Source organism: Nymphalis io, chromosome 25 (genome assembly GCF_905147045.1).
Source record: "Nymphalis io chromosome 25, ilAglIoxx1.1, whole genome shotgun sequence".
Taxonomy (NCBI): Eukaryota; Metazoa; Arthropoda; class Insecta; order Lepidoptera; family Nymphalidae; genus Nymphalis; species Nymphalis io.
In genome coordinates this window covers 3,384,541-3,528,719 of record NC_065912.1, presented here as the reverse complement: position 1 = coordinate 3,528,719, position 144,179 = coordinate 3,384,541, and the positions used below count along the sequence as shown (strand labels likewise).

Sequence of the window (144,179 nt, the reverse complement as noted above, 5' to 3'; positions counted from 1 at the left end):
AAGACATGCTCCGCTGCATTACGAATACCGAGAGCATCGTGATTGGTGGGGATTTGAACGGCCATGTTGGAGAGAAGTCACGTAAATATGGACGTGTACATGGCGGCTACGGCTATGGTCGTGAGAATGCAGAGGGGGATTCAATTCTCAGCACCTGCTCATTATCAGACCTTGCCATTGTTAACACTTTCTTCCAAAAGAAACCCGAGCACCTCATCACCTATAAAAGTGGGCCGCACTCCACCCAGATCGACTACTTGCTCATACGAAGAAGCCAAATTGGTAAAGTACCTCACAACACAACACCGCATCCTTGTCATGGACATGCTGGTAGTACCAAGTAAAAAAGTGCCTGAACGACGCAGACCTAAAACTAAATGGTGGCTGTTGAATGGACCGAAACAGCATGACTTCTGTAAAGTCGTAGCTAGCTCAAACTTAAGCACAGACACAGAGGAATCAGTCAATAGTCAATGGTCTAGGATCCAGTCAACAGTGAACACCATTGGAAAACAGGTGCTTGGCACTTCGAAGGAAGGCCGCGTCACCGACAAGGAGACGTGGTAGTGAAAAGGCTCAGTACAGGAGGCTGTTGGAGAGAAAAAGACACAGTTTAAAAAGTGGCAAGAGACCACATCTCCTGAAGACCGGGCCGCATATAAAGCAGTTAAATGTGCCACTAAACGAGCAGTTGCCAAAGCCCGCTACCAGACGTTGTCACCTCTTTATGACACGCTTGAGACAAACGAGGGCCAAAAGACTATCTTCCGTTTGGCAAAAGCTCGGGAGAAAGCGACACAAGACATTACAAAATGTCTTTGTGTCAAGGACTCAAATGGCACTTTGGTTTGCGACGCAGTTAAGGTGAAGGAGAGGTGGCGCGACTACTTTAACGTGTTGCTTAACACACAACACGGTAATGTCTCTCCTCCAGAACTGGCAATATGGGTTTCGCCCAGGCTGTGGAGCCATACACCCCATCTTCGCCCTAAGAATACTAGCCGAGGCCCACAGGGAAAAGAAGCAGCCGCTGTACATGGCATTTCTAGACCTGCAGAAAGCATTTGACTGCGTCCCACGCCAAATTATCTGGTGGGCTTTGAAGATAAAGAACGTGCCGCAAATCTATATTGAAATTATCCAAGACATGTATCATGATTCAGAATCTATAGTAAGGACCGCCGTTGGCGACACCCACCCTTTCCCGATCACGGTTGGTGTCCACCAAGGCTCTGCCCTGAGTCCTTTTCTGTTCAGTGTAGTGCTTGATATTGTCACAGAGAAAGCCCATGAGCCGTCTCCCTGGCTCATGATGTATGCTGATGATATTGCACTGGTAGATGAGGACAAGCAGGTATTGGAGCAAAAGGTGAACCAGTGGAAGAGTGTGGTAGAGAGGGGCGGTCTGATGCTAAATGTTGCGAAGACCGAGTATATGGCCTGTGGTAGTACGGACCCCGAACCCATAAAGATAGGCGGAGAATCCGTTATCAAGACGGAAAAGTTTAAATACCTCGGGTCCATACTGCACGAGTCTGGTACAATCGACCACGACGTCAGAGCTCGAATAAACGCAGCCTGGGCCAAATGGCGGGAAGTCACCGGGGTAATCTGTGATCGCAGGATACCGGTGAAATTAATTATCACAGTTGCAGACATTATAATTTTTTTTGTTTATATTAGTCTTTTCACTTATATTAATTTTTTTATTATTTTCTATGTAATTTTGTTTCCCTTTAAAACATAGGTTTTTTTTAATTACAATTTTATGCCTTCAATATTTTTAATTTATAAACTGTACATACATTTACAATGTTTACATTTAATTTAAATACATTATGATAATAAAAACACTTGTTTTTGATCATATGATATGGCAACATCGTGCAGTTTTGTTTCTCTCCAGGGCCCAGCTTATATCTAGATTTAAAAATAAGAGAATAACTAATGAGAAACTCGTCGAAGTGGGAAACGAATAGAATCGAAATCGTATTAAAACTGAACAGCGAACGTGAATTGACTTTTTGACCTCCGAGCGCAACCGACTAAACGTGAGTCCTAACGACATTCGGAACTCTCTTTTGCACATTAGTGGTAGGAATGAGATAAAAATTTACGTCAGAAATTTATCGCATGGCGACATGACGCACATATTAGTATTGTATATAGTCGCTGTGGGTATTTACGATTAGGATGTGGTACACCGAAATCTAGGCAATCATTTATTAATTTTAAAAATCACATGATTTAAATTAAAAAAAATATTTTATACAGTATCATTTTAAGTGATGAGGACGCAAAGGTCAAACTCAGTTTTAGGTCAAAGTATAATAAATCTTGTAATTAGTGGTTACTGTAGTAAAACCTATAAAGAGTAAAACCTCAGGAAATAGTTTTTTTTTTTTATAAAATAGAGAAAGAACAGAAAATTTACCCTACATTTTTACCCTATTGAATCACGAATCGTAATAAATAATGGTTGGAATTTCTTAAGGATTTTTTTTTTATAAAATATTTATTGTGCAAAACGCCTTACATGCTAATTTTAGCATAAGACGGCTTTACTTATGCTGAATGCTAACATTTATGTTGGCATTGAACCAACCAAGATACGTCTATACTTAAATTTAAAAACAAAGACATTCTCATATTATACTTATGTTTTAAAAATTACTCAATTTTATTAACACTTAAATTCTAATATGTTGCTTTACGAATATTAATTTTAAAAACATTGAAAGTCTCATACGTAGTCTTGATTTTCATATCAAGTGACATCGCAATAATAATAATTAAATATGATAACGCAGCACAAAAATTTACATACAAATCAAACATTTGCTTACGTTAATTCCTTGTAAATTTCCAAGCTTATCACTGTTGCATATTTTTAAATACACTTTACTGTTTTAATTTGTGTGTATTAATTTCACTTCCACTGATTATTAAAATTTGATGAAATATAAATCAACTCTTTTACTCATAACCGCTCAATGTGTTTAAAACGTGTTTCGCACACTGCGAAATACATTTTAAACTCGTCCAAGACCAAGACCGCTTTTATAATATTTTTTGCATACTATTTTGAGACACTGAAGTCAAACGACGGACGAGTGCACGCAATGTGTCTTAAATTTAGGTTTTATAAAAATAAATCTAATTTAAAAGTAAAATAAACTTACATCTTTACATAAATCACTTCTCTCGACAGTATGTCAAACAGTATAAAGTAATGAAGCTAACTAAATGCTAGTGCTATAGCAAACCGTATGTATTCAGTTCCGAGTTACGGGTGCGCCATCTAGTACCGAGCAACGAAACGTTACACACAAATTCATTTCATACTCGCATTTTTCGTAGTATGGGCATCTACACTATTTCAGTTTACGCAAGTACTGTTGATGTGTTTATAGAAACATTTGCTGATCGTATGTTTTACGCATGCGCGAGCGTATTCGGTGAATTTAGTACTCTAGGTTCAATTTCAAGCTAAAAAAAAAAAATTCTTTGTTTTTTTAGTTTTGTTTAAAATATGTTTTTATTTTATTATTATGTGTATGCCAGGAGACCCTTAGCACAGGACAACCTAGTTTGGGGTGCATGTCAGTCACCTCCACGTGGTGCACCCTTTTTTTTTTTTTTTTTTTTTTTCTCGCTGGAAAAACACATTTATGTGTTTCCCCCACATGAGGTGGGGGGGTATGTGGGACTCGCCGGCGCTGAAGGCGCCGGAATACCCACTAAAAACCAGCGGTACCCACTCCATCTTGTCGGGGGACGTCACGGGATCGCTTGCGCATACTACCGTGCCGTCCCGACGGTTGGCCCGCTTCTGCGGGCCTCCAAATACTAGGGGGTACTCGGGGTACAGAGACCCCCTGGCCCCGGCGACACTCACGGCGGGAGGAGAAGATGCGCATAGCGCCGGCGTCTTCTCCCCGGTCTTCTTCGACGAAGCGGGTCAGCGGAGGCACTCTCCTCGCGCTCCCGCTCTGCGGCCTCCTTCTGCGACATGACATTTTCGCAGAAGGAGACCATCTCCATCCAGCACCTTTCGCTACCAAGCATGGCATTTATCACGCTCGGCAGCGAAAGGTCTCCGCCGATTATAGTCGCCAGGGAAAGGCGCTGAGGCCCCACGTGGTGCACCCTGGGCAACGGGGTCGACCAGCAATCCGATGTTTTTTCCGGATTGCTTTTCTATCGCAGCTGAGACTGACGCGGCAGAAGTGGCGCGGGCCGCTCCTGGTACTTCTCTGTTGAGCAGAGTGGACCAGCGAGCGGGTTCATGGCAAGTAGGAGGACTCCGGTATCCTTTTGGGCCGCCGCAGAGAGAGAGGAGGAGTTGGTCTCCGGAGTCCTTTCGGGCTGCCGGAGACAGGAGGAGGAGTATAAGGAGGAGGGAGAGGCGGGTTCGCCCAGTTTCGGTGTTGATGCTGGGTGGACAGACTTCGGTCACCGCTTTCTCAAACTCGTTTCCCCATCCAGGCGCCAGCCTGTGGTGGGACCGAGGGCCTTGCCGTCACCGGCCGGGCCAAGAGGAGAAAACCTCAATAAAAAACAACCGGTGGGTCGCTCACCCAAAGCGACGGCCGCAGGCGGGGTCGCGGTGGTGAGCTAACGCGTTCCCGTAACCCCGCCACCATGCGGTGAGGCGGAAACTAGGAGGTTTTAGTGGGTAGGACGGTGGCTTTCTGCCCCGTGAGTGCCACTTACCCGTCCCGGTCGTGTCAAAAAAAAAAGAGCAACCTAGTTTGGGCTCCTGTCTCCCACATATAACTGTATTTTATAATATATAAAAAAAAATGTAAACATTATTGTCTGTGGGAGAGAATAAATAAATTTATTGTATATTTATTTATTATGTATAATTTTATTTTAAAAACAATTTTTGTTGTTGTTCTAATTTTGTTTGAAATATGTTTTGTTTCATTTTTGATGTTTACTTTCATTCGAAGCAAAACTATTTTTAAGTTGATTTATGGTGAGAATGTTATTTAAATATTATTATCAATAAATAATTTTCGACACCTATTTGTTGCTTTTTCATTATAATTGATGCATAATGGATTGCGATGTTACTGTGATATAACAAGCTCATAGGTAAATTTTTCAAAATAGTAAATCCAAATTTTTCATGAGAAGTAACGAGTAACGTAACGATACTATAGTAACGAGTACTAATTATTATAGTAACGAATACGTACGTATTCGTTACTATAATAATTAGTACTACTTTTTTTCGTTACTTTTACACCTCTACTAAATACGATTTTCGCATCGGTATTACCTTGTAGCTAATTAAACTTCTTCAGTAACTTCAGTAACAGCCTGTTAATGTCCCACTGCTGGGCTAAGGCCTCCTCTCCCTTTTTGAGGAGAAGGTTTTAGAGCTTATTCCACCACGCTGCTTCAATGCGGGTTGGTAGAATACACATGTGACATAATTTCAATGAAATTAGACACATGCAGGTTTCCTCACGATGTTTTCCTTCACCGTCAAGCACGAGATGAATTTTAATCACAAATTAAGCACATGAAAATTCAGTGGTGCTTACCCGGGTTTGAACCCACGATCATCGGTTAAGATTCACGCGTTCTAACCACTAGGCCATCTCGGCTAATTAAACTGCTTAGGTTGAAAGATATATGTAGGCGTCTCATTCTAACCTACTGAATTTGATTCCAGGAAAGGGAGAAGAGAATAACGGGTCTGACGCATGCACGGTTCAAACTCAAGCTTGCCATTACTAAAAAATGTTATAATTTTCCACACAACGAACTACGTCATCATTCTAATGTGTTAATATATTAAATATATTAAATTATGTCAATTCAATTGTAAGATTTAAAGTAATTTGCGTGCTCAACGATCACAAAACTAACAATTTTTAGATGATGACGCAACTCGTGAACAAAACGATCGCCTCCATATTAATCTTTGTCAAAGAAAATAAAAATTTTTTTAATTACGTAGGTAATGTTTGGATGTTATTATGTATTTAGCGGTGATATATTTATAATAATGTTATTTTTTTATTCACCCATATTGTAAGTCATTTTTATGTTTATTATAAAACATTTTATATTATTTTATATAATACTATCCTCAACTTCTTGCTAACCTTGACTTTACAACATATTTTATGTATTCAAATTTATTATTAGCACATTGATTGTTGGTAACGTCAAGTGTGATTATTTGCTGATTTAATAAAACTACAAATGTTTAACTAGCTTTATTTACATGAAATTCTATTACAAGTGCATAATTTTTATGTAACGTAATGAATATTTTATTAAGAGTTAATTATTACTTGCATCACAAAAGCTAATATTTGTCGTTTGAACAGTTTGTGAAACATCTGAGTCACGATTTAGACACATTTCCTTGAAGTTCATCTCAGCCCCTGAATCATCCGAGTTATTTAAAATATTCCGTGACAGGTCCAACTCGCTCCTTAGTTGCTGGATCGACTGTATCACCTCGTTCTGGAAATTCATATTCAGCTTGTATAACTGCTCTGAGTAATCCTTTTCTTTCCTAATTTCGTTCTTTAAATGGGTATCCTTAAACTTTTCGTATTCTGACATAATTCGTACTTTTGACTCGTAAACATGTTGCACCATAGACACTAAAGTGAATAGCTTCTCGATAACCTTCTCTTTGACTTCTTTGGTAATATTAGGATCTGATTCGAGGTCTGATTTCGCATCCAGTGCTAAATCATTAGCGGATGACGGAAAGCCTAGAAATGATTTGGAACTGTTTCCATTATTTGCTTTAGCAGATTGCGCGATTTCAGGTTTAGGTGACTTTTCTTTTTCAGTTTTCTTTGTCGTAAATGCTCCATGAGTTACCACTTCAGTAAACACCCCGGAACTTGGTTTATTTGATTGATACTCTGCTGTTTTTTTGTTAACTTTTTGCAATAATTCATTGTTCTTCTCCTTCTGTATATCATAATTTGTCTTCTGTAACACTTCCTCGTGCACTTTCCCATCTTGTTTGTCATTATTATCAGTTGTCTTAAACGGGCTTCCGGTTCTGTTGCTAAAATTTGTTACATTTAGCTTAGACATGTCTGTGCCTTTTAAGGTACGGCGTAAAAGGTTTCGAAAGTTTTAGGCCACTGAACTAATTTTTCTATCACATAACTCTGTCCGCCCTGTGTGGTGACGATCTAAGAACTAAACGGTTAGTTGGTATTGAATTATTACGTTCTCCATATGAGTGTAGGTTTCGCTCCATAGTTTTGGTTTGTCAGCGCTTCCTAAGTGTGGCAATGAATTTATGATTACGATTGAGACCGACGCCAACTCTGCGTAGGCTTTAATGCAGTTTGCATTGAATATTGTGTATGTTGTAAGGATTTTTTTCAAGTGTTTGAACAACAAATTGAACTGCGTATTTGTGTTGAATGATGTAATCGCAAAACTGGTTAAGGTGAACAAAATTTGAATTTAGGCTAATTATTTTCACAGATAATAAAATAAAAGAACGTGTTTTTTTTCAATTGATATCGACTTGAATAAACAACATTACCTTTAACTACACCATTTGGTGTAAGTAAGTAAGTATTCAGTTTATGCCATAAAAATAAGTATAAAAAGAGAAAAATTATAAAATTCTGCAATTTTCGATAAAAATAAAAATTCAATTTCAAACGGCACGGTAGCTGCTCGTAAGTAGGACACTTCTGGAGCGCAAAATTTCCCTTAGAAGTTTTCGAGCCTATTCAAGCATATAAACGAATAGGTATATCACCACTGTTTGGAAGATATACATAAGTGTATACTGCAAAATGAGTTATAAATACGAAATAAACCGATAAAGGGGTCTTACTAATATGCGTTGCTTATCCATTGTTTAATTAAACACTGATTTAAGACTTTTTAACATTATTAATTTGACGTTCGAATGATGAAAACACAGCGTTACTTAACTAATCACCCACTAAACAACGTTTATAGTAAGGCCGTTAGTGATCCTTGTCTGGAGACAATGAAATGCATTGTCTTTAAGTTTTATGAAATTGAGAAGAAAGTTAATATTTTTTTATCACAGAGAAATTGGCTCCATATGAAAGACTAGGATAATTTATTCTGGTGTAATATTATATACAAAAATATTTAATTGCCAAGCATATGTATCTAACCTCATTACAACATAACGCTTGATTATTTGGCTGTATTATATATTAGCGACGCGGAGTTTGGGTGCTGTCAGCATATTAATCGGAGTCGATAGTGATCGAAAAGTTCCGCTATTGGGGAAAGTGATTACTTGTCTTCAATTACTTGATGAAAGAGATTTATATTACATGTTCGAAAGTAACAAAAACACTGTTTATATCTGTCCTGGATACAATTTCTCTGACATCTGATTTCATTTCTGGAGACAAATTCCTAATTTGTCAAAGGTTACCAAAGCCACGAACACTTGTTACTATGTCCTTGGGTCTGTAATATGGACCTTAGTTCACAAAATGGTATGTTTCTCTACAAAATTTTAGTTAGTACAACTTTGTACTCAGTACTTTGCTTATCTAAAAGTACGTATAAATTAACTGCTTCGTTGGCTGAATATAAGGCTGGGTTCAAATCCCAGGGCGGACCAATAAAATGTTATTGAATTTTTCTGTAGAAATTTTTAGTTGAAGGTCTGGAGTTTGGAAAGTGTGCGTACTCTCCCGTGCCTCGAAAAGAACGTAAAGCACGTTGGTCATGCGCCTGAATGGCCTCCAGTTATGTTGTATTATGAGACTAACGAAATGGAGACTGCAACTGTGTTTGCTAATCTAATTAGTATCAAACTCCTCCCAAAACAAATTAATAAATACTATAACGTGTATTGTTTTTACAAATACCTACTTATAACTTTATAACAATAAATTATAGAGCAAAAGTATCAAACTTCTTCTATCCATATACTAATATTTTATTTAAATACATTCTAGCGAGTACTTTGGAACCGTCGTTTTAAAGAAATATAAATATCATCACTTACCAATATACATACATATTGGAAACCCCAAATATGTACAACTTTTTGCTTGTATTAGGGGAATAGATGATTCTTTCAAAAATAAAGTCCGAAATGGAACCGATAAGAAACTAAGTAGTTAATCCTTTCTAACAATTAAATTATTGAATTTTATTACATATCCTGGAACAAAGAAATGCCAAATCCACGCTTAACACATCCATTTAAATTAAACGCTTAAAGAATTGGACGTGCTTCACCCAAGGAATTAGATTCGCGACTCAAAAGGAAAACGCTGCCAGTGTTCTTGCCAATATTCCACGCGCTCGTGATTTGTACACTTTTTTTATGAAAAACTTATGTATTTTAAACAATTGTTTTTATAAAGAGAATATCGATACAAAAAACAATATACAAAATAATAGTTTTTATAAAGAGAGTATCATCCAAGTTCGCTAATTAAAAATCACCGTCTATCTTCCGGCCGCCAGTTGTCTGTCTATGTACACCTTATGGAGCTGAGCTATTGTTTTTATGAAAAAATCAAAATATGCGTAACATTGAACTTCACATTCATCGACGATATTATCTCCGGAGTGACAAGTTCAATGATAGCAATTTAATCACTATTATGTATGCAAACGGCGCGTGTGCTGCGTCTGCACATCCATATCAAGCAGCTTACCGCTATATACATTTGACATCACTTTCCAACGTCAAAAGTTTTCCTTTGGATAGAAAAGGACAGAACATCTGGATCACTTATTCGCCGAATCAGGGTATGGTGTCACAAACAACAGAAAAGGCGCCTTAAACTCACGTTTCTAAAACGTCTGTATATCAAACGGCGTCGTTAAAACTTAGGCCTTTTTGAACTCAGGACCGATAGGAGGATACGTATCAAATAGCTTTCCCTTACACTTCCACCTCCCACTATTAAAAGATCGTAAGTACGCGATTGAGTGGTACATACCAAGACAATCCGTACCGGAACTGCGAACTACGTGCTGAATTTGAAATAGCTGTATAAAAGCCATTGGGTCCTTGTCGAAACTATCACAATCTCACCAAACGTTCTCCAGTGAACACCAGGAGTAAAAAAAACAAACAAAATGGCATCGATGAAAGTGGTGTGTTTGTTTATTGCATTATTCGGGGCAGCCATGGCTCAGCCATCCAAACAAGGATTTTGGAAAGGAACACCGATGGACGGCATGGTCGAGGAGATGAGATCTGGCTGCGCTGAAGGATCCGACCCAACTGCATGCATCAAATACAAAGTTATGTCCTTATTAGACAGTATCTTCAAGAAGGACACTTTCCAGGTAATTAATATAATTTACACTTTTAATTTTCTTAAAATATAACAAACACTTTATAACTAGAAACCGTTACAGATCTCGGATGCCGTTGAAGTAACGAAGAACGGTGCAGGTAACGAAGCCACCGGTCGTTCTACAGGCGACTTCATGGACTCCATCGAAAACTACATCCAATCGCACGATGTTACCTTCCAATTGCCTATCGCTGACACTAAGGTCACGGTAAGCCCCAGAAACCTTGACAATGATGAATTGAGCCTCAACATCAAGTTCAACAAGGATGGCGCTCGTTCAGTCGGCGAGGCTCGCAAGGCTAAGCTTAAGAAGATCATTGTCCCCATCCTGGTGTTCGTTCTCCTCAAGGCCATGACTCTCATTCCTCTAGCTATCGGAGTCCTCGGTCTGAAGGCTTGGAACGCCCTGCAGCTGTCGTTCTTCTCTTTTGTCGTATCCGTCGCTCTGGCTATCTTCCAGCTCTGCAAGAAGGTGAGTTTGAAAGTAGATGATATTTATGTCAAAAATAAAAAAATATTTGTCTCGTATATGTACTACTGATATGGCACAATTAGCTGCTTATATAGTTATAAAAGCACAAATACTTCAAGCACATAAATGTAAACTCAATCACATCACATATTATTAAGTCAAATTTTCGCATTCTTTGCCTTTACACCGGCTGCAAAATTAACTTTATTACTCTATGGATCACACAGTTGATTCTGCACTAACTAACCTTCAAATTTTACCCTTGAGTAACGTTGTAGTTTACCCAGATTGCTGCGGACAACTCGCACCCGCAGATCGCGGCTCACGGACCCTGGGATGCAGCCTACGCTGCCACTCGTCACAGGAGAGAGGCTGAGCCCCAAGAGTTGGCTCAAGAACTCGCTTACAACGCATATCACTAAACAGTCCTTTTAAGACGATATGGGGGAATACCAAACCATGAAGACCTCTTTTAGCATATTTAAGCCTTTAAAAATATACGGAAATGGCCCTCGTGTCTTCGAAATTGGATAACGATAACCGACCGATGATAACCCGACAGCCGTCTGTTTGTCTCCTCGATCAAGCAAACGGGTACAAACCAAAAAGGTTTTTCGAAACCATGTATGTAAATAGTGTGGAAATATTATTTATTTAATTGTGTGCGTGAATGTGAGTGTGGTTGTTATTTATTGTTTAAATAAATCATTTTTTAAAAACATCTTCATTTTATTCCGTCTGTTTTATGTTTTCAATAAAATTTGCATAATTTTTATTTTTTCTTAACTAAAATAAAAAACAAAATGTCTTTTTCTATTAAAAAAAAAGTAATATAATAGCTTAAAAAAGAATATTTAAAAAAAATAATAGACAAGAGAATTTCATACAAAAAATTTAGTATTAAAAGCCGTCTGAACAAATTTTACCACGGATAGTTAGAGCCATAGAAATAATATAAAAGCACATCATTAGAGATTTATGTATCATACATATATGACTAAGGTATTGAACTGGTCAAATAAATTACATATGAATATAACAATAAAAAATAAATAAAAGAAAGGTAATTAAAAGTCCTTACACATATTTTTGCTCGCTTTCACTGGTAGAAAGTCCTGCTTAATTCACCTCTCACACACGCAAATCTACAACACCTAGGGTGGTCTATATATTGTTCCTAGTAACCAACTGCGTTACTATAAAGATTGTTTAGCTGGTAAATAGTTAAACAATTCGGTGTCTTCTTCTTTCGATTGGTAAATCAATAATGTCAGAAAGAGCTAAGTAACGTTTATAAGAAAGACGATTAAACAAAAGTTACAAAATTGTGTAAAAAAAAAAATCAACGGTTAAATGAAATTTATTTAAAATACAATATTATGTTGGAACCACACATACTAAAAGTTACCAAAGTTTCTTGAATGACAAGAAACTTACCAAAGTTTCTTGAAATTCGGATGAATAATTCATTTGCTTATAATTAACAATTAACCTAAAGCAAAACAAACATCAAATACGTAACAAGAAAAAAAAATACAAAAAAATTATATACTGATAAAAAACCTATAAAAATAAAAAAAACAAATATTATGTTTGTTGATCTTACTTATATATAAGTACCTAGTAATATTTTTAAACAAGCGTCGTTGCGTCGATGTAATTTTAAATCAATCAAATATGTGAATCTTCGTAAGACCCTTTTCTCAAGTAGGAAATGAGCCGATCATCTTTAAACAGATCATCGTTTAAATCACATGCCACGCCACAGACAAAATACACAGGTACACACGTTAAACTTATAGCACACCTCTTTTTCAAATTAATAAATAAAATAATGAAAATACTACTATTGATTTTATTTCTGAGAATATCAGGCTTACTTCATCGCTTATTTATAACAACAAAACATTTTCATATCAACCAGATAACTATGTTAAGTATCTAATAATTAATTACTAGATAACTGTAGCATAATTATACTTTGCCCGGGAAATATGGTTGTTAGCTTTTGCTTGATATCTTGCGCGTGATCCTCGATAGATCGAGGAGCAACTGATTAACGAAATATTCTTTGTTTATTTAGTTGCAATCGCTCTTTATACACACACATATGTAACAACAGACATATACATATACTATACCTTTTGTTTATTGAATAATGGAATATGTAATAAGTTTATGGAGAAGCGACTACACGATATTACACATTTAAATCCTTCACCAAATCTTCTATAGTTGTTATTTGTATATAAATAGCCATAGTGTTCTTGCTATAAAACAGTAATGCTACTTTTGGCATTCGACCAAATGCATCTTATAAAAGAACATGATCAATGTATATACTTCGATTACTATTACATATTCACGTTAAAAGATTCAAAATTTTTATCATAAATTTGTAGAGTAAAAGAAAGAAAAATAAACACGTTGCTCTACGTAGCGCTACGCCGGTAATCTTTGAAACTTTTTTGAAAGCTCAAGAATAACTCATAAATAGTAATTAATACGATCGAAAAAAAGTGCTTCTATGATTTCACACAAATCTACATACTATTTTATATCTTATATCTCAATAATCATGCATAATTAATAATCTAATAAATAAACATATAATAATAATATCCTTTTAATAATTAATGTTATATTTTAAGTTTAAATGTTGCAAAAAATATAGATTATTTTGTATTAATAGGTTGCGTGTCTATTGAAAATAAAAAAGCTTACTTCAACGACTTTTAAATATCTGTTCTTTTATCACTTTATGTTTAATGAAACGAAATTATGTTTTATAACAAGATATTGTATGCTTTTTTGCACATAGTGTATTTCAATTTATATTTAATGTAAAAAATTATGATATATTTAATGTCTCCCCTCTTTAGGATAAGCTCACCAACCCAAAGAGGAATAGCCTCTATGGGTTAATGATTGTTACCGCTGGGCACAAGATATTTATAAGGCGTTATGTGAAAAGTCAGTGGTGCTTGCATAGTTCGAAACGAGATATTTGGTTAAGAGCCTCGCATTGTGCAATAAAACAAACAATTTTCATTATTAAACATTATATTAGAAGATTTTTCGCTTACTTAGTTAATCTATTCCATTAAATCCGTTATGACCCAAATAGAATTCATGTTATTTCATATTAATGACCTTTAATATGATAATCGCGGCCAGACCAATAAAGGGACTCATTGTAATTCTAAAGGATATGTCAGGATACGTCGCCATAGTCTGTACCCTCGTGACCCACTGGCTACGCGTTAGCGAGGATTGACAACTACAACAATCGATAAATTAAAAGGCCGGCCACAAACATTACGACTTTTATTCGAAATTTGCTCAAGCAAAATTGTCGAAAAGCTATCCTAGTTATTATTTGTCGATATTTAGTGATTTCCAGGAGTAATATTTTAAATCTATATTAATATTATAAAGCTTGAATGTAGTAAATATAGGATCCACTGATCCGATTAAAAAAATGTGTTAGATAACTCAGAAAGGTTTAAAGACTGTATATAATAGGGAACATAACGTTACGACCGAAAAGGGCGGGGCGGGCAATGGTGTTTAACTCGGGTGAAACCGCACGAAGCAGCTCTCCGAAACAAACTTTTAATAATCGGAATCTCCAGACAGGTAAATTTTCTTTTGGGAGTTGGTATGGACACATTTTTCAATTTTTAACGTTGACGTGTTGGTCCAGAGAGGGGCGCATCTATTAAAAAATAACTAATAAACATTTTGAAACTTGCATATGTATATGATCACTACAGTAAACAAATAAAGAAAAGGAACATTACTTCAAAGAAACTTTATAAAACGCACGCAGATATATAAAATAATATGATTCTAAATTTTAAGTGACTAAAAATTCGTTTAAATAGCTTAATTTTGTTACTTAGTTAATTTAATTTAAAAAAAACTTAAGTATTCCTCAATTCATAATGTTCAAAATTCAAACGTTTATTAATAGTAACAAAGGCGTCTCTAACCCATATAACGCTCGTGTGCAATCATTACCCTACAGCCCTCTAGTATGCGCGCGGTGAAAATGGAATACGTACAAATGTTAACATTTCTTTATAAATATAAAATGTTATGTAATATTAAAAAATTGAAATTATAAAAAAAATCAACTTTCATACTAACTCGGTCAGCTGATCGGTCATTTTGTATGGAGTCAAATTTTTTTTTTACAATTTCCATTTTTTATCATTGACATAACATTTATATAGACATGTTAACGTGGGAACATTTCGGCCTGATAGGGTGTTATCAAACACCTTATATTTACAACAGTGAACGGAGATCCGGGTGCAAATGGTGCAATTTTAAATGATTTTGGGTAACAATAAAGTTTCCCACATCTGTGAAATTTCTTCATTCTAATTTCGACCTCACATAAAACAGACAGAGTTCAATATCAATTGGGATACATTTGACAGATTCGGGAAGCTTGATGCTAGGCCATTGTACACGGGTAAAAACATAATTAAACATTTATGAGCTCTTTTTACGCGGGGTTGAGTTATAACGCCCAGCGTCATTCATTGAAAGTGCCGAGGCCGGCCGTCGGCGCCCCAAATATCGCTGCGCCCGTGTGCACCGCATACCCTGCACTATAGGTAAAAACGCCTCTAAATAGTAATACACGTCAGTCACCAAAAGATGCCGCTTTGTAACTAAAATAAAACAACGATAACAACTACACCACAACACTTGAACTCCCAATCCCTCCCCACCCGATCCCAGTATCGTCGTCAGTGTCTTACGTTCAACTTTTATTTTTATTATGATAAATGTGTAATTAAATCTGAAAACTTACTTTTAAAAATGTAATCATTAATTAAATTCGATAATATTATATAAATATTCGATAATATGATATAAATTAATAATCAAGAATATTTCATCATGTTCTTAATTACCTACTTCATAATTATCTTTTAAGTAAAAATTGCATTGTGAGAAGATAACCTTAGAAATTCCTTTCTTACTTTAACAAAATAAATTAAAAAATACACTTTATTACAACAGCATAAGGTCTATAAATTATAAACTTTTATCATGTAGTGAACACTGTCTTGTACACTAAACGAGAATTATCTAAGATTTGGTTTGCTTATTGGTATGTTTGTCACGGTGTCTGTAAGTAGAGTGGCATGTACAAGTGTTATCTAACATGAAAATATGCACATTAATTTTGCTGGCGACACCATTTTACGGTAACAATGTCTTTTTTATATAATTTTTTTAATATTTTTTATATCTTTTTCTGATATTTTGCTGTCATACAAGGAGTTTGAGTTTTTAGCTAAAGTTTTACGGCCGGTTGCCACCTGACGCCAAGGTCGTACTTCTCGTGGAGACATGAGACATTGTGTTCCGGTTTGAAGGGTGAGTGAGCCAGTGTAATTACAGGCACAAGGGACATAAAATCTTAGTTCCCAAGGTTGGTGGCGCATTGTAAGTAGACTGGCATGTACAAGTGTTATCTAACATGAAAATATGCACATTAATTTTGCTGGCGACACCATTTTACGGTAACAATGTCTTTTTTATATAATTTTTTTAATATTTTTTATATCTTTTTCTGATATTTTGCTGTCATACAAGGAGTTTGAGTTTTTAGCTAAAGTTTTACGGCCGGTTGCCACCTGACGCCAAGGTCGTACTTCTCGTGGAGCCATGAGACATTGTGTTCCGGTTTGAAGGGTGAGTGAGCTAGTGTAATTACAGGCACAAGGGACATAAAATCTTAGTTCCCAAGGTTGGTGGCGCATTGGATATGTAAGCGATGGTTGACATTTCTTACAATGCCAATGTCTAAGAGCGTTGGTGACCACTTACCATCAGGTGGCCCATATGCTCGTCCGCCTTCCTATTCTATAAAAAAAAAAAATGCGGGCGCCGCCGTTGGCCTTATGCAGGCTCTTCCGCCGCCATCCCTTTTGTGCGTCCCAACCTAGGCGCACAACACTAACTACAGCCTTTGCTCCAGATATTTGAGTAAGCCTGCAGCAGGGGTTTGGTAACGAAGTGTCCTTCTCCGGCCTGTTGGTCCACGGGAGGTATTTTATTTCCCTTCTACCCGTCATACCTGCCGAGTCCTCCCCTATCCGCCACCTGGGGACGCGTTCTCTAGGGGTGAGGCTCCCCCGAGAAAATGATGATCGTCCTATCAAGAAAGCCTTAAATATCCCGGACCGACCGCGGGGAAGAGGGCGACCGCCCGCAACCTGGTGGTCAAACATACAAAAAGAGGCCCAGAAAGAGAATCTGAGTACACAGACAACCCAGAACAGAGCTCTCTGGCGCAGATGTACAAGGAGACCCGACCCCAGCTGAACTGGGAAGAGGGTTTGAACAAAGAAGAAAGAAGAAGAAGATATCTTTTCTGATATTATTTAAACAAAATTTTATTATAACAGTTTTATTAACTAAAATTTTATGACTTGTTATTTTGTTGTTATAATTTGTAATCATATGGGTATTGTTGTATCCGATAATTCTACTAGAAAACAACAATTTATGGCTGTATTTCGGTTTGAAGTCAGTAGGCCAATGTAATTACAAACACAAGATATAATGGTTGGCGGTAAATGGACTGTGTATGTTACTTCAGTGCCAATACATATGTGTGGAGATGATCACTTACTTCCAAGCAGGTTTTACTCATGGTATATTCGTTCTATTAAATACAAAACAAAAAAATACTGCCGAGCTACATATTTAAATTAAAATCACAGACCCGCTATTGAACGATTACGATAAAGTTTCTGGTGTTTATATTTATTATTATTGCCTTAACTACACCATTACTTATATTTTATTTTGACTAACTCTATTTTGATTATGTATGTAGGTTTAATATGTATCTATCATAAATATTACTAATGTGGTGACAAAATGTGGTACTTAGATAAACATAAAATTAAAACTCAAAAATGAATTAACTGGAATTCATTTATTAAGAGTTAAAGAATAATTATTTTTGTCACCTTGTTAAAAAAATCTACACAAGATACGAAAAACATTATAGATACCGTTTAAATAAATTAATGTGTCTGTTAACGAATAAAACTTAGAATTTGTTCGACATAAATATATCAATTGTTCTAACGGAAGTGAAACAGTAATTTCACAATCCGGACATGGCGGCAAATGCAAATGGCGAACGCGGAACGCATACGAGATCGCTGTCAACCCTTATTGCATAATGAGGATTGGGCAAAGATCGCGAGCTTTATGCTTAGCGATTCGCTATAAGTTTCACTTTCCTTCGAAAATGCTTTAGTTTGTTATTTGTTTGTTTTTAAAATACTTATTAGATTGTTATAGACGCAGAAGTATTAGGACCTATGAAATTGCCGTAATACTTATATAGAAAAAATCAAAGATGTATTCGCCATTGTTTTCAATGCACTTTATGCCATTTAATAAAAGTTCCCTTATGCCTCTGCTATAGAAATCCTGGAGACAAAGAGACCTTAATCAATGTCGTTTTATCTTTTACGTTGGTCGCTTCCGAACTAGTCTGAGATGAATCTGCTATTGACTATGGCTTTAAAGTCATTGCTTTCACAATATCTACTGTCGTCTCCGTCTCACTGTTGAGATCAAGATTGCCTGATCGGAAGCGATCACACAAAAACGCCTCGTGCGTTCACTTGCGTTCCCTGGTCCATACACGTCGTTGATAAAGCGTGTTGTCTATGCTGCGTTGATCTCTTATTCAAAAATAACGCGCAATTGCGTTTTTAAAATGCTAACAGAATAATGTACTACCGAGATGATGGATTGATTAATTAAAAGAGTATTTCAAAATTGAACAATATCACTAACGCACCTTAATTTTGATTCAAGTCGTTATTGGTTGATTATACTTTGCATTGAGGATATTTGTAAAAGTTTTTGTTCCTAAAGAATATTCTATTTAAGCTATATTTCGCATGGAGGAGCCTCTTGTGTAAAACATAAGACAAACTAAAAACGATAAATTTAGCAGGTAAATTACAATACAGCTATGTAATCGTGGATTATCCCATTAAATTGAAATAAGAGGACACATCTCTAAATTTAAATCTCAGCCTCAATTCAAATAAAACCAAAAAAAAATATATTTTTTTTAATTTAAACGGGACGAAACACACATCGCGAAGATATTGTATAATACAGACAAGTAAAAAAAATAAATAATATATACATAAGTAATACAGCTTCATTCCATCCTATAGAGGTTTTTTTCTTAAAATGTAAATGGGATCAATTTAAAGTGGTAGAATTCAATAATTAATAAACTAATCATTCAAATCAGGAGTCGGTTTACATTTAACGAAGGCTTACGCAAACATGGAGATGAAAACCTCCGATTTTAAGTAAGTTATCCAAATTAATACATAACCTTATGTAATAAATACCGTTTTAACGACGTTCAATACTTTTTATCCTCCAATTTAATTATTTAATGTGTTTGTCTAAATTTAAAGCGTGTGAAACTGGGAAACGCATCTACTTACCTAATAATATTGTGTAAGTAGATGATGTTAGAGATTTAAAAGCTTCATCTGCATCTTTTTGTATAAGTTTTATATTGCTTTAATAGTTTTTTTTCAGTTAAGGAATACAAAAAACTCCTCATTTATTTTACTAGTATAGATGATAGTAGATGTAATAAAAATTTAGACAATTTTCACTCCATTTTCATTTTTAAAGATATTAAGATTTACAATCCTCATGCGATATTGTGATCACGACTTTCGGAAACATCAAAAACCGCCAATGCACGTAACATTTAACGTTAACAACGTAATTCCGAAATAATAGATTATATAAAACTTGGGTCGTGAATTTTAATGACCAAAGTGTTTTTTGTAACATCTACTGAAATGATTGATTGGTATGTACTGTCAGACGGTGAGAGCTCCACTCTTGCGCATACCAATGTTGTGATATATTGACTAACAAATATGTTGTGACTTCAGGTGTGACTTGGTAGTGACACAATTCTTTATTTTTAGCTGTTATTTAACCTATTACATGATATTTTCAAATAAATTAAAGTTTATGTTTTCAAAAATATCTATTTACTAAACACTTTTATCAAAAAATACTTCTCATGAATAGCAACGAGCAATTTTGATAAAAATGTTTGACTAAAATTTTAAAAGAATGATTTTCTTTTGTTTTTGCCTAATTAGAAGTAGATAATAAAAATATTATGGTATGATATTATCAATAAAACTGCACTCACTCTCACCACCAGGACTTTCTTAAATGAAATTAAATAGTTTGCCAAGTATGAAAGCTATTGGAATTCTGAGCACGTGTTCACGCCGCGTGCCTTGCCGCCCAAAGGATCACATATAAAAACCAAGCCCATTGAAAAATTAAATCATTGTTGTTCCATTAACTGGCTGGGCCGTACGTCTAATTACTAAAATCTAATGACAAAGTGAAAAAAAAGCAAAAATGAAGTGTCTTTACCTTTTGTTGGCTTCTGCAGCCTTAGTACACAGTTACGCTATTCAGGACAATGAAATTGAGACCTCTCGTTTGCAAACAAGTGATGATCTCTTAAGCAGTGTGATTAGTGATTGTTTTGATACTGAATCTCCGATGTCATGCCTTAAAGTGAAAGTCCTCTCATTCTTAGACACCAAACTTGGTGTAACCTCCGAGTCTACGAGAGCATTGGATGAGAAAAATATCGACAAAGTGATTTTCGACCGCGTTGGAAGGATCCTGAACAACAATGAAATCAGGTTCCAATTGCCTGAGTTCATCTTCCAAAACGCAGAGGTGTCGTACCGTGCAGACAGAGGATTCGATGTCGATTTTCCTGAAACAGACGCTGAAAACGGTGAAGGTAATATTTAGCCATAAAGCTTAAGCTAAGCCAAAAAAAAATAAGTATTTGAAAATTCTAATTAAAATATATTTTCTAGCTCGTGGCATCCTCAAGAAGAAACTTTTGCTGCCAGTTCTTCTTCTTCTGAAGCTGAAGATGAAAGCGCTGATGCCAATTCTGGTTTCCATCATTGGCATTAAAGCAATCAAAGCACTTATTCTCAGTAAACTGGCTATCACGCTTGTTGTTGGATTTTTAGTCTACAATCTGGTGATGAAGAAAGGAGGTAAAGAAACGTACATAACATTAAGTAGGCTTAACCAGGAATTAGTCCCAACTAAAAAAAGCATTTTTTTTCAGCAATGCCAATGATGATGACACCAACAGAAGCGCCAGCACCTCAATACGGCCCTCCCGCATCTCAGTATGGAACTCCATCAACTCCAGCCGCTCCTCAAGACTCCTACAGCCCGCAATGGGAGCCAGCTAGCTCAGGCCCCTACGCAAGAGTATGGGACCCCACCCAGCTTGCGTACAGTTCGTATTACCCTGGTGATTCGAGCGCTTCATCATCCTCAAACCAGTCACCTAGCTACTCTAGTGTAGCATCAATCTCATCATCTTCATCAGCGTCATCATCCACCTATTGAACCTAATTACCTCACATTGTAAATATGTTACGCCTTCACGAACGAAACTGATAGTTTAGATAGTTTATTTATTGACAATATTTATTACCTTATTTATAACACAATAAATGGACTGTTGTTTTTATATGCGTTTTTTGCCCTGCTTTGAAAAAACTAACCTCTTGTTGAGAAATATTTTTTCTGTAACTAAGCAATATGTATTTGCCAACATAAACCTTTCCTTCACCCACATATAACAAAATCAATAAAATAACAAACAAATAAAAGAATTAAATCATCGTTATATGAAATGTAGATACGAGTCAACAAAACAGAAATTCATATGGATTTTTCTAGTGCTTTTGACTCTGTGTATGTCCAGTTACTACTAAAAAGTTGGAGACCATTGTTCGTAAAATTCCAAAGTAATTATCTAACTACTAAACAGGTAACAAATTATATTACCATTAATGATTATCTGCGCCAATTCATAATACTTCATGGCGACCACGACCGCTCTGACAAGAGTGTCACGACGAAGAAGAAGAAGAACGGATAACTAATTTGAGTAAGGCAGAGAATATTTATTGAATTTGGTACACACCACAAAGCATTGAGGTGGAACCAATATTGTTCCTGATGTGCAATAAATAATTATTTAACATCAAATAATTCAGCGAACCCTTTCGTTGATAAATTTTATTTATGTATTGTCATAACTTTCGCAAATGACACCGTTCTACTTTTGGTAAGTCATGAATAGAAGTCAAAGCTAATGTCTTGTATTTATAACCACATAGTTAGAAAGTAATTTTCTCACCTTGAATCTGAATGAAACTCGTAGCTCATCTAACTTAGTGGTTGTTTGTTGTGCAGTGTGTGGTCTTGCGTTGTCGTGAAGCAGCAGTGGCGTAGAGCGATTGACCAATCTCGGTTGTTTAGCAGCTCTTCCTTCATGGTTTGCAGTTGCTGACAATAGATATCTGCCGAAATCGTTTGGCCAGATTTTAGAAAGCTGTAGTGAACGACACCGGTGCTAGTCCACCAAACACTCACAAGTAACTTTTTCTGAGTCAATTTTCATTTAGGGCAGGATTTGGCTGGGTCTCCAGGGTTCAGCCATTGCGACGAGCACCGATTATCTTACAGTATCCACTTTTCATCACAAGTAATGATTCGATTTAAAATCCCTTCATGTAAGTAACCCTGCTGTGTCGACGCATGTTTGCAAGTTCGATTCACTTAATTCATGAGGTACCCATCGTTCAAGATTTTTTACTTTCCCGATTTGCTTCCAGTGGATGAATACAGTTTTATCACTTACCCCGAAGCCTGCAGCTATCTCTGAAGTGCTTTGTGATGGGTCCGCTTCCACAATAATCTTTAATTCCCCATTTTCCACTATGGTCTCCGGCCGTCCAAGGGGTTGGTTCTGAAGATCGAAATTTCCAGAACGAAAACGTTTAAACCAAAAACGTACAGTGCTTTCTTTTGCGACACCAGCGCCGTACACATTATTAATCCTTCGAGCTGTTTCTGCAGCACTGGTGCCACCGTAGAACTCGTACTCGTAAATATACCGATATTTCATGTTTTCCATTGTGCGGTAATAAGCGACGCTAAAGAAAAAAATAATGAGGAAAAAACAAATAAATGACTGTTTTCAAAACTCAAATGTACCAGCTAAATGAATTTATAAATTTGAATTTGGAATTCTTAACCAAAGAGGAGATATTTCAGATCAAAGTGATCAGTACGACAAAACGCTAATTTCATATGTAAGGACCTAATATAATAAATCGATTCCTTTATGACCTTATTTTACACTCACTCATAACATTTATAAATCGTTTAGCAAAAACAAAAAATATTCTTCATTCAACTAATTGTCCGAACTCGTTTTGTAAATTTTTGTATGCTAATAATTAAGTATTGGTTCTTTTATCATTATACAGGCAACCTTAGTGCTCTTTAGCTGTTGAGTTATATGCGCAATTATTTTATTTTAAATATGGCCACTTCACCTTTTCCTTTTAAAAGTTTTATAATTTGTCGTGCAAGTGGTGTAAAAAAAAGTGTAACGTTCCAATTTTTAGTCTAGTTATTATTTTTATTTTATCCCCATAAAATGTACTATTTATGAAATAAAACGATAGATAAAATTTAATGCTCAGACACGAACTAATGTCGAACGCGCTTTTTAAAATAATTCTTTTTACCTAATGACCCCGCTACAAACACTGTAATCTAAGCTGTAACACTGTAATCTGTAATGTAAGCCGAGATGGCCTAGTGGTAAGAACGCGTGAATCTTAACATTTCATTGAAATTCTGCCACATGTGTATTCTACCAACCCGCATTGGAGCAGCGTGGTGGAATAAGCTCCAAACCCTCTCCTCAAAAGGGAGAGGAGGCCTTAGCCCAGCAGTGGGACATTAACAGGCTGTTACTAAACACTGTAATCCGTGAACTATTATATATTTTTAATCACTGTTCCACTGGAGTTCTGAACAAGGTGCGGCGTTTTTTCACGCCACAACAACTGTGCCTGTTATACAAAACACAGGTACGGTCTTGCGTTGAATATTGCTCGCACCTATGGGATGGCTCCGCTAAGTACCTACTGGAGGCCTTGGACCGGTTGCAGCGACGTGCAGTACGCATTATTGGCGACGTAAAGGTCACAAACACCCTTGAACCTTTACAATTGCGTCGCGAGATAGCAGCACTGAGCGCTTTCTATCGACTGTATCACGGCGAGTGCTCTGAGGAATTATTCTCTCTAATTCCTGCTTCCCCCTTCCTTCTTAAGTCCACGCGAGCTGGTTCTCGATGTCACCGCCTAACTGTGACATCAATTCCATCACGCACAAAGAAATTTGGCAACTCTTTTCTTTGTCGCACTACCAAAAAATGGAATTCCTTACCAGCTCACGTGCTCCCCTCCTCTTACAACCCGGGTTCCTTCAAACGAGGCTTGAAGAGGCATCTTGCGGGCCGGCAAGGCGGTGACGGCTAGTACAGAACATTCTTCCCGACTGTACTGGCCGTCGTCGCGTTTGGACTCTACTACCACTTACCATCAGGTGGAGTAGAGTCATTTGCCATCCTCCATCCAACTATATTTTCAAGATAAGCAAAATTAAGAGTAATACGCTATTACAATAGAAAATCACCGTTGCGGCTGCCTTTTCACGACGATATTTTCATAGGTTTTTGGCTACTAGCCTTTATCATTTCTTGAAATTCAAGTTTGCTTCATACCTAATTTCATCAAAATCAGGTTCAGTGATTAAGCCGTGAAAGCGTAAAAGAGTTACTTTCGCATTTATAATATTAGTATATATACTTGTGCTTATACTCACTACAGGCAAATATAATTTATATATTGAAACCGCAAGAACAAGAAGCGACTAAATAATAAATACACTTTTTTCAATAATCGTTTATTTAAATTTTGTATTTGAATAGTATGAATCAGAAGAACGGGAAAAGATTGATTTTACATAGTCGTGTTTCAAACCATTACAATGTGGAAAAGTGAAAAAATATTACAAATATTGGATATATGGTACGGTTCACTATTATTGTCACAACATTTCTTCTATTCATACGGATAGAGATATATCATAAGCATAAATGACTATATTAGTTTTAATAACAACTGAAACATTAATAATATATATCAACAACTAATATTATAATACACGGCATTTTATCTCAAACTAAAACATATTTAAAAATATATCGTTGTAGTTAAATAAATAGAAAAAGAATTGATATAAAACATTATATATTATGCAAATATCAAACCCGATACATTTTAATAATAATAATAATTTTAATTATAATAATATTTTACAAGTTTTCCTTACATTATTCTATAAGTTAATAAAGTGCATCTAAAAACAAGCGCACACGTTAGTCAATTACGAAATGTATGCAGCCTTATTTAAAGGCACGGTCCTTGCAACTTGGCTAACTTGAACAAATAATTTACAAAAACTATTAACATCAGAGGCGTTTAATAAATATAAAATATCTATAAATAAAAATTTATACAAAAAATAGTTATTTATTACAATTATACTATAAATCATTTTTAACACAACTTATCTATATTTTTAGACGAAAAATAGACCACCTTAGACGAATTTGAGGTGGCGTTATATTATGCCAAGTGCCGTGTAAGCATATTATTGAAAGGAAAATTATCTGATATAAGCTTCGTTCCGATCTTTAAACCCAAATATCACACTAAAAAAATAAAGCACAACAACTTACATTACTAAAAAAACAAATAAAATTTAGGAATCTCATATATGAGTCTTGAGAGTCATCCTATAAGAATAACTACACTTTAAATAATTCGACTAATGTATGCGCCTTACTTTGATATCATATAAATCCTACGAATAAATGATCTGTTTACATAGATCAATTTCTCTATAATTAATTTTATATTAGATTTATAAATACTATACTATATCTAAGGTAATAGAATCAAATCTACACTGGACCTCTTATAGAACACTATATTTTATCTGCAACATATTTTGTGCAATTCCTCAAGCTTAATTACATAAATATTTTTAAAGGTCCATAAATTATAACGTTTGTACTCGAAGGTGTGAAATGGAGGTTTTTTTTTTATCTCAAATGAAAAACACCATATACCCACACATGTCACAAGTATGATGGAAATTAATAATTTAGATTTATTTATTGTCTATAAAACTGTTGTATACATTGAGTTCCATCGGCATAGTCCTTCTCACTAACCTAGTCAGTACTCCCCGACTAACCAAAATAGACTCACTGTCAATATTATAATCGAATGAATAATATATTTATAACAAACGGTACCTTACTCGTGTGACCGTCTCACTTAATATAGATTTACCAAAGATTTTTTCGTATAGTCATATTTATTATGCTAAAGAATTTTAGGCTATGGTGTTTTTCAACTGGATAAATAGTTAATGGGCTTAAAGGGCGAAGGAGTTGTGGTATCTACAGTGGTAAGGTTAAAGCTATAAATTCACAGCCTTCGACTCTACGAGGAGTGCATATTGATATAATTCATAGATTAGCGAAAATCTCAAGTTATTCTAAAACGGGGGTTTTACATGGAAAAATAAAATGATTAATTATTTCAATTTCTATAAAAACTATCATCGTTAGGTAAAAAAAATACTGAAAATAAGATTGTAAATAGATTAAAAACAGATGTAATTCTATATTAACCTATGGTAACAAACTAAATATCAAATAACCCTGTATACAAGAAAGTGGATAATTATTTTATTTTAAACACACATAGTAAGATATTTCTAAAGTTTATATATGATAGAGCTCAAATATCTAATAGCATAAGTTTCCATATTGAAAACTGTGAAAGAAGATTAAGTATTTGTATATAATAATTTTAAGAATAGAAATGTAATAGTTTAACCAGAATTGATTATGAATTTAAATATTTATAATGGCTGATATAAGCCTACAAGTAGCTATTATATAACAAAGGGTTGTTTCTATTAAATGGCAACACTAAACTCTTTCTTAACAAATATTCCCGTTATTGTCATGGGCTTGTTTATAATTATTTCAAGTAAAAAGTACGTTATATATATATATATATATAACGTACTTTTATACATATATATACGTGTATGTTATAATTTATGATTAGCGTGCAATATATGTTACTACAATATATTAGGAGTTCATTATTCTTAAAACTCGTTTATACAAAAACGCATTAAAAAGTGCGTATTTTTTTATTTTTTTTATAGAATACCACAATATACTTGTATAAAATGGATTTTTTCTAATTCAGCTTTAAAAATAGTAACTTTTGTTTGAGTACATGTATACACATCGCAAGATTTCCAATTATGTCATTTGGAATATAAATCTATGCAGGTAACCCACCTAATTTACATTACCGATCATAAGCCGTTCGAAAGGGCCAAGCAGGTTTTGTATACTTTAGTAGTGTATATAGTATTACTTTCGAAAAAAAAATATTGCGTAAGATAAATTTTAATAAAAATGTTTCTTTAAAAAAAAAAACAACCTATATAAAAATGTTAAAGTGTTATTAAGCAATTAATCAATTTCTAAATATTGCCTAGACTTCTTAAAATACTTTAAAGTCTGAGCGCACACCTTGCAACTTCTCTGTTGTTCAAGTATGATGAATATGTCGGAAGTAACTAAGTCGAAATCCGACTTATCTCAAGTATATTGTTAAACTGCATGTCGTAATGACTATATAAGCTTGATTAATCATCGTTTCATTAACTTTGCCAAGGCCGCTTATAATTTTTCAACTGACGTGTCGCACGTGATATCACATGACGTAGATCAGTGTTCTGCTTAGACATTTCTCACACAACCCACCACACAAACACACGCAATCTCGAAAGAAACAAAACCACAAGCTTAGCTGTTAACTACAAGGAAAAAAACAACTAAAACCACAAATACTCAATAAACAAATATATATAGTGATATAATAGTGAACACAAGTCACCGATTGGCTTTTGATTGACGTATTCAGTGAGCCGCAATTGTTTGTTGTCTTAATGATGACTACAGCAATCGAAACTAAGCGGTAAAGTTACATGACACAGAGTGTATTTCTCATTCGTTCATGTATGTGTAATATGTACATACAAATGCTGACATGCAGAAAACCCTCTTTTTTTTTTAAAGTCTGTTGCGCGGTATCTTTAAAAACGATAAATTTACATCGTTTCCTTTATAACAAATACTTCGTATCGGTATTATATCATTTTAATTTCTATATATCTCATACTTGCTTGTGGCTGATTTTATTGAAATTCTGCCACATGTGCATTCCACCAACCCACATTGGAGTAGCGTGGTGGAATAAGCTCCACCTTCTCCTTAAAAAGGGAGAGGAGGCCTTAGCCCAGCAGTGGGACATTCACAGGCTGTTACTGTAGTGTATATCTCATAAGTTCATTTTTGAATCGTTTCCAAACTAAAAATTATATATTAATTAAATGTAACACAATGTATGTTCATTTTAATAAATATTAACATATTTAAAATTATAATTACTAGATTACCTTTAATTAATCCTTCTATAGATACATCAAAATATAACTAACTTAAAATCCTTATAAGAGTCATGAACAAATAAATAAAATAAAACAAAAATTAATGAAAAAAAACTTTACTGTGTAATAAATAATACCTAACGACTGTTAGTGTAGGTAGAACAAAAATAACTCTTTGCTCATATAATTTAAGAGATTATTTGGTCTCTATGATGAACACTCTGGAATAATCCATTCTCAGCAACAAACATTACTTCATCAAATATTAGTTTTATACACAATGTGTCATATTAATTATACAAAAACGCAAAATGATACATTTATTCAATACCATTTAACTACTTGTTAAAATTTATTCAAATTCATGCAAAATAAAATAATTTTATTTAATACGTATATTATTTTGCATGAACTTACTAAGCAAATACAATTCTAATTAGTTGGTTAATAAAAAAATCATAACGAGCTTTTGTGACTATTTGCATAAAATCGGTCATTATAATGTGCGTTTCTATGTGAAAAGGCATTTTTAACTATATGATAAATGATAAAGTCGATAAACTTTAATTATTAAATATTTCTTAGCACATAACATTTTGTTAAAAACAATTTAACTTTGCCTCTCTGAAGTTGCAGCAAATGAGCAGTAACTGTTACTTGTAATTTCTGCTCATGAACTAACTTTCAAATACATAAATGTGATCTATTTTAATATATCACAATTGTTATTCATAACTTTGTAGAGGCAATAAGGCTAAATCACAAAACAAAAGTTAAAAAATTTATAAATCCTGTAAAATAATTCAATAATATAAAAACAAGTAATAATAACCAAACATTTTTTTCATTTTATGTTTAAACTAATTTTAAGAATAAGATAATAATTTTGAGGTTACAAAATATTGCTTTAAATATTACTTATAAGTAATGTTATAAATTTTTCTTATATACATCTAATAGTGTTAGTGCAAAAATCAGTCTGTAAGAAAAAATGCTATAATTCTACACACTTATTGGAAATCAAATCAACAAAAAACATTTTTTTTTAATGCTATGTATTGTTGTGTGTTGCCAGTAATTAAAAATAATAATAATTTTACATAATATATTTACCAAATTTCTTACAAATATATTATACTTTAGTGCATATTTATTAAAAACAAAACTATCATACCTTAATTTTACAGCGAGCTGTAGTTCTTTTAATAATAGTAATTTAAAAAAAATCGATTAATTACATCATTGCCGTCGAAAGTCTTATTATAACTAAGCCTTACAATTCTTAAATAATAGAAGCACTTTGGATTAATATCTTGTATATATTAAACTTACATTTAGGGACGTAAAATATTAATAATTGGGAGGACCAAAAGATGCTGTAGTTAAACATTTTAAAATACTCGCTGTTTTTTTTTTAAATCTTATGTTATGTTTTTTAAACACAAAAATAAATTTTCTATATGTATCTGTATTTTTTGTTTCGTAACCTGTTCTGAAGAGATAATATGAAATCATAATCGGAACGGATTTACTATAATAAACGTATTTCTAAATATAAATTTTAACAATTTGTACTACTTACAATAATTATATACTCTAAGCCTCAAACTTCAACAATCATTATATCATCTGCTGATATAAAAGCTTATGTCACAGACCAACCTAATTACCAGCTATTAAGGTCTCATTTATTTTGCCTTCAACATATGTTATTGTTGATATCAATTTATATTGATAAAAGGAATTGTTTATGAATTAAATATAATTAATTACTTTTTATGGCAGTTTGGATCAAAATATCTGTAGTTACAAGGGCTATAGACAACTAAAATAATATGTCATGTTATATAAAGTACAATTTTAATTAATAAATTCTTTATTTTATATTAATTTGTCATAACTATTTTAAATATTAACATTTCAATAATATGTTTCATTGTCAATATGAATAAAATTGTATTCAAACATTTTCAATTCCATTAATTTCCTTGCAGCGACAGATATTCATGGAATAAGGCATTGTTATATCATATGTAGTTAATCACCGTGTTATACTGTTGTGTTAAATGTCTCATCTTGTCTATGTATATGTATAAGACACGTCAACTATATGAAATCAGTAGCTTATATATTGTATATATTTTAAATATTCTGAATTAAATATGAACTGTATATGATCTAGTTTTTATTACCTTATGTGATAATTTAAAATCGTACTATTCAATGTTACGTTATAGAATATTTCATAAATCGCAAAAGACAAATGTCTCTCATACAAAGTAACACTTTGTGATTAAGGAACATTTATACTTATCATATTGAGATGTCACTAAGGCGTGGCAAAGGCGGGGTATAACTTATCACAACACGACACTTTAATACCACACTGAACTCCAAGAGTTAATCACTTCCCAACACGTACTAGAACGTTCCAAAACGTCCCAATGTACGCAAGTAATCGCTACATATTCGACCAAACGGCGAGAGATACAATATCCGGGCAGAATATTGAGAATGAAATACCAACTACGATGCCCGTTACTAGTGTGGCTCCTCCTATCATGCCAGCTGTTGATGCATGCTCCGGGGCCACAGTACTGTAACAAATGTTTCATTATATTTATTTTATATAAAAAAACACTAATTTTAAAAGACATACCAAATTATTATTAACTACTTAACTTGAAGATAAATAGCGTTTTTCTAAATTATCAATTACTTTTTCTTCACGTTATTTAATAAAAATTCCAAATCGTAATTCCAAAGTAAAAAAAAATTACAAAATCATATATTATTTTTATTTTAAGACGAGTGATAAAGATATTTCCATATGAAAACTAGCCAATTCCTGACATATGTATATATATATTACAATACCTCATTTTTTTTTGTAAGCAATTATCTAAACATATAATTAAATATGCAAAAATATTAATTTTTTATATTACTATAGCCTGAAGCAACAACAGTACACACATATATATATATAACAAACAGTATGCAATCATTTTTATACATAAGACTACCAGTGCACATGTTTTGATTAACAAAACTATTTTTTTTTTTATAAATCCTGGGACATTATTCACACACGGATATCAGATCCCAAACTAAGCAGAGCTTGTACTATGGAAACCAGACAACTGATACTACATATACTACTTTTCCTTTATATATAGATTATTATATACTTATATAGATAATTACACCCAGACCCAGGACAAACAGACATATTCATGCACACAAATGTCTGTCCTGGGTGGAAATCGAACCCTTCGTCGTGAAAGGCAAGTATCTACCAATCACGCCAACCAGCCCGTCGACTATGTAGGAATAATAATAGCAATTAACTATTTACCCTTGTTATTGTATATATCGGCGCAAACATGATTTTATGTCGCGCTTGCTATAATTAAAACAATTTAAAACATAGTTATTTAAGCTTTAATAATTGTGCAATCATTATTATTGTAATGTATGTAATTATCTAGTTGATAATAAACACATAACTATGTGCTTGATGATTTTGTGAGTTGTGTATGCGTGAATCGTCATAAATGTTAATAGTTTAATATTAGTTTTCATATTTAACTTTAGTACAGTTCTAAAATCATTTCATATTTTTAGACAATTATAAAAATCAACACATGGTTATAACAATGATTTATATTATTAATCGAGTTGACTATTTATTTGTAATTCTGTCATCTAATCGTAGATGGCGCTCAAACGCCATCTAGGAGTGGTAAATAAGAAGTGTCTAATATTAGAATAACGGTAACTTTATAATTTAAATAATTAGTAAATATTATAAGACGATTTTAGAAATAACTACTTATTAATTTGTTAAATTAGTACTTGAGAGTTGCCAAATTATTATAAGTCCTATCTATATACGCTAGCGGCGCTAGGTGGGTAGCTCTCAGGTAAAACAGTCCGCGTCGGTAAAAAAGAGCGGATGCCAGATTAGAGTAAGGCTGGTTGCGAGAGGGAACGGAACGAGCGGCTCACCGAGGCGGACGCGCTGTGAATAAGTTACGTATTACTTTCTGTTTTCTATTATTTACGATTTGTGTTATTATAAGAAAAACTTATGAAATTAGCTTTATTTCTTCTTTATCATTTTCATATTGTAAATACTTGTGTACTGTTTTATTTAGCATAAATAAATAAGTGTGGTTTTGATTAAAACTGTTAATTTACATGCTATAGTTTGTTTTACTGATTGAGATTTAAAACACGTGTAAATTATTAGTTTCATATGAGTGAGAGTGGTGAACATGACGTCAGCCATACTGACGTCATGCTTTATATATAAAAATAGTCTAGAGGCCACCACTTCGACATATATATTGTACGGACAACAAAAACTACTGCTTTAAAACATTGGAAGGTCTGTACTCACCCACTAACATACATCATGCCAAGAGAACTGCCATGACCAGAGCTCCATCCGAGTAGAACAGCCATTGCCCAATAAACCCAGTCATTGTCAATTAAAATTGGTAATGTTCGTAGTCTGCCTCTTGGGTGGTAGTTACACAGCAGGAAAAGGGGGATGAAGAACAGGCGAAGACTTGTGAAAAGGGCCAACCAACGAGGACTTGGCTGTAAAATTAGAGTAATAAATATCAATTAGATCTTGATTAAAATTAAAGTTACTAACACTGTAACAGTAAGAGCCTGTAAATGTCCCACTGCTGGGCGAAGGCCTCCTCTCCCTTTTTGAGGAGAAGATTTAGAGCTTATTCCACCACACTGCTCCAATGCGGGTTGGTGGAATACACAAGTGGTAGAATTTCAATGAAATTAGACACATGCAGGTTTCCTCACGATGTTTTCCTTCACCGAAAAGCACGAGATGAATCATAAACAGAAATTAAGCTCATGAAAATTCAAAGGTGCTTGCCCGGGCTTGAACCCACATTCATCGGTTAAGATTCAGGCGTTCTTACCACTGGACCATCTCGACCTCTCTCTCTTTTACTTAACTACAATTTATTATTTATTCTTTTGTAAGTGTTGCAAAATTTAGGTGCACACAAATTTATCAATAAAATATGCGTGTGTTTTAATAAAGCGTTATTATACCCACTTTTATATAGTGATAAGCAACATATTGATGATAACACTGCGTTGGGTAGTGGGACATTATGTATAATTTAAATTATACTGTTCAAATAATATTTAGTTGATCCACGATACTCAATGACAAAGATATTGGTACTTACAAATTGCCACAAACTTGCTGTTATGTTGCCAATCATGGCCGTGAAATTGAACGTCAGGAAGCATGTGAGTCTTACAAAGTTATTTCCAAGAAATCCGGGCGTCACTGGCTGAATGTCTGAAAAGATGTGAAAATAAAAACATTAAATTATTATTTTATATACATATCATGTAATATTCAAGCAATCTAGCAGCACAATCTGTTTTTCCCAATGTGATATTAATTTTAATAATAATATATATATTATACTCCTAGCACAAACTCAATAGCAACAGCCTTAGTAATACTAACAAATTTATAATTAAAAAAAAAGTATATACCGCGGTTATAATGTATAAATCTTGTATTTAATTTAACATGTAGCAAAACTTAGGTGCACACAAATTTACTAATGAAATATGCGTGTGTTTTAGTAGAGCATTATTATACCCACTTTTAAATAGTGATAATCACCATATTGGTGACCACACTGCGTTGGGTAGTGGGACATATCATTTATAATCTTTGTTCCTTACAAAGATTAAAACCTTATTTTCCTTTATATAATAATGGAATATGCTAAAACATAAACAAATGCTTATGAGTAAAGTGATCGTAATTACCCGAATGAACTGCCGGGAACACAGCAAGCGTTACAAAGAATACAATAAATATATTGTAAAGTTGAACGATAGACTGTTGTAGGATGAGACCATAAGGTGTGCGTTGGGTCGAAGGGCTCGTGTTCTGATTCGTAGCGGCCAGTGCCGGGTTCACACGTAGCGTTCGTTCTTGCAATGTTTCATGATAGCGGAAAAATCTCTGAAATTAAAAAAATAACTGTAAGAGAACGATGTTGCTAACAAATGATAGCGAGCTGTTTTCTTACTTGTAAAAATCTTAACATACAATACTAATTTCATTTAATTAAAAAATAAAATTCTAAACGAAAAAAATATATTAAATGTAGCAATACTTAGGTGCACACAAGTTTATTGATCAAACATGCATGTGTTTTAGTAAAGCATTATTTTACCCACTGTTAATAAAATATGGCAACATAATCGTATGAGACCATTGCGTTGGAAGTGGGCATAGTTTGCAAAGAAAATTATATAAAATTATATAAAAAAAACATTACTTACGTTCAACGGCAAAGCGAAGTATGTATCAAAGCAGATTAGTAGAACGAACATGCCCGCAATAAAATAATATATTGCTGATGTCCTGTAGCTCTTTGTAAATACATCTGAGGCCCAGTTGATGAATACAACGAGGGTACCGCAGATATTGGAGCCGAGGACGACAGCACCCGTGTACTGCGGCGGGAGACGAGCTGCCACTCCATACACTGAGTTCTGGAATATAGCGTTGAAACCTGAAATTAAACAAACGTCTTTCAGACCTCTCCAAGATATTATGATGATGTCCTTCTGACCCATTCCGGCCATGGCAACCGTTAGCGTTTGAACTCTCTCACGCACAAATGCATTGACCGGAGTGTTCAGGTTTTACGTGTTTTCCGAGCCAGAGTTCATAAAAGGAGAATTCCTACAGCCTTTTAATGTCTCGACATGACATTTGAAACCAGAATCTCGGGACCTGCGGTCTTTATAATCTGATTTTAGATAATCATCTTTGACAAATGTAAAATATGGTAAAAAAAAATTAAATATTTTATCAAACATTTAGTATAGTATAGATATGGTCGCTTGAAATAATTAAATAAATTCGACCTTCTTTATAAACGTTGCTTAGTGACTGATTAGTTAAACGCTGATTCATCTCTTTCTGTTATTATTGATTTAACATTTTAAAAAAGAAGACAAGGCATGCAATCGGCATGACTATCTATGTGACTTAAACAATTACCAAAAATCATTTATTCATTTGTAAATGTTGCAAAACTTAGGTGCACACAAATTTATCAATAAAATATGCGTGTGTTTTAGTAGAGCGTTATTATACCCACTTTTATATAGTGATAAGCAACATATTGATGATAACACTGCGTTGGATAGTGGGAATGTTGTTATATATAAAATAAATTCAAATAAACAATAATACAATAAACTCACCATTCAAGAAGAAAACGGATATCATAGTGAGCCAAAAGAATACTACAGGCCACTGTGAGCTGTCGACCATAGCGAGAACAACCGTAGCCACGAATATAAGCACTTCTATACATAGTGACCAAACGATCCTCGTCGTCAAATTGCCTCTGTGAACAAACAAAACATACCTTCATAAATACATCTATGTATGTACATAAATTATATAGATTCTTCAACACCTGATATATTCAATAATTATTCGATCACTAGCTCTAAATCTTTATATTTTGTTGATACAAACTAACATATTATTCTTACATCATGGGTTTAATTACAAGTCATATTTCAAATCAGTATAGTAAACTCTACACAATTTAGACAAACAAACTTGTTATGAATCCGTATGGGGAACGGGTGGCGGGCTTTGGGTGGAACCGTTTGGTTCACTCGCTCATCTTTCTAATGTCTGGTACCAATACTTTATTCTCTGAGTTCCAGTTTGAATGAGGAGAAAGCCAGTGTAATCATACGTACAAAGGACATCTTAGAATTATTTTTTTACAATATAGGTAGAGGATGAGCATATGGGCATGAGATGGCCCAGTGGTAAGAACGCGTGAATCTTAACCGATGATCGTGGGTTCAAACCCGGGCAAGCACCACTGAATTTTCATGTGCTTAATTTGTGATTATAATTCATCTCGTGCTTTACGGTGAAGGAAAACATCGTGAGGAAACCTGCATGTGTCTAATTTCACTGAAATTCTGCCACATGTGTTTTCCACCAACCCGCATTGGAGCAGCGTGGTGGAATAAGCTCCAAACCTTCTCCTCAAAAAGAGGAGAGGAGGCCTTTAGCCCAGCAGTGGGACATTCACAGGCTGTTACGGAGCATATGGGCCACCTGATGGTAAAGGGTCAAAGGGTCACCGACGCCCATAGACATTGGCATTGTAAGAAAGATTAACCTTCGCTTACAACGCCAATGCGCCACCAACCTCGGGACTACTGTTTTGCGGTAGAATATATGATGAGTAGGTGGTACCTACCTAGACGAACTTGCACAAAGCCCTACTACCAATGTAAGTGATTCCGTGGTTTACTGACGCTGATTGCACTTCTTTTTTTTTATAGAATAGGAAGGTGGACGAGCATATGGGCCACCTGATGGTAAGTGGTCACCAAACGCCCTTAGACATTGGCATTGTAAGAAATGTCAACCATCGCTTATAGCCAATGCGCCACCAACCTTGGGAACTAAGATTTTATGTCCCTTGTGCCTGTAATTACACTGGCTCACTCACCCTTCAAACCGGAACACAACAATATCAAGTATTGCTGTTTTGCGGTAGAATATCTGATGAGTGGGTGGTACCTACCCAGACGAGCTTGCACAAAGCCCTACCACCAGTAATTTTTAATTATTTTTATTTTTTATTTTTTATTAACTTTTCATTAGGTGGCCAAAAATAGTACTTTTATAATATAACTCATTTGATCGTTTTACATGTTATATGTTTTGTTAAAATTAAAAGGATGCTTTATATACATGCCGTTTTAAAACACAGCCGACAAATCCTTATCTTGTGGTCGTTACGGAAAGTCGTTGAACGTAAAAATTAGGCATAGATTAAAAAATGAATACCAAAGCAAGATGCTCTATACAGAAATTAAGCATGCACAGAGCGAGTATTTTTAAAATTTTGAATTTATATTTAGTTAAAATACGAAGACGTATTCTACTTCCTTGATGAAACATTACGAAAACTAATAACTACTGACGGCTTGCTTATAAATTTGCTTCGCCACTGTTTAGTTAAACACTGATTTCTCTCTTTCTGTCTGTGTTATTGATTTGACAATCGAAAGAAGGAGACAGCATCATTTAAATTATTATCCTCTAAACAACGTTTGTACGTAATGCTGTGAGTTTCTTGCCGAATCTTATCGGTAGAATCTACATTCCAAATAAATGATAAAATGTGATATTAGGTAGATCAAAGTAGAAGGTCCGACCTTAACAATAAGAAAGAAAAAAACATAAGCAAAAGCCCAAATAAATACCGTAAGTTATAATAAAGATACATATATACATATATAGTAATGTACATAGTAATATACATTGCTTTAACGTGCATACTTAATATTAAAGAATTGTAGCAAAACTTAGGTGCTCACAAATCTACGGAGATTCGCAAGTGTTTTAGTGGAGCTATTTTTTTACCCACTTTGAAATTGTGATTATTAGATTTTTACTAAAAACCACTGCGTTGGATAGTGGGATAATTTATATTTCTGTACAAATAAAAAAATTTAATTGTCTGTCTGTGATTTCGATTATTTGCGATTTTCTAAAGTAAAAACTTTTTTTTATTTTTGTTTATCTATCTGTTTGTATGAGATAATCTTCAGAACATAAAATACAAATGCAAATAACTGAATTATTATAAGGAGTATTCCAAGGTTTAGTCTGTATTTCATAAAAATCGGTTCAAAATCTATACAAATTATTACAACTTTAAACTCACGTAATCTTATTTGTCCACTATTTTAGTCATCTCTATATAAATAAAATTGAAGCCTGTCTTTGATTTCAAAATGTCTGTGAATTTAAATGGATTAGGGTAACATTTGTTTTTTTTTAAACTTTGATTGATTGAAAACAAAATTGAAGTTAATATCGCTTAATATAAAGTAAGCTTATCAAACACCCCGTTCTCTTATTGTTGTTTTCATATTATCTCTGAGTTTTTTTAATACTTATAGGTTTTCTCGTGATGTTTTCTTTTCCACGTGGAAAACCTATATCCCACATTGCAGAAGATAAATTACGAAAATAAATTTAGCACTTGAAAAATTCAGCGACGGAAGCACCGCGAATCGCCTTTTTGAACTATCTTTGATAACGACCCATTTCCTAAGGATGATCCAAATATCGCGACTTTTCTTATAATAATATGTTTTGAGAAATTTTGTCTTTCTGTTGGTGGACGTTTAGCTGTCACTAACCTTTTTTTTTAACGCTGGAAAAACGCATTACGCGTTTCCCCCACGGGAACAGTAGTGGGGGGGGGGGTATGTGGGGCTCGCCAGTGTCCAAGGCGGCGAGTGCGCCCCGAACATCGGAATACCCACTAAAAAACCAGCGGTACCTTTTCCGTCTTAACGAGGAGCGCCACGGGATCGCTTTCGCATGCTACCGTGGAGCTGTCACCAAACTCAGTTAAGATGAAATATACCGCTGCATAAGCTGATTGTGATGTATCAGCGAACGCATGCAGTTCTCGCCGATAGTTCTTCTTCAGTTGAATTAAAACATTTTAAGGTAATTTAGTATTTTTTGTAAGCTCACATTTTACTAATAAAATTAATAAATGATAACGATTAGTAACATTTCATATAAGAACTTGTCTACTTTCAGTTAGCCCTTCCCCTTCCATTCCACCAAAAGCAATCTCCAAAAACGGTAAAAGTCAACTTACCCGATTTTAACAAATATGTTGAACCAGCTAAAAAGAAGATTAGGCACTTGACTCGCCCATCCGACGTACGGCATGAAGTCATCTGCTAAATTCGGTGCGTTCACCAGCTTGTAGTTGACGAAATAGTCCTTCGCCGTTATGAACATGTTCCATGCTGTCAGGGTCCCCAGGCCATGGAGCATCAACGTGAAGAAGATCAAGTTCCATTTATCCTTAGGTGGCGCCAAATCCATGGCAATTCCTGAAATATGATGAGATGCATGTAATACTACGTAATTATAACCTTATAATAGAGAACTTTTATACGCGAAGAAAACTAAAAACAGCTTAGTCAATTATTGGTGCAATTACTTCTTACAAATATATCTTCCGACTACTAAGACTCAATAAGAAAACATTTTGCGAAATTTTCACTTTAAGGAACGAATCCTTAATCGACTTTAACCAATCATCTTTGTCGTCTATCAAGCAAAAACAATTTCAAATATGATCAGGTGTATTTTGATGTCAAACTATCGTCACAAAAAAATCGCAAATAGTATACGAAAATTCATTATTATCTACGTAATGTTTACACATATCATAAATATTCCTATTAAATTATACATTGAAATTTAACAAGACTGGACTTATATATTTGACGCAATATTTGCTATATTGCGTCAAATATATAAACAAATATAAATAAATAAAAAACTCGGACAACATACGACTAAAGAGATATCTTGTGCACATAGCACATACATATGTAAATTAATTAGGCAAACCTGCGTTTGTTTTAGTAAAGCTATTATTTACCCGCTTTGATGATGTGACAACAGTCTTGTTAAACTGAGGGACAAATTGTACTAATTTATAACGTCACAAAACGCCACCTCAGTTGAATCGTAATTGGGAGTTAATTTATAATGGGTACGATACCTTCCCGATCAATTTCGACGGAGCAACAACATGATCATTGGTTACATAGCTAGGATTACGTTTACGATAAAATGACAATTTGTTATAAGAATTGACCTCCTGCCCTCCTGTTTGAAAGTTATAATAGACATACGTATAATCTACTATACTTCAACCTATATACTAAATAATATTATTAAGAAAATGTAGCAAAACTTAGGTGCTCACAAATCTACGGAGATTCGCAAGTGTTTTAGTGAAGCTATTTTTTTACCCACTTTGAAATTGTGATTATTAGATTAGACTAAAAACCACTGCGTTGGTAGTGGGATGATTGTTTTAATTCGGTAAGACTTTCTAATCTTATAATATTACACATTTTTAATTTACTTTTCAATATATTTTATTGAAAATGTAGTCCGTTTCAATTAACATTCTATCTTGAATTATTTTATTGCTTCCGAATTCATTAAATAATGTTATTTCAGTTTTTTCGAAACGGGGAGTTTATTAAAAAATTCTAGGACATCGATTGTCAATGTCAATATATAATCAATTTTGAACTGTGCTTTTATTGGTTTATATAATATAATCTGTGGTATACAGAAGCAAAATGCGAAGGTTTTTTTTTAAATAAAAATAAATTTTAATCATACAGTTATTTTTACTTTAAACCTTATATTTAGATATATCACTCATAAATAAAATTATAGTTATTTTTATATTTTTTTATTTTATGTTGAATCGAATTTAAAATATAAATGTTTAAAACAAGGTTTTATTTTTTTGGCACCTTTGACCAAACTTGGTACCGAGTTATATATTCAGTATACTAGTTTTGTCCTCAACACCAAACGCGTGCGAATATTCACCTCGAAATTTCAGCTCCACTCGGTTAACAGGAACCGGTTTAAAATTCAGATGGAAAATTTAACCCACATTTGTGGTGGACAATTAACACGTAAACTTAAACAAAAACTTGTAAAAGATAAAAGGGGCTTTGGAAATCATTCTTACCAGTTGAGAAATTTGAATCTACTGAACTACAGCAGTAGAATCAAATTTAAATAAACCAAAGCTAATAAAATGTCTACCAAAAATCCAAACCATTTTCAAACCGGTACAATTTGGTACTCTTTTTACAATATTCGTTTTACCTTTGGATTAAAAAATATATTTTAATCTTTCTTTAAATGAGAAAATATCTATTCACTGTACGGGGTTTGTTTGTACGCGCTTGTCTCAAGACTCGAATACTCAGGCCTAAGGAAATATTTATATATTATATATTAAAGACTAAATATTGAGAACCCTTCTCAAAGATTAATTACACCATCAAGCTTCAACCCATGAAACCGCTCGGAATAGCTAGTATACCATAAATAATGAATTCATGTGAATACCCGGAGCAACGGTTCTCGAATAAAACGCTGTAACTAGAAATTTATTATCCAAGCATGGCGAGTAATGTAACATTTTTCACTGCAATGCGTGAACTTACGGCCGTTCTGCCGCAAAAAAATGCTATACGGCTAAAAGTTTCTAAACTAAACGTTGCCTTTAAACCCGGCCCCTACAGTATAACTTATACTTTTGCATCACGATACTGAAAAATACCGCAACGTATGTTTAAAATCAGTTCATTAAAACTTTTTCTTTTTTTGCCTATTTGTTTTAAAATAGTGAACATCCTAAACGCTATTAAGGTTGCTCTTCTAAACGGATAATAAAATTATAGTCTATAACAGCAGTACTCAACCTGCGGCCCGCTGGGCTTTTGTTGTTGGCCCACTTAATGTTACTTTATTTTGAACTATTTTAATTTTCAAAGGTTTTTATTAACACCTAAATAATTTGAATCAAACAACTTATGGCCCCGGACACTGCATAAATCCGTTCATAGTTGTTTAATTTAATATGTAACTATCCCGAAACCTAAGTAATCATTCATCATCATCATGACCCTTTTCGCGTCCTCTGCTAAACATAGGTGTCTCCAATGGCACGCCACTGAGCTCGATTTTCAGCTCTTAATCTCCAACCGCTGCTTGCGTATATCGTCACTCTACCTAGCTGGAGGGCGTCCTACGCTACGTTTGCCAAGGCGTGATCTCCACTCCAGAACGCGTCTACTCCAACGGTCGTCGGTTCTGCGACATATGTGTCCAGCCCACTGCCACTTCAGCTTACTAATCCTTTGGGCTATGTCGATAACCTTGGTTCTATGTCGGGTCACCACATTTGGGATTCGATACTTCAGAGAAACTCCGAGCACAGCCCTCTCTATAGCTCGCTGAGCGACATTAAAATGGTAGACCAAACGCACTGTCAGTGTCCACGTCTCGTAGTAATCATTACAGTACAGTAACAGCCTGTGTCATCATGTCCCACTGCTGGGCAAAGGCCTCCTCTCGCGACACCATGACTAACACGTGTTTGTGGTCCCTATACAGAAAAGGTTGAGTATCGCTGGTCTATACAATATAATTTGTTTAGTTATTCTTGCGGCTTCACATGTAATTGTAAGTAACCTTGTACAAAGATTAACTAATGATCTATCAGAAATTTATATATATAGATATAAATATAGATAAATCTATCAGAAATTGCCAATTCGTTTACAAGTTTTACAATGATAAAGCAATAATATAATGTTATATATAATGGTATGGATTTAAAAAGGTATGAGTAATGCAACGAATGTATGTGTAATCTTATCCTTCCGTTTATTCGTGTTATAAATTAACAAAATCGTTCGTGCTAATACGATTAACGCAGTTCAACACTTCTCTTTGATAAACGGAATCTAAATAAAGCTCAACGCGTGGGTCTTGAATATTGATGGGCACATCTAGCTATAAACACAATTTTCTTAATTATCACAGGTTCCCTTTAATCATGAGATTGGTATCATGATGAAATGTAAATTACACATGTATATGTTATCTATAGGAGTACCATAAATTTGCGTTGTTTTGTTAAGAGAATGCACAATATACTCATTGATTGATATACTTTTATTTCTTCCATGGCATTGAAATGGCTTCAAGGCAAATTCAATTACCAAATATTCGCTACCATATACCATATTAATTCACGTTTACAATGCTTTACCGACTATAGAATCTAACTTAATTACAATTTACGAAGCAAGGCTTTGTTATTTCACGGTAAAGTAACGAATGAGCGAGCCTTCATTTTTAAATGTTTATTTAAGTTTTTGTCATCTTAATTATGACACATCTTTTTACAGTTCAATAACAAGTTAAGGTTAATCCAAAAAAATAATGTTTGACAAAACATTATATTGTCAAATTTTCCCTTAGAAAAATGCTTTATTTATATACTCGAAACATCACAACATATATTATCATATCTTAATAGTTAGGATATTTCTAACTTAAAGAAAATAATAATAACATTAAAAAAAATATATTTATTTCAATATTACGATATTACTAACCAGTCCGCTTTGAATAAGCAGCTGTAAAGTCGTTTCAAATTTCAAACAATGAAACAAAGATCAATGGCCTTAATTCGATATAGAGAATAAAACCACACTTTGTTGGTTCAATTCAGAAATTAACCAAAAATACAACTTCGACGTACTTTCGAACATCATAAGTCCAAAAACGATTTTCTAAAAAAAGGTTTTCCTATCCAAAAAATAAAACAATAAATATTTTTATATATTACAATACTTAACTTATGGAAAAGTATAGTCACTGTGAATTTGATTTTAAATTTCTACAGCTTTTTTAATATTAAAATATTAGATACTTTTTACAAGCTTTTATATTTGCGCATCTGAATCTTAAAGCAATTCCATACAAACGACAGAACTGAACTTTTACATACTTAATGCTGGTAACAAGGCGGTTCACTAAACAGGTATCGTACATTACATTAAAATTTTATTGAAGTAAACGAATAGCTTATTTAAAAAGTAAACAAATAGTCGCATTTATAAATTATATCATGAGACTTTCCATGGTCGTATTTTTCCACGTATTTATCCGCGGATGATTACCTTTTAAGTTGAGCGTGTCATTGGGCAGATTAGAACCTTCCCACGCGGGCGTCAACTTCACCGGCTCGTTGCGTAGGAACGGCGCCTTCTCACCCTCGGTAACATCCCAACCTGCAAACAAAAATTACAATTTATAATCCATTTCTTGGAACTGCATACCTTATAAATACAATAAATATAAAAAAAAACATTAAGTTCAGATGAACGTCTTAAATCAAAAGTCTTGTCGGTAATGGTTTTGTTATAATTTCAAAATTTAAATGGTAATAACAATTTCGAATTAGAATTTTAGTTAAAAAGTCCAATGAATAAATTTTTTTACGTTAAATAGCACAACGGTAAAGTAAAATGACAGAATAAGCCTATGTCCACAATAAGGCTTTAATAAATAGGACAAATGCCACGACCAGATGCAGCTCTAAGTAAAGCTTTCTCGAGACATTATTCCGTACCGAGCACATTATAAATTCAATAAAGAGTATACAAGTAAATTGAGTTTTAGGGAGAGATAAGATCATGGCAAGTAATGTAATACAGCAAGTCATATAACCGACTAAAATACGACCCATGTTTCTACATACAAAGCTTAACAAATGTTACGTCAAAGACTAAAATTCGGACGCTTGAAATTCCGATAACTCACTCTTCACATTGCACAAAGGCCTTAAGTCAAATTTATCAAGTGAACAAAATTTTGAAATACATAACCGGATATATAAACTCCTTTGAAATTCAGGACACATATAAGTTATGTACCTACAAACACCAATTGCTTTGCAATGCAAAATTATAATACGATATCTTTACTAAAACATTTATTATATTCGTATACACATTTTAGCGAAATTTAAAATTGTTACAAATAATAATTATCTGTTTAAAAAAGAAAAATCATTTCAAATAAAATTCGAACCCATGGAATATTTCTTCCACTATTTTGTCACCTTAGCGGAGGTATTTTTTCTTCAAATTTAAATGAGAACAAACGGGAAGTTTACCCTTCCGAACAAAAAAAAAAAAAAAGAGTTTTTTAAATCGGTTCATAAATGACGGAGATCTGAGATAACAATTATAATAAAATAAAAAAATACAAACGAATTGAGAACCGACCTTTTTTTGAAGTATTTAAAAATAAACAGTTCTTACATTAAATGAACGCAGTTTATTTTTTTCGTTAATATCAACGCGTGTTTGAACGACAATATTTGTATCAGATAAAATTATTATTTTTCACACGTTGACTCCATCAATTAAGACACACAACTTTCAGCGAGGAAATTTCATTTTATTATACCATCCAATTTCGATCCACCGACAATGGGGTATTATCGCAAGTTTCGCAGTAAACCTTTTATATTTATCGCCTATAAATTGGTACACTCGAGTTCAGCCGCCAGAGTTCAGCCGTCAATACAAAATGGCCGAACTCATTATGGCGCTATACTATTTTCATAAGAGTAGTAAAAAATGCAATTTGCATTAAGTTCCACTTAAGCGCTTCCAGAAATATTCACAGGATTTTTATCGGAAAAATCTAAATTAAATTACCGTCTTATAGGAAATAGAATCTCTTAGGATGTATGCCATAAAACATAAATAAAAATACAAGTACAAGTACAAGTAAATATAAAAACAGAGAGAGTACATGTACGCAAACGACAAAATGGTAATACTTTTAGGAGTACGAGTTACGGCTAAGCCATAACCACCCCCTCATCAGATAATCTACCGCAAAACAGCAGTACTTAGTATTATTGTTTTTTTTTTATTACATGCACAGGCTCAAAGGTGCCCGTGCCTTTTTTTAATTACTGTATTATTGTGTTTCGGTTTGAAGAGTGAGTGAGCCAGTGTAATTACAGGCACAAGGGACATAAAATCTTAGGGTCCAAGGTTGGTGGCGCATTGGCTATGTGAGCGACGGTTGACATTTCTTACAATGCTAATGTCTAAGGGCGTTGTTGACCACTTACCATCAGGTGGCCCATATGCTCGTCCGCCTTACTATTCTATAAAAAAAAAATATCCACCTAACGCCTCTCTTGCATTAAAACGAGGTTATAATGGGAGAGTTTAGAAGCTCGGGGATAAAATTTTATAACGGACTGAGATTAGGTAAATTGAAACTTCTTAATTATACACTAGTTATTACTAGAACAAGTTGTTTTTATATATACAACTAAATATGAACGAGCAAATAACCCAAAAGCCGCATAAGTGGTTTTAATTTTTTTATTAATATCAAATATCATATCAAGTTGAGAATTGTTGAATTATGTATGTTGAGAATTTCCCAATTCATTATTCATTTCGGATCGTATACGAAATTTAATGAGACACGTCATACGGTACTCATATAAAGAGTATAAGAAAAAAATATTCGTATGTATTGTACCTATAAGTACTAAAATGACAACAAATATACCCTACAACCTACTACGTAAGAAGTACGTAAGTGATGCTTTAAAACGTTCATTACTGAATAATTAATTGTGTAATAATTTAACGCAAAACTTTTCAAAGGATAGTTTATTGAAGCGAAGCATTGATTTATCATATTTTTTACTTGGGAATGACTTGTTCGCCTGCCAAATAAATAAACACAGACTAAAAATATGGATTTATTTCAAATAGTCATTTTATCCTATATGCAATATAAAACGCTGAGGTTAGGAATATGCAGCATTTCCGATATGATTGTAACAATTCTAAATATTTATCCGCAGCGATACACAATTTAACATATACAAATAACAGAGGCGTGAGACGTGTTCAGCTTATGATTTATGTTTACTCCGACTACTTTGTACATAGTTTTCAAGAAACTTTAAAAAAAAAAAACTGTAGCCAGTAATGGGTAGGTAAATTTCAATCATTTCATACACTATTAATGCGGAGCCAACCAATGGCAATGAGATGTTACATTTCTCTTGTGCTGGGTGGCTCATTTCCTCTTCAAACACTATGTAAGTATTATACTTAACTAAATCTGTGAACTTAATTTAATAACTATGTCAACCGGTGACATTTGGCATTTAAAATTCTTCGTGAAATGCAAAGTTGTACATAGTAATGTATAAGCCTTATATTTAAATAACTATGCTTTTCAATCTATGAAAAAAAAATGATTTTTTTTTTTAAACCAAAATGACTGGTTACAATCAACGTGTTGACCGTACCAATATTACAAGAGTAATTGGATGTTCCCGAAGCAGTTCTCTGTAACATATTTCTGTTACACATACTAGGATAAATTATCACATGAAGCAAATTGGCGTAATTGAATCTTGGACTGTAATATGACAAATGTAGTCAGTGCATCAATTGAGTTCATCTTACAAAGTTTATATTACGCTGATAAATTTATATTGTGTTATTTGTTCCATCTGATATGTGATACCTTTTCTGTTATTGTCTATGTCTATTGTAAATATCAGCAGTTATATGTTTACAACTTTTCTTGGACTAAGTAGAATTAAGCTTAGTCTACGCATCATATATATTAGATAGAATTACGACTGCGTTTTAAATACAAAATATCTTTCGCTGCTATCAATAAAACAATTGTTTTTTTTACATTTACATAATGTCACATTTAAGCAAACCAAAAATCCAAAGTTTTTAATATCATGAAGGATTTGTCGATGGAGTTTTTTTTTTGACAAATATGCATTACTTTATTTAAGTATGAAAATTCAAAAAGTTGCATCGTTTAATCGTGCAATGTTTACGATGCAAAAAGCAGTTTATAAAACTTATTAAGAAAATCGTGGTTTGGTATTTCTATAAAAAAAAACATTTGATAAAACATGTAAGTATCGATTAAAAATTGTTTTGAGACTAAATTATTGCGAGGTTATAGAGCATTTGCTTGACCTGCTGGAGTCATAACAAAATAGCCGATGTAAATCAAAACGATGGTGAAGAAACAGCTACAGGTTATTCTGAACGCTATTGTGGCAAGTAAACTAAATTTTTGTCGGTGAATTTGAGGAAATTGAATATGATTAACGTCCGCTTTCAGCAAGATAGCGGATCATCACACACAAATTGAGAAACAACCGCATTAATCAGAATAATTTCAAGAAATTCTTGAATCGTATTGACGTCCAAGATCTTGCGATTCGACCCTACTGGATTTAATAAAAAGCTACTTGAAATGTAGTGTATGTTAATGCCCAACGAACCCAAGACAGTTCAAGACGTTAAACGCAACATCCAAGCTGAAATGGAATTCATAGATCGGCTATTATTGCAGAAAGTCATTGATTATTTTGATATTCGAACGATTGAAAAACTGTAAAAAACTGTTTCGTTTTTTAATAAGCTAATAAATTAATATTGTTCTATCTGATATGTGACACATATGCTGTTATTTTCTAATATATGTCTATTGTCTATAGGCAGTTTACCAAACAGTCTACGTATTAAACAATTACATACAATTACTACTAGATACGTTTTAAATACAGGATTTTCAGCTTCCGTTTCGTATTTAATTAAAAATTAATTTGTCGTGCTAAATTATACGGTTAATGCAAAATAAAAAAGCTCCAGGTTAAATGGCCATTAAGTTGAAGTACTTAATATATAGATCTACCTTGCAATGTTTACGACACCTCAGAGAAGAGTGAAACTTCAGCGTGTTGCAAAAGTACATCTTTAAAATTCTTAAAACGTAGCTAAGCTAAAACAACAGACTCAACAGAGCATAAAGTAAACATCTCCAAGCTCGTTCTGAAAGAATTATTTCTTTTTTCATTATCTCTGTAAAGTTGAGCAATGCATTTGCTACGTGGAAACGGTTATTGACCTTTTATATATATATAAATATTTTTTTTATTAAGTGTGTAGAAGTTGGAGCCAATAACTGTTCTTGAAAAATAAGGTAGTAAGGGTGGAGTTAATATTCTATATCTAAACAGAAACACTTAGTATTGTTGTGTTCCGGTCTAAAGGGTGAGTGAGCCAATGTAATTACAGGTAACAGGGACATGACATCTTAGTTTCCAAGGTCGGTAGTGCAATGATGATGTCAGGAATGGTTAATATTTCTTACAGTGCCAATGTCTATATCGGTGGTAACCGCTTACTATCGCATGTCTATTTTGCCTACCAATCTGTTTTTATCTAACAATTTCAAAATTAAAAAATGACATTTCCGATACCAATTATCCGGTAATTTAAAAAACAAAATGAATGACAACGGCATAATAATGGTATATTTTGCAACATTGACACAGAACTCGCGAACAATCTCCACAACAAAAAATGGTCCACCAAGAGTTAATTTCGTGCATTCATTTTTAATGATATAAAAATAGAAAAACAATTTGTTACAACATGGGACAAGGCTGCTTATATATGTATTACAATACAAATAACACTCCAAACCGTTTCCGTCGGTAGAATCTCACGATACGGAACTGTTCGTGAAATACCAGTTGAATTAAATACGTTTTGGGTAAAAGAGATATTTAAATAAGTCGTTGAGCTCGGTTCTTCGTTTGTGCAATCGTTGAATATGGAAACGCAGTGCCTATCCCTTGAGAAAACTATTATTTCTCGGAATAAATAGTTATCATTTATGCTACGTAGTTATGTAAAAACTACCGATTTATAGACGTAATCGGACTGGATAGTTGTTCCACGGCTGCCAAAAAAGGAGTGTAATATTTTCAGGGTTTTTGTTTGTATGTATGCATGTAAATTTATCTATTCCACCATAACTTTAAAATCCCTGAACAGATTTTTATGCATGGGTATCGTTAGAATCCCTACATCATGCCGAGTGACACCAGCTGATTCATTCCTTAATTAAGGCAACCGTGTTTTTTTTTTAATTTTGTATCAAAATATCGCATAATTACACGCAAAATCTAATAAAAGGTTCCTGTATAGTATATACAGATACACAAAGAACATTAAAACAGCAGTTTTGTCGCAAGATTATATTTACAAAGACGACGGTGACGTCATCGTGCTCATTCATACGCACAGCCATTCAAATACAGTTACATCCTTCTTAAAGTCTATTGATTTTTAAATGATTTTAAAATATCATGAACGTTGGACGATCCTTTTGACAGTGTAATATCATACAATGCAAATAAAAGGAACTCATATATGGTATACAGTCTAACGATTAAATGACGATGTGTGATTGACCTGTGAGCGTCGACCCGAACAGCCAATGAGAACATATTGTTCAATATTGAATAATAATTAAATGTGAAATCAAACCGAGTGTAGTTATCTCACATTTAAATAGAATATTTTTTTATATGTGCATATAGAGACAGCGGACAAATTTTAAGTAATCTAAGAAAATATAGATCAGAGCACGCTCTCAAAACGCCACTAACCACGGGATATACAACGTGTATGACATATATGTGAATGCTTTGTAATTCTACTAACAAATAAAATAATAATATTCGTAATTATTTATTAAATGTTATCGACACATTTACAAACAAATAAAATGGGTTTTTTTTATTGATAATGAGTAATATCCACATTTATTATATTTTATTTAGTAAAAAAACTTATTGTAACAAAATATATATGAATAAATTCAATATCTACTCCACCGAGTACCCAACGTCAAGTACGTCACAATTAAAACGATTTTAACCATTTCGAAGTCAAAATTTTAGTATAAATAGATAAGACGAATACGAAGTAAAAGAGCTTGAATTTAATATTTGTATAAATTTAATATAACGGACAAAGACATTCAAATGGGCGGATAGTTTAGGAGATGAGTGGAATTCCGCTTTTCCGAACGAAAACCGTTAATATATATATATATTAACGTTATATCGTTAATATATATATATATATATATATATATATATATATATATATATATATATATATATATATATTAACGAAGTAACTATGACTTTCTTCTCTTTCTACTCAGTAGAATTTACATTTCAGAAGTACGTAACGTTTTAGCATTAAAGGAACATTAAATTTAACATTGTAAAATGACGATTCCGAAATGCTCTTTCGAGTTCGATTGAATAAAGTGAATTTTGATTTAACGATATATTATTAACCAGCTATTCAACCAAAGAATGCATAGCGGTCAAATAGTAGCCGTGCCCTGAACCGCGGTCGCTTAAACTATCTGAGTCACTCTGGAATGTAAATATTGTTGTAGATGTATCTTTTGTTCTGCTTCATGATAACGCATGTTACTATCAAATTACAATTGATTTACGATTCTATTTACAACGTTAGCTAATAATAAGTTTATTTACGAATGTGACGACAAATATGACTTAACTAATTATCATCTGAATTCATTACTTACTAATATTTTTCTAATGACTTTCCTGTTATAATCTATTGAACTACTACAAAAAGGAAAACTTGATAGTTGAGTAAAACCACCATTACCACTGGTACCATTGGTTCAACTTTGAAATACAGAAATACAAACCCACTCGTATTCCATTTTGAATGGTAGGCATGTTAATTCAGGCACGAGGGTCGTAACATCTTAGGTCCCATGATTGGTGGGGCATTGATGATGTGCGAAGATGACAACTCACTACCACGAGCCCGATTTATATAAAAGTAACAAAAACTCGGGTGACCATCTTAGTGAAAACATACATGAAATATATACATATATAGTATAATGTATAACTTTCATGATTCACTGTCAACCAGCGTCGACTATAAATCTCAAACATATATACAACATCCATATTTACATAAATAAACGAAATCTATAAAACTAGAAATTTTCCATTGAAACTCATCTTTTAACGACTTAACATAATATAAAGATCGCAAGTACAAATCATGACTGCCTGGCATGGCCGCAAGAATGCTGGCAGCATTTCCCCTTCAGCATCTTTTCCATTCTAGGCGAATAATGTGTAAGCATTCCTGTCACCAGCGGAGACAGTGAGACGGTTCGTTAGGTATTTAAAAATAAAACAATCTAACTCAGGCATTAATCCTTACGAATGTGGTATGTTCAATTGGTATGGCAGATGAAAAAAAAATGTTATTTTTAAATATCATTATATAAATTTAAAATTCAGAGTAGGTTTTTTTATACTTGATAGTAGAGTTTTATTCAAGTTGTCTAGGAAGGCTACCAACTCCTCGCTGACGATAGACAGCCAAACAGCAATATTTAATATTATTATTCCGGTTTGAAGGGTGAGTGAGCCAGTGTAATTACAGGCACAAGGACATAAAATCTTAGTTCCCAAGGTTGGTGGCGCATTGGCGATGTAAGCGATGGTTTTTAACATTTCTCACAATGCTAATGTCTATGGGCGTTGGTGGACTCTTACATCAGGTGGCCCATAAGCTCATCCGCCTACCTATTCAATAAAAAAAAAACATTTTAAATATATAAAAAAGTCTCCGACTGAGCTGAAAGGCTAATTCGTAGAGATAGCATGAAAATATAATTAAAGAAGATTAAACAGATAGATAAAAAGTAATTTGAAGAAAAATTACAAATATTTATACAAAATATCTTTATTATGGTATGAATTAGACAGTGAGAAACAAAGAACGCTTACATTCACACAATTAAAATGATAACTATAAAAAAATTAAAGTCGCTTTTTAAAAAACTTTCTCTAATAAATGAGTTATAATTTTTAACGTTTAAAATTTCTTAATATATATTGTATTTGAATGTACTGTAAATAATATATTGAGAAATCAATAGCCGTTGTAATAGCCATTAAAATATTATGAGCAGAACTAAAACCGAATCACACGCGAGAGCAACGCGTAATTCGAAATCGTTATAGCAATTAGGTCTATAGACATTTTATAAAAATAGGTCGAGTTGAAATGTAGTTTCAAGCTTTTAAAAAAAAAAATCAAAACCGTGTTGTAATTAACTGTTTTTTATAATTATAATATTATAAAACTTATTTGAGTATTGCCTACTATTAAATAAACTAGTTATTTTTACTATAGAAATCACGTCTACGGTCCACGTTGTCGACGTGGGTCGACGTAGGTGGACGGGTCTGGTATATGGTAACTGCGATTGGATTTTATAGTATTCCTGAATATTTAATATAAAATGTAAGTAAAATCAAATACTAAATAATATATCTAAATATTTATCATTTCCGATCGGTAATTAGATAATTTACTCGGTATAAAATAATGTGTTGAATTGAATAAACATTTTTAAATTTATCGAATCGCAACGGTGTTGGTCGACTATGTATTTGTTTATATGATAATTTTCTCTTTAAAAATTTCATTCTCCATACAAAATATAAAAATAAAAACTGCTCCTTATTTATTTCATTTTAATTACCTTAAATGTCACTACGCTCGTATTATTATAAAAATATAACTGTCAAAAAAACTTACATTTAGCTTTTTTGGTCCTCAGTCTGATCTCACTCCGGTCGTGTTTGATTGCCGTTATGAGAGTGAGGAACAACAGCCTGCAACCTAATGGCTATTCTTTAAGATTATGCTCCGTGGTCAAATTCCGGTCAGAAAATTTTAAATATTTCGAAGGTTTGTCAAATTGATAATATTAGGTAGGAAATCTGAGGTCATTTACAGTACAGCATTGTCATAACTAAAGTCGGTTAACACATCACTATTATCTCGAACACGGGAGCTGTTCTGACTTATTCGTGAAGTACTTTTGTCAAACTTATAACGACCATTTCATATCCAGCGTTAATTGAATAACACAAAAGTTTATTTTGAGAATAGTGAGGTCGTTTACGGGTTATCTGCTCGTATTAATGCTTACTGCTCGTTAGTTATATTATATATAAGACCTTTTGTAAAATATTATTCATATACAGATACAAAATACCTGTCTTTATTTTTTTTATATTGACATGGCAGCATATTAGTCTACATTTATGAATCATTTAAAAAAAACACTCAACCAAATCAAATATAATACCTAGGCTCTTGCGAACACTTTTGACTCATTTTACAAGATAAAGTAAATTTAAAGGACTGAGATATGAGATAATAAGATTCTACCGAGAAGTACTTGCAAGAAACTCAGTAGTCACTCTTTATCGACAACTAAATTACATATATAATTAAAAACAATTGAATTAAACAAAATAATAAAACTTTAAAACTAGATGTTATCTTTATTTATGGCGAAACAGTCATACAAATTAGTAGACTTCTTTTGAATATTGTTTTTCATCTGTAACTTTCCGCCATCTGATCGACTATATGAACCCCGTACAAGCAGAATGCACAATTATCATACGAAAGAAACTTAATTAAAAATAAGAAAACCTAAATTAAGAAGAATTAAATAACAACTTCAATAATATTATCAATCCTATGAACTGTTCTTTTGTAAGATTAAGATATTATTGTAAATGAGCACATTAGTTTATATTACACACATTTTCTATAATATATTAGCTTCGTTTGATGATGGAGCGCGATCAAACTATTACATATACATTATATGAAAATGCAGTTACAACTGCTGGTGGTAGGGCTTTGTGCAAGCTCGTCTGGGTAGGTACCACCCACTCATCAGATATTCTACCGCAAATCAGCATTACTTGGTATTGTTGTGTTCCGGTTTGAAGGGTTAGTGAGCCAGTGTAATTACAGGCACAAGGGACATGATATCTTAGTTCCCAAGGTTGGTGGCGCATTGGTGATGTAAGCGATGGTTAACATTTCTTACAATGCCAATGTCTATGGGCGTTGGTGACCACTTACCATCAGGTGGCCCGTATGCTCGTCCGCCTTCGTATGCTATAAAAAACATTTCAAATACATAATAGTAAAACTATATTTTACAAAACTACAAAATTTCTGACATTTATAAATAAAATATTCTAACGATCTTAATATTAGTATATAGGTGAACTATTTTTAATAACAAAATCCCAGAAATTGCAGAAGCGTGGCATGTGATAGCAATATATGAAGGTCTTTGGTGATATAAATAAAATGCACCAGAAAATTCAGAGCATCGTCCTAGTTGCGTTATTATAAAACCATTTATAGCAACGGTTCTGCATTGCAGTCGACGCATAATTTTATCTCAAGCACGTCAGAAGTTACCAAAATGAGTTTTGGGAAATGCTAAGTAACTTTGTAATGATAAAGTTTCTCATAACAAATTTTAAACATGCTTTACAGCTTTATAGAGCTTGAGAATTAACTTCACAAACATTCAGACAAGCACATTGATACAGATAAAATCCTCCTTTTGTACGAGACGAACCTTCTTTTATAGACTAAAAAAAAGTTTTTTTTTTTCAATTAAAAAAATTGGTATATTTTTAATTATTTTCAACTTTATTATATTTAGGAGAAAGGACTGTCGCATTGTTATCATACTGATTCGCGCCGTTGAAGAAAAACACTATCACCCAACAAAGAAAAAAGGGGGTGCCATGCACTCGCATTCATTGGCGAGACGGTGGCCCAGAAACCTAGTGAGTTGCCTCTTTTTTTTTCTTAAAATGACAACCCTGTTGATTGGAATTTATTGTGACTCGTTTCCATTGTAGTTCGTTCTTTTAAATGAACGTACATTACGTTTCATATTAATTAATTACTACTGCGCAAGCGCTGCTTTAATCTTCTAAAGTTTATATTGATAATTAAAAAATTAGAGAATTCTCGCTTAAAAGCGAAAGGCATTGAATATGCATAGAAAATGTTAATTAGTCACACGTAGTAATTAATAACATAATTTTAATATACTAAAATTTTTCAGGTCAACCCCAGAAATTTACATTTATAATTATTACCTGCCTCAGCTGAAAAACGTGTTATATACATATATGTATGTATATGCATATCTTAGATGCCAAAATCGTGTCATTATTTTTATTTCAGTCATAATAGTATTGAACACTATCATTACTACAGCTTAATAGCAAGTGCATCGGTCATTTATACAAACCGTATACGGGCGAACTACAAGATAAAACACAATTACGAACTTTATATTGTACACGATTAAACGATGCAAGTCCAATGTGATACAGGTCATAGCAGAAAGGAGTTCACTAACCCAATGAGAGATGTGGAAAAAAAAAACATAAAACGGGAAACAGCGTCATGAGAACGCATTGTCTAGGTAGAGCTCTTATGCCATGAAGGTATCAAGGGTTCTCGAACAACTTGAAGGAGTAAAGGGCAGCCAGCGCGAGTATGAACAACGAATAATGGGAATGTGTGTTATTTTCAAGAGTAGAACTTTTTACTGAAAAGGTTTAATTGATCTATATGAATATTAAATTAGGTTAATTATTTGACGCAAACATTATGCAGCCAAATTACAACTACGGATACGATATTGTGTATTTATATTGGAATTATTTTCTCATTTTTTAAGCTGGTTAGCGCGATTTTTGTTTTAAGCGTTACTGCTCCGCTCCCGTGGAACGTAGCGTGATGTTATACAATTTATAACATTTCTCAATAAATGGAATATTTAATTATTTTCTGTTTAATTCGGAGGTCTTTAGATAAGCGGGTTCAATCAAACAAACCTTTTAACTTTATATTTTAGTATAGATAACTAAAGGTGAGGATATATACGACCTAACTTACAAATGTTTTTCAATTATATCTTTCTCTTTCTATCATCATTGATTTGACATTCGAAAGAAGAGGATACTGTTTTTTTAAACAGTAATTATTTTTAGTTCAAGCTCTAAAGTCCAGTAATTCATAGTATTTTATAGAACAACGTCTTAACAAGTTTAACACACTTTAATGCATTAAAAATATACTTTATAACGTCCTTACGATGCTTTTGTTCCTTATTACACAACCAATCTTTACGCGGAGTTTAATATGCTACAAAATTTACATATCAAAACCCATCTTAGCTTCAACGTCGTCGCTCGTTTGAAGTGTCAAACTTCACTTCAGAAGACGTTTTGAATATGCCACCTTATTTGAATTTTAAGGGAAATAACAACGAAGTTACTTTACACGCTGCCATTGAAATTATTTAATATTGAACGAAGTAATAATATATGTAAAGATAAATCAGCTAGGAGACGTTTTTGCGTCTGTACTGTACCGTCAGCAGATAAATATATATTTAGATAGATCTAACATATTATAAGTATTAATAAACTTTATTTTCAATCATGAATTGTTTCAACTCCAGACATTTCGTAGTCATCCTCATCGTCTATCATTAGATTATAAGTTTTTTTTATATATGCCAATATGGGCGTCAAATGGGCGTGAGGCTCACCTGATGGAAAGTAATTACCACCGCCCATGGACACCTGAAACACCGGTCCTACATGTGTGTTGCCTGATTTAATAGGTTTATTTGATAAGTATAAAGAAAAAGATTAAAAAATCAATTCGAACATACAATACATATACAACCTTCGGCAGACGTTGTCTTGCCTTTGTATTCACCAATTGTCATGGCGATCGGTTGAACGGTAAAGAAATTGATAAAAAGGTGTATAATATAAAAACCTTCCCCATGAAAATTACATATTTATATGAAAATTTTCATCGTGATTAGTCAAACAGAGACGAAGTATGGTGAACTACAGTGCTAGTCTGTTAGAACTCACTCCATTACTCACCCGTGAAATATTAACAACCGATTTATGGTGATATACTATTCATTTCAAGACCGTTTTCTGAGGTGAGTTTCGAGTTTGTTCTTAAAGAACAGGCCTACTGAAATAGATATATAAAAATCCATTTGTATTTAATAAGATTTTAAAACAAATTAAATATGACATGGTTTTCATGTAATAAATGTTTAATTCCAAGGTGAAATAGGGTTCGTACCTATTTGTTATGGATTATGTATTCGGTAGTAATGTCCTATCGTCACGATACATCGCGTTTCTATAAAATAATAAGATTATTATTGCAAAAAAATTAAACTTTCGTAAATTACCTAGAAAGTTAAAACGACTATATATTTAAGGTCACAAAAAGACTATCTCTATACAAAACATCAGATTGATCCATTACTACGCGTTAGGATAAACCAACTAAGCACTATTTAACAATAATAAAGAGTTATCATTCATGACAAAAACAAACGAACGACGGGTCAAAAACCCTAAACATTTAAAATTCATCCGATCCTTGTATCTTATCTTCTGATACTTAAGCCGTATCTCTGACATCACGCCTCCGAACTGGTAGAGGTGAAAGTTAGGCAATGAAAAAACCGTTACACGTTCTATTACTTATTTGGAAAAATAAGAAAACACAAACGGCCTCTTTGAATGATGGGTGAAAATTTTACTCAACTTTCTTCCATAAGACGTCAGTATAGAATTTATCTACTGAGACTAATTTAACACGGTTGTATTAACACCTAAACGAAACAGTCTTATATCATCAGATCATATAAAAACCTTTTACGGTAAAAGTACCTAATGAAAAAATATATAAAAATTTATTTTTCAAGTTTATTAATTAATTATTAAATTACTAACTATCATTGCCAACTATTTAATTACTTTATAAACAATTCCAAACAAATGTAGGCAAAAGACCCTTTAGGCAATATGAAGGTAAAAATAAATGCAATTTACAACACAATGCAGCCTGAGAATCTCTCATTAACTATTCGTATCGAGATGAACTGTACTGTAAACGTCGTAAAAAAATACTAGGAATGTGTCGTTACTACATTTCATAATGTTATTTTGTATTTGTTTTCTTTGATTTCTAAAGAACAACAAGCTGTATATTTTCTTACTTAAAAAAATAAAAAAATACTTGAAACTAAAAAGGATGACAAATTCGAAAATTACTCAGCTACTATTTTAACATTTTAAACAGAGAATTTCTAATAAAAAAAAATTACCTCATAAAAGCAAAATAATTGTATATTCTCAATTAATAATTTGTATGTAAATCTTCACATTATATTTATAAAAAAAATTCGCCCAGTATTGCTGAATGTATAAAAATTAAACTATAGCTGACCCATTGCTCAATCGATCACGTCTGTCGGATGAGAAAGATTAGACAATAAACTCCAAGGAAACGCCCATTTAAAACTAATCTTCACATACACATGTGGACGAACAGTTATGTGTGTTGCCATTATATTATTCTGTTTGAATAATACTACATAATATATTTGAATAAGAAATAATTGATAATAATTTATCGTCGTATTATTCGCGTAGAGAACAGAACCATTACTTATTACACCGTGAAGGAATAAGATAATTTCATAAGCACCTACCAGTTATCACCACAATCCCCAGTATATTGGCCAGGAACCAACCCACCAGGAAAAACTTTCTCCAAGGAGAGTTGTTGCCAGGCATCAAACCAGGTCGTTAAAATTTGCCAAATACTTTTTAATTTTTTTATAGAATAGGAAGGCGAACGAGCATATGGGCCTTTGATGGTAAGTGGTAACGAACGCCCATAAACATTGGCATTGTAAGAAATGTTAACCATCGCTTACATCACCAATGCGCCACCAACCTTGGGCACTAAGATGTTATGTCCCTTGTGCCTGTAATTACACTGGCTCACTCACCCTTCAAACCGGAACACAACAATATCAAGTATTGCTGTTTTGCGGTAGAATATCTGATGAGTGGGTGGTACCTACCCAGACGAGCTTGCACAAAGCCCTACCACCAGTAATATCTGATGAGTGGGTGGTACCTACCCAGACGAGCTTGCACAAAGCCCTACCACCAGTGATATCTGATGAGTGGGTGGAACCTACCCAGACGAGCTTGTTCTACCACCAGTAAGAGTTCATGCAGTTTAATACCCAATTAATGTAATAAGTGCAAGCGAATAGATTTGATAATAATTAAATTGTCGTACGGTGACTACCGGATCTTATTTGTAAATATTAAAGACTGGCTTTCATTCCTTTAGATAAAATTTATATTATATACTTATAGCCATATGCAATATATATAAGAGTCTGTCAAGTCTGGCTTCGGATACGGACTATTGACTAAGCGTTATATAAAAAATTATCACGTGGATAACGGCAATGCATGATCGTGAATATATTGCCCTTCTTTACTGTAACAACGATCAAAGACAGTGTTCTTTCGAAATCGATATTCTAAGATATATAAGATTGATTGTAAATATACTATATATTCACTTAAAATTTTTCAAGTTCAAAAGTAATTCTAAGTAATAATAATTATAACTATTAAGTTTTATTTTGTTATTTTTGTTTGGTAGCTATTGACGAGGTTTAATGTTATCAAAAATCAAAGAACATTTGGATCTAAAAATAGCAACATGCTCGAAATATGTAAAATCATATAATATCTTAAAATAAAAAAAAATTTTTGGTCTAATTCGACCACAGATCATATCCCTTTTATTTAATTAGACAAACTTGGCGCAATGAAAACGCTTATATATTATGCATATGCTTACAATATATTTTATTTATCTTTCTCATTATAAAGCCCCAACGGATACTGCTAGTTAGTTATATTATTAGAATACACAATTTAAGTTAATTTCAAAGCACATATCGTGCCCTTGTACCAATTAAGATAAGCACCAAATTAACAAACAAAGGAGACAGAGATGTTTATACAGTTATATTTACTAAATATTTCATGTTTACAGGAATATATAACTGATATTTTTATTACGAAAGTATGCAGACCCGGACTTATGATCCATTGCCTCTAGAAACTGACATTTGAGAACACCCGATCCGAAGAAAATAGAGTAACATTATATTATTTTTGGCTTGGTGGCTGGCCGGATCTAACGGATTTGAATGAAATTTGTCATGTAGATTGATAGGCAGGAATAAGTCCGGAAATAGTACACGAATCACGATACACTTCTTTATAAAAACAAAACCGATCACCATTTTGATCGATTTTGTTTGCAAGCGATAAAAACTAGTATATTAAAAAATTAAAATTGAAAGTAAAAAATATTTTTCCTCTCCTTTGTACACAAATCGATGTTTTTACTGCACAAAGACGTATCCAGCAGTGTTTAGTTACGACATTACGAGTACATAGTATTGTTTTGTGGAACAGATAACACATAATATAATAACCTAGACCAAACATTGAAATTCAAAACTCATGATCTCATATGCGTTACGTAAGAACAGATACGTGTTATTTGAATAATAAAATTTATCTTTAGTTCATTGCAACAAAAATATCCTAAAAATATTTATTTATTTATATAGTATTTCTTTAAATTGTATTAAATTATTGTTTTTTTTTTTAAATATTTAATGTCATAAAGATCAAATTTAAAAACATAACTTTCCATTCACGTATGTTTTTTTTTAAACACTGAACTAAATTTCAAAATATTAAAAGAATTCGTTCATGTAACCTTCTTTCTGCAGAGGAAATACAATTTTTTGATTATCCAAACCCTTTCAATTTCCGAAAAAAAAAGTATTACTTGGGGAAGGATAAAATTTCGTTAACTGTCAAATAACTTATTTTCATAAACATATGTATATAGCATATATACATATGTATATAAAGGTTTTCACTTCTACAACAAATTGCTAAAGCATAAATATAATATTTCGTCAATATAAATTATTAAAAATAAAAATAAAATAAATTCATATCCTAATATATCAGTTTCGTAAGTTAATAAAATCGTTTCCAAAAGAAGGATTATTGCGTCGGCGTTATTTTTATTCAGCAGATACAAGTTTACCGAATTTGGGTAACCACGTCATCTATATAGCCTTGATTGTCAATGCGTTTTCATTATCAACGGTGTACGACTTACGTATACTAAAATGAATACCTACGCCTGTTCGTTGTAAATTATAAAATATGCTTGGGATGTTATCATTGCCATAATGTAATCAAGACAGTTGAAACGCACACAAAAAAAACAAACATTCGAAATTTGAATTTGCTAATTTCGATTGTTTGTTTTTTTTTTATAATTTAAACCGAAAACTTTTAAATAGTCCTTACACACAGTCTTTAGAATATTTCTAAAGCGTTAAAAACCCGTCATAGAAATAAATACTTGCATAGTTTGTTATGTGGTACTCTATCTGGCGGTACTATACTGGCGGTAGAGCTCTGTGCAAGCTCGTCTGGGTAGGTACCACCCACTCATCAGATTTAACATTTCTTACAATGCCAATGTCTATGTTGTGTCATGTTGATCTATTATGTATCGTTATGTTTTCTGTCTTTACCAACTTTTATTACAACGCGCTTATGTCTATAACTACCATTTCAAAAAATTTGCATTTGATAGCCTATTTCTAGAGGAAGGTTATTCATCATCACGATACGATCCACAAGCGTAGAAAACGGGTGAAATCCCTCGGAGAAGTAAGTTTTTACAAATACCTGGCTTACAATATCAACGTAATATTCGAACATTATGCTTAATAAAAACGTGATAAATTCACCTTATCTTCTCCTTGGTTCTGCGCTTTAATCTCGTATAAAGGTCAGTGTGATAAAGGTTGTTATCACCAAAATACATACACCCAAATCAATGAGCTGAAAAGCGTACGTTTTATGGGACATAAATTGGAACATTTTTCTTTGCATTAAAATGATTATTTCGTTCCAATGGCGTCCATAGATCACAATCAAAGAATGCGGGTTCAATTCCGTTAAGCGAATACTGAAATTTCGCAAGCTTAGAGTGCACATAATATCAAGCTAGGCGATAAAAGATAACATCGTGAGGAAACCTGCAAGTGTCAGATAAAATTTTACTGCGTGTATGTGTATGTATATCCCCAACTCGCAGTGGAGCATTGTAATGGTAAAACCTTCAAATCTGGAGTAAGTTAACAGAGGACGCTTTCTTTAAGCAAAGGAAGCGACTAAGAATATTTTTTGGAAACATTTGTATTGCTAATTGTTATATAGAAATAAATAAAAATTATTTAACAACTGCTTTAAACTAAGTATTGTGTACAAAACCAGGAAAAGACTATGACGAAGGATTTCTTTCAAGTCATATATATTGCACTAAAAGTTTAATAACGAAACAACCTCGTAAATCTCGGAGGATATAAATATCGCAAGAGTATTAGCTCATTTAGATTTCTAAGCCAATACACCAAGGGAGCTTAATAACAGAGCGTTTGAATACCGATTCAGAAATGTAAATTAAAAAAAATTTAACTAGTATCCGTCTTGATAAGGACCACCCATTCACCAATTATTCTATCGTCAAACAGCAATACTCAGTGTTTCTGTATTCCGGTACAAAGATTAAATAAGCCAGTGACGTTAATGGCAAACGCAACTGTAAATCAATGTAAGGTCAAGTTACTTTTACACATTTAATAAAGAAAAAAAAGTTCTTAACCAAAATGACCATGACTGACCTTAAAACATTGGATTTTTGGCTTAAAATAGATATAAAAAAAAAACTTACGCCTTTGTCCGGGCATGATGACGCCGCTCCGCTCAGAGCGGAGCAGGCTCTCGGCCTCCGCACCGCCCTGGTGTGACATTTCCATCACACCCACTATCATAAAACTGTTATGTTCATCTGTGTAGCCTCAATCTGCAAAGAAAATAATATTTGCACTAAACATATCTATAAATACATTTTATTCTAATCATTGTTTAACTTAAAGCCTTAACAATGCAAAATTTGAGTTAGTTTAAAGTCCAGCTAATTCCTTAGAAATATGAGTATCATTATAATACTGCCAATGGTTGTAAATATTAAATAATTTATGATAAATAAGTTATCAACTCAGGTAGCAACTCAGGTAATAACAATAAATCCTATTGATTTTGTATATTGTTTCTATTATTTATTTATTTTTTCATGCAAATATAAATCTGTTAAACTGGATGCGGAAGGCGGAGGACAGGGAGCTTTGGGGCACCTTGGGAGAGGCCTATGTTCAGCAGTGGACGACGATTGGCTTTTGATTGATTCTTTTCCACTCACTTTATTAGAGGAATCACAATAAATAAAGAAAATTTAATCAACTCAACTGTCCATTGACCTATCTAGTAATAAATTATGAAGCTAACAGTTTAATCATAATTGAATGTTGTATCTTTATCATTCATGATACAAATACTATTTAAGTCAGAAATACATATTAAAATAAGACTTCGCTTGCTCAATAACAAAGTGCAATTGCTAATTTTCACTTGAATTATATAAATATAATACAATTTAAGATTTCTGATATTTCTTGCATGATAAATTATAATCCTTTCTACTATAATAAATGCAAAAGTGAGATTGTTCATTTGTTTCTTACATATTCACAACCTAACTACTTAACGGATCAACATTAAATTCTACACATGTTAACAGAGTTACAGTAAAGGACAGGGTAAGTAAAACCTACACCTTCACAGATAGGGGAAGCCATGGGTAGAGAATAAGTATGATCTTGTAACATATTAAGAATTATAGATTTAATGATAAAAAGCTAATAATATAATAAATAAAAATAAATGCTAATATGTAGAATAATACATATGAAAAATGGTTGAACAATAACATATATATTTTTATACATGACATTGGCAGAATATTTTCTGCTAAAATAGCATAGATACATGCCAGAAAAGGAAAAAAAGATCAATGTGTTAATATGTAGTATTTAAGTCAAGTGTAAGCCAACAATAAAAAAAGAACTAAACTTTTATTGATCACAACATAAGTAATAATAGAATATTTTAGTTGACAATATTCTGTCTCATTTAAAGGAATGTATTAAATATAAACAAGAGGGATCAATCTTTTTTGTTGCAATAAATAATAAGCAATAGTTGTGTACCAGTAATTTTTTCAAAGAATATTGATTAATTATGTGAAATATCTTAAACTATATTTGCTGTTTTCAATTGTCTACATTAATTTTAAATGCAATAAGTCATGACACATGTAAGGGTAGGATGTGTTTTGAATAATTAATGATTCTGACAAAGAGAATTGCAAAGATTGTGTCAGTCATACATATTTTCAAACAATATTGAAGATCTTGTGCACTTTACTGCATCATTTTGGTAATACTTTAATTTGTAATTCACATAATTATGCTACCAGCTTATGCCATAAAAAAAACTTCTACACAATGTTAGTAAATTTTTTAGTATATATATTTTACATTTATATATTTATATTATTTTATAGTAAAGCTGCATTTTTTTTACTATTTTCTTTAGTATGTACGAAATATATTGGTTATATAGTATTCTAAATAGAATATTTACCCAATATAAATTAGATAAAGTGATACAAAACGAAATGTCGCAAGGCACTAAATTATTAAACTTTTTTTCGTTAATTACAATTAATGATGAATAATTATTAATGATTTTTAAAAATTTCTAGGATACGCATTAATTCTATAACAATGTTTTAATCAAAGTACCTAAAAATAACTACCTTACGACAAACGGGATCATCAACAAAACGGTAAACTACTCAGACCCAGATGAAACTAAGCGTTAAAAACAATGTAATTAAAATATTATTCGAAAAAGCTTTCGATCAATAACATAGTTCATGTAAAAGTAAAATAAAAAATAACTAAATATCTTAAAAATGAAAAGAACTCATTACAACGTGCTTTCAAGAGCGCGTGGTTTTTGTATCTAGTTTTCTAAAAATCAAATACTTACCAAGTCGTCCAATTCAACAAAAGTGTCTGCGCTTAATTTTTAACCATCCATTAATTCACAAAAAATCTTAATTATATAAATTAATAGGTTACTTTGACTGCACGTGTACCTATATAAAACACGACCGCTCACAATCACGTCGTCGTGTTTCGATGACTTGAATCTTAACTATGAGGAGTTATGACAATATTTTAATATTAATCTTTTCAATGTTGCCTGCCTGCTAGATACTCTGTCACTTTGAAGTCTGTACTATGTAGTTATGCACTATGGATTGTAGGAATAAGGAGAAGTATCTTTGTGTATAAAAGTGTACCAACATATGTTTGAAATTTAGATGGCGCTACTAAAACTAGTAGTGAAATTTAAAGTAGCTCTTGCAATCGGAATTTGAAAAAGAAAATTAGGCCTTCAAAATAAGTTATTTTCAAAAAAATTGAAATAATGCAATTTATAAATCTCATTCATGATTATAGCTTGTAACTACAGTAGCGTTAGTAGGTTTTATGGCAATTTATGGAATCCTTAATTCAAACATTTTGGAAGATAAATTTTTGGGGGAAGATATGAGATACTTCTCCTTACATTTTACACAGCACACCATACATTAATAATTCGTTTCTTCACATTTCAGTATGGTCTATTGTAATAATAATCATTTTATTAATTACATGTTTAAAACAAATTACATATTTAATATATTGTTGAATTCAATTAATTTTATGAAATATTAAGGTACATTTTAGTGGTAATGGCAAGAATATTTTAGACTTCAAGTAAACGGAAATGTTCCTTCTTAGTCTGTCATCAGCGCAACACCCTCGTTCTATTTTTAAATTTTTGTTCTAATTTTTCATAAAATCTCTAAATCCTCTCTTGTTAAAATTAATCAAAACAAAAGTCCCATAATAAAATTGTAAACCACTTGGCGACTATTTTTGCAGTATGGTAAATTCAAGCTTAGCGTATGAAATACTTTTATACATTAATTCTTTTTACTTCGGACTATTCGCTACGTGTGAATTAGGAACATTAATTCTGAAGTCTGTATTGATTGGAGGAAAATATGATGATATATATCATAAAAGAACAAGGCTGGGACAAGATTATGGAGTACTGGTAGCCCTTTTTATCGTCGAAGCTGCTAGACTTTTCTTAGGCCGTAAAGGAAGTCTAAGCGAAAGAGGTAATTATCTAAAATCTATTTATAGTTGAATATCACAGTGTACATCTTTCTTTTTCAAAGTAAAATTAGTGGTAAAATTCTTATTTTATTTACTGTTTTATAATAATTATAACATTTATAATATAAAATATAGAATTTTTTTACTTTTCCACAGATGTACCAGTAATGTTTTCAGTACTTCTGACAGTTCCTTCGATAGGAGGTGTTGTGTACTTACTGAAATGGCAAGTAGTTATTTTAAGAATTGAGTACATTTGGTGTACACTCATGTTATCATTACAAATGCTGGAATTCATGTTTGCGTCCATGTTTATAGTCACAATGTGTAGAGGTCCATCATATGACTAGTACATTGCTTTTTGTACACATCTAGCGGTCCAACTTACTATTTATATCTATACATTTTTCCAAGTTTTAGCATTTTTATTAACAATACAATGTGCCTGGGACAAAAAAAAGTCATGAAACATAAATATTTATTAGATTTGATAATTAAGATTATTAATTTAATTTGATAGATTTTATATAAAATCATTAATTAAATGGGTAAAACATAATTTTTACAGCAACAATTACTTTGCTTTCCTAAATCTTAATTATACAATATATTAGCTAAGACTTGTATGTTACTAGTCTATTTACATTTATTTATTATTTTAGTGTAGATATAAGAAATTATTTATCCTAAATATGCTAGACCAAGGGTTATAATACAATAGGGTGATAATGTAAAAAAAATAATTTATTTAAAATAAATTTAACCATCATCTAATAATTTCAATTCAATGTAAAATGTACAATTTCATTCATTTAAATTTTAGAGATCTTAATTTATAACATTCATAATAGTAATTTCTACTTAATGTGTACTAAGACCCTTAACAATACAATTTTTAATTTTTACCATAAATTATAGATTTGTGTTGTGTTCTGTGTAAAGTCATATATTTAAGAAATGCACAATAGACATAAGGTAAAGTTAATATTTTGACCATAGAATCTTTGGAGTACCGTTTGTTATTGTTTTACATTTTTACCAAAACATAGTCCCAAATTAAGAAGCACAGGACTGTTCCTATAGAACTATTAAAATATTGTATTGCCTAGATGTATTATCCTATCCTTGAGGATATGTGATTATAAGTGGCCTTTTTAAAAGCCTTACATGTATAAAATTCTTCCATTGTAAATTTAAAATTGAGATGTTACACCAAAGATTTACACATTTAAAAAAATATATTTAAGAAAAATTTACCCATTATTAAAATTGTGTATTGTGTACTGTATATTTATTGTTACAAATGTTAAATGAGTTATTAAAGGATCTAGTCAAACAAAGTAGTATTTCATGTATCCCTATATAATTATTTGAATAATATACATATTATATTTTTTACAATTTTTTTTTTTACACAATTTGAGTACATGATTTAAATAATGTTAGTATTTTTTAACATGCCAAATATTTAAGATTTTCAACTCAGTTATTTTTATAACTAAATATTTTTTTTTCCCATGTTGTATTATATTTTATATTCAGGTTGCAAATATAATGGCATTCGACCTTTAGCCATTTTTTCTCTTTTGTGAACTCTTAGCTCATGCCTCATAAGAGCTTTCCTAGTACCATATTTGTTGCCACAAGTTTTGCATCCATAATTTTTGATTCCTACATGATCTGACGTAAAATGTACAGCCATGTCATGTTTTGTATAAAAACCTCTACTGCATTCAGTACATTTAAACGGTTTTTGTTTATTATGTGTTAATAGATGCCTTTTTAAATTGCTTCTTGTTAAAAAACTTAACTGGCATTTATCACAAGAAAAGGGCTTTTGTCCTGTATGTGTACGCATGTGTATTTTCAAAGACTCTGGGAATCTTCCCCTGTAGGGACAAATTTTACATCGAAAAGGCAAATCAAAATTGTGCAACTGTAGATGTCGCACTAAATTATCCTTTCGATACATCTTTCCACAAACATCACAAACAAGGTGTGATGCTGATTGATGACGAGCTAAGTGCTTTTTATACAACTGTGTTGTCAATAAACCTTTACATACAGGACATTGGATGCGAACATTTCTGTGTTGTATGCGACTATTGTGCATTACTAATTCACTCCAAGTTAAAAAATTTATGTCACAAATTTCACATTTATATTTTATACTTTTTGTTCTTTTACATTCATTTCCTTTACAACTATATTCACTTAGACTCTCTGCATCATTAGTGCACATTATGACTTCAACTTTTGGCATATCTTGTTTTCTAAGAAGTAAATTGCTTTCTTGAGCTTTCTTTCGAAATAACATTGCATTCTGAAGAAGATTGTAACAACTATTACATAGATATTCTGGGTAACTGTCTTTTTCAGATATCTCAATACCTCCAAATAATCTGATAGATTCTATTATATCTATTGTTTTTTTTCTAAATATTGATATTGAACCATCAAGCAAACAAATTCTGCATTTACTTTTTTTATATTTAATTGAATCGGCGTCTCGTTCATTTACATGTTCCTCGTCTAAATCAATTGCAGAGTTATTTAATTTAAGATTTCTTTTTAAAATTTTCAATTTAAAATAAGATGATGCCATTTTAGAACGCGGCTCTAACGCTTATCTTAATATATTATATTTAAGTACTTATTGATTATTGAGTTACATTGATTGTACGGCAAGAATGATTGTAACAGAATTGGGCATCGAAAATACAATTTATATATTTTTTAAATGTCAAAGTCAAAACCGTACACTACCAGAATCATAATCGTAGAAAACAGAAATCAAACATTTCATCTGATTTTTAGGCTAACAAAAATATTTTTATTTACCAGTATTTACGTTGCAATCAGATTCAGACTAGTGTTCGGCAGACTAGTCTGATTCTGTCTGCAGTAGAAAGACTTGTGTCGCTCGCTTGATTCGCTCGCTCGCGAGTTAAAAACTATATATATATCGTACTAAAAATGCGAGTATATCAGTAGCTTACCATTTCCTAAACTGTATCTTTACGTACTAGTAATAAGATTTAATTCAGTTAAGCTCAGAACAAGAGCGAGTAACGAGCGATGCAGATTAGTTAGATGTATAAAAAGATGCAGTGCTGCCAGACTTTAAAAATCAAATTATGTGATTAGGACCCAAATAATAGCAAAGCCCTAGAAAATGTAGTACGCCATAAAAACATTTTAATAAAAGCATTTAGATGGAAAATAATAAAAATTAAATAAATATTTCGTATACTATTAATTTAGAACATTAATTTAATCATATTTATTTTTAAACAACTTACTGAATTGAATTAAACTATAAGATTAATATATATTAACATAAGAATAATATAGCTGGTACTTTTTATTGGATACTTATATATAAAATTGGAAATTAGAGTACAATTGCGTCACATAGCTATTTTTGAATATACATAGTATGTGACGTGTATCACATAGCTCAATAACAAATACTTAACATTTAGTAAGCTTAAAATAGCTTAATTTAGTAACTTCGAGCTGTTCTCACTCTGAGCGAGATATATCTTAGAGCGAAAAGATATATAACTCTCTTTCTTCTTAATGATAAGTTTTGCGCAAGTCTAGTCTGCAGTACTGTACGATAAACGTCGATAGACTATCGACAGTCATTGACTGATACTATCGATTACCATTTTGTGCTATCGTTAGGTGATTTTATCAATACTTACCACATCTCTAAAGGTTTTACCGGAGTCTAGTAACTATCGCGTAGAATATTTCATTCACAAGGGGAAAGAATACATTCATTCGTACATATTTTTTCAGAGAAATTAAAATTAGTGCTCGAAGCTGACAGACATTAAAGGAAATTGCTAAAGCTTATCTTTGCATTTCAGCTACACCGTCCCTTTATTACGATATTTTTTCAAAAAGTGGTCAAATCCTAACTGGACGCCGAAACAGGCTTAAGGCGTATAAAGTAAATATATGGTTATTTTTAAAACCCAACATACAATGTTTTGACTAAAATTAGACGTTTTTGATTAAATATTATTAATTATTTGTGTTGATTACTAAAGGTTTTTATTTATTAATGTTTGGAAAACTATCGATAATAGTTTTAGGCTAAATATCAATAGCTATCGGAAATCAAAACTATCGACGTTTAAGGTACAGTGGTCTGCAGATCTCTGCAGATCAGATCTCCAAAATCTGTAAATCCTGTGGTCCAGTAACACATTTACATAGTAAAAAAATAAGGATTCTTAGTCAATTAATTATTTATTATTATTACCATTCTGTTTCCGTTTAATAATAAGTAATACTTGATTTACCCACTTCCCGTCAATTAGGGAAGCTCATTGTGTCAGTCGATGGGCGTCACTGAAAAAACAATTTATTTGACGTTGTTACTACTCCAAAAATTTTCCTCAAATGTATTTATTTATGTAAAAAGCCGAGATGGCCTAGCGGTTAGAACGCGTGAATCTTAACCGATGATCGTGGGTTCAAACCCGGGCAAGCACCATTGAATTTTCATGTGCTTAATTTGTGTTTATAATTGATCTTGTGCTTGACGGTAAAGGAAAACATTGTGAGGAAACCTACATGTGTCAAATTTCATTGAAATTCTGCCGCATGTAGAATACACATGCAGCAGAATTTCAATGAAATTTCAAATCAATCCGCATTGGAGCAGTGTGGTTGAATAGGCTTCAAACCTTCTCCTCAAAAGGAAGATGCCTTAGCCCAGCAGTGGGACATTAACAGGCTGTTACTGTACTTACTTATGTCGTAGTTTTGTAAGCATTTTCTTTCAACAATATTTAAGTATTTGTTACCAAGTAAACAAATGTTGAGTCATAATAAAATTTATTTTTACAATTGTAAATAATTTGATAGTGGTACTCTATGGAAAATATATGTTATTTAGAAGTGTGTATTAAACGACAATAAACTTTAACATTAATAGAATTATAAACCTGAAATTGGTACATTTATAAGAAAGGTAATTAATTATTTTCATTAATATTTAAATTCTCAATAATATTTTCACTTAAATATTAATATAATATTGAAATGGTTAAACCGTTTTCTGCATATTCTCACCTTAATTGCCAAAAAATATACTCTATCTTATCATCAGCTTTAAGCTTATTAAATTATTTTCAATTTTATTTATAGTTTGGTAATGTATGTTTTAAGTATTATCTGTTTGTAGTGGATTATATGTAAATCTCAATTTTTCTCTTTTGTGTACCCGCCTTTGATGTTTCATCATAGCATTTCTATAACCAAATGCCCGTCCACATATGTTGCAAATATGACTTTTGATTCCCAAATGATCAACTTCATTGTGTCTTTGGAGTTTCAGTTTGGTATGAAAAGCTTTTTCACAATTATCACATTTATGCTGTGGCTCTTTATGTTTTAACAAGACATGACTGTTGAAGTTTCCTTTAAAGAGAAATCGTGCAGGACATTCTGTGCACATATATCTGTATTCACCTGAATGTGTGCGCATATGACTTTTAAGACGTTCTGCATACCTACCCTGGAATGGGCAAAGTTGACACTTATATGGATAATCATTAGTATGCCGTAGTTTGTGGTTATGGTAGCCTACTCTCAGTCTGAATGTTTTACCGCAAATGTCACAGATATATTTGTGATGGTTAGGGTCGTGCATTGTCATATGTATTTTATAGTAAGATTTTCTAATAATTTTCTTACATGTCTGACATTGGACTTTCAAATCTCTTTTATCTTTTTCCTTTTTAGTCGGATTAATCAATGAGTCAAATTCATTCTCATTATTCTTATTTTGCAAGAATTTTACATCACTAAATGGATCATCCCAGTCATCACAGAGAACATTGATGTCAGGTTGATTTTTTAATGTTTCATTTGTTTTTTTTGCTATTTTCCTGAACATGACTGCACTTTTTATGAATTGATAGCAAATGTGACACAAGCATTTTGGAAATGTGTCATTTTCATTTATTTCAATGTTTGCAAATAGCTTTAAAGCTTCTGTAATGTCGTTTGTATTTTCCATGTCGAAAATAGATATAGCACCGAACTTAAGACAAACTCTGCACTTGGAATTTTCTTTGATTATTTCTTTTGATATTGGTGCATTATATATATTACTGAAGTACTTATCTGTATTCGCGTATATTTTATTTTTAGCCATTTTCATTATATAATAGGATGTCACCATTTTGAATGTGTAATTGTGTACTGACGATAAACAATGTGAAGAAGAGATAAAAATAAATTATTTTACTGTTTTTGTTTCCAAAACTAATGAATGACGTTAATGTCATAATATCAATGTTTTGACAGCTCCAACTACCTACGTTTTATCATAGTCTTACAGACTAGAAATGAAAATGAGTTTTTTTAAAAGAATACTCAAATAAGTATGACTTTATAATTAATAATAAGCAAATAACAAAAAACAATACCATTAATTAGTCTACATGCTAACAGAAACCAACTAAAACGATAAATTGCCTTTGACAACTAATGTTCGAAGCATCCAAACTTGGCGTCAAAAATACTAGGCAAGTAATATTCATCTTCTGTGAATATATTCCGGCACAAGGAATTTATACATTCGGTTGAAGAATCGAATATTTGAAGATAAAAAACTTTAACAGATCTATTAGTCAGGGGAACTACACGATATATGATCCCTATATATATATGACGAGCCGGTTGGCGTGGTTGGTAGATACTTGCCTTTCATGCTGAAGGTTGTGGGTTCGATTCCCACCCAGGACAGACATTTGTGTGCATGAACGTCTGTTTTTCCTGAGTCTGGGTGTAATTATCTATAAAATTATGTATTGAAATGTAGTATATCAGTTGTCTGGTTTCCATAGCACAAGCTTTGTACAAGCTTCACTTGGGATCAGATGGCCGTGTGTGAAAAATGTCCCAGGATATTATTATTATATATAGCCATCATTCTAGGTAAAAAAAACTTTTTCGTTAAAAACAGTCGAACGCGTCATGTGTATAACAATATTCTGACGATTTAAGCTTAAGTGGAGTGGAAGGTTAACAAACTTGTAAAAAAAATTAATTCGTTTTAGATAAACTAAACACAAACATAGGACTTTTTTATAGAATAGGAAGGCAGACGAGCATATGAGCCACCTGATGGTAAGTGGTCACCAACGCCCATAGACATTGGCATTGTAAGAAATGTAAACCATTGCTTCAACAATACGCCACCAACCTTGGGAACTAAGATGTAATATACTTTGTGCCTGTAATTACACTGGCTCACTCTCCCTTCAAACCGGAACACAACAATACCAAGTACTGCTGTTTTGCGGTAGAATATCTGATGAGTGGGTGGTACCTACCCAGACGAGCTTGCACAAAACTCTATTAACCATTTTTGTTACTCGGCTTGTGGAGACTGTCTGATTATATTTTTCCGATTATCCTTTATTTTTTTCCTTCACAATAAAAAAAATCTCGATCACGTTCGAGAATTTCTAAATGCAATTTTTTTTAATATTTGGCAGATTAACATATTCCCGTCATCGGAGATAAGTAGATTTTAAACAATATTAATATTTGACGCGTTCGAATATTTTTACCGTTTTTTTTAAACATTTTTGGAAATTTGAAGATGCTCTCCCACTATTAAGGGTATATTTAACACGCTAGAAAAAGAAGAAGTGTATATTTCACTTCATGGCCTTCCCTACAATAATATATAAACACATACATATATATTTATTTATTTTATTAAGCATAAGTTATTTTGTAAAGTATAAGCGTTAGTAGCAACTATATAATATTGAATTAAGTATTGCCAACTCTTGGAAAGATGTTTCACAATTATCTTAAAGCATATTTTTGCTTTTTAAGAAACTTGAAATGAAATATGTACAAGTCTTGATGTATACGATGTTTGTATTATTAAAACAGTTATGGCATCATACAGTTTTAAATATAAGTACTGAAAAATATTATTCAGCCTGTACCATGCCATGCATGTACATTATTACATAGGATAATACTGTTTGTGCATCCTGGTTAGTAAGTACCAGCTACTTGTCAGTTTTTGTTTTATCAAACAACATATTATGTCTAGAATTAACCATCAAATTTTCTAACTATTAATATTAGTTAATACAAAATGGATTGAATAAAACTATTAAAATAAAATCTCATTTTTATTTATCTTATTAAATGTTTTTAAATATGGAATTATAACTTCTATTTTTGTTACAAATTTATTATTGTTATAAAATATAAGTATATTATGATTATGTAAAGCATTATAACTTAATTCTTATTTTCAACTTGTAAATATGATGGCATTCGCGAAAACATCATTTTCTCTCTCTTATGAACTCTTCTTTGATGTTTCATCATTGCATTTCTATATCCAAATGTATTACCACATATATTGCACACATGAGTTTTGATGCCCAAATGATCCACTTCAAAATGTCTCTGCAGAGCTAGCTTTGTGTGGAATGCTCTTTTACAAGTATCACATTTATGCTCTTTTTCTTTGTGCTTGTTTAATATGTGACTGTTTAAATTGCTTTTAAACAGAAACCTAGCTGGACATTCAGTACACATGTATCTATAATCACCTGTGTGAGTTCTCATATGTGTTTTAAGAAGTTCAGCATATTTGCCTTTATATGGACAAAACTGACATTTATAAGGAAAACCATTTCCGTGACGTAGGCTGTGATTGTGGTATGCACATCGCAGTCTAAATGATTTACCACAGATATCACAAACATATTTATGATGGTTAGGGTCGTGCATTGTCAAATGTTCTTTGTAATATGATTTGTTTACAACTTTATTGCACACATAACATTGAACTTTAGAGGTAACCTTCATTTTGCAGTTCTTAGATTGATTACCCGAGGTGACAGTAACTGGCCAACTTTTTAATGGTTCTTCGTTATTAATTTCTTCAGAATATTCATGACAGTCCATTGATACTTCAATAGCCTCTTCTTTGATCGGACTTTTTAAAAAGTTATCGGTTTGTGCCGCTATTTTTCTGAATAAATTTGCTTCTTTTATAAATTTAAAACATATCCTACAAAGATGTTTTGGAAAATTGTCTTTTTCAGTGACAACTATATTTCCGAAAATTCGTAAGGCCTCAATTACATCGCAACTTCCAGAACCGTAAATAGGTACAGAACCATCCTTCATACAAACCCTACACATCACACGGTCTTTATGGTGTAATGTTTTCGAGTAAGAATCGTCGCGCAAGTTACTATAATATTCATGAATATCTGTATTTTTTCTATTCCTTGACATTTTCATTATATAGTACGCGGTAACCATGTTGTTATTTAAAATTAAACTTTTGTAATCTGTTAAAATTATATACAAGTAGAGAATAGATAAATCTTTTAAATTCTAAAAAGCAATTACGTATTCTACATTTAATATGCTTTTGTTTTTGTTTGTGAATTTGTTTGACACTAATTTGACAGCAATACAGGTCTACCAACTGTACGTATAGTTACATTTTGTATGTAGGTATATTCCATTTCATGAATATCTTTTCGTGTAAAAAAAATCCCTTCCCAAATTATCAGTCTATCCAATGTAGTTTTTTTTATTTAATTCCACCTGGCATAATCTTTTTACTTTATTATATCAATTTATACATGGCGCTAGTCATTATGTCATATTCAAGCGGCTCTGCTAAACGGATAATTGGTTTCATTATTCATCACACATCTTATAAAGGTCTTATGAGTGATTCAACCGGTAAGGCCGTCAGGGCCCTATAAAACTTTGGCCATCTTAAATTAACGTGACATAAAATTTTGTTATTTTATGCTATTATTATCGTGATTTCAACGTGATTCTTATTTTTTAAGTATAATAGCAATGCCCATTTCTTAAATAATTATTAATATTCCTATTTACTCCTCTAATTAAGTAGCGTAAAGTTTTTGTTAGGAGTTTAAACCTGCAACTTTTACATCGCTAGGGCGGCAAGTTCAATAAAGAGATCATACAGATTTTTGAATATTGACTTAATACTGTTAGAAATACTTATTTGTGTACTTCATTTAATATATTTAATAATTACATTTCTATATTGTATTTGATTTAATAAAAATATAATCGGTTTCAGAACGTCATTGGTATCGTTTGGTAAAAAAAGTAAAAAAAATAGTTTAATTCCCGCGCATATATAAAAAACGGAGAACTGAACGATTGTCATCGAATTGACAATATATGATATTTTGTTATAATTAAATTTAAAATATCTCATAAGTTATATTAAAGATATTAAAATTAACACCTAATAAAATTTATTACTTCTACTGGTGTATTTATTAATACGATTTTAAAACTAACGGACTGATACGCGTAACCTAAACCAGTGGGTCTAAAAACTTTAAATTTTGCACAGTAGCTTTTTATGGAGGGAAACGAGCACTAAGGTAGGATTTTTGGAAACTCAATTCCCTTTTCCCCTTAAAAAGTTAAATATAGGATATTAGTTTGAATGCAAATTCGTAATTTTTTCATAAATATTGTAATTGGTTTTTAGGCTTCTATTTATAAATAAACACAATTTAATTGCGTTTATAAAACGTTCATCCTCCTTAGTGGCATACAGTAATATATTAAATATATAGATATAAAATAGAACAGTACCCAAAATAGAGAATGAGGGACTTATTATCAAGACAAGTTTCGTAAAAATAAACTGTTTAGTCTGTAGTTTAACTATTTATACATTAAAAAAGTGTGCCTTCTTATAAAATACATTTACGAGGTGGAAATGAAAATACAGACAAGTTGAACTTAAAGCAATTTTATCTATAAAAAAAATAAAAAATAATCCTTTCTAATATAAATACAATCACAGACACAACAAACAAACCGGAAATTAAATAAATTATTCGAATTGCTACTTTGTAATTTTATACATTGTTATTTATTCAAAACATTTTCTTTTATAATTGCATATGTTTACTAAATTAATATGGTTTTTTTGTACATTTTTTGTAACAATGTCAAAAGTATGACTAAACAAATCACATAATACAAAAATTGTTGTTCTAATCTTTGCTAGATTAAATTAAATAATAAATAACTATAGAATTATTTAAAAAATATTGATTGATTTGCATACAATAAGACAATGGTTTAAAATATTAATCAATAAATAACACAAACAAAATAATGTAATAATAATTTCTCAAAGCACTTATATAATAATAAAAATGACTACACCAATTTATTTTTATAAGGAAGATAATAATTTTTGTTATCTATATAGTTTTTAGGATATATTCGTTGAAATATAATTGAATATTATGTAAGTGATACCATCCATATTATACTATTATAAATTACAAACCTTTCTATTTTATTACACATACAAAGCTATATATTTCTTCTACGTGTGCTTTACAAATACATAACAAGAAATTAAATGTTTTATTGGATAGTAATTTTTTAAATCATACTTTTTTTGTTAATTTTGTCAATTTCAAAAAGGTATTCTGAGTCAACATTACAATAGTTCGTTTACAATATAATCTTTATAAAAAAAGAAACAAATACAATAAGCCTATTCTAATAATAAGAGGAGTAAAAATAAATAAACACAACGTTGAATTGGTGACATTATTGGTCAAGATTTTAAATAATCTATGAAATATATTATAAATTCGTGAAAAAATAATCAAAAACTGTTTGTAGTGCTTGTTATTGGAATGTGTCAATGTAAGGTTTCTTTAACTTTAATCCTCCTACCATTGGAATATAATGATGAGAAATTTGATTCTATTTATATTTAAGTCAATTAAAATAAAAATTAAAAATAATAATAACTGGTTCTGATTATTTTGGTATACAATCTCTAGATTAATTAAACGGGATTCATAGACTTCCTTTTGTTTTTAAATAACATTAAAAAAGAGAAGACAGTTTATCAATATTAAATTAAATTTTAGGTAATTTTAGATTTTACATGAATAATAATATATTAATATATATAATGTGACAGATATATTCATCATATCAGAGGATATATTTATACTACTCATTTATATATTGAATTTGAATATAAATATGCAAAACCAGAAGCGGAACCCAATTTTTTTAATTTAACCTTTTTGTTTCATAACTGTATATGCATCGAAAAGGGGTTGAAATAGTTTTCGTGTACATTTATAAAAGCACAGTATACTACATTCTATAAATATTTTAAATAGTATATTATATATTAAACGAATAATACTACAAATTACATATTTATCGCTTTATGTGGCTTTTGTTTAAGTAGTATATAAGCTGTAAATATTTCATCCTAAAATATAAGTATTTTGGGATTTTATTGTGAAAAATATTAAATAGACTAGACCCCATTAAAACAAAGAAGAACTATCAGGATATAATATTCAATTTAATAATTATCTTTGCTTATGTCAAATAAATTTGGCTAAGTGTCAAACGGCTACAGATAATAAATACAATAGGAGCTTGTTACAAACTTTTTACTGATTTTTATATAACTAATCAGTGTTACGCTTTTTATATATTTTGGCATTTAAACAAGAAGCAAGAATATGTTCAATATTATTTATACGGTTAATTCGTTGGGGTCTTAATATTAATAAGTACAATCTATCAATACTATGAAAAGTATGTTATCAATACAGAAGATAGGAGACAGGAGTACATAAAATATGTATATAATAATTATATGTTTTGAGTATAATTTCCTATGATTATTATTATTATAATACTGTCGTCACTTGCGACCACTAATGAGGTATTAAGCGATAATTGAATTAATTTATTATTTTTTAATCTTTTATTTGAGAAGGAGATGCAATTCATAGACAGACTTTTAGTCTATAGCAAAATTTATTAACTACAATTTTTCATGTTATTTAAAATTTCAATATTATATAACTTTTAGTGTAAATTAATTATACATTGGTATTGTACGATATGTTTAAAAATAAAAATGTGCATACTATTAAAAAAATTGATTACTTGACTAAAAGTCCGTTCACAAATTGTCTATAGTGTTGGACATTAGTGATAGTTTTATAATAAACGTGTAGAAAATCAAGTGCTTTATAACTAGCAACGATATAATTAAATTACTAAATTGGAATTATAACTAATCATCAATACGGAATGTCATTTAGTTAAAAGCTTTTAAACTATTAAACACGTTTAACCCTGACAAGTCTTAATAAATAACACAAAGCTATTCTCTGCTCTAATCTGGCAAACTTGAGAAATATTAATATTAAAAGAGGAACACAAGTTATACAGCCTATTCAAATCACAAGAGGAACAAAAGACAAACAAATTTGACATTGAAATCAAGTTCAAGATCGTGTATAATCTATGGTTATTAATTATAGATGATGAAATGTGGAAGTAAAATTAATTTGAATTTTAGTTAAGAACAGAAACAATTCTGAATAATAATTAAATTTATATCAATCGATCTTTAGTGGAACGATTAGAAATTCGCTTGGACTATGTAAATCTATGGTTTGTTGATCTTTAATCCTTCTTCATTTTGACTAGGCTATAGATAATTTTAATTTCGAATGGTTATATTTTTGATAATACATCAACTAATATAATCCTAAATAATATAGTCTAATGTTTGTTTTAGATTATATTATTTATAATGGCTATATTATATTATGTAATTATAATTGTACTTGTTTTCAAAGGTAACTAATATGCAATTTCGTGTCAAGTTGAGACGTGCACGTAACAACTATCAAGTTTTATCGAAGAATTTAAATCCAAGTATGTTTTTTTTTTTAATTTATTGAAATTCAAAAAGTATTTATTTGATAAAATTAATTATTCATTTAAGGTTAAAAATTAACATGAATTATGTTCTTTTTTAATTTTATTAACCTTAATATAATTATATTAACAAAAGTTTTATATAGTTATGTTATAAAAAATCTCAACTTGATACTTTGAAATTTTTTAAATAGCAATTGTGAATCAAAGCATTTCTAACTATAAAACCGGTAACACCCGATCATTAATTAAAATTACAGTTCTTTAATCTTCATAATGCGAACACCACAATGTTAACAAGTACAGAAACTACACAATACTGTGATCACTCAGCTACATATAACTCGGCATTCATCATTATATCTAATGTCTGGCACCGGCATAACATTCATCTAATTCGATACTTCTAATTATATAACAATTTTTGTTCTAAATTACTGGAATTCGTCAATATACCTCTAAGTTAACTGGTATGTATAGTTATATAATAATAATTATTCTAATAATTGAACTAAGCAAAGGAAAATGACACTTGCTGTAATATTTTTGAAGCGTATAGTTTTTATAGTTCCTAAACGTTTATAAAGCCTTAATATGCATTTGCTAATGGCTGTAGTAATACTTATTTTGTGACCGGTTATATAATTTAATGATAAATTAAATTACCTTTATTTTTACGGATTTTTCATACTGGTAACATTATTATTTTCTCTCGGTAGTACTGGCCACACTGTTTAGAGGGCGACCAGACGAGTGTTGCAACCTTGCCATTTTTCTTGTAACTTCTTGTGTTCTTCGTATTGTTGTTCGGATATATGTTTAATTGCAGTTGAGCCCTGTAAATTTATAAAAGTAAATTAAAATGTGATTAAATTCAAGAAAAAAGCCATTTATAACACTTTAAAACATATAATTAATATACCTTTATCTTTCTGGGGTCCAAATTAGCTCCCAAAGTTTGCACTCCCTTTGCTAGTTTAGAAAACGGCGAAAGAACCATTTCCCGAGTCGCACTAGACACAGGGCTGGCGATGTTTTTCAACTGTCGCAAAGCCGATTCACTGTGCGATTGAGCAATATTCAAAGTGATTTCGTGCTGAGAATTTGAACGGACATGATAATTGACACCTCCTGGAACGTTCTGGCTTTCCTCGAAGTTTATATACCCGGAGCTTTGAGACAACTTCTGGGAGAGCATCAGAGAATTCGGGGGTGCAGGTTTAGTACAAGTGCCATCAGATTCTATTTGGATTTCTGGCGTTATAGATTCTGTATCGAATGGATTCTTTTTAGCTGTATTATTGGGAGTTTTCAAAGACTGTTTTTCCTTAACAATCGAAGTGCTTGTTTCGACGACTTCCTCGTGTGGTTCTATTTTGGACGAATACAGAGGATTTTCTATCAAATCGCAGTCGTTCTCGTCCTTTCTCTGCTGATCGCCGATATAGTGTTGCATGTTCTCAAAATTGTCCAACGTTGGTTCAAATATATTCGTCCTGTTATCATCATCCGATGAGTAGTCCGAGCTCATTCCGTCAGAGAGACTACCTTTCTTTTTATCGTTTTTATTTTGACCCAAAGTAAATATCTTCTTTGTGCGGGAAGCGCTTTGATCGAACTTTAGTTGTAGGCTCGGCCTCGCTCGTGCGTTGAGAGAGTGACTCAATTTATTGAGTTTGCTGAATTGCTCTGACATGTTGTTTAAAGCTTTTGATCCTATTAAAAATTATAATGATTAGTTCTTTACAATTACGATATACATTTAAATATGTAAATAAATAAATACTATACTCTCGTATTAAACTCTCCCTAAATAATTTTACTATTAATATAATAATCAGTAAAATTGTTTGAAAATGTATTCGTCCCAAAACCAAATGATAACACCAATAATTAAACAACATTACATTTAGTATATTAGTACTACATACAAGAAACTATAACAATTTATTTTATTTAAATAGTATGATCATTGTTAACAATACATAACTTAAAGACGTAATATTGTAAATATTGCTTTATAAATAATACAGTAAGACAATAGAGTGGTACAACTGGTAAGACGCCTAAAGACTTAAGATTAATTAGCACTGTACACGACGAAGGTTGTGGGTTCGATTCCACAGACAGACATTTGTGTGCATGAACATGTCTATTTGTCCTGTGTCTGGATGTAATTATCCATATAGGTATGTATTTACAAAAGAAAAGTAGTATATGTGGTATATCAGTTGTCTGGTTTCCATAGCACAAGCTTATTTTGTGATCAGATGGCCGTGTAATTTGTCCTAGGATATTATTATTATTATTATTATGTCTCCTCGTGTCATTGGCTTATTTTCACACCGAAACACAGTAAAGTATTATTGAACAGATGATAATTAAATTTTTCTATATTAATAAATAACTAACAGTCAGCGAAGACGAATGTGACATCCTTGAGCTTGAATTGCTTGACCAAGGCTTAAATTTCACCAACGGCCGTGGAACAAAACGCAGTATTTGATCCAAAACATTACTAGTTGTTGATGATCCATTCGTGTCTAAGATATGAATTATTAAATAATCACTATTTACATACAGTTTACATATTACTGGTGGTAGGGCTTTGTGCAAGCTCGTCTGGGTAGGTACCACCCACTCATCAGATATTCTACCGCAAAACAGCAATACTTGATATTGTTGTGTTCCGGTTTGAAGGGTGAGTGAGCCAGTGTAATTACAGACACAAATGACATAACATCTTAGTTCCCAAGGTTGGTGGCGCATTGGCTATAAGCGATGGTTGACATTTCTTACAATGCCAATGTCTAAGGGCGTTTGGTGACCACTTACCATCAGGTGGTCCATATGCTCGTCCACCTTCCTATTCTATAAAAAAAAAAAAAATATTTATTTATTATAACAGACAAAATATACGAGATTAATGAAATTGCAATGAAAAACGCTAGTTATTTTCTTTGATTGCAATAATCGGATCCATAGAGTCTATATATCTACATAGATAATCCAATCTGCTAGTCATAGAGAAAAAACAAATCTTCGTTAAACAAATGAAGTAAGTGACTTAACAACCGTTTACGTTAAAATTGCCCTGTGTTGATTTATTCGAAGATAGACAACGATTAATTATTATATAAGACTAGCCATATAGATGGATAATGATTCTTACATTTGTTCCGACTTATTATATAAGCCGAGATGGCCTAGTGGTAAGAACGCGTGAATCTTAACCGATGATCGTGGGTTCAAACCCGGGCAAGCACCACTGAATTTTCATGTGCTTAATTTGTGATTATAATTCATCTCGTGCTTGACGGTGAAGGAAAACATCGTGAGGAAACCTGCATGTGTCTAATTTCACTGAAATTCTGCCACATGTGTATTCCACCAACCCGCATTGGAGCAGCGTGGTGGAATAAGCTCCAAACCTTCTCCTCAAAAAGAGGTGCGGAGGCCTTTAGCCCAGCAGTGGGACATTCACAGGCTGTTACGGTTACGGTAGCTATCGTAGTTTTAAGATATAATATATATATATATATATATATATATATATATATATATATATAATATATGTTTTCCTTCACCGTAAAGCACGAGATGAATTATAATCACAAATTAAGCACATGAAAATTCAGTAGTGCTTGCCCGGTTTGAACCCACGATCATCGGTTAAGATTCACGCGTTCTTACCACTGGGCTATCTCTGGCTAACGATAGCTAAAATATTCGGAAATCCGAATCAAAAAACCGTAATAAAAGATTGTTAATATTCGGCTATAAAATATCCCAATTAGACTTAATTGTTATTAATGTTTATACATACATTATACATAACATTATATAATTGTATATAATGTTAACTTTCTGTTATTAATGTAATCATTATTATAATCGATTTAATACTTATTTAAATACCTAAACGCAAAGACAAATTTATTCTGGTATATATTTATTTATAAAGTGTGATCTAAATGACTTACCAACGCTCCGAATATCAGCCACTAGCTGCGTTTCGCTGACGTTGCGCGTGAGTGTGGGCAGGCGGGAGAGGTCCAGGTACAGGGAGGACCTGGCTCCACCGGACGCTCCTTGTGCTGGATGTATCTAATTAGGCAAAAAGTTGATTAGGATTTATTAGGATAATTTTTAATTGATGCTTAATTTTTGGCTACGAAATCCAAATATGTATTTTTTCTGAAATCTAAGGCAGAAACCATACACTTGAAAAATTGGAATTGGCATTGTTAGCAGTCTTTTTTTAAGTATTTCTCAATCATATTACCAACGCAGTTGAAAACTTTCTGCATGTATGTTTATATATGTAAAAAAATACAATAGGACTTTTATCAAAATACAAAATCCTAATTTAGTTAGTAGTTTTTGTTATATTTATATCAAAATAATGTCACTAACGCCATCTAGTATGTGGTATGTAATGTATATGTTTAAAACTTTAAAAGGAATAAAATACATTCACTCACTAGTCTCACTGAGTACCTTATACCTCGTGTTTCATTTCTAATAATAATAGTTTTGATAACAATTATACGAAAATAAAAATTGCCATGTCATTATTTAACACTTATATTGTCATAAGAATATGATTTGTATTACCTTGGATTTTTTCCTTTCTAATTTAATACCATCATGGAACGTTATGGGCGGCAGTTTGGCAACGTCACGAGCGACCATCAACGATTCGCAGATCGAGTGCAGTGATTCTGAAAAATAATGAAAATTCTCTAAATACTTCAAGCGATGGAACCCCTATATAAGTGGAGCAAAAGTTAATTCATAGAATCATAGAACTAGTTAAATCGAACAAAAATATATTTATGTATTTAAGATAAATATACTTTTTTATTTTTTTTTCAGCCTTTTGCCGTCCACTGCTGGACGAAAGCCTCCCCCATAGAACGCCAACCATCCCGATCTTGGGCAGTCCGCATCCATCCCGAACCTGCCACCTTTTTTAAATCATCGGCCCATCTTGTCACAGGGCGTCCTACACTACGTTTGCCTAAGCGTGGTCTCCACTCTAACACGTGTCGGCTCCATCGGCCATCAATGCGCCTGGAGACATGACCAGCCCACTTCCACTTCAGCGAGCTAATTCTACGCGCGATGTCGGTGACTTTAGTTAGGCGAATGTCCTCATTTCGGATTCTATCTGCCAGAGAAACCCCAAGCATCGCGCGTTCCATTGCTCGCTGAGCGACCCTAAATTTGTGGACCAATCCTACGGTAAGTGTCCACGTTTCGGCACCGTAAGTCATTACAGGTAGAACGCACTGATTGAAGACCCTGGTCTTAAGCGACTGTGGGATCGAGTACTATATACTATTATCAAAGATAATTCTGCTTATAAATTTAAATACTATTTAACAATAACTTAGCTTAGAGTATTTTATCGAAAAATTCCAAATGTTTTCATTTACAATTTAGAACATAATATGGCACATTGACCATTAATATTTTTATGTAAGCAATTTGTACAAATATAACTAGATGCCTTTCAGCATAAAAGCAAAGCAAAATAAGCAAAATACTTAACAAGGGGTAGCAGATAAAATTAAGTAAGTGAAAGACTAAGCTTAAACTTTTCGACTTTTGCCTTATTATATATAGTGATAAAGAAGAAATATTAGCTTTAAGTAATAATCTGTTTATTGACATTCAAAGTAAATACTTCTTGAAGGCTATTTAGCTGTTATGAAAAAGAACATGACTCCATTAGACATCTGAAAGCTTGGTGTTGAAATGGGCTCCCTAGCGACGGAAAAAATTGCAGTTCAATATTGCCCCCTTAAACTATTGTCGTTTCCATTCCTAGCCCAAGCTTTACGCCTAATTGGAGGTGTGAATCATATTAGTAATTTCCAAAAAAACGAGCGTTCCTATTATTATTATTATTTTAAATAGTATACAACGATCTTACCAATCATTTCGTCCTTAGTGTTGATAACCACGGCCATGTTATTGAAGAACCGAAGCGACGTCGAGCGGAACATATGGAAGTAGCCCGATTCGTTGTTATACGTGTAGTTAATCCTGATGCAATGTACTGGATCCGTGGTACTCTTACGACCGACGCCGAATATCTGAAATTAACTTCATTTGTTATGTTTTAACCTTCCAGCTGTTACGGGAGATATAATTTTGTATATAATTCCGGGCTATTTATTGGTAGCGATGTTAAAGTTGAAGGTTCGATCCTGACTTGGGCTATCGTCGTGTCGGGCTATTATCGTTTCCTCTCCTAACATAAGCTGTACGCTTAATTAGAGGGGTGAATAGGAATATCAGTAATTCTTTAAACACGGGCATTGCAAGTATAATTTAAAAAAAAAGTCACATATTTAGAATCACAACATGTTGAAATGATATGACATGTTCATATGATATACAAAAATAAATTGTAAGAAATTAAAAAATCTTAGTTGTGTCTCAAGGTATTAAGATTTTAGGTAAAACGTGTATTGCAATAATTATTAATAATTTCATTTCCATATTTTGCTTTTACTGGTGGTAGAGCTTTGTGCAAGCTCGTCTGGGTAGGTACCACCCACTCATCAGATATTCTACCGCAAAACAGCAGTACTTGGTATTGTTATGTTCCGGTTTAAAGGGTGAGTGAACAAGTGTAATTACAGGCACAAGGGACATAACATCTTAGTTCCCAAGGTTGGTGGCGCATTGGTGATGTAAGCGATGGTTAACATTTCTTACAATGCCAATGTCTAAGGGCGTTGGTGACCATTTACCATCAGGTGGCCCATATGCTCGTCCGCCTTCCTATTCTATAAAAAAAAACTTGCAGTAGCTTATTTTTTGTTCCTATACCAAATTATCTGTATAACAGAATCTGATATCTGTGTACCACTCGGGCTATTATATATAAAGACCTTAAATTGCAAAAAAAGCAACGAATATTTCATTTTATCTACTTTATAATGTGTGTATTGAAGAGAAAAAGTGAAGGTGAACTATTAAATCAAAGCTTTTGATAAAAGCTTTTTTGATTTGCCGGGCTCATTGGCGTGGTTAGTAGATATTTGCCTTTCACGCCGAAGGTTGTGGGTTCGATTCCTACCCAGGACAGACCTTTGTGTGCATGAACATGTCTGTTTGTAATGAGTCTGGGTGTAATTATCTATATAAGTATGTATTTACAAAAGAAAATGTAGTATATCAGTTGTCTGGTTTCCATAGTACAAGCTCTGCTTAGTTTGTTTGTTTGTGAATAATGTCCCAGGATATTATTATTATTAAATGAACAAAATCGATACTCACTTCAAAAAAAAGTATTTTAAGTAAATAATGTATTTTCTTTTAATATAAATCTTATCTTAAAATAGTTTTTATCATATAAAGCAGGCATTTGTTTATTTGATTTTTTTTACTTAATATCTTATATTCTATAATTGTCGATACATAACTTTGTAAGAACTTTCTTGTTCAACCTGTAGTTCAACGCGTTGGTACCAGTTTATGAAGAAGTCATTTTGTTCCTATTCCTCCTAAATATATATATATATATATATATATATATATATATTAAAATTGAGTCTTATTACCGTAGCACTAGAGTCCAAAGTCCCGAGTTCCACCGAAATGACGTCACACAACGGTACCCTCTGCACCGAGAGCAGGCGGTCTGAAGTTTCATCATAATCCGTCACATAGTACGCTTCGCTAGTTAACACTAAAACACTATCCATTTCGGTCTCCTGAGGGTCGCCTGTACTGAAAAAAAATATTACACACTTCATTTAAAATCATTGTGCAAGTATTTCAATAAAATTAGTTCAACGAGTTAATATCAACGTAACACAAGGTAAAGAATAAATTAAACATTTTTTTTTTATAAAATAGATAGGCGTACAGCAAAATAAGCCTCCTGATCGTAAATGATCACTACCGTCCATAGACATTGGCGCTTGAAGAAATATTAATCGTTCCTTACATCGTTAATGCGCTACTAATCTTGGAAACTAAGATGTTATGATTATATATACAACACTAGCGGAGATGAACTTCATTGTGCCATATACGAGTTTTTTATGGAATTGAATGTGAATGTTGAATGAATGAATGGAATTGCTTTTGTATGGAATTCCGATTTTTGTCACTTGATGGCGTTGTTTTCATACATACAAATCGCAGTCAACGTCAACGTTACCGAATAAGTAAATAAGCTCGCACTCGGCCCACCGACGCGGGCTTAAGAAGTCCTCGTGCTTTCCGAGGTATACACTACCAATTTCTTAACTCCGGGCTGATGCTGATCGTATGATTGAAAAACGGGATTTCCCGACAGAAAAATCCAGTACCGTTTTATTGGACCAACCATCCCTGGTTAACCCTGGTTAAACCAGGAACTCGGGTTCCGCCTTATAAGCTAGCCACTAACACTAAGCAATTAAATATATACTGAAAGTCGTTATCGTTACTAACTGTGGATCCGCATCTATGAGTCCCCACGAGCCGAGCACGGGCTCCGTGTCCACGAGCAGCTTCTTGCAGTCGTCGATGAGGGACTTCACGTGCTGCGCCATCGCCGCGGTGTCTGGGGCGGCCTGGTCCTGGGCAACAAAACATTGCTCAATACATGTTTATATAAAAAAATTGTATTTTTTCTAATTGGTGGAAATGAGTAATTAGTGAACTTCTTAGCGGTACTTCTTGATGTAATCTAAATTTCAAACAAGAAGCTTTACATTAAATAAAAACTTGCAAAACGATAAATTAATTGCTTGCACAAACCTACTCTAAGAAAGAATATAATATAAATAAATATTTAAAAACAATGTAAAAACAAATCACAATAATAGACATTACTAATTCGAATATGTAAAAAATAGGAAGCAAATATAAATAGCCTCTATTATTCTCTTATAGATAATTAATTGGAAATAAAATTTAAGGCTACACAACTAGCAACATTAAATCTACAAAAATGTACTTAACATTTATTACATTACAGCAAAGCCTTTGTATACACGCACATTGTAATGAATAATTATTTTTTATGTTGAAAAATGTACTCTATGATTATAAGATTAAGATTTAATATAGAATTAAATGTAGATTGAGTGAGCAGTGTACTTAAGCAATTTAACTAAAGTGTTCTCTAAGCATTATCGCTCAAATTTAGTATTGTAAGCTCTCTTACTATACTAATAAAGTATATATTCCTTAAGCATTGTTATTTTATACATTCATTCCTTGTAGTATTACGATCAGTAACCATAGATGCAATACATACGACAATGGTCGAAGCGATTATTGACAGAGAGATATCGAAATAGTTTACGAACCAATCCGCATTGGAGCAACCTGGTGGAAACTCCACACCGTCTCCACAAGAGACATCCTTTGCCCAACAATAGCACGTATACAGGGTGGTTTTTTTACTTTTACGTTGTCATTTTGTATGGAAATCCTGTCAAAAGAACCTTTAGAAACAATGTCAAATATATTGATCACAAGGCAGGGTCGTTTTCCATTCGACAACCACTGATCACGTGACATAAGAAATTTTCATGAACGAAACGAAATAAACGTATTGGTTAATTATTGGACCCTATCTGGACCCTAGTGTTCTATCAATCTAGATTGCATTATCTACTCAAAACTACACTCTATACGTATACAAATAAAGTGTATTTCAGCAAGCTGTTTCATGCACGCACATTGTACATATTGAGCACCTTGACCGAGGTGCACTTGGTGCAGTCCGGCACGATCAGCTGTTCGGGTATGGACCGCGACTCTCCCGTCATCACGTCGATGGCAACCTGACGGAGCGCGTCCTTGAACGTTGAGAGATAATATCTGAAACAAGAAACATCTGTCAATATTCTATCGATAGACCGAATACTAACCCGGTTAGAAGTTATAAATAAATTATAATGATATTAAGTTAACAATATTTGCAAATTTTTATAGTTAGTTTTTATCTTGATAAGAGACAAACTTGTTAGTGATCACTTTGTATGGCTTCAAGCCATCATCACCGTAAGAGGATAAGAGCAAGATCATTGAAAAAACATAAATTGCATCTGTATAGTACAAACACTAGTGTTTATCATATTCCAATCGAAGCAGGAGTAAAGATAAACAAACCTTAGATTTACATGTTCCATGGAATTTTCTAAAAGCTCCGCTACATTACGCACTACAAACAGTTCTCGATGAATGTATCTTTATTTATAATACAACATCATTATATTTAACTAATTATATATACTTTCATTTTACTTCCAAATATCCGATTACAAATTCACCAAAAAAAAAAATAAATGGTATTTTGACATCATATTTTCGCGAATCCATAGTGAATATCATAGATTATTTAAAATGTCGAGCAATCATATCGCGTCAATTTAATGACAAAGTTGTTTGTCTTTAGTCCTCGATTGGAATAGGCTATAATATATATCTACGGTAGCATGCGAAAGCGATCCCGTGGCGCTCCTCGTTAAGACGGAAAGGGTACCGCTGGTTTTTTAGTGGGTATTCCGATGTTCGGGGGGCACTTGGCGCCTTGGACACCGGCGAGCCCCACATACCTCGCCATTGTTCCCGTGGGTGAAACGCGTAACGCGTTTTTCCAGCGTTAAAAAAAGGCTATAATATATATAGGCGTAGTCGTTTAGAATAACTGAAATTTGGAGACCATTATATTGTATGCAATGTGTTAAATTACTCTAACATAAAGATCACAAACACTCTAAAATTAATAAGACTTATGACGTAAGCGTGTTAAACAAATGAACACAATGACATTTCAAAATTGTTTATTTTTTTTCGAAAAACCAAAGACGAAACGGTGAGGTCACACAGATAATGACAGATTTTACGAAAACGTCTGATATCAGGCAGGTATTTAAACATATTAGGTCTTTATTTAAATCGTTATTCAGTGATATAGTTGAAGGCTGCGAATATTTCGCTCTTTCTGTAATCATTTATTTGACATTCGAATGAAGAAGACAGCATTGTTCAACATTTATTGATATAGTCGATTGTTTTTATTAATGAGTCTGGTTACACTTGTCAAAGGTTCCTCGATAAATAGAGTAAGTAAGACGATAAGAATCGTTAATAAATAATAATTAATTTAGTAGTAAGATTTAAACATAATAATTATAAAAAAGGACGAAAATAAATTTTATGCAATTCATTGAAGGTTAAATTTTATGCAAGCCATTTATTTATTTATTTATTTAACACTTTTTGCACAACATATACATAAAATGAGAGAAGTAGGAAACAATCAAAGAAAAAGAAAATAAAAAATGGTGCGCAAAGGCGGTCTTATCGCTTATAGCGATCTCTAACAGACAACCTTTGGTGAAAGAATTTTGTAAGAGAACAGGTAAGTGCATTTACATATAAAAAGGAGATACTAAATATTTAATAGACTACACATATCTACATCCCACTAACCACATATACATACATACACACACACACACACATACACATATACATTCATACAAATATAAATATATATATATATATATATATATATATATATATACATACACATATATAATTATTAATTAGCATATACATATTATATATAATTATAGAGTATAAAATTATATATAGATAAATTATAAACCACATACTATTTCATACATACATACATACCTTACTTGGAAATGGACAAATAATAGCTTTTCAAGCGGTATTTAAAAATACTCAATGAATTCGACTGCCGAATATCTGTAGGCAGTGCATTCCAAAGTTTGATGGTTTTTGCAGTAAAAGAGTTACTGTAGGTTTGTGTCCGGCTGCAGGGGGTAACTAGTTTATTATCATCCGAAGAACGCAGGTTGTGTGCGCTGTCGCAACCAATAAATTTAAAGCGTTCTTTAAGGTAAGATGGTGTGTGATCGATATAAATAATAGAGTAGAGAAGAGATAAGGCGTGTAGATTTCTTCGTAGTCTGATTGGCAGCCACTTTAACTGAGACCGATACTCAGAGACATGATCAAACTTTCAATTTTATTTACTTTTACTTATTTAAAGTATAACTAAATTTTTCCATTAATAGGTGCAATTATTTACAAGAAATAATATATATATAAAAAAAAAACAAAAATCTAAATAATAAAAATTAAGACGTATCAGGACTTTCTCTATAGTTTACTTTTTATTCCGACTTATTTTTTTATACGCAATCTCTAGCTAAATCAATTAGAACCGCTAAGACTTTAGCGCTGCTAAAAAAAGAAATCATGTATTACAGAATAGGCATTATCTGTAAAACCTTAGAAATGTAACATGTGCAAAAAAAGCAACATAAAAAAAATTATAACTATTCATGAAACTGACCTCCCCACTCTGTAAGTAATATCAATCGAAACCATTTCACCGGTTAATGGATGTCCGAAATAAGACGGCATCATTTCTAACTTTGGTCTCTCAGTGTCAATATTTTCGAACACCAGTAGAGAAGCGGTCTTAATTTCATGCCACAGATTATCTATTTCGTCTATGGTCGTGTTATTGACAGACTGACCGAGCGCGATATCTATGGCGCATTGTTTTATTTTGTCGTTAAAGTGATGTAACAGGAATCTGAAGAGCAAATTGTACTCTTAGAAATACTGTTCTTTAAAAATGTAAGCCGGTGTTATGACGAGTATCATCGAAATATTTGTTAGCAGTATTGACAATATACAGCCCAATATTAAAGTAATTTTGTCTATGTTCATGGAGTTCGTGATCTGTTTTCTTATTAAGTTATTTAAAAACCAAATATATGTTTGTACATTTAGTTCTCAGTAGGATATAGCATATATATATAAACAATGTAGTATACATTGTTTATTTTTTTGATATATTTTTTTATATATGGAAGGCAAATGACTCCACTCCACCTGATGGTAAGTGGTAGTAGACTCCAAACGCGACTATCACCGGTACAGTCGAGAAGAATGATCTGCACTAGACACCAAATGCCTTGCCGGCCCGTAAGATGCCTTTTCACGCCTCGTTTAATCATTTCTTTAGGTTATCATTCTCATTATTAAATATCATGCATGTAGTTGGTAGTACTTTAAGCTTTTCAACTGATCTAGACTTACCTGTTTGCGGAAGCCATGCCATCTTTCATCATTCCGGTTAATTTTCTTTCCCCGGTGCGTGTATAATCACCCTGGAAAATAAATGATACACAATGATATTCAAGGAATAGACAAATTATAAAGATTACTTTTTATTTATTTTTATTTTGAAGTTAGAAATAAGTTGCATTTTACTTACTACTTCTACTACTATTCAGATATAATATTTAAGTCAAAAACAGCGACGCCGGCCAGGAACGGAGCGGGACATTAAGTGGCTAGCATATACGGATTAATGACGACGACAGAGTTCCTCTTTGGGGCTGGGGTTCGCAGTACTCGTACCTTAAGCGCCTTGGTGCCGGCGTACTGGCGCGACACGAGGTCGCCGCTGTCGGCCCACATGGTGAGGGGGGGCGCAGTGCTCGTACCTTGAGCGCCTTGGTGCCGGCGTACTGGCGCGACACGAGGTCGCTGCTGTCGGCCCACATGGCGAGGGGGGGCGCAGTGCTCGTACCTTGAGCGTCTTGGTGCCGGCGTACTGGCGCGACACGAGGTCGCCGCTGTCGGCCCACATGGCGAGGGGGGGCGCAGTGCTCGTACCTTGAGCGCCTTGGTGCCGGCGTACTGGCGCGACACGAGGTCGCCGCTGTCGGCCCACATGGTGAGGGGGGGCGCAGTGCTCGTACCTTGAGCGCCTTGGTGCCGGCGTACTGGCGCGACACGAGGTCGCTGCTGTCGGCCCACATGGCGAGGGGGGGCGCAGTGCTCGTACCTTGAGCGCCTTGGTGCCGGCGTACTGGCGCGACACGAGGTCGCCGCTGTCGGCCCACATGGTGAGGGGGGGCGCAGTGCTCGTACCTTGAGCGCCTTGGTGCCGGCGTACTGGCGCGACACGAGGTCGCTGCTGTCGGCCCACATGGCGAGGGGGGGCGCAGTGCTCGTACCTTGAGCGCCTTGGTGCCGGCGTACTGGCGCGACACGAGGTCGCCGCTGTCGGCCCACATGGCGAGGGGGGGGGCGCAGTGCTCGTACCTTGAGCGCCTTGGTGCCGGCGTACTGGCGCGACACGAGGTCGCCGCTGTCGGCCCACATGGTGAGGGGGGGCGCAGTGCTCGTACCTTGAGCGCCTTGGAGCCGGCGTACTGGCGCGACACGAGGTCGCCGCTGTCGGCCCACATGGCGAGGGGGGGGGGGGGCGCAGGGCTCGTACCTTGAGCGCCTTGGTGCCGGCGTACTGGCGCGACACGAGGTCGCCGCTGTCGGCCCACATGGCGAGGGGGGGGGGCGCAGTGCTCGTACCTTGAGCGTCTTGGTGCCGGCGTACTGGCGCGACACGAGGTCGCCGCTGTCGGCCCACATGGCGAGGGGGGGGGCGCAGTGCTCGTACCTTGAGCGCCTTGGTGCCGGCGTACTGGCGCGACACGAGGTCGCCGCTGTCGGCCCACATGGTGAGGGGGGGCGCAGTGCTCGTACCTTGAGCGCCTTGGAGCCGGCGTACTGGCGCGACACGAGGTCGCCGCTGTCGGCCCACATGGCGAGGGGGGGGGGGCGCAGTGCTCGTACCTTGAGCGCCTTGGTGCCGGCGTACTGGCGCGACACGAGGTCGCCGCTGTCGGCCCACATGGCGAGGGGGGGGGCGCAGTGCTCGTACCTTGAGCGTCTTGGTGCCGGCGTACTGGCGCGACACGAGGTCGCCGCTGTCGGCCCACATGGCGAGGGGGGGGGGCGCAGTGCTCGTACCTTGAGCGTCTTGGTGCCGGCGTACTAGCGCGACACGAGGTCGCCGCTGTCGGCCCACATGGCGAGGGGGGGCGCAGTGCTCGTACCTTGAGCGCCTTGGTGCCGGCGTACTGGCGCGACACGAGGTCGCCGCTGTCGGCCCACATGGCGAGGAAGGCTTGTCGCAGCGCGGGCGGTAGGCCGCTGCCCGGCGCGCCGAGCCCCAGGCGGCACAGCTGCAGCTCCAGCACGTACTTGGCTATGGCCGTCTGCAATTATATATCTTATATTCAAGTAAATTATTTTTATTAAAAACACAAACAAGAATACGCTGGTCGATATCATATTTGATTATTATATTACCCCGTAAATATTTCACAGGCACAGACTTATTCTTTAACCGAGAAGGTCTATTATCACGGATACGTGTGAAATAGCTTCATTTGAGTTACATAGATTCCTTTTTCATCAGTAATCGTTAAGAGAAAAACTTAAAAAAATAGTGTTAACCTACATAATATTATACAGCATTTAGTCTTCGTTTCAAAAATTTATAAAAACAAGTACAAGTAATAAATGTGAAAGGTACATCTGAATTTATTGTAATTCGCTTTTGTTCTTTTCCTATCTATTGTAAGTTTTTTTTTATTTACATCGGACATTAATAAGATAACCTTTAATTATTAATTTGTTACGTAATCGATATGCGGAAATCGCGTAAACCTCAGGCACAGGGTTATGAGATCTGCGCGAAGCATATTTATACGGTATGGTATTCATACGGTTGGTCGTAGCAACAAACGAGAAAGGTCAACGACGTATATCCTCTTAAGCTTCTCCAGTGCGAGTTGATAGTAACACATGTGGCGAATTTTGGAGAACACGTTTCACGTTTTCCCACGATGTTTTGAAGGAAAATCCCCTAAATTATACTGTCGTCATATAGAAATAACACGCACCTAACAATTAAAAAAAAAAGAAAGTGTTTTTCCCATATTTAGATTCAGTAAAAAAGACGCATCTGCCAGTATTTTTTATATTATTCTTAGACTTACATAAACTTAGTTAGCAGTATATAAATAAAACGCTAATAACGTATAATATAATCAAGTTCTAAGGAAAAAAGACATTTCTGATTGTTACTAAGTTGAAAAGACTTAAATACGTAAATGATTCGATTTTACATTCAAAACAATAACAAGACCATACAATGATAATACTTTTCTGCATGGTGACGGATAATAAAGACACAACTACGCTGTCATGATATTATTTTTTTGGAATAGGAAGGCGGACGAGCATATGGGCCACCTGATGGATCAGATTAATAATTATATATTTATTAGTAACTGTAAATTGAAAAATCTCTAATTCTTTTCCTTGAGTTTTATAGCTTTTTTTACTTGTTTGTATACTTTTTCCCAACATAGAATTACATAAAATCAAGCTGTATATGAAAATCAAATCAATATGAACAGTAAATTGCCAATTATCGAAAATCGATTCCTAGTTATTTTTTTATAGAATAGGAAGGCGGATGAGCATATGGGCCACCTGATGGTAAGTGGTCACCAACGCCCTTATACATTGGCATTGTAAGAAATGTCAAACATCGCTTACATAGCCAATGCGCTACCAACCTTGGGAACTAAGATTTTATGTCTCTTGTGCCTGTAATTACACTGGCTCACTCACCCTTCAAACCGGAACACAACAATATCAAGTACTGCTGTTTTGCGGTAAAATATCTGATGAGTGGGTGGTACCTACCCAGACGAGCTTGCACAAAGGCCTACCACCAGTAATTATTATTATGCTAACAAAGAAAGACGTATCTACGTAGATGTGTATTTCATAGTAGTAAAATCAGTATATCGCAAGTGGCAGAAGCGTCGTTTCTCTCAAGTATTGCTTAATGTGCGGAGTGGAGTGAGGTGCGCGGTTAGAAAACTTCGCAGTCAGTTCCGCCCAGGCAGGTGAGAAGAATAATATCTGAGCGACATGTACAAACCAATATTCCATAGAGGTAGTCGCTAATTTCATTTCATTCATTGTTTATCCGGGTTGAACAATTATTTATATATCTTAGTAGATATTACATAGGTAACTACTCCTATAATTTTGTCTGAGATTCTTAGATCTCTAAGAGTCCTGCCTACGGCTTCTGTGCGTGACCTCATCGTACATTTGTCCCACATAATGAGACAGAAATCTTGAAAAAGTTGGCTTGTTATTTGTTTTTTTTATTATAATAGGTATGTGGTCTTCAGTACCCATTGACATAAGCATTATAAGAAATATTAACCATCCCTTACATCGCCAATGCTCCACCAACCTTAGGAACTAAGATATGTTGTCCCTTATGTCTGTATTAACACTGGCTCATTCACCCTTCAAACCGGAAAACAACAATACTATTTTTAGGAATATGTAAAATATTTTGAAAATACTTAATTGATTATGATCTCATCCCAATCTTCTTGAATAGTATTGACAGTCCGCCACAAGTCTACGTGTGTTAGGTCCATGTTTTTTTTTTATAGATAACGAAGGCGGACGAGCATATGAGCCAACTGATGGTAAGTGGTCACCAACGCCCTTATACATTGGCACTATAAGAAATGTCAAACATCGCTTACACAGCCCATGCGCCACCAACCTTGGGAATTAAGATTTTATGCCCCTTATGCCTATAATTACACTGGCTCATTCACCCTTCAAATCGGAACACAACAATATCAAGTACTGCTGTTTTGCGGTAGAATATCTGATGAGTGGGTGGTACCTACCCAGACGAGCATGCACAAAACCCTACCACAAGTAAATTAGTGAGAATTAACACGAAAATAGTGTAAAGTTAAATGACTAAAGACATATAGCAACAAAAATAAATTATTATTGCTGTTTGATGATAAAGTATGTGATAAGTGGATGTTAGGGATGGATGTAGTGGGCTATATCTGGTAGATACCCAGATGGGCTTGCACATAGGCCTTTGTGCCACAAAGTAAACATGGTACATACAAATGGAAGAGAGATGGAGAGAATGTGTGCTCGAGTTTTTGAATTCTTATCGAAGCAATAGAATTCAGAAGGCTGACATTTAAGGATCCATTATTGATCACACAAAAGCTTACACCCATAATGCCAGATAACAGAAGATTATTTTGGTATAATCTACCCATTAATAAATATAGTGTTGACCTCACTCATACTTATGAAGGTTGAATTCTTATTATTATATATGCCTACTATATAACTTTGCCAAGAATTGTCTATTTTAAAATTATTTCCTAGGTTTTAAGTAAGCCATATTTGTTATTATTTAGGCTAAGTAAATGTTAATGTGATGATAAAATGTATAATGCATACCAAAGTAAAGTATGATATCCTAATATGTATAATAATTTAATTAAAATTAATGATAAACTTAATTTGTTTGTATTAAAATAAATTTCTTTTTTAAAGTATATAAAGTGCAACCAGTATTAAGAAATTTGACCTAATTTAAAACGAACCTAAGTGATCTTAGATTTTATTATAATATATTTTTTTTTGGAAACATGTTAAAATTATAATCACATAAGCATGTGGTTTATTATTTTTTTAATTTTTAAATAAATATTATTTCTGTATATGAGATGTTTTATTGAACAGCAAATCCTAGCATTGTAGGTACACCGCAGGTACATAGGTACACCGCAGGTACATAGGTACAGGCAGGTGTGTACTTTCTGTATGACAGTATGATATATCATACCAATTTATCAAGTTGAAAAGCAACAAACAGCTGAAATATCTATTTTTTTATCTCAAAAAAAAAATTACAACTACAAATAGCTAAGAAAAAAAATAATGATTTCTTAAATTGCCAAATTGAAAGAACGCAAATACTACATTTGGTCTTTTCTATGTAGTATTACTTATCTTTTACTAATCGCAAGATGAAATAAAAAACACTATTTAATTATTTTCATATTCATCATAGAGATAATCAATTTACGACGTCACTTATTTTATTAGAATAGCAACACCACACAACGTGATTGATGTCTTATGGGTTGTCGATTGTCAGATGTCGAGTTGTGAAAATATAAGACGGGTATCAATTTTATTATGCAGCCGACTGATGGAAATATAAAAATATAAAGGTGTTGCAACGTAATTTTGGCGCACGTTACATGGATGCATTATTTTAAAATAAATACAATAAATTTATTAAAATTTATAACCTAAAACATTGATGACAAGTTGTCATGTGTCAATTGACTTTGATAGGTGCAACTATAATTATGTTTATTCAACATTTGAAAAATACCGCTAAATGTGATGTCTCGTCATAATGCAAATTTTTATGCATTATGCATTTTCGAACTAATTTTAATTTATTATCTTTGATATGCTCTTTGACATTTGTCTAAGACTTCACTTTCCTTTCGGTCGTTGGGTCGAAATGGTGACCTAAATTAGTTTTTGCAATTTTTGTAACTATTATTTTTTGTAAACTTATAATATTGTTTAAAAGTACTGTTTTCGTGAACAATATTCCACATTTTGGTTAAATTAATTATAATCCATATTGGATTGTGTAAATAATCGTGGATTTGATATTATCCTGGTACACCTCGTGGGAATAAAATTCGAATTCGATTCTTAAGAAACCTACCCTTGGAAGATTTGTTTCAAGATGTATTCATGATATTCTTTGGAAAGAATTTAAGGAGGTTTAAGCTTTAATTAAGTAACTTAAAGAACTGGACTATGCTATGTAATTTCTACATATTATTTTCGCCGCTGTAGTGGAACCGTGTGTGATTTATATAAACTGCAACTTAATATTTTATTTAAAAAAAAAATGGCATTCAAATATTTACATATTGAAATTTTGTATTTAGCTTAGAAAATTAAACTTTGGTAATATTTATATTTATAACATTAATTTGTATCCATTTAGATAACAACTTATTATTTTGTTAATCTTATTTTGTAAAATTTTACTTTGCCACTTGTTAAGAATAAAAAAAAAGAAGAAATCATTTCATGTAACTTAATTATATTAACTTTAAACGGATATAATCATCCTGGCGCCCGAGCATTTAGCATTTTGGAATTAATAATGTAGAAAATAGATTTACTATCCATTTGGTAAATCTATATTGTAATAAAATGGGTATTTATTCTGACTTCCGGAGCACTTAGAGGTTTTGGTTTTAGAGGTTTGTTTAATTTCTATTTTTCCATCTCTACCGATTTTTATTTTTATTTGCCTCTTTAGAACTTTAAATTTAACGTTACAATTTTACAATTACAACTACAACCCTACAACTCATATAAAAATATTAATATTACAGTGTATTTGTCAGTAGTGCGTGTGATCGTTTGTCGAGTGACACACTTGGTCACTTGCTCTCAGGACAGCGTCAGCGCCGGACGTGCACTGACTGATTTAATAAAATCAACATGTTGGACGACACTGGCGACTATTTAGATTGCAATCCATTTGAAACCGCGACATATATTACATATTTATTAATACAATATGCCAGATAATTGTATTATGCTTAGCCGTACAAAAACAAATACTTTCATTTTAATTTATCTTTCCACAGCAATTATTTTTATTTTAAAAGTATAAATCATTTATTTTCAGATGCGTCTTTTTTACATATGACCGCAGTATATTTGTAGTGCTTGCGCCGATTTGAATCATCATTAGAAGCAATAAATCAACCAGTGTTCAATCCATCTCGGTCCTAACAGTAATAGCTGGATTAATTTATAAGTAAATAAATAGTGTATTTCTTATATAAAAACAGTTATGTAACACGCTAAACTTCCGGCTGTTGTTTTACCTAAACTCGGAATTAAAATACGAAAATATTTCTAGCACAAAGTTACCTGCACTACGTTAGTCCTGTCTAGACAGTCGATACAATTGACGCGGAACACGCCGTTCTGAGTGCAGATGAGACCACGGTCGTCTCTCCAACAGAAACGCATTTCCCCGATGATGTCGGAGATGGCATTGATCAGAATGCCGACGTTCTCGTAGTGCATTCCGCGACTAAAAAATAATTCATCATATTACAATAACTCGAGTGAAATGTCACTTCAATAACTTCTTTACTCTTAAGAAGCAAAAATTTTTATTTTTAATAATTTTCACGAGAGAATTTTATATGATACTTAAGATAAGATGAAAACTCAATTTAAATTAAGACCCTAATTAGTGGGTCACTTATATTTTAAGCATTATTAAAATGTATAGCTAAGTGCGACTCGTAGCATCTACAAGCTAATTGGCATAGCAGATTAAAAAAAAAAAAAAAAACAATATTCATACCAATACTCGTGAAAATCGAAGGTCGCATAAATGATGTCAGGGCTGTTGTACTTGAGCACGTGGTTGCTGTACGCCTCCCAAATGATTTTCTCCCTCCCCTGCTGTTCGACGAGATTCACGATACAGACTTGCTTGTATGTTTTAAGTTCCTCTTCGAAGTGTTTCTTGAAAGCCACGTGAGACTCCTCTTCAGCTATTGGGATGACGAATTAATTGTCAGTTTATTTAAAATAGCATTCATGGTATTATATATAATATGTATTAGTAATAGTATATAGTAAGGTAATATTGATATATAATTTGACGAGCCGGTTGGCGTGATTGGTAGACACTTGCCTTTCAGGCCGAAGGTTGTGGGTTCGATTCCCACCCAGGACAGATATTTGTGTGCATGAACATGTCTGTTTGTCCTGAGTATGGGTGTTATTATCTGTATAAGTATGTATTTACAAAAGAAAAGTAGTATATGTAGTATATCAGTTGTCTGGTTTCCATAGCACAAGCTCTGTACAAGCTTAATTTGGGATCAGATGGCCGTGTGTGAAAAATGTCCCAGGATATTATTATATTATTATTATTATAATATATATAGTAAAAACATTTTACTGGCTTACAAACGTACTTTTACTTTCTGGTAAGCCCATATGAATTGCTACCGCCTAAGAAAAATCCATTGTATTGTTTTAGTCTGTTTTAAAAAAGGCTCGCTCCTTTTTCTTTCCTTGTTCCTGTATTTTTAACTTTAGATGAGGAAAATAGAAAATGATAGTTTATTGGAAAACTTCTATATTTGTGATTATCTCGGAATTGTATTACGAAATTTACTAAAAAAAAACAGCATATCTTAGTATGCCCGAAAACGATTTCAATTGGAGTAGAATGTTTTTACGTCATTTTCCTCATTTGATTTTGTAAGTTAAATTTTAAAATATGACAACAATTATTATAAGCGCACATAGACGAAGTACATTTGTATACAACCTCTATTCGAAGTGCAACAGAAAAAAAAACTCTTTTCTCATTAGTCTGTATAAGCTACGTTTGTATACAACCGCTCTCCGAAGAGCGACAGAACAAATAATTACAAATTTTTTTCATTACTCTGTGGAAATATAATTTATATCACACATACTTCTATCCAAACGCGGTGGAGGACGAAACTTGTAGTCGGGCTGGCTCCAGAATATTGGCACCGATCCACGGACCTTGATATATTAAAACATATTTTTATTGCATACATTATTAATTTCGAATTTCGAATATGGAGTAAGTAGGAGTAATTTCATTATATATATAAATGTGTATTAAGGACATCGAATAAATATTTTTTTATAAGTTGAAACGAATTTTACGCCAATTTATACTTATTTGTACGTAACTTATTATTTTGGCAATATTTATAATTAGGTTAAAACTCACAATTATATGAATAATATAAAATTTATGTGAAGAAATTGAAATACGAGTATGACATTATCATTTTCAGTCGTTAAATGCAACTGATGGTGATATACTATTTTAATACTTGTATTCTTGAAATGTTATTATGGTCAATGTCACATTCTGACATTTCACGATCGATTTCTGCGATGAGATTCGAGTTCATCCTTACAGAATAGCCCTACAGCAACGCACTCCACTGCTATAGGCCTCTCCGATGAAGCGCATGTATATATTATGATATATAATATTCACATATAAATAAACAAAAAATATTTTAATAGGCTTGGCAGTTGTGATTAAATTGTGTTGACTTTAATGATAAAATAATATTTTCAAGTTCAAATTTACATTGCAATGTAATAATTCAAAATAGTTCAGATTGATCGGTTTTTTTTGCGTTGAAATTATCTTTTTAGTAAGTAAGTTTAGAAGTGAATTCATTATAAGACGTAAGTTCTTTATATTGAATATAAATAATATAGTTTATGAGTATTATTTCAATGTTTCAAGTATACGTACGGTCTCAGAGACCGTAATTACGATATTATAATTCATCACGCTAATTATAATCGCTTGCAAAAAACGCTTTTAAATTCTAACTTCCGCACTAATTTAAAGTGTATAAAATAATTGTGAATGAAATTGAATTCATTATTGCACGCATGTTGCGCATTTGGGTCATTTATACTGTAATTATATACAGTCAGATCTCTATTTTGGTTTTATTTCCTTCAAACAAAATTATTGAAGAATTATAAGAAAAAAAAAACATTGCGTAAATAATATTTTGACATTTTAGGTCTGGAAAGCATTGAGTACAATTCATCTGAAACGTAAATGAATAAAAAAAAATAAAGTAACCAATTTTTTCTTTTTGTAAAGAATCGAATATGTCAAGGGTCTCAAAAGCGCGTCGCCAATCGAAAACTCGATCGTAACAGCACTTATATTTTTGGCAATCAACCAAAACTGTTTAAACAACTCTTGAATCAAAAGGCCTTTTTAAAAAGAAAACTATGAGTATGCCGCTTTGAATATTAAAATATTACAAAAAATAGTTTTTGGCTGTATAATTTTTATTCATTTCAAGACACAGACTATTTTCAACCAGTATGCAAAAATTTGAAAAAAAAATACGCAATGACATACCTGAACAAAAGAAGCTCTGTGTATGCTATCTGAGCATATGATGGATACAATTTGTTCAGTTTCCACATAATTAGCAACTTTGCCTTCAGGTTCAATTCCCCGACGATTGTACCTTGGATGAAAATTTAAATTATAATTTTTAAATAGAATTTCATTTGCCTAATAAATATTACTAGTTCGCTCAGTGGTTGAATATTGATTATAACCATTATTGAAAACAAGAAAACATAATATATTAATTTGCATGTTCCAAATGCTATTTTTCTACTCTTATTCTGATTTTTTTTTAACGTTGAGGAGAAAAAGACTGAAGGAAAACTGTTTCATCTTTGCTTATTCAAATACAGATATTCAATTAAGAAAAAAATACTGAATACATGGAATAATAATTTGTTGGGACACTAATATAAAGTCAACTTACCTAGTTCCAGCTTGATATCTGGACCGTCTTGATATAAGACCTAGGGTAAATTTCTCATCACATGTGTTAGTATTAGACAATGATTCTGTATTCAAAGGATTTGCATCTGGTGGTTCGACTGCTATTTGTGATAGGTGAACATATCCTTGTATGATTGGCAATACCCATTGATCGCAATTTGGACTCTGTGGAAAGTATTCAATTATATAATAAATAAATATAAGTCTATATATTTTCAGTTGTTATCTGAAAGGTCTTCTGTTTTTTAAAATAGTTAAAAGTTTTAACTAAATATGTTAATAGTATTGTAACATGTGCTACGTGCAGTATAAAATAATATTTTTTATTTTCCTTGTTGTAATAAATTTAAGTAAGAATAACATAAAATACATGTAAATTCCTCAAATACATATACATAATATTACCTCCAAAGCAATGATATCTTTAAGCATGTGTTTGTTCCAGAAAAATCTATCGTCTACATATTTCCACCATCTTGTTATGTCAGTTATTGGTTTCCCAGTTCCTTCTTCGGTTTCTAGAACTTTCTCTATTTCATATTGTCGTTGCAAGCTGTTTGTTAAGTCTAGTGTTCGAGAATAGTAGAAACTGTCAGAGTCATCAAATATTTTATGGAGCTCATCTGTTAATCTCTTTTCAAAACGTTCTGCTAGTTTAGGATCACGCTGTTTCTTAACTGTTTGTTTCACCTATTATTAAATGCATATAAGTATTTTTCACATGTAAATGTGATATAAATATTTAATTAAACTGAGGTTAAATTTCAAATCTATTATAAGACAGTATATGGTTTACTGATGTAGACTTCAGTCTAAAAGCTTAAAAACAGTTAGGCTATTTAATGAAACAAATTGCAAGTGAACACCTTGACTATTTTTACACACAGACATAGCCAGTTTAAAACTTAATAATAAAGAATATAGGAGTATAAAGCAAAACTTTGATCTCAATAAAAATAATTCGAATAATATATTTACTATTTTTATCATAATGAACTATTTACCTGAGTAGCAGCTTGTTGTGTGGTCGTTTTAATTGTGTTACTAACATTCTTAACAGCTCCTACAGTTTTATTTAAAAAGGCAGAATTTTCAAACAATCTCGCACCCATCTTTCTACTGCCTCCCTTACTTGTACTAACCATTAAAGCGGCGGACCCGTGTTTCGTACATGGACATAATTCTAATTCCTGATTAGAGGAGCCCATGTTAAGAAAACATATAGACTTTATTTTATATATAGTGTGGTGGAAGTAAATTTGGCCAACGGGAACACTTTCTTTTATTATCATAAGTCTCGGTTCGTAAATATTCGAATGTTCCACTTTCCCTATAATACCTTCTGTTATTCCTAAACATTCTATATCTTCTATATCTGATAAGTCCCATGCTAAAAAGGAAGGAGTTGATCATAAAAAAAAATTAACAAAAACAATCATAATGTGAGTAATAATAAATGAAGAGCTCTTGATTTTAGAATATCTTGTATAAAGTACGTACCTGATCTCACTGAAAACGCTCCGGTTAGCCGATTCCACCACAAACTTGACTCATTTCTAACAAATATATAGTATAATTCCGATTTAAACAATTCCATTTTTATTATTTTGCGTACAGGCCCTTAGCATAAAATTTCATGTTTATTGTTATTGTAATTTGTATTAAATTTGACGTTTTTCAGGAGAATGGGGGAGGGGCAGACATTTTAGTTGAATATTGGCAAATTGGCTTTGGCAATGACTGTACTGTTCCATTCTACGTACAGTTATATCTTCAAATATTGTTTAATAAAAAGAGTATGACGATTTAAGCTCTTTGATTAAATATTCGAAATACACTTATAAAATGAGTTCTAACTTTTTATATCTGTAAAGTAAATCAAATCATAAAATTGCCAAAAAACGCATTCTCAGCAACATCGGTAAAACTATTGAAACGAAACATTAAAATGATTATATATTTTGGTGAAACGAAACGCAACCGACGCGTTCCGGTGTCGACTGTCATGTTGGCATCATTACCTGACATAATAAAACTTCCGGTTCTAATAAATGCATAATTTTGTTGTGTTAGAATCTTATTTTTACAATAAAATTGATAGTTTTATAAAACATGGATTGGCAATTAACGTGCCGTGTTTGCCTGGAAACAGGTGACATGGTCTCTTTATTTGATTGGGACGAAAATAATGAACAACTCGGCGACAAGTACACCTACTGTTGCGGCGTGGAGGTACGAAAAATTACCACTGCAAATGGTTGCGATGGCCACCCTATAATTTTTTTCATACAATAATGTTGCTATATTGTTTTATTTGTGGTGATTTGTGATTTTTTGCTGACATCCCAGAAATAATTCAATTTTGAGTTTTATTCCTTACTAGAATTATTTTATATTGATTCAGGTGACCAAAAATGATTCATTACCAACGCTTATTTGCTTGAACTGCGTGGATCGCTTAACGTTTGCGTGCCAGTTTAAGCAGCAATGTCTATCTTCAAACGAAACGTTAAAAGAGTGCCTCGATGAGTTTTTGAAGACGTCAGCCGCTGTGTCCGCGAATAAAAGTGACGAAGGTAAGCATTAAGGTGTTATGAAGTACTCTTTATTCAATAAAATATAACAAATGCGTAAGAACCAAGTTGGCGCCAAGCTCATGTAATAAAAAATATGACACAAATGAAAAAGAAGATAGAAAATAATACGTGATTTAATTTTTCTCTAAAAATTCTGTTTAATATTTATTGTAATAATAATAATACAAGGTTTCCCATTGAGTAGTGGCTGTGTTGTACATACATGGTTATAACTATCTATAACTTTGCAACTGAAAATTCAGGTAATGAAACAGAAACAATAACAATCAAGCAAGAGAATGGCTTGCTCCTACAGTATGAGTTGCCAGTGGAACATGACCCACAGGCACAGTGGACGAGAACACTCATTAAAACTCCCAACAGTGCTGTTGTCACGAAAGCTCCTGGACGACGGAAGAGGGGAAGACCGAGAAAATATCCTAATGAACAAGGACAGATTGGTAAATAATATTATAATGTAATTATTAATCTATTTAGGATAAATAAACTTATTCATGATGTGAAAAATATAATCAAAATACTAAGTCTAATACTGTCTTCACTTATAAAATAAAACACTAGAGATAATTGTTTAGTCTTTCAAGATATCACATGATATATTTTAAAAAAAGCTAGTAGTTTTAATCCATTTAATATGTATATATTTGGCTTATATTACTGTCATTTTTATATAAATGTAAAAATATTTGACCTATGTGGTGGTACTAAAAAATAGGAATGTTTTCAGCATAAAATCCAGAAAATTTAATTTAAATAACATTCATATTTATAATCTAGTTCTGTAAAATGTTGTCTAATTGAATAGAATATGTTAAGATAATTTATCTACAGATTCCATTTTTTATTTGTAATTTGTTTTTATTTCAAAAAACAATATTGGAATTTCTGTCATAAGATTAAAACTAAGAAAAATAGAAGTGGTATTGTTCCTTCTTGTCTTAGAAACAAAGTATTTTAGAATTTTTCATTTATTTTCGTTATATTTCAATATTGAGTTACAACATCACATACAATTCATGTCTTTATTTGAATCTTTATGTATATATAACTTTTGTTAAATATTTATTTATCGTTGACAATATTAATAATAAACCTTTTATTTGCTAAGGAATAATGATAATGAATTGAATTATTTGGAAATGCTTTATAAATGTTATTCTATTTTAATTCAGATATATCACCATATCAAAGAAAAAAGCCAAAACCAGACATAAAGGAGCCAGAATCTATAACAACATTATTGGCATCCGGATCCTTGGAATTAAAACAAGAGCCAGATGATGATGAACAAGATGAATTTAAGACTGAAGGTAAATAATGAAAATTTATTATTTTTGTAACAGCAGATGTTACCTTTTTGAACTGGACATTCTAAAATTAAAATCGATATAATTATAATTTGCCATGGCAGTTATAACTCTGACGTTAATGAAGTAAAACATAACCAAATTTTTCATAGTTTGAGTTATGTTCAAGTATGTTTCTTATGTAATGCTTTATTTCTGTTAATGTTAATAAAAATAAAGCTTTGACTAATAATTTAAAATATGATAATTTACATTTTATGTACAACTATCTGAAATGAATATAAAATGTGTAAGGGGTTTTATTTTGAAAATCTAGTTCATCTGATGAATACAACATAATATTTAGCAGAATTTTATAAATAAAATAGTTTGATTGCTAAGAATCCTAGGACTGATCGCAAATTATATCAACAAAAAATATATATGTATATATAATAATAATGTCCTCCAGACTGATTTCGGCCACGGCGGCCAATTTCAAGAATTATGAGTCAATTATGCAGGAGATATTATAGTGCACAAGTGTGTGCGCAAACACAGGTGCACTCTCTATTACCTAACTCTCATAATCCGATGGGCGGCAATCCGACACGACCGGAAAGAGTTCAAGTGCAGGACCAACGGTTTTACATGCTTTCCGAGGCATGTAAAACCGTGGAGTGTACACACTTCCAACTTTCCGACTCTGGGCTGCTACTGAGAATTTTCTGACAGAAAATACCAATAACTTTTTATTGGCCTGACCTGGGAATTGAACCCTGGACTTCCGGTTCTGCGATCTTACATCAAGCACATATCAGATAGAGTAGACATTTACCTACATTGACATAAGTAATATACCTGAATATTATATGTAGATATGTATGAGTATTTTAGTGCAGTTAAAAATTAAATTAAATTAGATTTGTATTATACAGAGCTGGATGGTGATGATGATCCTGACTTTATACCCTGTGAAGAAGTGGAATCTGAACCGGAAACAAAGAAAGAGGTCTGTACAGACAACGGTTTCTATCACTTTATTGTATGTATAGATTGATTATATATATATATATATATATATATATATATATATATATGTATGTATATGTATATGATATGCCTTTTAGTTATCTGCATAAAATTCATAAAAAATTGTTATCAAAATAATTGATTTCTATTTAACACCTTATCAAATATATTCAATAAGCAAGTTTGAGTGGATTATTTAATGTGTAAGCCTATTAAAGTCACATAATTGACATTTGAAATAACTTACTATCAATTATAAACAGCTAAATATCTTGAAAGATATATTTTAGATAGTACAACCAAAGAAAAGAGGAAGGCCTCGAAAAGCAGTTCGAGAGGAACTTAAACCGAAGGAAGAAGACGGTGAGGATGTTTTACTCAAAGAGACAATCTTGGCCTTCTCTGAACCCATCCCCGACCACATCCTCAATCCAAAGCCGAGGAAGAAACGGTCGCAGCCTAAAAAGAAATATATATATGAAAAGACGTGAGTGTAAACAAAACATTACAAACCTGTTTCTTCTATAATTGTTTGTATGAGTTTTTTTCAACCTGATAACACTTAAAGATGTCCATAATGTTGAATACATTTTTGCAATGATAGCCTTTTGATTTATTATTTCTATAGATCAGGACAATTTTATTTTTAATTACACACAACTACCCTTACTTTACTGCCCGGCATTGTGATGACTCTTTAAATGTGATTCTAAACAAATATTTATTTCCGTAACAGCCTGTGAATGTCCCACTGCTGGGCTAAAGGCCTCCTCTCCTCTTTTTGAGGAGAAGGTTTGGAGCTTATTCCACCACGCTGCTCCAATGCGGGTTGGTGGAATACACATGTGGCAGAATTTCAGTGAAATTAGACACATGCAGGTTTCCTCACGATGTTTTCCTTCACCGTAAAGCACGAGATGAATTATAATCGCAAATTAAGCACATGAAAATTCAGTGGTGCTTGCCCGGGTTTGAACCCACGATCATCGGTTAAGATTCACATGTTCTTACCACTGGGCCATCTCGGCTTGGTCAAATCAATTTATTTATTACCATTACAACATGAATACCAATTGTCCTAGTTGTTGTAGAATGTGTTGCAGCGCTGTGATTACAAAAAAGTGTAGTATTGTACGAACCGTGTGTATGGAAAAAAAAAATGTGCCAACTTTCATAATGATCTATCAAACGGTTTGAAGTATATAAATCTCAAACACCAACCTATTACTATTATTATATACCAACATCAATTTTTATACCGTACCATACCGTAACAGCCTGTGAATGTCCCACTGCCGGGCTAAAGGCCTCCTTCCCTCTTTTTTGAGGAGAAGGCTTGGACTTATTCCACCACTCTGCTCCAGTGCAGGTTGGTGGAATACACACGTGGCAGAATTTCAAATGGTGAAATTAGACACATGCAGGTTTCCTTACGATGTTTTCCTTCACCGTAAAGCACGAGATGAATTATAATCACAAATTAAGCACATGAAAATTCAGTGATGCTTGCTTGCCCGGATTTGAACCCATGATCATCGGTTAAGATTCACGCGTTCTTACCACTGGGCGATCTCGGCTGATTTTTATATAAGATAGCAATTTCAATTAATCAACTGGTCTATTACAAACTTAATTTATGCATAGCTTTTTATTCATTAAAGAATATTGAAAATCTGTTTGAATAAATTGTCTCTTTAAAATATTAGTATTGATGGAAAATGCCATAATATTATATATTTTCTTATTTTAGACATGTATGTGAAACGTGCGGAGCGTCGTTTACATCGAACGCTTCACTACAAGCGCATATACGTCGACACTTGGGCATCAAGCCGTTTGTATGCAGGTATTTATATTATATATATATAGAGGTGTTACTGTTACAATTTACGTTATAGTAGTAACATATTGTCATGCACCTTACTGTTAAAAAAAAAAAAAAAACCAAAAAATTTTTTTTTGATTCTGTGGATGCTTTAAATAAAAACAGCTTGAAGCTATTCTAAACCCAATGCAAAAAGAATCATCAAAATCGGTTTATTCATAAATTATACCTAACATTATTCATAACATACATGAATATATGTAGACAAATTGAGTAAATACTGCTTTTAATATATGTAAATAATTAAAAATAAATAACTCTTATGTTTTGTTTTAAAATAAATATATTATAAGTTTATAGTATAAGAAATGGGTGCGGGTGATATGCAAGTTTTTTTTTAAAATTTTGAAATGCTGAGTCCATTTTAATACATGTCATGTATTGAGCTATTGAGATAAACATTAACACCTGCGCCCATCATGAGGCATTTGATAGAAATCGCACGCGTTTAATCACCCGCACTCGCGATAACTTATACTTAAAATTTTTATAATTAAAAAAAATCTTAGGTTTTTTTTTTAAAACCATATCCAACTACATCGAGGTATTTATTGATCGTGCAAAGTCTTTGCTAATAATGATTCTTGAAACAGATTCCGGACAGGATCTGCAATTATAAAAAAATCTAGAAAATCCTGGAGGCGATCGATTTACAATACTATATGAACAATCATAGAGAGACTATATACAAATATAGAAACAACAAAACTAGCATTACTAACAATTTATGAACATAGTTATAATTACATTAATGTTTAGTTATTAAAAACGATGAAGCGTTTTTTATAACTACTTCACAGTTTGTCAACTCAATCAATTAATTAAATCTAAATATATATTTATTGACTTGTTGACATTTAAAGTAAAGCCCGGCGTTACGATCGAAAATATAAAGTTGGACCCCAGTGATATTGGACGAGGGAATTATTTAGAGTTGGATATTTTTGTTTAGTGTTTGCGGTTACGCGTGCGTTTTGAACATGGAGTTGCGTCGCCACATGATGCGCCACACCGGCGTGCGACCGTACAAGTGCCGCGTGTGTGACCGCCGCTTCGGGGACTTCGGCAGTCGCCAGAAGCACGAGAGGCGAGTGCGCATGCGCGGTAGTCGGTCGCTTTGTATACGCCGTCGCCGGACTCGAGTTCGAGACTCTTAGTTCAAGAGAGGTGATTTAGTGCGGGTGCGGTTTCGATCTGTCGCTTAGATCAGGTTAGTTTAGGCGAGGGGCGGCCGGCGGTAATGTGTGATGAGATTTAGATTAATTCTTAGTCACCCTATCGGTATCAGTATAAAGCTACGATTGTCGCGATTTAATTCGTATGTAGAATTATTTTTAATTGACTGATAGCATTTGTAAATGCTGAAGTAAAAAAATATATCGATTTTTCAACACACATTATTTCTATCCGCACACAGAATCCTCGTTTTTTTCCTAAATTCTAACCAAGATGTTATGTAGACATAGAGAGTATACTAGAATTAGCATTAAGATAATGTAATTAATCTTGATTTGCCATTTTTTTTCTAATTCTAATATGCTCTTCTGTCGTTCTACGTTATATCAACGTACATCACTAACCGCTATCGATATATCGACACTGACGCTAGCGAGTGCGGATACTCGTGTGTGATGAAGGAGGCGCTCAAGCGACACATGCTGAAACACACGGGTGAAAAACCGTACAAGTGTCGCATTTGCGAGAGACGCTTCGGCGACTACGGGACCCGGCAGAAGCATGAGAGGTATGAAAATAATTTCGACTGTTAATCGATATTATTCTAGTATTATAATTTACAAGAAAAAACGCATGTTAGCTGAAGCTGTACAGATCGATGTCTGAGCCGCAACTTCGCCATAACTTTAAGAGGTATACAACTTTATTATTTTAGACATTAAGTTGAAATTCAGTTGGTAAGGTAAGTATGCTATAAATTATTTGATGATGAAATGAAAAAATATGAATATACTGTTCAAATATATTACTTGTATAGAAATAGAAGTTAATTAATTAAACTTGTTCCTTGTTTTAAGTGACAACGGTTTTTAGTTTATGTATTAATAGGACTATAATTTGACAGAAAACATTTTTTTTGAGTACATCTGATGAAAGGAGGATAATTTCAAAGTCAAATCTAGGCGAAAAGTTTCTCTTTAGCTCTCTCTAATGATTGGTTGTATTTCCAGGTTACACATGGGTCTGCGCCCGTATCAGTGTTCACTGTGCGGGAAGGCCTTTACGTACTCATACGTGCTCGCCAACCACATGCTGACGCACACCGGAGAGAAGAAATACTCGTTAGTATAAATGATCACACTACAGCCTTTTTTTAACGCTGGAATTTTTAGCGTTTCCCCCACGGGAACAGTGGGGGGGGGGGTTATGTGGGGCTCGCTGGTGTCCAAGGCGCCGAGTACGCCCCGAACATCGGAATACCCACTAAAAAATTAGCGGTACCCTTTCCGTCTTAACGAGGAGCGCCACGGGATCGCTTGCGCATGCTACCGTGATCACACTATAGCCTATTGTAACCATAGAGGAATAAACCCAAGTAAACAACGTTGACACCGATATTATTAGTCACCGATATCAACTGACGCGATATCATTGGTCGAGATCTTGAATAATCTATGATATTCACTATGGATTTGCGAAACGATGGCGTTTTCAATGTTCGCGAACTTGTAATCGGGACTTTGAAAGTTAAATTAATGTGATTATAACTAGTTAAGTGGAATAGTGTTGTATTATAAATAAAGGTAAATTAATCAAGAACTGTTTATAGTGCGTAATACAGCAGAACAATTAGAAAATCGCATGTAATTTTTAAATCTACGGTTTGTTTACCTTTTATTCCTACTCCGACTGGAATAGGGTATACATATGATAGGACTCTATGATACCGATTATTCGTTTGGGTAAAATTTTCACCGAACATTCGCACGATTGTTCGGTGATAACACTTCAGCTCATCACCATAACATACTCTGAACATTTAATAAATTTTCAGATGTGGTCCATGCAACAAGAAATTCACAAAAGCACATCATTTGAAGTATCATAACAAAGTTCATCATAAGGAGCTGTACATACAACAGCAGCTGGAACAGGAAGCCAAGAAGATCAGGCAACAACTGAATGTGAGCAACTTGTCTGGAGTCATCTCGGGTCAGATTGTAGATGGCACTTTACAACTTATACAAGCCTCTTCCGAAGGTATGTTCAAAAGTAACAATGTTTTTTTATAGCTTATAAGTGTGATTTTAATTAATTTAATTGTCAGTTGACTAAAAATACATAGGGGTAATAATTTGTAAAATAATTGTAAATTGTACTTTTACTTACTTAGTATTAAAATAATATTAGGTCCTTACATATGAAATTTTCGTTATGTACGGAAGGAATATAAAGTCAATTTTTTTTTTTGTAAAATATATTTAATTAATCAAAGTATGCACCGTTGGTATCTATGCACTTTTGCCATCTCATAGGTAGTTCATTGATCCCTTTACTAAAATAACCATGGGGGCGAGAATCAATAAACTCTTTGAAGGCGGACGCCAAAGAAAAAAATAATGTGGTAAAAACAAACGAATGACTGTTTTCAAAACTCAAATGTACCAGCTAAATGAATTTATAAATTTGAATTTGGAATTCTTAACCAAAGACGAGATATTTCAGATCAAAGTGATCAGTACGACAAAACGCTAATTTCATATGTAAGGACCTAATATATGTAAAAGCTACAATAACTCTAAAGATTCATTGATGCTTGAGTCGATTCCAATAGCCGGAGTAAAGAAAAATAAACATTTTTGACCTTGTATTGGCATGACTATGTCAATGAGATCCAGATAAGAAATAATCTGTGGTATTCGTGAAAAAATGGCGTTTTAAATGTCGGTGAAGTTGTGATACGAAATTAAAATAAATATAAGAATTTAAGTGCAAAGGAACATTAATCAATAATTGTTCGTAGTACATAATATACCAGAACTATTAGCAAATCGTATGGAATATGTAAAACTACTGGTGGTAGGGCTTTGTGCAAGCTCGTCTGGGTAGGTACCACCCACTCATCAGATATTCTACCGCAAATCAGCAGTACTTGGTATTGTTGTGTTCCGGTTTGAAGGGTGAATGAGCAATTGTAATTACAGGCACAAGGGACATAACATCTTAGTTCCCAAGGTTGGTTGCCAAGCGATGGTTAACGTTCCTTACAATGCCAATGTTTATGGGCGTTGGTGACCACTTACCATCAGGTAATATAATAATATATGCTCGTTTGCCTTCCTATTCTATAAAAAAAAACTAAGATTTGTTTATCTTGACTCCTGCCATTGGATTGTATACATCTAGAACGAGTGTTCAAACTGAATTTCGTTTTTTTATGACCTTATTTAAAAGTTGGCCGAAGTGGCCAACCGTTTACCAGCTCTACTCTGTCCTATCGACTCGATAAGTAGTTTTGAAATAATACACTTTATAAATAATCACATGCCTGTCTGTGTTTTGCACGGAAATTTGACTCCCAGTACTAGGCAATGAGCATTTCTAGAGGAAAATAACTACTGTAATATTCATTATGGATTAGAATGTAATATTTATTTTACATGATTTGATTTTATGTAGTTGATATTGATCGAATATAGTATGCAATGAATAAATTATGCTTGCATAACGACTTGATTTTCCTGTTTCTTTTAAAAAAAAATGTTCTTTCAGATGGCGAACAAGATACTCAGATGCAGGTTGTTGAAGAGCAGGACGGAGATACGGAGGAGAAAGAGACGGATCGCGCCGTGGCCGGCATGCAAGGGGTAAGTGTGATTTTTCATCATCTTGCACATCTTGCGATGGACACCTTGAGAAAGGCTCCCTTGGTGACCTCCTCAGCCCCAGGATCACGCCCTATCTTTTATGCCCCGGGCGTCGGGGCTGTTTGTATGTACGAACCTAAACTAAGGAATACGTTAGTGGTGTACCTAATTAGTAGGTGTCATCTTGCTATATTGCCTTAAATACTTACTACTACTTTAACAATATCTTCGTATCATTTTTACTTGTATATTTTATAAGTGTCAATAATCTTGTGACAAAAGTGTCTACGCTTACACTTGCCTGTTGGCACACGCGGCAGGTATGAGCTACCTCTATTCGTTTCAAATGGTTCGCTACTGTCCCACCTCAAAATGTCTCCCTTTTTGGAACCGTTTTTAATAATTTTTACTGTTTACTCGTTATTTCATAACATATTTTTTCCAGGTCGTTTTAGAATCGGAGTTCTCTATGGACGAAGAAAGCAAGCAGTAGCTTGACAATGAAATGCGTAATGTGTAAGTTATGTACTTTAATATGTAAAATATTTTTACTTCGGATAATTGTTATGTATGCAGTTGCAAGCACAATTTCAGGGTTTTAATCAAGATACTGAATTTTCTAACACTATTGTTAAATTTATTGTAATTGATGTTTTAATTTCTTAGATATGATATATTATGAAATAGAAATAAATATTATCATGGATACAGTATTGGGTTTTATTTCGTGTTTTTTTTATTAATTATATTATTTTTATATAATTAATTTAACTCCGATAGTAAGAGTATGTAAACAATTTGTCCTTAAAATTCCATGAAATAATTGGTCGGGATCTATATAATCTTTGGTATTCATTGTGGATTCTTAAAAATATTATATTTGAATGTTGTCGAATTTGTTATCGGAAGCTTATAATAATCAAGAACTGTTTGTAGTGCATAATATAAAAGAGCTTATGTAAATCGATTTGCTTAACTCCTCACGCCATTGGAATATTTTATAGGGGAACTCATGTTTGAATTTTAATAGACTATGTATAAAATGATATGAAAATTTTAATTTATACATATGTAAATTAATTATTTCTAATATTGTTTGTAGTTTTCTTTTAACTTCAAAAAACAAAGTGATTTAAGGGAAAAAAATGTGATTTAAATACTATTTTTCGAATTAATTAAAAAATTCCAGAAAATTAAAATAGGTGTAAAAAATATACTGGAGATTTTGAAATTGGAATTCCATTTCAAATTATTTCCTAAAGGAAAACGAACGGACCATTGGTATACGTTATGGTAGGGCTATCGTCGCAGCCAATATTGACATTGTTATACAACTTTCAAGACTCGTGACATGGAAGTAGTGGAGTCATTTGGGGAACTCGTCCGCGAAGAAGTTGCAACTTGGGATAGTACGGCATCAGCGCGAGTCGAATGGGAAAAAGTCAAGTCTCTTCTCACTGACACTGCAGGCAAGATTTTTGGCTATCAAAAGGCAAAATCTTACGACTGGTTTCAAGAAAACGAGAAGCACTTACTTCCCTTGATTGACTCGAAACGCCAAGCCGCTTTAAATTTTCGCCTTAACCCTTGCGATGCGACGCGTAAAGATCTCACGAAGGCAAAAGCCTCACTCCAGCGTAGCACGCGCTTCTTTGTAAATGCGTATTGGACAGAGCTTTGCCAAAGCATCCAAGCGTGCGCAATCGCGGGGGATATTGGCGGGGTGTATGCGGGCATCAAAAGAGCTCTTGGACCTACTCCAAAAAAGACGGCACCTCTCAAGGAAACCGACGGTTCTGTTATAACAGACAGCACCCGTCAGATGGCAAGATGGGTAGAATACTACAAGGGGCTCTACTCGTGCCCAGTGGATATTCAGCCAGAAGCAATGGAGCTTGTCCCGAATCTGGCAACTTGGCACGAGCTAGACGTTGCACCCACAGTAGAGGAACTTTATCTGGCCGTCAAGAAGCTCAAATGTGGAAAGAGCCCCGGAGAAGACGATGTTGTCACCGAAGTCGTCAAGCTTGAGTGCCTCTTGCCCATCCTTCATAACCACCTGGCTAAGTGCTGGGAAGAAAACTACGTCCCTCAGGATATGCGAGATGCTAACATCGTCACTCTTTATAAAGGCAAAGGCGATCGTGGCGACTGCAACTGTTACCGCGGAATATCTCTTCTTAGCATCGTCGGTAAAGCCTTTGCCAGGGCCATTTTAGGCAAACTACAAAGGCTCGCCGACCGCGTATACCCTGAGGCACAATGTGGTTTTAGGTCCCAACGGTCAACTGTCGACATGATATTTTCACTCAGACAGCTACAAGAAAAGTGTAGGGAGCAACATACCCCCCTAGTCATTGCATTTGTAGACCTAAATAAGGCTTTTGACTCCGTGAGCAGAGAGGGGTTGTACTCGGTTCTTGTCTGAATTGGATGCCCCCCAAAACTCCTAAGGATAGTGCAATCGTTCCACGAAGGTATGGAAGTTACCGTCCTGCACAATGGCAACGCATCCACGCCATTCGACGTACGCCGTGGTGTTCGTCAAGGTTGTGCACTGGCCCCCACCTTGTTCGGAATATTCTTCTCAGTGCTTCTGAAGGTTGCTTTTGGAGATGAACAGCAAGGCGTCCACTTACACACGCGAACCGATGGTAGGCTGTACAACATCTCAATGCTCAAGTCCAAACGCTACAGGGAGGACTTATTTGTAGATAGTCTCCTCTTCGCTGACGACGCTGCCTTCGTTGCTCATGACCAAGCTCAACTCCAGAGTCTAATGGACAAATTTGCCAGAGCGTGCGACCTCTTTTCAATGTCCATAAACTGCAAGAAGACCGTTATTTTAGCGCAAGGATGTTTAGAGCAACCAGTCATCTTGCTTAACGGCGCACCTTTACAGGTGGTTAACAAATTTTGCTACCTTGGGTCGCATTTGTCGAGCAATCTCTCGCTTGATGCAGAGATCGACTTCCGCATCGGCAAAGCAGCCTCTACGTTCGGGAGGCTCTGTTCAAGGGCTTGGGATAACAGACACCTTACGGTAAAAACGAAAATGCTTGTTTACCAATCATGTGTCCTAAGCACACTCTTGTATGGAGCAGAAACGTGGACAACGTACGCAAAACAAGAACGCCGACTAAACACATTTCACTTGCGCTGTCTTCGGAGCATTCTGGGCATCACATGGCAGGATCGCGTGACAAACGAGTCTGTTCTAGGCGAGGCACAGCTGCCTAGCATCATGGCCATTCTCAAAAAAAACCGGTTACGGTGGCTGGGACACGTGCATCGAATGGAGCAGACCCGTCTTCCAAGGCAAATACTACTGGGAGAGGTTGTGGATGCAAAGAGGTCTGTTGGGAGGCCTATGCTCCGTTACAAAGATTGCGCTAAGCGTGATATGGTTGCGTTTAACATCCCTAGCAATCGATGGGAGGAACTGGCAGAGGACCGTGCCAAGTGGCGACGCCTTATTCACGAAGGTCAATCAAAGCATGACAATGACTGGTTTAAACTACTAAAAGAAAAACGCACTAGGCGTCATGAGCGGGCTTCAAACCCCCGCCCATCTGGGGGCGCATACACTTGTCGGAAGTGCGGCCGGAGGATCCTCTCTCGCATTGGTCTATTCAGTCATGAACGCAAGTGCCTTCGCGATGCCGCTTAAATCATCTGTCAAAGATGCAGAGGCCTATATAATAACAACTTGTATATTCCATACATAAGTTTTTATAATTTTTGAGTTGTAATTGCATTGATTTTGAATTCGCGATGTTTAAGAATAAATTATAGATAATTATAGATACATAGTAATAAATAAATGATGATTTAGCCACCAACTAAAAAAGGGTGTTCAGACAAAAAATTATTGTTTTCGTAGTACTAGATTTAAATGCAAGATTTACTTAAGTTGTTTCTTGTTTCTGCATAAAAAAGCTTTAATTATATTAAATGGCTTTATATTGTGCCTAATATGAGTCAATATAAAAAAAATATAAATGTGCATCAAAATTATATGCAAGTGTTACTGTAAAAGAAATAATTTTAGAAGTATATGACACAGAAGGTCGGTGGGGTAGACTAGTTCTTGAGAGGAGATCGCGTGAAGGCGAATGAAGTGAAGGCAGCGGGCAGGGATTGGAGAAAGAAAGCTAAAGATCGAGTTGAGTGGCCTGCCATGGGGGAAGTCTATTTTATAAGACTGACACAGGCTTATAGTACTGATGATGCGTTTATATTTAGTTAAAATTAAAATATCAAAATGCTCTTTAGACTTATTAAATATTTTTAACAAAAAGTTAATATAGAAATTATTAAGCGTACTTTGGAATTGCGTATACAATATATTTCTTACGAAAATTCAAAGCAGAAGTATGTACTACGTATGTACATAACAAAATAACAGTACCAACATAAAACACTCCCCGGAGACTTGCTCCCCGTCAGTTTTTAAATTCGCTAAGCGCTTCACATGTACAACGTGTTTTTATTAAAACTTACCAACTTGTGTTATTCCAATGTAAAAAAGTTCATACAAACAAAAATATACTCTATTTCCTTAGACCGTAAACCGACTAGCGATGTTTTTATTTTTTTTAAGTAGAGTGGGCGATATTAAAAGTTGAGCCACCCTTCTAAGTAGGCGCTTTTTCCTTTTTGTTCTTAATGTAAAAAGAAAACGCGAAAAGTTTCGGGACGCGACGAGTTTAAATTTTTTCCACCCTTAATGCGCTTATTACGAGTGGGGAAAAATTTACGAGTTTCTCAAACCTCTTTAAATTATATAATTTTGTTGTTGTTTATTTTTCAAATATATACATATAAATTGCTAAATTCATTTTTGAGCAAGTGTAGGGCTTAGTATAAATTTTTTTTATATTGATGAATACAATGAATACAAATTTAACTAACTAAATAATTTTTTCTTCTATACAATTAAGAACAAAGCAACAACCATACCATAGTATACCATTACAAAGGAAAAAATTACTTTGAGGAATTATTCTCTCCAATTCCTGTTTTCCCCTTCCTTCATAAGTCTACGCGTGCTGGCTCTCGATGTCACCTAACCGTGACATCAATTCCATTGCGCACACAGAAATTTGGCAACTCCTTTCTTTGTTGCACTTCCAAAAAAAGGGATTCCTTACCAGCTCACGTGTTCCCCTCCTCTTACAACCCAGGTTCCTTCAAACGAGGCGTGAAGAGGCATCTTGCGGGCCGGCGAGGTGGGGGCGGCTAATGCAGAACATTTTTCCCGACTGTACTAGCCGTCATCGCGTTTGGACTCTATTACCACTTACCATCAGGTGGAGTTGAGTCATATATATTCTTCTTCTGCCTAGCGTTTTCCCGGCCTAGTAACGCCAGGGTCCGCTTAAATTGAATATATATTAATTTCAAGAAATTTCAAAAATGTCTACAATACTCTCATAGCGTTCTAGCTCATTAAATAATAATGAAAGACCATTGCACGAAGTTTGAGGAGTGCTGCAGTCAGAAGCCGGCCGCACATTTGGCGCGGGCGCGGGACGGCATTTACATTTTTATTTTATTTACAGCTTGCTCCGCGCTCTTCAATTCTGTGTTACACAAAAATAAATTTGCTTTTGGTTCGTCTATTTCGAATAAAAAGTGCAAAGATGTAAGTACATTTTTTAGTTTTAAAAAGCTGATGAAATTTTGTTTCAACCTCCTAATAAAACAGCCGTGGCTCATACACTAACTTTTATTTTAATAAACATAAAATAAACTCCGAAATACTGCAATATATTTTAAGTTTTATAAATAATTATTCGTTATGTATTTGAATATTTCTGTCAAATCTGTTAACTTAAATGTTAACTCAATAATATAATTGATTCGTCTTATTTCATTAAAATTGCAATACCCAAGTAAATATCCTTTCGTTATACCATTAATTAAAATTTTAGTAGCGAAGCATTTACCAATTAAGTTCTTCGTCCTCTCTCGTTTAAAATAGTTGAATTTGTGTTTGTGGAATTTAAATGGGTTGCTAATATAATCCTACTCTATGGTTAAGACTTTTTTATTCAAATCATTGAGTGAATTGGAATCATTAAATTGTAATTGTATAACAATAACCAAAAATGTCACGGCTTATGCATTTTATTTAGTTGCTAAATAAATAATTAAATATGTTTATTAATTAAATTATCTTTTCACACTGTTAATATCTAATGATAAACAATAGTTTTTTTGTGTGTTGAATACTATTGCAACAAAGTAACAGTACACAGCGTAGGTGTTTTATTGTTAGATTATGAGGAAGTAAGATAAAAAAGTATTTACTGGTGGTGGGGGTTTGTGCAAGCCCGTCTGGGTAGGTACCACCCATTCATCAGATATTCTACCGCAAAACAGCAGTACTTGTTATTGTTGTGTTCCGGTTTGAAGGGTGAGTGAGCCAGTGTAATTACAGGTACAAGGGACATAACATTTTAGTTCCCAAGGTTGGTGGCGCATTGGCGGTGTAAGCGATGGTTAACATTTCTTACAATGCCAATGTCTATGGGCGTTGGTGACCACTTACCATCAGGTGTCCTATATGCTCATCCGCCAACCTATGCTATAAAAAAAATTAATAACATACACAATTATAATATTGGGATAAATAGGGACAATAATTATATTTTACTTGTGACAACGCATAGATTAATTCCTGTATGAATAATTAGTCCTTTTAATTAGCGTTGGCAGCACTAATACAATTTTATCATATTTTAAATGTAACTATTTACTTATTACAATATTTAATTTCAATAGGATATTATTTTTAAATGATTTATATTAAATCTATTAGGTAAGTCATAATAAATTAAATCACTTAAATGAAAAATAAAACAAAGAATACAACATAAATATTTAAAAATGTTTTTTTTTAAAATTTGACATAATAAGTATTATTAATATAATAAAAGAAAGCAATAAACAAAGCATTAGTAGTCTGAAAGATAGTCTTTATGTAACAAATATGAGATAAGAGAAGTTAGTACTTAAATATTTAGGCGTATTCTTAATCTGCGAGTGATGCGTTACCTATGGCGTTACGCACGTGGAACCTGTGGACCGTGAAATGACTCTTACTAAAGACGAGGAACTGGAATGGGGGGCGATTAATCGCCTTTAAAAGTATTGAACTTGAATTTGTTTACTTTAATTTACCGAGACAATTCGATGAATTTTTTTACACAGATAATTTATAAATCTACTTCAGCTACGTTAGCATTGTCTGCCGTACACATTGATAAATATTTATAAAATATGTAATTTTTCGTTTATAAATTGCTATTTTACAAAAATAGAATTTTGTAAAATATGTGTAAATAAGGTATTGCATAGCATATTGAGTATATTAGCCAGTATTATGTTATATTTTCCAGTAGGCACAAAGTAATTGTTATAAAATAAATAGCAATCAAATCAACAATGATAACAGAATATTTTATAACATCTAAATATATAATAATAATAATGTCATCCAGGCCACGGCGGCCAATCTCAAGAGAGATTTGCCAACTACGCAGGAGATATTAAAGTGCACAAGTGTGTGCGCAAACACAGGTGCACTCTCTATTCCCTAAATCTCATAATCCGATGCATCCGACACGACCGGAAAGAATTCAGGCTCAGGATCAACGGCTTTAAGTGCTTTCCGAGGCATGAGAGTGTACACACTTCCAACTTCCAGACTCCGGGCTGCTACTGAGAATTTTCTGACAGAATTTCTCAATAACTTTTTATTGGCCCGACCCGGGAATTGAACCCAGGACCTCCGGGTCTGCGGCCTTACATCAAGCCACTAGACCAACGAGGTAGTCAATATATATACTATCCAGGATAAATATTAATTAGATTATTATCATCATTCATTATTAGATCATATCATTATTGTATAAGTAGGGAGGAACCTATATAAACGATATAAATATAGTTTAGGCTCTTAATATATTATGATAGTCATAACGAAATATTGGCAATGATTATTACACAATATGATAACTTTCTAACTTAATAACATTATAATACATTTATAATTATTATCATAATACTTATATGAGTCAACAGACGTAGAAAGTACGACCAACAGAATATAAATCACAAGTTTTTTTTTATATATGTATATATATAAATTTACCAATTATCACACAAATTTTATACAGTTTGAAATTTTAATAATTATATAATTTATAAAGTTTGACCGTTTGTTAAAGCAATCACAAAATATTGCAACGAACACCAATCCTAAATCGTAAATATTATAAATACGAAAATGAGTTTGTTTGTTACGTTTTCACGTATTACCACTCGACCAATCATCGTAAAATTTTGCACACGTTCAGGGCAGGAGTATAGAAATATAAGGTACCTATCTCCCCCTCTCATTCACACTTGAGGGAAACCGCGAACGGAAACTAGTTAGAAACCTACAATGGAATGTTTCTGATTTTATATTTACACGATACAATTCTACGACAATTTCCTTGAGAATAATGTTAACAGCCTTGATGCTTTTTTTAGCCAAGTAACATGACCAACATATATTTATGTACAACTCTTGTTTATTAAAGAGAATAATATTAATTTACTAGTTTGATTGTAGTACAAACCTAAATATGTAAGGATTTATTTGTAAAGTTACTTTATATTAATTAGACTAGTGTTTTGACTTTATATAAAATAATAAATAAATATAAATATAGAATATATTCAATTAGTAATCAATTTGACAACACTATTGACAAAGTTGAGTGTTTACCGAACCAATTAACGTCCCTCTGACGAAACAAATGTGCGTAAGAAAACAAACAGACAGAACAAAGCATTCGAAGCACAGATGTAAGTGCAGTTGATACGGATCTAATTAAAAAAAATGTTTACTTTGACCAACATGCTCAATAAAACAGGTTGGAAATGTTTTTAGGTTGTTTGAATAGCTGTTTTTATTGTAATTACATAAAAATAATTGCAGAAAAAAACTGACAGAATTAAAATTTAGTATAAAATATTTATTTTCTAAATACCGTTATTTGGTAGGTAAATCATCTACGTAACGAGTGTTTTAATTAAAGGTCACGCTACAAAAACGAAATTACGACAATTAATACGAAAAATGAAATTAATATGCTAATTGTAAAATGAGTTCATTATAAACAATATTTTATTTATTTGTACTAATACTATCTTCATCTAACAATTATAGAATTAAAAAAATCTGACGCAAATGCGAGCAGATTGCCGAGAAATTATTCACAAAGCACCCCGGGCACGGACTTGATGATATTGTATTAGGTGATCACATACGAATGCGATTTTAATGGATATATCCCAAGCACCCCTCATAAAACACCTCGTGTCCTAACTTCGTATGAAAAAGAACCCAATTTTGTCGTAGTTTCGTGTGACGTTTACGTCATTTCGTATGTCAACGTATGGCAACCCCAATCTAAATTAAAATCTAAAACCTTGTAAACAAGGCAAGTGCTCACTTTTTCGGGGATTTTAACCCTCTGAATTAACGAGAGATATAAAAGGGGGTAGGGTCGGCAGTGGTTTTGTCTCGTACTTTGGATACGTTACGGATATTAATGTGACGTTAACTTTATTATGCCTTTGTATGAATCTTATTTCATAACTTTTGTTAACCGTAACATTAAGAGTTAAAATATTTCAGTGTTCTATTTCATATTGTAGTCTATATAAATACTAAACAGATAACAGGTTACGGAGCCATTATTTTTGCGATAATAACTATAAAATAAGAATCGTCTTAAAAAATACAATTACAGTAAAAAATATTTAATTTTACTTTATTATAAAATGAAAACACAATTTCAAATTTTAGTTTTAACAAAAGTTGACAAATACTAGCTTATAAAGAATGTGAAGATTAGAATCGGCCAGAAATACGAAAAGATTCATTGGACAGCGGTGACCCTTTAATAAGTAAGGAGCTAACCGGAGACGCCTTAGGGAGATTGGGCTCTTTCCTGTGACGTAGAGAAGTGAGAGAACTTTGCTTGTAGGGCTTGTCTATCACTTTGTAGTCTATAGAACGACCGCGTTGAAGTTCCGTTAAATTACTAGCCAGTTCAGCTGCTGCTTCGCCGTATAATCTTTGACCACGACGGACCTTTAATAATAAAAATAAAAAATTTCGTAGACCGTGTCGATACTTAAGATCAGGCAACTCAACGGTCAAACGCTTGCCTATTAAGTGTAAAAAAACCTTTAATTAATAAATAAAAATAACTTTAATTTAATCTATGTAATGAGAGAAATATGGGGTGTTAGTAATTCATTTCATACCAATGAGGCAGTCATTAAAGAATTGACTCGATTAATATTATTAAAATACTAATAATGGGAAAAGATACCTCATCTCTCAGCTCAGCGCGTCTCCGCGACACCCACTCGATCTTTTCCTGTAACTTCTTGCACTCTTTCTCATTCGAAAGGAGATCGTTTCGAAGTGATTGCATGATCTCTCTATACCTTGTCCTAACATCGTTGTCTATGGCGTGGAGGTTTTCTATTTCAAGTTGGGTTTCACGAATTTTTGATTTTGATATATGAAGCCGTCCCTCCTGAAGCAAAGGATTACGGTCATTTTGTACTGTTATTGTTACTATTTCGAAATGACTCAAATCTAAATTTGAATATAATAATACTAGCAAAACCCCGCAGAAGTTGTCTATGAATATTGTGGGTATAAACATATCATGTATAGCCATAGAGATCAAAAACAGTTACAAAGTCTATTAATTCAATCATATACCAAATTTACTAATATTACTATTTACCCCTCGAATTAGCGTAAAGCCTGTGTTAGAAGTGGGGACGTCAAAAGCTCATGATCGAAACTGAGACTTTTTAAATTGGGCTATTTAGCCTTTTGAAGCTATTTACCATAATAAAATTAAGGATAGTAATTGTTACATAATTATAAATATAAATATAATTTAAATGTAAGATATTATATAGAGACATTATTAAAAGTACATTGCGTCTAAGAAATTGTAATCACCTTTTCGGCAAGCTTCCTTGTAAGTACATCAAGATGTTCATCAAGACTGTCCTTTTGTTCCACCTCGAAGCTCTGCACCACGTTGTTGTGGGGGCACAGACGATGTACCAATTGAACTGGTGTACACGGTTGGTAGTGTGGAAGTGGCTGAGAAATTTACACCAAAATCAAATTATATTTAAAAATATTTTGATATTAAATGATCATATACAATTTGTACTATAAACACGTTTCAATATATATATGTGTGATTATATTTAAAAGTTTTTTATTTGAGTTGATGTAAAACCTAACATATTATTTTATATTAATTTAATATTTGAATGATATTAACAATTGCATCGCTACATAATAAATGTACATATGTATGTCTCATAAAGAGACCTCTTTCAATAACAGTAATTATCTATTATTATTTTATTCCGTAACAGCCTGTGAATGTCCCACTGCTGAGCTAAAGGCCTCCTCTCCTCTTTTTGAGGAGAAGGTTTGGAGCTTATTCCACCACGCTGCTCCAATGCGGGTTGGTGGAATACACATGTGGCAGAATTTCAGTGAAATTAGACACATGCAGGTTTCCTCACGATGTTTTCCTTCACCGTAAAGCACGAGATGAATTATAATCGCAAATTAAGCACATGAAAATTCAGTGGTGCTTGCCCGGGTTTGAACCCACGATCATCGGTTAGGATTCCCGCGTTCTTACCACTGGGCCATCTCGGCTATTATTTTATTAATTTAAAGTATTATTATTTTATTAACAGTAATTATTGGAGACCTCCAATATATAAAATTGACTGGATAAAAATGAAATACCGTGTGTTGTTAATAAACATACGAGAAGGTGCAAATGGAACAATGAGCTCATGAATATACTATTTGTTGTTTTCGGAAACAAATTTACACAATACTTAGACTCAGGGTATTATTATACTGAGCTTAATCAGTCCAATTCATGTTTCCATGCCCACTTTGTTGTGCACGGAAAAATAGCTGTACATTTCTTTCCACGGACTTGTTGTAACACTATTGTTATATAGAAGTCTAGACTTGTGAACTATTCTAGTTACCTTATTATTTCTCCATTTCCATCTAACAAATAGTATCAGTAAAAGGAATACCAATCCCACTCCGGCGGCGACAGACGCGTTCATCATACAAATCGCGTTTCATATCGTCTTCAACATGTTTTCATAATACTCATTAATAGATGCCTATTGTTAAATTTATAAATTACAAAAAAAATGAGTGAAATAAGTATTTAATTGTCAATAAGACAGGGATATTCGGATTTCGAATGACAGATGTTATAATTTTTTGTGCTATAGTAATATGTGAAACTTTTTTCAAATAGATAGTTGACAGTTATTATATATATATGAATGATATGAATTTAAAAAATCTATAACAATTACATTTTACAGTTCACATTATGTTTAGTTAGTATTTAGTTTTATGTTACTTCGGTCTCATATCGATCATTAATATTTTTCATCTAGCTAGGACTTACGAATTAAATTTAGTAACAATGAAAGAAGATAATGATAATAATAAACATGGCTCCCTTTATTAGGCATAAGCAGGAATTATAAGCCGCATCTGGATTCATATGTTTATTTTAACTGTTATGTTCGTTGTATCGTAGTAGCTGTAATTACACTCGCTCACGTATCCTACCGAAACATAGCCAAACACGTGACGTTTATCAATAGATTCACTTGTTTCATATAAAGCTTCATCTTCCACTTTAATTTGTATTTTAAAAACTATTTACCATTAGTAGTCATTAGGTTGTATCGATTAGAAACTATTGATATATAAGTCGACTTCCCATTGATCTCATTTTAAAAGAAAGGTTGTCCTCTCTAAATCTCAAAAACACCACTACGAACGCTGTACCTACATAAAATCGATTTTAAGCAATTTTAAGTAAATGCAAGACATTTGTTTCAACGTCATATCTCTTTTTTTATCTTGCAGATAAGCCGTAATGTAGGATGGGCTTCCTAATAGTAAGCGGTCAACACCGCCCATAGACATGGCCGCCGAAGTAAATATTAACCATTGCCTACATCGCCAATGCGCCGCCAACCTTTATTTACCTCGTGGTAAGGCTTTGTGCAGGCTCGTCTGGGAAGATATCACCCAATCATCAGATATTCTGCCGCTAAGCTGCATTACTTACTATTGTTGCGTTCCAGTTTGAAGGGTGAGTGAGACAGTGTAACTACAGGCACAAGGGACATAACATCTCAGTTCCCAAGGTTGGTGCCGCATTGGCAATGTAAGGAATTGTTATAAGTTCTTACATCATCAATGTCTATGGGCGGTGGTGACCACTTACCATCAGGTGTCCCATTTGCTCGTTCGACTGAATATACCATAAAAATAACCTTAGACAATAAGATGTTATGTCCCTTGTTGGGATTGATTTATTGGGAGGATTGTATTTACACCGGCTCCCTCACCCTTCCAACCGGAATACAACGAAAAAAATATTCTAATATAATATTAATTACCTTTTGCTATTTAACTTGCACAAGACCCTATTACCACCAAGTAAATTTCATTTGAATCACATTACATCATATGCGATGCACTTTATCCCTTTATCTACCTTTCTTTAATCTTCATTCCCCTTACTAAATCTTGGTACCACAAATGACATTCACCTTGGACATGCTTAAATTGAATAACCCAGTTTCACTGTTGCGTTATTAAAATTTATAATATCAAATAATGTCAGTATTTCGTTATATTATCATCAATATGCCAACGCCCTTCCAATATTGATTAATTTCACAAAATTGTTTAATATATTTTATAAGACCAATACATTAAATTCTGTGATAATAAAATAAAATTGAATCTTCAATACAGCTTTTTATGATTTTTATTTTTATTATGCTTTATCAAGCTTTCTTTATTATATGATTTATTTGTCAAATTCGTTTCATGGTTAATGTTATTACAACAATATTAATACAATAATGTTAATATTAAAGGGCATAGTAACAAATTGATGGTTTGATAATTTTTGTTCTCCTTCGTAATAAAAATACTAATTACTGTATCCGAAAACTGTTTGCTTGCAGACCTAAAATCCATTTCATTTTTAGTTATGTATTAAAAATTCGTTTAACATTGCGAATCCCTGCTACGAAAAAGCACAATGTAATTACAATGCCGTTATAACATCCGTATAATCTTCTGGGTCCGGTTGGTCATCCATCACGCCGGCTCAGGTGTCGAGACATTAGATCAAATACGTGTCGTTAATGCCTATTGCTATCGCTAGAGGGTGCTTTATAGAGACAGGCGACAGCTTGTCTTAATACTGATTTGATTGATTGCGGTTATAGAAAAGAGGTTTTACATGTTTCTTTGTAAGTGAGAATCAAATCAGACTTATGGGCGTTTGTTGTAAGTTATGGTAATAATTTATATTTTTTTAAATGTCGCACTTCTTTTTTTAAATTCAGTTCTTAACATAATTTAAAAAAAGACGAAACGAAAAGATAGACTGAATAAGGAAACGCAGATGTTACCTTATTCAGTCTATATTTTCTTTAAATATAGGTTCCATTATGTTATTAAGAAAATAGAAATACACTTCTAAGGAATATTTCGCCAGTTTTTATAGTCACACGATAATGCGATACCAATATTAAAGCAACGATCTAACAATCGCATTCTATAGCAATCGATTGCTCGTTAGATCCGTAATGCGAGCCCCTTCCCCGGGCGAGGCAATTACGCAGCGATACGGGGAATAATTGAAAGGGGATCGTTTTCTAATTGATTGTTTCTGGCCGACTGATTGATATGATAGAACGATTATCTCCGCCCACGATATGTGACGTAGCTAATTACTTCGTACGTTTGAGTCTGTGATGTACATACATAATTATCATATTTACGATGAAATAATGGCTTCTTCTGTTTACTAAATTCATTTCTGTATATATTGAAATTAATTCATACATTATTTAAGTAAATATGCTATTTTAATCGTTATTATTATTTAATTTAAATTGATCGTAACTGAAAGTGGTCACCGCCGCATATAGACATTGGGACTGTTAGAATTATTAACTCCTCCTATTTATACTTTATATCGCCAATGCGCCACCAACCTTAGGAACTAAGATGTCATGTCTCTTGTGCCCGTAATAACACTGGCTTACTCATCCGTCAAACTTGAACAAAAGAATACTACGTATTGCTGTTTGGCGGTAGAATGAATTTTGGCGGTGAAGAGTGGCCGCCACCTAACTATATGAACCACCAAGTTATTATACAAGAATTAATTTAAACTTACACCGATACTATCGTGTAAATATAGCCAATAATTCAGCAGTTTCTCTGTTTCGTAGTCTCAAAATTTAAATAAACTTTTTTTCTAGAAGTCGTCTACAAGCGTCATTTTAATCGTCAAGTATCAAGATTTAATTAAATATAAAACCACTGTCGGGGAATTGATTCTACTGAAATGTACCGCTTAAAAATCAGTTGTAACTTGTTTGCATTAATAAAATTAACACATAATATAATTTATAAATATATGTTCTTCGTGAATTATATACTACCTATATAATATATACCTTTTATTTATGTATTCGCTTAATAGTATGTTAAGTTAATACTTATTATTAATTAATCTTATTAATTAATTTTTTACTTTTTTAATAATAAAAGAAAATAAATTTGGTAACTGAAAAAATCTAAATTGAAATAATCAATTCCTGTAGCCTTGAAGTACTTATGAATGGTCATGTTACAATAAGTATTACAGTACAGTAACAGCCTGTGAATGTCCCAGTGCTGGGCTAAGGCCTCCTCTCCCTTTTTGAGGAGAAGCTTTAACTTATTCCACGCTGCTCCAATGCGGGTTGGTAGAATACAAATGTGGCATAATTTCAATGATATTAGACACATGCAGGTTTCTTCACGATGTTTACCTTCACCGCTAAGCACGAGATGAATTTTAAACATAAATTAAGCACATGAAAATTCAGTGGTGCTTGCCCAGGTTTGAACCCACGATCATCGGTTAAGATTCACGCGTTCTAACCACTAGGCCATCTCGGCTACACACTTACACTACACACTTATACTTTACACTGGGTAAGATTTTAATGTAGATATTTATTTTGTTTTTAGTGCAATTTTGATAGATTGCCAGTTAATATTATATTGTCAAAATAGAGTTTGATTTTATTTGATAAATACATATAACGATTTAGCAATTTTAATTACATTTTAATAAGTTTAATAATAATCATCACTACGGAATTCCTGCCACATTTGACATTAAACGCTGCGTTCAGAAACCGCTTACTTTCAACGTTCCGTTTCACTTGAGGCATGATCAAAGCGGCTGCGTTGACGGCGCTATATAAGTTAGATTTACAGCTTACGGAAGCTAATTAGGTAGGAGTGGGTGGATCAGTCGGCCCACGAGTCATGGTTCATGGATCACTAGCATCGCGCCGCGTGCTCAGCCGAACGTGACTGTTTTAACGCTTTTAGAAATTGTTCGCTTTATGTGTAACTAACTTAACCGAAAATACTTTTAAAAGCGTTTAATAATAAATACCAATACTTTTTATTTGCACTTTTTTCTCAAATATGATACATTAAAAAAAAAAAAGAATGGTGTTAGTTCAAGTTAATAAAAGAAAAGGTTAACACGGTTTCGTTCAAAAATAGAAACTGAAAAATAGGAAAACAACTCCCTACGCGTTATTAAAATCTATAAATGTATATGATATAGCTTAGCTTTAACTACTATTATTTATAAATGTTATTTCATTATCATTTGTAAATTAATTTAAATAAAACAACTCGTCTCATTTGCTTTGCTAGTAACTGTTCATTTTTCACCGAGAGATCGAAACTGCAATTTACTTGTAAACTGCTGCTAATATTTTATCATCACTACGTATAGAATGTATTATTTACTCTCTCAGTATACACACTAGTTAATATATTTAGAAATCGCCAACGTAGAATCGAATGCAAACTTGTATTTACTTATGAATATCAAATAAATCAAAGACAAATCAAAATGTACTTTTGAGTCGAAGCTCCTTTGAATCAAAATTTAGAATTTGTATTTAAATATATAGCTAACATATTATAACAAACATTTAAACTAAAAATTTAGATTGTGATGCTGCCTGGTAATAAATACATACACTCATTAAAATAAAGTATATATTATACATACTTATCTTCGATCAACAATAATACCTACTAGTATTGTTGATCGAAGACATTTATAGATAAAGTACACTTAAGACATGACAACGGTTTACTGGTGGTGGTGACCCGATTTTACTGGTGGTAGCTTTGTGCAAGCTCGTCTGGGTAGGTACCACCCACTCATCAGATATTCTACCGCAAAACAGCAATACTTGATATTGTTGTGTTCCGGTTTGAAGGGTGAGTGAGCCAGTGTAATTACAGGCACAAGGGACATAAAATCTTTGTTCCCAAGGTTGGTGGCGCATTGGATATGTAAGCGATGGTTGACATTTCTTACAATGCCAATGTCTAAGAGCGTTGGTGACCACTTACCATCAGGTGGCCCATATGCTCGTCCGCCTTCCTATTCTATAAAAAAAAAAAAAACGACACATTAAATAAAATCCCTAATGTAAATTATTCTTAATTGTTAATATTAAATGTATAATTGTTCATAATATATCACTTAAATAGCCCGTAAGTTAAAATATGTATATAATTAGGGCGCTATTATATTACAGAATGTGGAGGAATTCCGCGATACGGTCTGTGGCGACCACGTCCCAGAGACATCGTATCGCTCGTTTTTGTATCATAATTTGTTATTAATTATGTTACAAAGACACCGCTTGTATTGCGGCTCTCTTCAGGGATTTTTTGTATGAATTGGTTGATTTTGTAGACCTTAGATATTAAGTTAAGCAAATGAAAGTTACATTAGCTTAGATTCGTTCGCTGGTATACTTTGGAAATATGTATCCATGATATCGACGCCAAATCATTTTCATCCGACGTGAAATGGAATGATGAACAGTCCTTATTTTCCGGCCGGCTTAAGGCAGCAGCAGCGTTGATGAGCTTCGGGCCCGAAGAAGCTCCATCTTCCGTCCAGGGTCAGGCCCAATTGCTTCATGTTACTGGTGGTAGAGCTTTGTGCAAGCTCGTCTGGGTAGGTACCACCCACTCATCAGATATTCTACCGCAAAACAGCAATACTTGATATTGTTGTGTTCCGGTTTGAAGGGTGAGTGAGCCAGTGTAATTACAGGCACAAGGGACATAAAATCTTAGTTCCCAAGGTTGGTGGCGCATTGGATATGTAAGCGATGGTTGACATTTCTTACAATGCCAATGTCTAAGAGCGTTGGTGACCACTTACCATCAGGTGGCCCATATGCTCGTCCGCCTTCCTATTCTATAAAAAAAAAAAAAATGTGGGCCTATTATGAACAGTCCTACATTAACATATTTCTCTAGCCTTGTTCTATAATTTAATATTATCTATGAAATAAAGTTATATAATCTCGTTGAATGTTGTTAAAGTGTGAGAAAAGAAACACGCACAAAGAGCTAATTTATATTTTTAATTTTTTTTAAGTAATCGCTTTGACTAATAATAACATTAAATGTAATATATAATAGGTTAAATAAGAAACATAAATTCAAAATGGCGGATGTTTGATTCGCTGACGCGTTCCTTCTCTCGTATTACTAACATTACCATACTTCAGGCGACGAAGCTTATTTAAATGCTCCACCGACTCCATTTAGAGCTTGGAAAAATAAAACTGGGGAACGGATCCCGCGATCTCTCGCTGAGCCGCTTTTGTGGTAAATATGTATAAACCTGCCAAGATAATGTGTTCCTTCAGAAAAGACAATTTCCTTGGGAATATCGACCTTATGATAATGCACGGACTACTCTCTGAAATGAAAATTGACTCCGTGGAAAAGTTGTACATTCGTAAGTATCTACGTTTTGTCGCCGAAGTATTTTTATTTTATCGCATTTTATTTAGAAACACAGCTGCCAGTCGTGTTGTTTGCGGCTTTTAAATTATCCTTTGTATGCCTACCTCATAAATGTATAGCGTTGCTGAACGTTAATATTTATTAAAGGAATAAAGATTACACATTTTTTAAAGATTATTTGCATTTTATCTTAGTGTCTGTATAAATTAGAACAAAGTAAAAATTAACTTAAACGATTAAAAAGGGGCCGAGGGAACTGTGTTTGAACAATGATTCCATTATCTCTGAACGCCGCGCCGGTACTTAGACATAAAAGATAAAGCGGAATAGCCGCCAATTTTGTTCCATTACTCTCAAGCACCGCAGAATACATATTATCCGTAAAATGGAACGCAAACAAAGTGAACGTCGTTTCCCCGCCAACGATAACTTAATTTCAGTCCGCCATAAGTACGTAATTAGCGAGCCACTGCCTTATCGGCCAGTGGGTAATTAACCTCTCCGAGGGAGACCCTGCCTCCTACCACCACCCATCCTCCCATTGCACCTTGAATACCTCCTCGCTTCGTAATATTTCCGCCATATTATCCGGGCGTCCGCCTACCTCCTCTGCCAATGGGGGCCGTTCCCGCGCTTTTGTTTTGCGCCGTCACGGCTCCGTTCCGAAACGTAGTAACGTGACGAATTTTCGTTGGAAAATTTGGCTGTATGCAAGCAGACTGCGGTATGTTTTCGTAAGAGCACGTTTATTATGCTACAGCTTCTTTGATTTTAAAATATCTTAACTTGATGTCGAATATGAGACGTTTTCAGCTTTATTATGCGGTGTACATGGTATAAAATTGTAATGTAATATGTTTTTGGGTGAGGGGTTGTCGTCAGTTCATATTTCATGTGTTATCATCTTTTATTGAGTGCGAGGCCGGGTATTGTTGTCGGTTTACAGCGCGGTTATCTCCCGCGGCTGCCGGTGTTTAGTGACGCCTCGCCTGATGAATGGAATATTGGTATGACGTTTTACTGCTTCCGTTGGGAGTTGCTTTTATATTATATACTTCATCCCAAAATTCTATCTTAGATAGTGATGTCTCTTTTATATGTAGTTTCACTAACCAACATCTGAGGGCAGTAATATCATCAGTTATTTATTTTCACAATAATATATACATTTAAATAAAACCGAATCCTCAAAACGAACCTTGATGGTATAATCGATCAAACTCCATTTAACTGTATTCCTGAACGGTCGTTTGTCAAAATTACGCGGGAGCCGTTAAGCCGCATAATTTTTGGCGCGCGTTGGTTGGCGCGCACTAATTGGGTGCCGCGGCCGTCGCCGATAAAGCTCGGTTTACACAGCGTTTTAATTAATAGAGTTCGTCAAGCGAACCTAGGGTTGGCAATAACCGTCATAATGAATTATCAGGATCGTATTAGGTAGGTGTGAATAATAACGTGCATTGTAGATACGATTTGTATGCTGTATTGGATTTATTGTAATCGGATTGTCTTAATAGGACTGCAGTTACATGACAAAATCGTGCAATATATTATAAAATATATTACGATAAGTAATATATTTTTGTAATTGTAATTAAAACAAATGAAAAATGTATTCTAACGTCCAACTCAAAATAAAATATTTAGGTAGGTACGTTACAAAATCTTATTTAACTACCTACGAAATACCCATTTCACCAAGTAAATTAAGATTAAAACGTTTAAATAATACTCTTCACAGATAGATTTGATGTGTCAAGAAAAATAAATATTTGTTTTCATGCTATTGATTTCATAAAACCAGTCACTTAAATATCTTATAATTATTTATGAATTCGAAGATATTGAAATAATGAATTGGTAAATAAAATAGAATATAAATAATTGTATTTAACACGCTTATTAATCATTTTAAGATAACTTGTTTCAAGTACTACCTAGATAGATTACTTTTTGATGCGGCGTTTCAAAGAACAAATTGACTTTTTGACCGCAAAGGACACGCCACCGTTCCGAGAAATTTCTTCCCTTCTAAGAATGTACTTTTGTATAAATATGTATTTATGTTATTGAAATATTTATAATTAATAAACATTACTGGTTACCTACCCTTGATATAATGGTAATAACAATTATATACGATTTATCTTAATATAAATAAAATGTATACTTTTGTATTAAAAAATATAACTTAATCGTGACATAATCGCGTGATCCCGATTCCGAACGCAGCGATCCATTTCGCCGAGCTGTCAAATTCAACTTTTGGCGGCTCGCGCTGCAATAAAAACCTTATAAAATTTCTAATGGGAAAACGTACCGGGAGTTTTCGCTGTGAATTATAAATGGTAACGAGGTCTCCCCTTTGTATCGAACTGTACCAAGTTTCAACTTGCTTCTTTTGTAGATTGCGGTGCGCGAAACGTAGAATTGTTCATCTCCCGACTCAACTTTGAAATTTAGTTTTAATTGCATACGTTTGTTTTGTATTTTCTTTGTGATATAGTTTTGGTGGTATATTATTTATTATATTGTCATAATATTCATTAGTGCACTCAGAATTTATAATATGAAATATCATTTACATAAATATCACGCTACATACAAATACGTTTGTGTTGCAAACGCGTTATATTTATGTGATACCAAATAAAATCGGTTTGAAAAATACTTTTTGTGTTTGATAACGCATTTATTGAGAATCTTATATATGTATATAATAATTTCAATTCACGACTAACGGAGAGAGATTAAACCAACTGGAGCATTTACTATAGAATAACTTACTTACGTACGCTTGCTCTATGACTCAACATACAGAATAAACACGAATAATAACATTTTTAAACGAATTGATTTGATGATGGCTATTAAATATTTTATTACTACTTAAATAAGCATTTATTTATTGGATTATTTGTGTTTATTAAAAAAATTAAAGATAACAAATATATATTGTAAATTATATTGTTTTGAATAACTTTGTCGATAAAAATAAAATAAAGTAAATAATTATTGATAAGCTCTTAAATTTGTAGTGAAGAACTTTCAAAGCACATATGTATATATTCTTTGTTTTAATTAAAATGCCTTTATGCCCGTGTCCAATAAAATGCAAACATAGTCATGACTCCGGCGATTTTTATACCGCTATCTTTTTCACTCACATGAGTCAGTTTGACGGAGAAGAATTGTGCCGTCTCTGTCTCTCATCAAGCTTCGAAGGCGTTTTGTCTGTCTATGGTAATACGAGCGTGTGAATTCGTGCAGTTTTTCGACCCTTTTTTCATCCGCCGCGGGCCGGGTATTAAAAACTTGTATATCGGATTAGACGAAATTACTAAGTGGATAGAGTTAAGTGTGTGTCCATAGGGCCCTTTGAGCGCTGTGGGCTTAGCCGAAGCTGTTTCATTTGGAAAATTCAATTTTAATTTTTAGAAAAAAAACATTGTTTTTTTTGACATCTAATATAAGTGTTTTGTTTCATAACGCTTAAACTAGATAACTGTAATTTTGAAAGCTAGTGATTAAATCTCTAATCTCTAGCATTGTAATCTAAATTAGGTAAATTAATTACCATTTTGTGTTGTGTCCTTCTAAGTATATATTAGTTTTTGAGATTTGTGATATGAGATAACGCGGTCATCGTGACACAGTGACCATTTTATAAGTACAATAATCAATTGCTTTTGTGTTTTTATACTAAAGGTTAATGTGTGCCAACTCAGGTGCACTATTTATTCCCTCACGATACTTATAGGCTGATGGGCAGTGACGTATTTACCCGATAGTGGCGGCTTGCCTTGACTTTTTTAAATGAAATTGAAGAAATCTAATCAACATCCCACAAGTGGTCTAAAAGTTATTATTAGTTACCTACTCTTAATTAACCATAAATAATACCAAAACATAATCTTGCGTCCAACTGTATGCGGAAGGCGGAGGACAGGGAGCTTTGGCGCACCTTGAGAGAGGCCTATGTTCAGCAGTGGACAACGATTGGCTGTTGATTGATTGATTGATTGATAATCTTGCGTCGGTTTCTCTAGAAAGGAGCGGATTTTTGTTGTTGTTCAAAACTTAAATAATATAAAGAGAGACCAGCCGTAGGCTTTGCACTTTAGTTATAATTTTATATTCCAATGCTAAGGTGTCCCACTTAATGCCTATGTGTTAAGTCAGGGTATGTGATTTGTTGATATGTTGATGGTGGCGTTCCTCGTTAACACGGAAAAGGTACCACTGATATTTTAGTGGGTATTCCTATGTTCGGTCCGCACTCGGCGCTTTAAACAACGGCGAGCCTCTCATGCCCCCCCCACTGTTCCCGTGGGGAAAAGCATAATGCGTTTTTCCAGCGTTAAAAAAGGGTATGTGACTAAGTAACAAAATAACAAACATACAAACTTTACATTTTTAACATTAGTAGGAATTAATAGAAAGTATTAGACGAAGTTTGAAATAGTTCTACAGAAGATTATGAGGTAATAAAAGCCTAACAAAAACATTCCACGATGTAACGCTACATAATCGCATCCGAGTCGGGAACTCCATCTTACGTTGAATAAAAGATGGCGGACACGTGTGTCTAATGCACTCATCAATTATTACGCGATCCACCAATCCCCTGCCGGATCCTGGAGTTATGATGACGCGGGATTGAACGAGATCTTACGACGATTACGTTTTTGCTTTGATTTGTTACTATATAGTGGAGTTTTTTTAACAAACCTTTTGTATTGTCTACAAATGTACTATTATAAATATAAATAAACATAAACAGTCAGTCATAATATATTTTAAACAAAAATAAAAAAAAGAAGAAAAAATATATATAAGTTGTAGCTAATTATATAAGACAAGATATAAGACAATATCTAAAATTACAAAGAGGTCTGCGATGCTGCCATGCCTAGGTTCCGGCGTAGAGCTCCGCATCGGCAGGTGTATTGGTGGTTGCCCAAAATAGCAGAGCTTCGGGCGACGTGCAGCCGGGCGCGAAGGGCTTACGTCCGTTGTAGGAGGCGCAACGGCTTTGATGCGGACTTGGAGGGACAGCTATTGGCCGCTTATCATCAGCTGAAAAAAGACCTACAGCTGGCGATAAGTCAGGCCAAGGAGAAAGCTAGGGAAGAACTACTGGCGGGCTTGAACCGGGACGCCTGGGGGCGTCCGTTCCGCGGTGTGCGTGGAAAATTCCGCACGCATGGTGCCCCCGTGACAGAGACAATGTCACCGGATCTCCTCCTGCGCCTGGTCGGGGAACTCTTCCCCCATCCAGGTGAGCATGTCCCTCCACAGATGGTCCCTCGCTCCATGATTGACGACACAGTGGCTGCACCACTGATCACGGAGCGGGAGATGGAGGTGGCCTTCGACCGCTTGAGGGTCAAAAACACTGCGCCAGGCCCAGACGGGATTCCAGGGCGTGTTCTATGTGACGCTCTGGAATACCTAGGCGTAAGGCTTCGGGAGCTGTTTGACCAATGTCTGTGCAGTGGGCAGTTTCCGAAGCTTTAGAAAGAGGGAAAGTTGGTCCTGTTGCCAAAGCAAGGTCGACCGTCAGATTCTTCCTCGGCATACAGGCCGATTGTGCTGCTGAAAGAGACGGGCAAATTCTTCGAAAAAATTCTCGCTGCCCGTCTTATTCAGCACCTCGACGAGGTGGGGCCGGGTCTGTCAGAGGCTCAGTACGGGTTCAGGGCGGGTCGATCAACTATCGACGCCCTGGACGCCCTGAAAACCCGGACCACGGATGCGGTGGCCCGAGGGGACGTAGTTCTGACAGTATCGATAGATGTTGCGAACGCTTTCAATAGTCTTCCTTTCGAGACTATTGGGGAGGCATTCCGATACCACGGGGTGCCTTCCTATCTCAGGAGGCTGTTGGGGGCATACCTCCAGAACCGGGTAGTCCTCTGGGAGGGGAGCGATGGGCGTCTTGTCCGGCGTCGGGTTCCCAGAATGGGGGTGTTGTGCTATGTGGACGACACTCTCATCACGGCGACAGGGCGGAATTTTCAGGAGGCGGCTCGCCTGGCCGAAGTCGGTACGTCGCTCACAGTGGACCGCATAGGAATGTTGGACTTGAGAGTCTCCATCTCAAAAACGGAGGCCCTCTTATTCCACGGTCCACGTGATTAAGGTGCAGGCCCACATGAAGTATCTAGGCCTGACCCTGGACGGAAGATAGAGCTTCGGGCAGTATTTTGTCCAACTTGGCCCGAAGCTCATCAACGCTGCTGCTGTTTTAAGCCGACTCCTACCAAATGTAGGAGGGCTGGAAACGCCATGCCGGCGATTATACGCCGGTGTTGTGCGGTCCATGGCTCTGAACGGTGCGCCCATCTGGGTGGACGCTCTCACCGCTCTGAACAGGGTTCTCTTGCGAAGGCCGCAGAGAATCATAGCGGTGAGGGTGATACGCGGATATCATACGGTGTCGTGGACGGCGGCAACACTTCTCGCGGGCGATCCGCCTTGGGAGCTCCAGGCGGAGGTGCTCGCGGAAGTGTACCGGTTCCGGGCGGAAGTAAGGTCGCGTGGCGACCGTCCAGGGTTGGAGGAGGTGCTCCGAATCAGGACTCTCGCTTAGCAAGCCCTGATTCGCAGGTGGGAGGAGGATCTGAGGTCCACATCAGCAGGCCTGGCAACAGTGGAGGCAATCCATCCCCACTTGAGTCACTGGGTAACGAGAAAAGGCGGCACACTGACCTTCAGACTGACTCAGGTGCTTACTGGACATGGGTGCTTCGGTAAGTACCTGCACGGAATAGTCAGGCGGGAGGTAACGCCCTCCTGCCCCGAGTGTGGTGCGCCTACGGACACGGCATGCCACACTCTGATGGAGTGTGCCGCTTGGGGGCCTCAGCGCCTTTCCCTGGTGACTTTAATCGGCGGAGACCTTTCGCTGCCGAGCGTGATAAATGCCATGCTTGGTAGCGAAAGGTGCTGGATGGAGATGGTCTCCTTCTGCGAAAATGTCATGTCGCAGAAGGAGGCCGCGGAGCGGGAGCGCGAGGAAAGTGCCTCCGCTGACCCGTTTCGCCGAAGAAGACCGGGGAGAAGACGTCGGCGCTTTGCGCATCTTCTCCGCCGTGAGTGTCGCCGGGGCTAGGGGGTCTCTGTACCCCGAGTATTACCCCTAGGATTTGAAGGCCCGCAGAAGCGGGCCAACCATCGGGACGGCACGGTAGTATGCGCAAGCGATCCCGTGACGTCCCCCGACAAAACGGAGTGGGTACCGCTGATTTTTTTGTGGGTATTCCGGCGCCTTCAGCGCCGGCGAGTCCCACATACCGCCCCACCTCATGTAGGGGAAAAACATAAATGTGTTTTTCAAGCGAGAAAAAAAATCTACAATTACGGTAACTTACTTTCTACTTTGCAAGCTTAGCTTCTATGTAAGTATGTAAAACACTAATATCAAAGATAAGATTATCTGTTCGTATTTGAAGTTTTTTTTTAATATTTAAAAATTTTTTTTAGTGTCAGCAGCATCAACCACAAACGACGGAAACGGAATCACGTCGTTTAATTCAGACTTGCGACTAAATAAAAAAGCTATTACGTTACCTACACACAAATAAACCGAACTAACCTCAAACCCTTCATGCAAAATAACTTTGAACTGCAAGTTCTAAGAGGGCTCTCGTCTGGTCAAACACGACTTGTAAATTGATTGAGTTCTAACAAAACCACTAAACTTTACATTGGGTATGAGAATGTAGCGCGAATATGGATCTTATGACGTTGTAATAAGTTCTTGCGGCATTTTGTGGGATGAATCGAACAGGAAATTGTAAGTCCATCCTTGTACCCTTTGGATAGTACATTTAAATTGAACCGAATTTAATGTTTGCACTGGTTTTTTTCAAGTGATATATCAGTATTTTGTATGTCTCAAGATATTTTTTTAAATTTAATGATAAAAATTTTATAAAATATTGCGTTTCAGAGAATGTCAAATACATAATATATAAATATATCATGGATGTATTTATTAAATTTTTTGCTATGCAAGCACTGAGATTTACAATAAATTTTTTAATCATTCGAAAAAAAGATTACTTTTCTGTTTTGTCTTGTGTAGTATTTTTGTGATTTTTAGTAGAATACTTAATCTAAATATTTTTGATAAAATTATTTATAAATAAGTTGTTGTTTTTTATATACACATATATATAATTATGTATTAATTGATGATGTAATCGATTAATTAAAAAATATATACGTATCTTTATAATAATTTAGTTTATGTCTATAAATATCCCAGTTCATAATTGATTTGTTCTAAATATTTACTTTAGTGTCGCATCTTAAATATGATGTATATATTTGTGCTATACGTACACATATATACATAAATATATAGAGCGGAAATTCAATTAATTAAGTGCAAGAGGTTATAAGCTGTCGTAATTACTTCCCTTATTACAACTAATGAAAATTATATTCAGCGTACAACGAGCACAACTCGTAATAAATTATGTTGTAAAAATAATTATCATTTTGGTTACTGTGTAATTGATTATAAAGTAATTATAAAAAGTGAAATATAATGATTTTTAAGGCTTTAATATACCTTATATTTTATGTCAACTTGTAAAGGAAGAAATGTGATAAATTCCTTATAAAATAAGATGCCATGCACGTACATGCATGAACGAATGCAGTTGCTGTTGCAACA

The 144,179-nt window shown here is 33.7% G+C and overlaps 11 protein-coding genes and 1 long non-coding RNA gene across 18 annotated transcripts in view; 4 read left to right on the top strand and 8 right to left on the bottom strand.

Moving 5' to 3' along the window:
* LOC126778265 (leucine-rich repeat-containing protein 15-like) overlaps positions 1-1,610 on the bottom strand; it is an 11,178-nt gene extending 9,568 nt beyond the window's left edge. The window contains exon 1 of the mRNA XM_050501755.1: positions 1,514-1,610. The gene's annotated coding sequence lies outside the window, so the exon portion shown is untranslated. The remainder of the gene's footprint in view (positions 1-1,513) is intronic.
* A 4,478-nt stretch (positions 1,611-6,088) lies between these two features.
* Positions 6,089-8,825, bottom strand: LOC126778266 (uncharacterized). Its single transcript, XM_050501756.1, has one exon. The coding sequence runs from the start codon at positions 7,081-7,083 to the stop codon at positions 6,307-6,309; it is 777 nt and encodes a 258-aa protein (XP_050357713.1). The 5' UTR covers positions 7,084-8,825; the 3' UTR covers positions 6,089-6,306.
* A 1,114-nt stretch (positions 8,826-9,939) lies between these two features.
* LOC126778267 (uncharacterized) lies at positions 9,940-11,499 on the top strand. 2 transcript variants are annotated; one of them, XM_050501759.1, is made up of 3 exons: positions 9,940-10,311; positions 10,384-10,794; positions 11,082-11,499. In XM_050501759.1, the coding sequence occupies exons 1-3, from the start codon at positions 10,099-10,101 to the stop codon at positions 11,214-11,216; spliced, it is 759 nt and encodes a 252-aa protein (XP_050357716.1). In that variant the 5' UTR covers positions 9,940-10,098; the 3' UTR covers positions 11,217-11,499. The 2 variants fall into 2 exon arrangements, with proteins under 2 accessions (XP_050357716.1, XP_050357714.1); XM_050501757.1 differs by having other exon boundaries at positions 11,073-11,499.
* An 8,735-nt stretch (positions 11,500-20,234) lies between these two features.
* LOC126778252 (uncharacterized) lies at positions 20,235-21,416 on the top strand. Its single transcript, XM_050501741.1, has 3 exons — positions 20,235-20,665; positions 20,745-20,933; positions 21,008-21,416. Exons 1-3 carry the CDS (start codon positions 20,269-20,271, stop codon positions 21,295-21,297), a joined length of 876 nt encoding a protein of 291 aa, XP_050357698.1. The 5' UTR covers positions 20,235-20,268; the 3' UTR covers positions 21,298-21,416.
* Positions 21,417-28,468: 7,052 nt separating this feature from the next.
* On the bottom strand, positions 28,469-65,790 carry LOC126778169 (equilibrative nucleoside transporter 3). 2 transcript variants are annotated; one of them, XM_050501618.1, is made up of 10 exons: positions 65,643-65,790; positions 63,421-63,552; positions 44,047-44,157; positions 39,117-39,357; positions 35,656-35,801; positions 34,723-34,955; positions 34,201-34,399; positions 33,600-33,715; positions 32,774-32,976; positions 28,469-30,965 (listed from the first exon to the last, which is right to left on the bottom strand). In XM_050501618.1, exons 2-10 carry the CDS (start codon positions 63,518-63,520, stop codon positions 30,830-30,832), a joined length of 1,485 nt encoding a protein of 494 aa, XP_050357575.1. In that variant the 5' UTR covers positions 63,521-63,552; positions 65,643-65,790; the 3' UTR covers positions 28,469-30,829. The 2 variants fall into 2 exon arrangements, with proteins under 2 accessions (XP_050357575.1, XP_050357576.1); XM_050501619.1 differs by lacking the exons at positions 63,421-63,552; positions 65,643-65,790 and adding an exon at positions 45,193-45,317.
* On the top strand, positions 52,837-56,440 carry LOC126778340 (uncharacterized). The gene is made up of 4 exons (XR_007670133.1): positions 52,837-53,124; positions 53,444-53,574; positions 55,370-55,496; positions 55,781-56,440. It is a non-coding gene; the product is annotated as an uncharacterized LOC126778340 (long non-coding RNA).
* A 2,438-nt stretch (positions 65,791-68,228) lies between the features above and the next one.
* LOC126778222 (gastrula zinc finger protein XlCGF17.1-like) lies at positions 68,229-70,055 on the bottom strand. Its single transcript, XM_050501700.1, has one exon. The coding sequence runs from the start codon at positions 69,429-69,431 to the stop codon at positions 68,352-68,354; it is 1,080 nt and encodes a 359-aa protein (XP_050357657.1). The 5' UTR covers positions 69,432-70,055; the 3' UTR covers positions 68,229-68,351.
* Positions 70,056-72,069: 2,014 nt separating this feature from the next.
* On the bottom strand, positions 72,070-73,126 carry LOC126778231 (uncharacterized). Its single transcript, XM_050501715.1, has 2 exons — positions 72,542-73,126; positions 72,070-72,362 (listed from the first exon to the last, which is right to left on the bottom strand). Exons 1-2 carry the CDS (start codon positions 73,029-73,031, stop codon positions 72,358-72,360), a joined length of 495 nt encoding a protein of 164 aa, XP_050357672.1. The 5' UTR covers positions 73,032-73,126; the 3' UTR covers positions 72,070-72,357.
* A 1,945-nt stretch (positions 73,127-75,071) lies between these two features.
* Positions 75,072-76,287, bottom strand: LOC126778227 (zinc finger protein 761-like). The gene has a single exon (XM_050501708.1). The coding sequence runs from the start codon at positions 76,157-76,159 to the stop codon at positions 75,122-75,124; it is 1,038 nt and encodes a 345-aa protein (XP_050357665.1). The 5' UTR covers positions 76,160-76,287; the 3' UTR covers positions 75,072-75,121.
* A 4,466-nt stretch (positions 76,288-80,753) lies between these two features.
* Positions 80,754-106,503, bottom strand: LOC126778082 (phosphatidylinositide phosphatase SAC2). Of its 2 annotated transcripts, none has more exons than XM_050501446.1 (18): positions 106,317-106,503; positions 105,821-106,206; positions 105,222-105,506; positions 104,797-104,981; positions 104,376-104,487; positions 102,916-102,988; positions 101,784-101,976; positions 101,339-101,504; positions 95,548-95,709; positions 93,740-93,810; positions 90,331-90,472; positions 89,093-89,220; positions 88,213-88,381; positions 86,574-86,736; positions 85,250-85,356; positions 84,616-84,739; positions 81,555-82,348; positions 80,754-81,468 (listed from the first exon to the last, which is right to left on the bottom strand). In XM_050501446.1, the coding sequence occupies exons 1-18, from the start codon at positions 106,411-106,413 to the stop codon at positions 81,367-81,369; spliced, it is 3,459 nt and encodes a 1,152-aa protein (XP_050357403.1). In that variant the 5' UTR covers positions 106,414-106,503; the 3' UTR covers positions 80,754-81,366. The 2 variants fall into 2 exon arrangements, with proteins under 2 accessions (XP_050357403.1, XP_050357404.1); XM_050501447.1 differs by having other exon boundaries at positions 90,349-90,472.
* A 350-nt stretch (positions 106,504-106,853) lies between these two features.
* On the top strand, positions 106,854-117,149 carry LOC126778149 (zinc finger protein 37-like). Of its 4 annotated transcripts, none has more exons than XM_050501571.1 (12): positions 106,854-107,048; positions 107,221-107,392; positions 107,656-107,853; positions 108,586-108,723; positions 109,638-109,711; positions 110,022-110,218; positions 111,482-111,577; positions 113,226-113,360; positions 113,803-113,913; positions 114,627-114,832; positions 116,345-116,439; positions 116,885-117,149. In XM_050501571.1, the coding sequence occupies exons 1-12, from the start codon at positions 106,929-106,931 to the stop codon at positions 116,930-116,932; spliced, it is 1,590 nt and encodes a 529-aa protein (XP_050357528.1). In that variant the 5' UTR covers positions 106,854-106,928; the 3' UTR covers positions 116,933-117,149. The 4 variants fall into 4 exon arrangements, with proteins under 4 accessions (XP_050357528.1, XP_050357526.1, XP_050357527.1 ...); XM_050501569.1 differs by lacking the exon at positions 113,226-113,360 and adding an exon at positions 112,569-112,703 and having other exon boundaries at positions 109,623-109,711; XM_050501570.1 differs by lacking the exon at positions 113,226-113,360 and adding an exon at positions 112,569-112,703 and having other exon boundaries at positions 106,860-107,048.
* A 9,096-nt stretch (positions 117,150-126,245) lies between these two features.
* Positions 126,246-128,749, bottom strand: LOC126778281 (uncharacterized). Its single transcript, XM_050501776.1, has 4 exons — positions 128,560-128,749; positions 127,490-127,636; positions 126,840-127,049; positions 126,246-126,595 (listed from the first exon to the last, which is right to left on the bottom strand). Exons 1-4 carry the CDS (start codon positions 128,644-128,646, stop codon positions 126,353-126,355), a joined length of 687 nt encoding a protein of 228 aa, XP_050357733.1. The 5' UTR covers positions 128,647-128,749; the 3' UTR covers positions 126,246-126,352.
* Positions 128,750-144,179: the final 15,430 nt, after the last annotated feature.

Coding starts and splice junctions, on each gene's coding strand:
- LOC126778149 (XM_050501569.1), top strand. CDS start 106,929: ATGGATTGGCAATTAACGTGCCGTGTTTGCCTGGAAACAGGTGACATG. Junction 108,724..109,622: donor AGATGAATTTAAGACTGAAG/GTAAATAATGAA, acceptor AAATTAAATTAG/ATTTGTATTATACAGAGCTG. Junction 116,440..116,884: donor CCGTGGCCGGCATGCAAGGG/GTAAGTGTGATT, acceptor TATTTTTTCCAG/GTCGTTTTAGAATCGGAGTT.
- LOC126778267 (XM_050501757.1), top strand. CDS start 10,099: ATGGCATCGATGAAAGTGGTGTGTTTGTTTATTGCATTATTCGGGGCA. Junction 10,312..10,383: donor TCAAGAAGGACACTTTCCAG/GTAATTAATATA, acceptor AAACCGTTACAG/ATCTCGGATGCCGTTGAAGT. Junction 10,795..11,072: donor TCTTCCAGCTCTGCAAGAAG/GTGAGTTTGAAA, acceptor GTAACGTTGTAG/TTTACCCAGATTGCTGCGGA.
- LOC126778169 (XM_050501618.1), bottom strand. CDS start 63,520: ATGATAGTGGGTGTGATGGAAATGTCACACCAGGGCGGTGCGGAGGCC. Junction 44,158..63,420: donor CATCATGCCCGGACAAAGGC/GTAAGTTTTTTT, acceptor TTTTGTTTGCAG/GTTGGGATGTTACCGAGGGT. Junction 34,400..34,722: donor ACTTCGCTTTGCCGTTGAAC/GTAAGTAATGTT, acceptor TTTTAATTTCAG/AGATTTTTCCGCTATCATGA.
- LOC126778252 (XM_050501741.1), top strand. CDS start 20,269: ATGAAGTGTCTTTACCTTTTGTTGGCTTCTGCAGCCTTAGTACACAGT. Junction 20,666..20,744: donor AGACGCTGAAAACGGTGAAG/GTAATATTTAGC, acceptor TATATTTTCTAG/CTCGTGGCATCCTCAAGAAG. Junction 20,934..21,007: donor TCTGGTGATGAAGAAAGGAG/GTAAAGAAACGT, acceptor ATTTTTTTTCAG/CAATGCCAATGATGATGACA.
- LOC126778266 (XM_050501756.1), bottom strand. CDS start 7,083: ATGTCTAAGCTAAATGTAACAAATTTTAGCAACAGAACCGGAAGCCCG.
- LOC126778082 (XM_050501446.1), bottom strand. CDS start 106,413: ATGGAATTGTTTAAATCGGAATTATACTATATATTTGTTAGAAATGAG. Junction 101,505..101,783: donor TTCGATTTTCACGAGTATTG/GTATGAATATTG, acceptor ATTATTTTTTAG/TCGCGGAATGCACTACGAGA. Junction 95,710..101,338: donor ACAGGACTAACGTAGTGCAG/GTAACTTTGTGC, acceptor ATATAATTGCAG/ACGGCCATAGCCAAGTACGT.
- LOC126778281 (XM_050501776.1), bottom strand. CDS start 128,646: ATGATGAACGCGTCTGTCGCCGCCGGAGTGGGATTGGTATTCCTTTTA. Junction 127,050..127,489: donor CAAGGAAGCTTGCCGAAAAG/GTGATTACAATT, acceptor CCTTTGCTTCAG/GAGGGACGGCTTCATATATC. Junction 126,596..126,839: donor GCGCTGAGCTGAGAGATGAG/GTATCTTTTCCC, acceptor TTATTATTAAAG/GTCCGTCGTGGTCAAAGATT.
- LOC126778222 (XM_050501700.1), bottom strand. CDS start 69,431: ATGGCATCATCTTATTTTAAATTGAAAATTTTAAAAAGAAATCTTAAA.
- LOC126778231 (XM_050501715.1), bottom strand. CDS start 73,031: ATGGTGACATCCTATTATATAATGAAAATGGCTAAAAATAAAATATAC.
- LOC126778227 (XM_050501708.1), bottom strand. CDS start 76,159: ATGGTTACCGCGTACTATATAATGAAAATGTCAAGGAATAGAAAAAAT.